The sequence below is a fragment of the Pinus tabuliformis genome, chromosome 4_1 (assembly GCF_031772625.1).
Source record: "Pinus tabuliformis cultivar Carrire ecotype Pingquan chromosome 4_1, CPIR1, whole genome shotgun sequence".
Classification (NCBI taxonomy): Eukaryota; Viridiplantae; Streptophyta; class Pinopsida; order Pinales; family Pinaceae; genus Pinus; species Pinus tabuliformis.
In genome coordinates, this window is record NC_142303.1 from 148,245,620 (window position 1) to 148,389,798 (window position 144,179).

A 144,179-nucleotide genomic window follows, 5' to 3' on the forward strand; every position below is an offset into this window, starting at 1 on the left:
TCAACATTTCTGGAAATTATAGTTTGATAGTTTTTTCTTGGTTAAGTAGGGTGTTTTATGAGCTAACATTATTTGTAATCCATTTACACAATATGTTATACTCTTATATCACTCATATATCTTATCATTTCATTTGCTGTTACAATTTTCGCAATTTATTCTTTTACTGCTTAATCAAGATTATGATTACATATGATGAATAGAGATTGCTTTCATAGTGTTGAAACTTAGAATTAGTTGTTCTATGCTTTTACGAGTTGAATGATATCATTTCCCATCATTCCTAGCCACTTTTCTAACCTTAAACTTGCATTTCAACAATTTTGTTGGCTTGCAGGTTTCTCCTGTAGCAATATAGGGAATCTTGTAGCAGTGTGCAAATAACTTGTTTTCTTCGCCCAATTCAACAATAATCTCTTTATTTAGTTTCATTAACATGATATAACATGTTTAATATTTTGAAGATGGAGTTTGGAAGAGTAGAGATCTCATCAAGTTTCCTTTAGATGTTTTCAATGTATGTTTTCTGAGTTTTGTTTTTAGCTTTTGCAACATAGATTTTAGGTTTACTTTCTAAGTATTTTATTTCCAAGAAAAGTGTGCTTTCTGGGTTTCTTGCAATCATCATATGTGTGTGCCATTTCATTTCTACAAGTTATTTCTACAATTTCACTTTCTTGTAGTATAGTTAGCATAACAAATTGACTTCATTTTTGTTCATCTAGCCTAAACTCCAAAATCTCTCACATACATAAGAATTAGAAGAGGAAAGAGATAGTTACTGTTGCACATATAGTGCCAACCCATTTTAATTTTGTATGAACCTTGGGTTGATAATTAAAATTGAGACCGTTGGAGTTGCACCATTATTGCTACGATATTGAGGGCCATCACTTTTTGGTACCATTGGAAGGGAGGTGTCAAGGTATGCATGAGATTTCTTTAACTGATTCACTCTTTTCCTCATTTTTTCATCCGCAAAAAGAAAAACAAAAAACCATTAGCATTTCTTTAGAAAATACAAAAACAATTTTTTTCTTCTTTTTAGAATTTATCTTCTTTTATGCCTCCCAAAACTAGGGATAAGACATGATTTTTTTTATATAAAAAATCCCCGCTTCTACTAACAACCAACCCTTTTGAGTTGACTATTAGCCCCTTTTCCTTTTCATAGGGACTTTTGAGTCCCTTTTGAGTAAACAAGCAAGGATCTTTGAGGAGATTTTAGGAGGAGGAAATCCTTCAATCCCCACTACTACTATGGCTGAAGATGTTGAGAAATCCAAAGTGTGGCAGTTAAACGATTTCTCTTATTATGAAATTATCTTATGATGTTTTCATTATTATTATTATTTCTTTTGAATTATATTTTCTTATCATTAATACAAATGCCAAGAAACAAATAGAAGAAGACACAAGATGTAGGCACGTAGCCAGGGAAAATTCCATTCTAGGGGAAAACCCGGTCAAAATTATTCCTTCAGTAGATTCAAAACAAGATAAGATGACCAAGACCCTCACAATTTAGACTCAAGACCACCTCCATTCATCAGGCCAACCTTGTCATGTCAAACTTTAGTTCTATGGTAGCCTATTCTTTGCTCTTGTAGCAGACAACCTTCTTCACACTTGTATCTTTGAAGAGATCATCTCTGCAACCAACCCAGTATACTTCATCCACTGTGATACCGAGACTTGTCCATTGTGATAACACCACTATAATAGCATTGGGTCTTATCTACTATGTTAGCACCACTGTAATTGCATTGAGTCACTGTGATAACATCACTGTAATAGCACTGAGATCCTTCTCACTGTGGTAGCACCGAACCCATTTTCTGTGGTAGCACCGAGTTATACCCCTTGAAATAGCACCAAACCAAACATTGTGACATATCCAAAACTCTATCTCTAATCTCCACTGTAATTCAAACTTTATCTCAGAAGGTATGCTGAGAATATCTCTGTGATTTATTCGAACTTGTGTACCGTGGTTACCCAAAATATATCTATGTAATTAACCCAAGTTTTCTATGTTACAATTGATGTGAGGACCTTACGTTTATATATATAGTTGTTGTCCTTTGAAATGAGCCAACATATGTTCACGAACAGTTGTGTCTCCTTTTAAGGATAGGCTGACACGAGTTCACTTATGGAAGACGACTTGATGGAGATTCTTTTTGAGGCTGACATCAAGGAGACTTTGATGGAGGAGGAGTTTAACATGAAAATATAGACTTTGACTCAAACAGATAATCCTAAAGCCTACAATGGAGGCTTTACCTATGAGAATCGACCCAAGCATGAAACCCGTGCTTTAATAAGTTAATTTAATAATAATAATAATAATTTGCTTTTATTTTGACAAGTACATTAAATAGTGACTCAAATATATTAATTAAGACAAAACCTAGTTACATTCTTCAACACTCCCTCTTAACTAGGGAGGTATTCATATTTACATATAATCAAAGAGGTACATGGAAGATCTCAAAACAAATCATCTACAAAGAAGTTTAGGCACCGCAATGCCATGGACTAGATTCCTGACCAGGGCAATCTATCCAAGGTCTCTCAACAATTTAGGCACTGCAATACCACCTACTAGATTCATGACTAGGGAAATCTATCTGAGTGGGAATAAGATGGAATCAAAATTTCAGCCTCTCTAGGTACCATCAAAATTACTTACTAACCATCAACCCAAGGATCCAGGTGTGTATCCGAGATCAGAGCTCTGTGACCAACACCACCTTCCTTACTTCGGGATCTAGAGATCAACACAAAGTGTTGACCAAATGTCTTCCTAGGCAATGCTTCACTCACACAACCTCAACAACAAATCTCTCCCGATCAAACTGATCAAAAACCAACATGTTATCAAAAATTCAAGAGACTTACTTGTATAAAAACAACCCCAATAAGTAGGACACTTTCAAAAGTACATAACCAAATATAAACCTTCAGGGTATTCAAGACAAGTAGATGTGGCTTCTCAACTTATCAAAGTAGGAATGAAAACCAAATATTTTGACAAAATATTCCTTATTAATATACTTTCCTACTCCTCATGTAGTAACATATCCTTCAAAGTGCATTCTCTAATCAAAACTACGTTATGCCCTCCCTCTCAACTAGGGATATTTCTTCTATCCAAGCTCCATCTTAACCTAGGGAGATCAACTTCCTCTTATTACATTGGAGAATCTTCTATGGCTTCCATCATTTTCATGAGAGTTATTCATATATTTTACTTCATCATGCTTACCATATTAACTTCTCTCTCAAACATCTTCACCATCTTGAAGATGATGTAACTGCACAACTTAGATAACAAGTAAAACCAAAACTATAAAAGCATGAAGTTAGTCCTATCAAAAATATTATAATAATGGAAGAAAACATAATCAAAAAGAGACAATAATTCAATACTTCAACTTATTTCCCAGGTTTTGTTACAAACCCTAAATCATCTCAAACAAAATATCAGACTCATTATATCTAGGGCCTTAACATTAATTTCAATGATATGACAAGTCCTTGCAAATATCAAACCCTCGAAACAAATCAGATTAATGCATCTAACAATTTTCAGAAATCATATGTTAGACTTCCCACTAGGATTTCATATAAACCCATATTTCATACATGAGTTCCAATAATCAAACCAATCACTGCTTAATCAACAACATGAATAGATTCTACTAGGGTTTGATGTAAACCCTATATTTTTCATCTACAAATTCTCAGCAATCACTATATAGATTCATAAATTCCAGATAGTTATACATACTAGAGAATTTAAATACTACTAGGGTTTAGCCGCTAAACCCTAGATTTTCCAAACAACATCATCCTAGACCATCAAAATTTGACTAGGGTTTGTTTCCAAACCCTAGGACTCATGACCATTAACACTTAGGTCAACACATATATCTAGGAATTCATTAACATATCATAAGCACATCATATGTTAGGCAATATTAATACATTAGACATATACTGACCTAGACCAGGCTAGGGTTTCAACCAAATGAACACATACATAGGGTTTCATTCCTAGGACTTTAAATACATAGCAAGGGTTTTTCTTATAGACAAAACCAAACCCTAAGGATCTAAGGTTTCAATTCATAACATAGAAAACCCTACTTTACCAAAACTTCAAAGGTTCAAGATTTCAGACAACGTCATTTCAACCCTAACAAGTTAGGGTATTCATGATCATAATAAAACCACAAACATGAAATAAATAATATATCAAACATAATTTTATTTATACTTCATCAATAAACCTATGTAGGTTAGGGTTTCATTCATTGTTGAAATACCCTTTGGTTAGATTTTCCAGAGAACTTGCCTAGGGTTCTGTTAGCTCTACTTCATGTTGAGCATTTTTGAGGGTCAGGGACAACTTGGCTATGGTGTTTTCTGAAAAGGAGGGGCTAGCAGCAGTTCATTCAATCTTTCCCCTTCCATTTGCTTTACCCTTATAACTCCCGCCACCTTCATTTCCTCCTTCCCTTCCTTTCTCTTTACCCTCCCTATCATCATTATTTTTGTTTGCTTTTATAAACCCCGCCTAAACCCTGTTTAACCAACTCCCGGGTCATATTGTGTTTTAACACTACTAAGCCTCGCTAACCCTTCATAAAAGCCCGATAACCTTAAACCCTGCATAAACCTCTAAAACCTCGTTTAAACACATTTTTATTTTTATTTAATCCTCGGCGCTAACCTTTTTAAAGACATTATAACCCCGCGCATATGATAACAAATCATAACCCTAAGCTTTAATAAAGCCCAGGCCCACCTGCACCTGTCACATCAACCCCGGAGCACATGTTTGTTACCTCAATCGTCCAATCGTGCCCGCTTGATGATCCAACGATAGTCGCAGTCCCCGCTCTTGTAACTTGCGTGTACGTTAGGCAGCGGGGAAAGCGGTTTCCCGCCGGACCTACCTGCCACGCGTCATCATATTACTTGATCGCATGCCCTTGTACGTAAATTGCCTCTCCCAAAAGAGCGGTGCAGGGAGACCACTTACCGCTCTTCCGGTATGGCTCCCCGCCCGTTATCGCGTGTTCAACTCCACCGCCCGTCAACCGTCGGATCTCCCCGAGCTTGATCCGACAACCCTCATTTTATCTTCTTTGTCATTTCTTGATAGCTCCACCTGCGCAATCTCCACTGTTGATTTTATCATCCGACGGCTGAGATCTGTTCTGCTGTTTAATCTGCCTCTGTGTCTTCCATTGCTTCCCGCTATCAGATCCAGGCCATCCATTTGAACCATCCAACGACCATCATTCATTCTCGGCTCTTTGTCCATTTTCAAGGCGTTTTTCAGTGTTTTTGGCTCGACTCATGCACACAAAGAAGGGAGTGATAATACAACAGTGGGCACATTAATTCCTCAGCTACTTGCATTCAAAGACACTACAGTCAAGGACAAGAAGGACGGCTTCGAGCAGATCCAAATATGAATCATTCATGGAGCCTTGTACACATTACATTCATTTGCTCAGAAAGGACATCAAAGTACAGAAAAAGCCATTTTGTTCATTGAAAACCATAAAACTGTTATCAGAGACCCATATCTAACTGTAAATGTGGTTGGTGGTCCATTATGACCCCTCCACGCTTAGTAGCAGAGCAATTTTTGTAAACAGATTCTATATATACCCAGAAAAACGATGTAATCAGGTTGATGAATGTAATACTGGTGTAAACTTCAACTTCTAGAGACTGTAACTATTATGAGACCTGCAGCTTTTGGTCTTCATTTCTAGCTAATACAAGCTTATTTTGCTGTTGATTGCTCACTTTCCACTTCTTCTTCTTTGTTCCAAGCTGTGCCTATTTTGAATTATTTCATGTGTTGTTAATTTTTAGCATTAGAGGGGCTGTCATCCCACCTCTGTGTTAGGATTTAGCATGCATCATTGAATTCGTTTGCAGGTTTCTGTTGTTTTAATGCCAGAGAGCTGTCATCCCGTCTGTGTATTAGAAAACAGATTTACAAACCTTTTAACTGGTTGCAGCTAGCCATCATAGGGTCATGTGCATCTGCTGGTATGATCAGTCTTCTCCATCATCACATTTTCCTTTAACTGTGAGTAATTGGTGGTTAAAATCCTTGTAGTCTGGGGATGTTCACCCATGTCTGGGGTCAATCATAGTAGAAGTGGTTATCTGGCTTGAATATACAGCATTTCTTTCATTCATCCACCATTTATCCAACATTTTTTTTGAGTTTGTAATGTTCCTGAGCATCTCTGATATACAACCTAGGAGAGTTTCTTGGGGTGCTAACATTAATTGGCGTCTTTGCCAGGGATCGAAGAATTGAAGCTCAGCTTCCCTGGGAGAATGACACACCTTCAAGCTTTGATGATAGACAAGGTTTGAACACAGTTTCTGGTTGTAATCATCTGTCTGGCGACTCCATTGGAGGAAGACCAACCTTTGGCGACTACACATCGAAGTTCTGGCTCAGTTTGTGAGACACACTCGAAGAAATCCTCAGAAATCTCCAGCTGAATCATTGCCTGACCCTGAGAGGACTATCAAAGCAAAGAAATCTTCACAAAAAGGGGCATCAGGATTAGGTAAGCCTAAAAAATCTCATTCTTCTCTGAAAGATAAAGTTGTTGCTGAAAATTTACAGATTGAAGATTTAGAAATCAGCACTGTTAATAAAGAAAAATCTTCTGAGATTAGTTCAGCCCCTTGTACAGTTAGTTCCCCTTTCAATCTCAGTCCAAAGAAAGCATCCCATTCAGTCCAAAACATCCTTTCATCTCTGCCATCCATCACATTACTCCCTACCATTCAATCTACTAGTATTCTTCCAAATATTCCAGTCATGGCAGGACAACAAGCACCTACGAGGATAGAAAGAATTGTAGCTGCCAGATATGGACCATTGGTCTTGCCTGTGCCTTTAAATCCTATGCCTGTGGGAGAATATCAAAAATATATGCCTAAATTCACTAGAACAGAGGGAGTAACAGCAGAAGAACACCTTGAAGCTTTTTACAGTTATGCTGATAATTTAGATATAAGTGAGAATGATGTGTGGATGAGAGTTTTTGTCCAGAGCCTTGATGGAGAGGCTAGGAAGTGGTTCAGAGAATTACCCCAGAGATCTATAACAGATATGGAAGCATTAAATGATGCATTTTTGAAGCAATGGGGAGATAAAAAGGACATGATGTATTACCACACAGAATTTGGTAATATGAAGAGGGAAAGTGGGGAATCAATACCTGATTTTAATAAAAGATTCAATCGAATGTATAGTAAGATACCAACTGAGGTAAAGCCTACTACTACCTCTGCCAAACTCACTTATGCCAATGATTTTGAATATGATTTCTACCTGTTATTGAGAGAAAGGAGATGTGCTACGCTGGCAGACATGCAGGATGCAACACTAGAAGTAGAATCTAATATCATGGCTGCAGAAAAGCTAGAAAATCAGGCTGACAGAAGGAGACAGAGAAATCAGGCTTCTACTTCTTCTACATCATCTTCAGAGCCTAAATTAGACAAAATGACTAAGATGATAGAGTCATTGGCTGCTGAAATTTCTAAGCTGAAAGTGGAACAGAACTCAGGGAAAACAAGGCAGCAGAACACATTTGCTCCAAGAAATCCCAATCCATTCAGAAGAGCAAATGAGCAGTTACAAATAATGCAGAGGGGTGAAGATTCAAAAGAAGATCAGAAAGTCAAAGCTCCTTTCCAAAATGTAGTTATGGAGGAAGAACAATTTGAAGAAGATGAGGATGAAATTCACTACATGGAAGATAAAGGCAGCGCTACATTTTTTACATTAGCTGAGTATGAACAATCATTGTTGCAGGAACAAAACAGTCAAGAGTGGGACAGAGGAGCTGTTCTACAAACTGGTGAAAAGCAACAGAGATATAACCTGAGGTCGAATGTAAAGAATGTCAAAGAAAATCCTGCACAAAAAGCTGTTGTCCAAACAGAACCACAGAATATCAGGCAGAGAGGACCAGCAATTGATCCAATCATCCTCAAAGCTCTAGTTCAAGAGGTAAAAAGTTCTGATAAGTCATCCTCTTCTTTCAACTTTGAGTCAGAAGTTCAGAAATTGAAAATATCTATGCCTCTGGTTGAGTTGGTTAAGAGTGAAGTATTTAGTAAGCCTATTCTTGAAGCCCTTGAGCTAGAAACCAAACAAACCTCCACTGACTATGTCAATTTGCAAGATGATAAACCTTCCATTATGCTTAGTCCTATGATTGAGCCTGCTGATAATAATTCTCCATCTTTTTATGTCTCATTGACCATTCATGACAAAATCCTCCACAATTGCCTGCTAGACACAGGGGCCAGCCACATTCTAATGCCTAAAGTTGTCATGGAAGAGTTAGGGCTTGATATCACTAGACCCTATCATGATTTATTTTCTTTTGATTCAAGGAAGGTGAAATGTCTTGGATTGATTAAAGATCTGGCCATTACCTTAACTCAGCTACCCATGAAGAGTATGATGATGGATATTGTGGTAGCAGACGTCCCTCCGAAGTTTGGCATGCTGCTATCCAAAGGGTGGATTAAGAGACTAGGTGGCACATTACAGAATGATTTATCTTATGCTATTGTCCCAGTGTTTGGAGGAGAAAGCAGGAGATTGTATAGAGAAGCACAGTTGGCATACATCATTAGTGATGAGAAGAATCCTACAAATCATCTCATATATGTAGTGGACACTAATTTTGGAGCATGTATTCTCCAAATAGAAGAATCTCAGAAGGCCAAAATGCAGCTCAGGAAACCAACAGTTCAAGCCGAGCAAGAGCAAGGAGGTTAGGTTTGGGAAATGTTCTTTGATGGGGCATGCTCTAGGGAGACTGCAGGAGCAGGGGTAGTGCTAGTTTCTCCACAACAAGAAAGCATTCAGCTGTCTTTCAAGCTGGTTTTCAAGTGACAAACAATATAGCAGAATATGAAGCATTGTTGTTGGGCCTTAACGCAGCAAAAGACAGAGGAATCAAGAATATTAAGGTGTTTGGAGATGCAGATCTGATCATTCAGCAAGTAAATAAAACATTTCAAACAAAGCACCCAAGGCTAAAAGCATACAGAGATGAGGTATGGAGAATCAGAGACTCTTTTGCTTATTTCTGTATTTCATGCATTCCTAGAGCCCAAAATCAGCTTGCTGATTCCCTTGCTGTTTCGGCTAGTCTATTTATACCCCCTATGCCTCCCAGACTAGTGTATGAAGTTCAAATGAAATATAGACCTTCCTTACCTGATAATGTCCACCATTGGAAAGTTTTTGAAGATGATGATGAGTTGAATAGGTTCCTTCAAGTCATTGATGAGTTTTCTGAAATGCAAATTGACCAAGAGAATGATGCCTTGTTAGAAAGTCACCAGTCCCAGCTTAGAAATAAGATTGGTAAAAACAGCATTGTCCAGCTTCATAATAATCATATTCCTAAGGGTCTAATTCCTCTAGAAAGACTGTTTGACCAAAATGATGTCCCTTACAAAGCTGCCCAAAAGGAATACCAATCTGTAGTATGTAAGCATGATATAGGAAGTCTAGGTCAGCCTAGGTATGTGAATTTGTCCACTCATTTGTCTGCTGATCAAAGTGTTGAGTACTGCAATTTAGTGAGGCAATTTGCTAATGTGTTTGCCTGGGAGTATAGTGACCTGAAAACATATGACAAGAACATAATTCAGCATAAAATCCCTCTGGAGAAAGACACTGTTCCTTTCAAACAGAAGCTGAGACCAATAAACCCTATGCTTCTTCCACTGACTGAAAAAGAAATTAAAAAATTGCTCACTGCCAAGATCATTGTTCCTCTTAGATATTCAAAATGGGTGGCCAATTTAGTGGTGGTGAGGAAGAAGAGTGGAGAAATCAGACTGTGTGTTGATTTCAGAAATTTGAACAAATGATCCAAGAAAGACAACTATCCTCTGCCAAAGATGGAGCACTTGTTGCAAAGGGTCTCAGGAGCTAAAGTGATGTCATTTTTGGATGGATTTTCAGGCTTTAATCAGATTGCTGTGCACCCAAATGATCAAGAAAAGACTACGTTTACCACTCCGTGGGGCACCTTTATGTATGCCAAAATGCCATTTGGATTGATGAATGCTGGAGCCACTTTCCATAGAGCTATGGATATAGCATTTGTGGGAGAGAAAGACAAATTTATGCTGATCTACCTTGATGATATAACAGTCTACTCCAGCAACCATCAAAATCATTTGCAGCATTTGAGAAAAGTGTTCTTGAAGTGCAGGAGGTTTGGAATCTCAGTCAATCCCAAAAAATCACAATTTGCTTTGGAAGAAGGCAAGATGTTAGGACATATTGTGTCTGCCGTAGGTGTTCAGATTGACCCAGAAAGAGTCAAATCAATTCAGACTTTGTCTGTCCCTAGATCAAAGAAGGATATTCAGTCTTTTTTAGGGAAAATAAATTTTGTAAGGAGGTTCATCCCAAATTTTGCTAAACTAGTTAAGCATGTAACCTCCATGTTGAGGAAAGGGTCAGAGGTAAGATGGATCGAAACGACAAGAAATTCATTTGATTTCATCAAAAAGGCTATAATGGAAGCTCCCACGCTAATAAGTCTAGACTATAGCAAGGAGTTCCACATATTTTCTTTTGCCTCTGAAGAAACCATTGCAACTGTTTTATTGTAGGCAGATGAAAAAGGTTCAGAGCATCCAATGGCATTTTTCAGCAAAAACTTGAGGGATGTTGAACTAAGGTATGATATTATTGAAAAACAGACATATTCTCTTATTAAGTCCTTGAAGGCTTTCAGAGTTTATATCTTGCATTCAAAAATAGTTGCATATGTGCCCTCTGCTGCAATAAAAGATGTCTCGACACAACCTGATGCTGATGGAAGGAGGGCAAAATGGATTGCTAAAATGATAGAATTTAATATAGAGCTGAAGCCCACCAAGCTGGTCAGAGGTCAGGGTCTTGCCAAATTGTTAGCTGAGGAAAAGTGCAGGTCTTTAGATATTGACTTCCTATGCGCTATTGCAGAAAATAGTCAGGCAAAATAAGAGGAAACAACTGAAACAGAGAGAAAACAATCAGTGGCCGAGAATCTAGCTTCATGTAACTAGTATGCTGAAGTAATTTAGTTTCTTGTTGAAGCTAGAAATCCCTTCAGAATTTACTCAAAGTCGGGCTAGAACTTTAAAACTTAGAGCAGCAAAATTTTACATTATGGAAAATCTGCTCTATTGTAGGGATCCATCTGGTGTGCTTTTAAGGTGTCTGGACAAAGAACAATCAAAAGAAGTTATGCAACAGTTTCATAACAGCATGTGTGGAGGGCACCATTATTGGAAAACTATAGCCCACAAAATTCTCAGAGCTGGGTACTATTGGCCCACTTTATTTTCTGATGTATTTGCTTTTGTTAAATCTTATGACAGGTGCCAAAGATTTGAAGGAAAACAATAGTTGAAATCCATGCCCATAAAACCAATTCAGGAAAAAGTACCTTTTCAGCAGTGGGGTTTGGATTTCATTGGAGAAATCAATCCACATTCCAGTGGGCAGCACGGATGGATATTAGTAGCCACTGACTATTTTACCAAGTGGATTGAGGCAATCCCTACCAGGAAGGTTGATCATAATGTGGTCATTAAGTTTTTGTCAGAGAATATCTTCAGCAGATTTGGTTGTCCACATAAATTAATAACAGATAATGCAGTAGCTTTCAGGGCAAAAGAATTGGTGGAAATGTGCGATTCAATGGGCATTAAACTTGTTCATTCCACCTCCTATTATCCACAAGGATATGGTCTGGCTGAATCCTCTAATAAAAGTCTGATCAGGATAATTAAAAAGCTGTTAGAGGACAATAAAAAGAATTGGAATTCAAAGCTCAAGTATGCACTGTGGGCTGACAGAGTGACCATCAAAAAATCCACAGGCAATTCTCCTTTCAAGCTGGTATATGGCACAAGGCTGTATTTCCAATTCAGCTAACTCTCCCTGTGGAAAAATTCCTTCAAGAAGACCAGGATAAGGAAGAATGCATGGAAAAGAGGATCACTGATCTAGCGGAAATACATCATATTAGAGAATAGCTGGTTGAAAAAGCTGCAACACATCAGAGAAGGATCAAGGAAGCCTTTGACAAAAAGGCAAAAACAAATAATTTTCAGATTGGTGACTTGGTTTTGAAATGGGATGCACTTAAGGAGAAGAAAGGAAATCATGGGAAATTTGATGCTTTCTGGATAGGGCCTTTCATCATTTCACAAGTTCAAGGGAATAACACCTTCATACTGAAAAGTATGGGAGGAGAAACAGTTTTTGATGGCCCAGTTAATGGGCGCTTTTTGAAAGTTTATGTTGTTTAAGGTCTTTGGCCTTAAATTTTGTAAATATTGTGTTTTTATCAGCTTTGATTCAGATACAGTAAACTCCATGCCCAATGGAACACTAGGAATTTTGGCTAGTCTATTTTCAGCTGGAAAGGCAGTGGTTTGCAGGTCCTTGAGACCTCACGGGGAGGATCTCATCCCCAGAAGGAGCCAATGTTAGCTCTACTTCATTTTGAGCATTTTTGAGGGTCAGGGACAACTTGGCTATGGTGTTTTCTGAAAAGGAGGGGGTAGCAGCAGTTCATTCAATCTTTCCCCTTCCATTTGCTTTACCCTTATAGCTCCCACCACCTTCATTTCCTCCTTCCCTTCCTTTCTCTTTACTCTCCCTATCATCATTATTTTTGTTTGCTTTTATAAACCCCGCCTAAACCCTGTTTAACCAGCTCCTAGGTCATATTGTGTTTTAACACTACCAAGCCCCACTAACCCTTCATAAAATCCCGATAACCTTAAACCCCGCATAAACCTCTAAAACCTCGTTTAAACGCATTTTTATTTTTATTTAATCCCTGGCGCTAACCCTTGTTTAAAGACATTATAACCCCACGCATATGATAACAAATCATAACCCTAAGCTTTATAAAGCCTGGGCCCACCTGCACCTGTCACGTCAACCCCGGAGCACATTTTTGTTACCTCAACCGTCCAATCGCACCCGCTTGATGATCCAATGATAGTCGCAGTCCCCATTCTCGTAACTTGTGTGTACGTTAGGCAATGGGGAAAACGGTTTCCCGCTGGACCTACCTGCCACGCGTCATCATATAACTTGATCGCATGCCCTTGTACGTAAACTGCCTCTCCCAAAAGAGCGATGCGGGGAGACTGCTTATCGCTCTTCCGGTACGGCCCCCTGCCCATTATCGCGTGTTCAACTCCACCGCCTGTCAACCGTTGGATCTCCCTGAGCTTGATCCGACGGCCCTCATTTTATCTTCTTTGTCATTTCCCGATAGCTCCGCCTACACAATCTCCGCCGTTGATTTTATCATCCGATGGCTGAGATCTGTTCCGCTGTTTAATCTGCGACTGTGTCTTCCATTGCTTCCTGCTATCAGATCCAGGCCATCCATTTGAACCATCCAACGGCCATCATTCATTCTCGGCTCTTCGTCCATTTTCAAGGCGTTTTTCAGTGTTTTTGGCTCGGCTCATGCATGCAAAGAAGGGAGTGATAATACAGCAGTGGGCACATTAATTCCTCAACTACCTACATTCAAAGACACCACGGTTAAGGACAAGAAGGACGGCTTCGAGCAGATCCAGATATGAATCAATCATGGATCCTTGTACACATTACATTCATTTGCTTAGAAAGGACATCAAAGTACAGAAAGAGCCATTTTGTTCATTGAAAACCATCAAACTGTTATCAGAAACCCATATCTAACTGTAAATGTGGTTGGTGGTCCATTATGACCACTCCACGCTTAGTAGCAGAGAAATTTTTGTAAACAGATTCTATATATACCCAGAAAAACGATGTAATCAGGTTGATGAATGTAATTTTGGTGTAAACTTCAACTTCTGGAGACTATAACTATTATGAGACCTGCAGCTTCTGGTCTTCATTTCCAGCTAATACAAGCTTCTTTTGCTGTTGATTGCTCACTTTCCACTTCTTCTTCTTTGATCCAGGTTGTGCCTGTTTTGCATTATTTCATGTGCTGTTAATTTTTAGCATTAGAGGGGCTGTCATCCCACCTCTGTGTTAGGATTTAGCATGCATCATTGAATTTGTTTGCAGGTTTCTGTTGTTTTAATGGCAAAGAGCTGTCATCCTGTTTATGTATTAGAAAACAGATTTACAGACCTTTTAATTGGTTGCAGCTGGCCATCATAGGGTCATGTGCATCTACTGGTATGATCAGTCTTCTCCATCATCACATTTTCCTTTAACTGTGAGTAATTGGTGGTTAAAAGCCATGTAATTTGGGGATGTTCACCCATGTCTGGGGTCAATCATAGTAGAAGTGGTTATCTGGCTTGAATATACAACATTTCTTTCATTCATCCACCATTTATCCAACATTTTTTTTGAGTTTGTAATGTTCCCGAGCATCTCTGATATACAACCTAGGAGAGTTTCTTGGGGTGCTAACAGGTTCTATAAGAACAATCAAGGGTGTAAGGAGGGTAGATTTATCAAAATATGAATCAACGTAAACAAGAATCTTTATGACTCAAGATAGGTAGACATAACAATGTTAGTAATGTATTTAAAAATAAGATGAACGTACTTTTTATATTAAGAGAATTTTATAAGATGTATAGTTTAAGACATACATGTAGATGTTCAAACCTTGTAAGGATTCCTTGAAGTATTCTCCTTGTATTCAACCATGATATTTTATACCTGTAATACATATTCTCAAGAAAAACATGTGATACCAAGAACATGACTTAATTTCTCAAGTTAGATCCTCTATGTAATCATGGAGGATGAAATCCTATGAACAATTATTCCTTCTTTTAATCAAGGACTTCCGCATGACATCCTAGATTACTTGTAATCCCTAGAAGATAAGGATGCATGTTACAATCTTTATCCTAGACTAGCTATAAACAAGGATTATATGAACTATTTAAGATTAGGTACTTTCAAAATTTAAAAGCTTATGAACATACATACCTTGAGTTTACATAACTTTGATTTCATTAGACTTGTCGCAAGTGCATCTTAATACTTACTTGATTTCCTTGAACTGGTACCTTGTGCTCAAACTTATCAATTCAGATCCTCAAGGCTTGAGTTTCATTTTCCATAGGAAAAAATTTGGATGTGATGACACAATTTAGTCAAATGATTCATACTTTGGTTCTATTCGATAACTTATGACAAAGTTGTATTTATATACTTGCAGTGTCATCCCTGTCTTCATCATTATAGAGATAGTAACCCAGTCCTTTAGTAATGGCATACATTATTCTGTAATATGGTGTTGTATATATATCCCAAGCAATGATTATCCATACACAAAACTTTGGTCCTGTGATGACCCATTTCATGATTCGAGTTTTTCTTCACTGTAATAAACCAAAAGTTTGTCTCTTCTTTTCACTATCAATCCCCACTTATATGCCGAGAATATTTCTGCAATTTACGTTGGCATTATGATACAAGTATGATATAGGTGTTGTCCTTGATGGCAACTCTCTCAGATGAAAGATCACAGTATAACAGGCAAACAACAAAGAATGAAGAAAAGAATGTATACGCAGGTTCACCATTGACCAAGCTGCGTATACACGCAGGTTCACTGTATATAAAGGCATGTATACGAACAAGGTATACGCAGGTTCACCATTGACCAAGTCGCATATAAACGCAAGTTCACTATATACAAAGGCGTGTATAGTGTACACACGCACTTTCACAGAAGGAAAGGTGCGTACATGTTGGAAAACTAAGTTTTGGTCCGTGGTATTTGGTCCATGGTATTTGGTCTGAGGTATTGACCCCAAGTATTGGGTCCAAGGTATCAGTCCTACGTGGTTTTGGACCATGGTATTGAGAGAGGCCTAAACCTATATAAGGAGAAGAAGATCATTAGGCCAAAGTGAAAAGTGTGCAAGTGATGAATATCTGATGAAGTGTGAGATCCAGTATGTTGGTTATGGGTTTGTGATGCTTTGCTTGATCTGAACCAAGGATGCACCTATGTGGATGATGATGAATGATGGATCAGGATCTTAAGGCTTGGAATGTATTATCGTTATGTGGTTTGATCATGGATAGACTAGATCTGAATTATTGATGCATGTTTTATTGTATAAATGTTATGATCTAGGTATGACTGATGTCTAGAATAGTTGAAAAGTTATGAGTAAATATTTGTAGATCTGTACGCGGGTTGGCTTTGGTAAAAGCGTGTATTCATGCTAGTTTGGTTCATCAGAGTAGCATATACATTATGTTGCAGTTGGATCTGGTTGTTTTTGTAGAGTACTGTGTTCTGGTGACTGTGTTTTGTTGATAGGGTTTCTGTGATTCAGAGATTGATGATGCAGGTGTAGTTGATGATTGTATTGCAGTGGTGATTGATTTTGTGCTTCAATATTGTTGATGGGTCCAATATGAAAATTGGATGAAACGTGGCCTTCAGATTTGGGTCTTGTGCTTTAGGAGTATCGAGTATGAAAATTTATGAAACATGGTCCCAAGAGGAAGAGTGAAGGTTGTAGCCTTCAGTAGGCTGGCACCTACGTACTGGTAAACATATCAGCCAGTACAAGAGCCAGGGGGTTGGAGCTCCCTTCTAGTAGCAGCTGGAAAACGAGTGAAGGTTGGAGCCTTCAGTAGGCCGGCGCCTACATACTAGTAAACATATCGGCGAGTACAAGAGCTAGGGGGTTGTATCTCCCTTCTAGTAGTAGCTGGAGAACGAGAGAAGGTTGTAGCCTTCTGCAGGTGGGTGCCTGCGTACTGGTATGAGTCTGCGCCAGTACAAGATTGTAAACAGGTTTTTCTTATATTAAAGGAAGACGGCAGCAGGTGGTTTTTGTCCCGCATTGGGTTTCCACCTTATATCATGGTGTTCATGTGTGTTTCTTATGTGTGATGATCTATTCTGTTTTTACTGCACCTGGTTACTGTTTATATGGTTAATGAAGTTCAGATGCACTGATTAAAGATCAGCATATGATGAATTAACTGAATCATAAGTTTACTGGATATACGCTAGTTGCATTAATCACAATTGTGTGTACACGCGAGTTCCCTTAACTGAAGTAGCGTATATGATTCTGATTATGGAAATGAAAAAGTTAGTGATTTGCTAATACTGATTCACCCCCCCCCCCCCCTCTCAGCATTATTTCCAACAATTGGAATCAGAGCAAATCCTTTGGTAGAAGCTTGATCGCTTGAAGGAGATCCGTAGAACAATGGGAAAGAAAGCGCGTCAGAAGAAAAAGACAGCTCAAAGGAACAACGACAACTTGCCGTTAGGTGGAAGCAAGGATTTAGATTCCAAATCACCTCAAGATGAACAAGCAAATGAAGCATGAGATAAAACCATAGATCAACAAGATCTACTTAACAAAAGGGAGTGTGCCCTCAAAGAAGAAGTCATCAGCGTAAAAGCTCAGCTGGAGTGTGCCTTCAGAGTACGTCAAATGCTGCAGGAGCAGAATGAAGAACAAGAAAATGAAATTCTCAAACTAAGGCAACAAGTGGAAGAAGGAAGAAAGTCTGAAGAAATCTTGAAGAAGCAATATCTGGAAAAGGAAGAACAACATCAGATTGAGGTAAATATCTTGAAAGGTAAATTAGAAGAAAAAGATAAACTATTACGATTTCAAGACAGTACTAAGATGTTGGATGATATTCTTAGTAGTCAAAGGTCGCCTGCTATCAAAACTGGTCTTGGTTTTTATGAATATGTTGAAGGTGAATCTAGCTCACATGGTGAGGCAAGGAACTCTAATGTGAAATCTAAAATGCTCAACAAGGAGATGAGAGGTCAACCCTATCAATAACCAAAGAAAGAAAGTCTTCAAAGAAAATCCTTTACTCCTAATTGTGGAAGTTGTAGGTTTTAACCCCGTACAGAAATTACCTGCATACGAATTCTAAAACACAAAAAAATAAACAATGCAAGAGCATAACACATAAAACTCATATACACAGAGATTTTCCCACTAGATCCCAAAACCGGGACTACCAGCTTGATTTTTCATTATGTTCCTTTCAATGTTACAATACATATTTATACATGCCGAAGCATCCAATACCATGGACCGAAAACCATCGCGTCCAATACCATGGACCAAAAACCATCGCATCCAATACCATGGACCGAAAAACCATTGCGTCTAAGAAACATGTGCGAAAATCATGCACAAAACCATAGGTGGGTCTGCCCAACCTAACATAGGGTCCAAAACCAAAAGTTTCCGGGGCGCTGCCCCGGACCCCATAAAGTGGGATTACGGGTGCCCTTCAAACCCCCTGTTAACTACGTGGAAAGAATATAACACAACCCAACATTCTCCCACTTGTTGTTTTCTTTCCACAGGGGGCCACAAGAGAGCTTAGTCATTTTCCCAGCCCTGAAATGCCCATTGTCTCTCTACACCAAGAGAACTTCTCAGAGCTCACAGATTTTGTCAATGCATCTGCAGTATTCTTCAAAGTGTCCACCATTACCAACAACACATTTTTGTCTTCTATCATATCCCTCACAAAGTGATACTGAACATCAATGTGCTTTGTCTTTGAATGATATGCAGGGTTCTTTGCCAAGAAAATTGCACTTTGGCTATCACAATCTATCCTTATAGCTTCCTGTACTAACCCCATACTTGAACACAATCTCTGCAACCAAACTGCTTCCTTGCTTGCATGAGTGGCTACCATGTATTCTGCCTCTGTAGTTGATAGTGCCACTACAGATTGTTTCTTACTCATCCAACTGACTACACCTCCAAATAGGTTAAACACATACCCACTTGTAGATCTTCTCTGATCCAGATCTCTAGCCTAGTCTGCATCAATAAAGCCACGAATATCCAACACTCTATCCAATCCTTGTCTTCCTTGGTAGCACAGACCATAATCACTAGTGCCATGCAAATACCTGAAAACCTGCTTCACTGTTGTCCAGTGCTCCTTCCCTAGTTTTGACATAAACCTGCTCAATACTCCCACTGCATGTGCAATGTCTGGTCTAGTACAGACCATTACATACATCAGGCTACCGACTGCACTTGCATATTGTTACAGGGAAAAGTGTCTATATAGAACTGCTCTATCCCACTAAGGTGTGACAGCTTCCTTAGAAACAAACAGAGAAAAACTACTTTTGTTTTTCCTTTATGAATTATAGATAGAGAGGAACAGAAAGACCAACCTCTGTCTTGCGCTAATCCTTCGATTCGATCCCTCTCTTCTTTGATAGTCCTCAGCTACCTGCTCCCTTGCACGCCCAGCTTCACAAAGTACCTGTAAGATCACAGAAGCATAGCACTATACAAAGACATGGATCTATATTCATAAACAATCTAGGATCAGATGTAAATTGACCATACAAATGTAACAAGCATCAATGATACAAAAGCATGGAGGAAAACTCAAATAGTTTTTATTGATAAACAAGAAAAGATCCAGGAGGAGTTACAACCAGTTGTTCCGACCCAGCATCAACCTCCCAGCAAAGAAGCCCCTCTTCACCTCAAACAAAGCTTAGATCACCCAACAATCTGATGTTTGTCTTTAGAAACCAACAACAATTCCTTACAATATGCAAAATTCCAGCCTCTCGATCTCTGGGATGAGGGATCCATATATAGATATCTGTAAGGGGGATGAGTCAGCTTGTGATTTGATTAGTGTCTTCTCTCTGATAGTTCTTGCTTCCACTTGGAGACTGAAGGCCTCTTACTCATCCTTGGTCGAATTCAGTGAGGCAAGTGTCACAGGAGAACATTCTGGAAGCTTCCATTGTATCTCCGCCTCACGGAATGACATTGCCATTTGTCATTTCTCGCCCATCGCACCCCACAGAAGGGACTTTTGAAATGCAACGCACCCTCACAGTGTATTTAGGTGAGATGCAACGCACTTAGCCAGTGGAGCAGCTGCAATGATCCTGTTTTGACCAATTCTGAGCAGTTTCTCATGGAGAACTTCTGGGAGAAGCTGTAATCTGTTGACCTTGTTCCTTTAGGGGTTAGAACAACACTTTTAGGGACTTAGGAGCCCTTGGTTTATGGACATTTCATGCTTGTGGTTGCAGGGCACAAAAATGTCTATAACACATATGGAACACGGGACATGTCCTCTTCCTCTTCTTGTGTCTTGGGACACTGTTCAATAGATAACCTCACACCTACAGGAATAGGAACCTTCACCGGTTTACTATCCTGCATATTAAACCTCTGCAATATTGTCTCGACATACTTCCTCTAGTTTAATGAGAGCTTCCTCTTTGCTCGATCTCTTTTAATTTCCATGCCCAAAATATAGTTTGCAGCACCAAGATCTTTCATGTCGAATTTGGAGGACAATTGGGTATTCGAATCCTGGATAACTTCTTTGTCATTTCCAACCAACAACATATCATCCACATACAAGACCAAATAAATAACATGGTCACCAATTAATTTAAAATACAAACAATGATCTGCTTTGCTTCTGGTGAAGCCAAGTCCCTGTATAAATGTATCAAATTTGTGATACCACATACTTGGTGACTGTTTTAACCCATACAGAGACTTCTTTAACTTGCATACCAGTTATTTCTTACCCTTCACCGCAAAGCCTTCAAGTTGTTTCATGTAGATCTCCTCTTCCATATCCCCATGAAGAAATGTTGTCTTCACATCCATCTTTTCTACCTCAAAATCAAAAGTAGTAGCAATAGATAAAAGTAATCTAATAGAAGTTACCTTGGCAACAGGAGAAAAAATATCACCAAAATCAATTCCCGGCACCTGGGAATAACCTTTTTCTACCAACCGAGCTTTGTGTTTCTCCACTTTTCCTTCTGCATTTGTCTTCTTTTTGAACACCCATTTGCTGCCAATGGGTTTCCTTCCAGCTGGCAACTCCACCAGATCCCAAGCCTCATTTTTGTGCAAAGATGCCATTTCATCAACCATGGCCTCTTTCCAGAGTTTTCCATCCTCTGAATCCATTGCTTCCTTCACAGTTCTGGGATCATCATCAGTAACAGCCAAAGCAAAATTTGAACCAAAAGTAGATGGACTATACCTTTATGGCTGCCTTCTTTCTCGAACTGATCTTCTCACAGCCGGAGTTTGTGGCTCTTCATCTTTTGATATCTCCTCCGCTGTAGAGTCAGATTCTTCCTCCTTTAGCTCAAACTCTATCTTCTTAGGTTCCTTTGGTTGGATGTCATGTTTAATAACATCTTTCACCTCTCTGAACACCACATCTCGGTTGTACATAACCTTCCTTGTTACTGGGTTCCAAAGCTTATAACCCTTTAAACCATCCTTATACCCAATAAAGATGCACTTTTCAGATTTACTATCCAACTTTGTTCTTTTCTCCTTTGGAACATGTACATATGCATCACATCCAAATACCCTCAGATGTGAAAAAGAGGGTTTCTTACTAGTCCATACCTCTTGTGGAGTCTTATCCTCCAACGCTGATGAAGGTGACCTGTTGACCAGGTAACATGCAGTATCCACCGCCTCTGCCTAGAATTCCTGTCCTAACCTGGCACCACTGAGCATGCTTCTTGTCCTTTCCATCAACGTCTTATTCATTCTTTCTGCAACTCCATTTTGCTGAGGTGTATATGGAGTAGTCTTCTGCCGTGCTATACCACACTTCTTATAGAGTTCTTCAAATTCCTTACTGCAAAACTCTCCACCATTATCTGTCCTCACCACTAGAGCCTTGAATTCTTTAAGCCTGTCAAAGACTTCAGATCTCTTCTTAAGGAAATATATCCATGTATTCCTTGAGAAGTCATCTATAAATGATACATAATACATAGATTTACCTAGTGATGGAACCTTCACAGGTCCAAACACATCACTGTGCACAAGCTCTAATATCTGTTTTGCCCTCTTACTTCCAGAGGGGAAACTCACCCAATTCTTCTTCCCATATACACAATTTTCACACAAATCAAAATCCAGAGAGCTATTACTCATACCTTCTACCATACCTTTACCATGAAGTATTTGAAGGCCCTTCTCTCCGATATTCTCAAGCCTTTGATGCCATAGCATGGTCCTCTCTCCAGAGACGACTAGATTTTCTGCTCCACTTTCAGGAACCACAAAACTGTTGCACCCATCAACAACGGTGCTACCTTGCAGCTTGTACAAAGTTCCAATCCGAACTCCCCGCATCAATACCAGTGCCCCCCGAACCATCTTGTAGGTATCATTTTCGAACACTGTTTTTACACCTGCATCATCCAGCTTGCTTACAGAAATCAGATTTCTCGCCAATGCAGGAATATGTAGAACACCTGAAAGTGTTCTAACCCTTCCACCTTGCAACTTCAACTTTACTTTTCCGTGACCAATGATTTTAGCCTTCCTGTCATCCCCCAAGAAGACATCACTACCATCATATTTCTCATACTCATAGAACCACTCTCTATGGGGAGTGAAGTGAAAGGATGCACCTGAGTCAATGAACCATGCCTCATGATCTACATGTCTACTTGAAGAAGCCAAGTACACATCCCCACCTTCATCTGAGGTGGTTTTCGCCTCTGTAGAAGGAGCATCATCAGATCCCTTTCCTTTATCAGGAGATTTAGATTTACAGTCCCTTTTAAAGTGGCCTTCCTTTCCACATTTCCAGCACACCACCTTTATAAGTTTTCCTGGAGATTTAGATCTCCCTCTAGATTTAGATCTCCCACTCAATGACTTATTTTTGTTTATGTTCTGGGACCATCCTTGTACAGACAAGGCATCACCATTCTGGCTCTCCATATTTTTCCATCTCATCTCCTCCGTCAGCAAAGATGATACTATTTCATCAAACTACAAGGCAGTTGCATTGCTACCTATTGTAATAACCAAACTATCCCACGAATCTGGTAGAGAACACAACAAACTGATGCACTTATCTTCATCTAAAATTTTAATATCAACAGATGCTAACTGACTTACCACAGTATTAAATGCGTTCAGATGCTCTGTCACCGAGTCTCCATCCTTCATCCTTAGGTTATATAGATTTTTCTGCAGGAATAGTTTATTCACCAGAGACTTAGATTATTACAAAGTCCCTAAGTTGTCCCACAAAGCCTTCACCGTAGCTTCCCCTGATACATTCAACAATACTGATTCTGAGACACACAATCGTATTGTGCTCTTTTCCTTTCGATCCAACTTCTTCCATTCTTCATCAGACACTCCTGTTGGTTTAGTACTCGGATCTACCGTGATCTACTGATCTTTATCCACCAATAGATCCTCCATATTGAGTTTCCACAACTCAAAACTCTAACCATTAAATTTCTCGATCTCTATCTTTCCACTGCTCGCCATCTTCTTTCACCACCAGAATCAATCTCACAGATCTCCCACTGAATAGGGTCTACCACAGGCCCGAGCGAAACCCCTCAGCAACAAAGGCGTCCCCTTGAAGCCAAAACTGCTTTGATACCAAATGTAGTTTTAACCCCGTACAGAAATTACCTGCATACGAATTCTAAAACACAAAAATATAAACAATGCGAGAGCATAATACATAAAACACATATACACAGAGATTTTCCCACTGGATCTCAAAACCGGGACTACCAGCTTGATTTTTCATTATGTTCATTTCAATGTTACAATACATATTTATACATGCCGAAGCATCCAATACCATGGACCGAAAACCATTGTGTCCAATACCATGGATCGAAAACCATCGCGTCCAATACAATGTACCGAAAAACCATCGTGTCCCAAAAACATGTGCGAAAATCATGCACAAAACCATAGGTGGGTCCGCCCAACCTAACATAGGGTCCAAAACCAAAATTTTCCGGGGCGCTGCCCTGGACCCCATAAAGTGGGGTTACGGGTGCCCTTCAAACCCCCTGTTAACTACGTGGAAAGAATATAACACAACCCAACAGAAGTGATAGCCGGTTATTTTAGTGGTGAATAATGTTGCATGTTTTATATGTCATAATTTTGGGCATGTTGCAGCCAGATGCAAAAGTAGAATGGTTGAAGACCGTCACACAGAAAGATCATCACGTTCCAGGTACTTTAAGGGATATTGTTTTTCTTGCAATATGTTTGGTCACAAAGCCATTGACTGCTATAGAAGGAATATGAAACATATGAGATTTTATGCATGTAACAGGCTTGGACATATAGCAAAGGAATGCAGGAGAAGATTTTGGGCACCATATCAAAAGGAGAAAACATCATCACAGTCGAAGATATGGAAGAAAGAGGAAGTACAGTCAAAAAGATGTGGCATAGCAGAGTATATATACATGACAGACTCAGAGGGAGCTGAAGGTGTGGAACCTCAGTATTCTAAATCTCATACACAAGTTTCATAAAGACAAGTCGCATGTCTACGCGAGTTCGAAGCTGCACAGTCACGTATATGTTGGTTTGAGGAAAAGAAGTAGGAGAGACTCAGGAAAAAGGGTCTGATATGATTCAGTGAATTATTTGCTCTGTTTGATAATGGTTACAATCTTCTGATGATGTGTGGAAATGTGTTGGTACTCATAAGATGTTATTTAGAAGTACTTAACTTGATGTATATCTGATTGATGATGATGCCTGGATACTTCTTGCTGATATATGCATAATTAGATCTGACAGTGAACAAATGAAACAAGTTCAGGGGGAGCATATGCTTTGAATAATGAATTGTTGGCATTATGATTAGAAGTCTTTGGTGATGATTCTTATGTGGCTAAATCATACATCTTGCTACTTATTGCTGGTTGGCCAAGAGAATGATATTGCAGGTTACAAGTCTCGATGCTGTTGACAGAAGCTTATGGTGCAGATCATATATGGTTTATGATAGTTGCTGATGACTATCATGGTCCTGTTTATTGCTGGTCATTGTTATAAAATTCATGTATATCATTTGATGTAAAGGTCATGAAAATACCTAATTTGTAACCCCACTTTGCATGGGAAGGATGATGTAATAGTGTCTATTTCAGTCATGTATAAACATTTGGTATATCCCCACTTGTTTGGGTGGATTAGTCAAAATGGTGTATCCCCACTTGGTTGGGAGATTGATGTATGTATGAGTCATTGGTGATAGGAATGTCATACTCACTTAGTTGAGTTGTAGACTCATGTTATTCTTTTGAAAAATACGTTTGCAGACTCGGCATGTGCTCAGGGGGAGCATGGACGGATTGATACATCTTAGCATGTACAAAGGGGGAGCTCAATCAGAGATTTCATCATGTACTCAGCAGGAGTATGGACAGTAGAATGTATATCAAGGGAGAGAATATCTTGGTTCACCCTTTTCCCTTGATGTCAAAGGGGGAGAGTGACTTTGTGTGGTTGTTTCCATCAAGTCCAAAGGGGGAGATTATTGGCATTATGATACAGATATGATACAGGTGTTGTCCTTGATGGCAACTCTCTCAGATGAAAGATCACAGTATAGCAGGTAAACAACAAAGAATGGAGAAAGAAAGGTATATGTAGGTTCACCATTGACCAAGCCGCGTATACACGCAAGTTGACTGTATACAAAGGTGCGTATACGAACAAGGTATACACAGGTTCACCATTGACCAAGTCGTGTATACACACAAGTTCACTATATACAAAGATGCGTATAGCATACACACACACTTTCGCATAAGGAAAGGCACGTATAGCGTACACACGCACTTTCGCAGAAGGAAAGGCGCGTACATGTTGGAAAACTAAGTGTTGGTCCATGGTATTTGGTCCATGGTATTTGGTCCGAGGTATTGACCCCAGGTATTGGGTCCAAGGTATCAGTCCTATGTGGTTTTGGACCATGGTATTGAGAGAGGCCTAAACCTATATGATCATTAGGCCAAAGTGAAAAGTGTGCAAGTGATGAATATCTGATGAAGTTTGAGATCCAGTATGCTGGTTATGGGTTCGTGATGCTTTGCTTGATCTAAACCAAGGATGCACCTATGTGTTTGATGATGAATGATGGATTGGGATCTTAAGGCTTGGAATATATTATCATTATGTGGTTTGATCATGGATAGACTAGATTTGAATTATTGACGCATGTTTTATTATATAAATGTTATGATCTGGGTATGACTGATGTCTGGAATAGCTGCAAAGTTATGAGTAAATTTTTGCAGATTTGTACGCGGGTTGGATTTGATAAAAGCACGTATACAAGCAGGTTTGGATCATTAGAGTAGTGTATACATTATGTTGCAGTTGGATCTGGTTGTTGTTGCAGAGTTCTGTGTTCTGCTCTATGTTTTGGTGACTGTGTTTTGTTGACAGGGTTTCTGTGATTCAATGTTGGGTGATTCAGAGATTGATGATGCAGGTGTAGTTGATGATTGTATTGCAGTGGTGATTGATTTTGTGCTTCAATGTTGTTGATGGGTCCAGTATGAAAATTGAATGAAACGTGGCCTTCAAATTTGGGTGTTGTGCTTCAGGAGTATCCAGTATGAAAATTTATGAAACGTGGTCCTTGGAGGAAGAGTCAAGGTTGTAGCCTTCAGTAAGCCAACACCTACGTACTGGCAAACATATTAGCCAGTATAAGAGCCAAGGGGTTGGAGCTCCCTTCCAGTAGCAGCTGGAAAACAAGTGAAGGTTGGAGCCTTCAGTAAGCTAGCGCCTACGTACTAGTAAACATATCGACTAGTACAAGAGCTAGGGTGTTGTAGCTCCCTTCTAGTATTAGCTGGAGAACGAGAGAAGGTTGTAGCCTTCTGCAGGTGGGTGCCTGTGTACTGGTATGAGTCTCCACTAGTACAAGATTGTAAATAGGTTTTTCTTATATTAAAGGACAACGGCAGCAGGCGGTTTTTGTCCCGCATTGGGTTTCCACCTTATATCATGGTGTTCATGTGTGTTTCTTATGTGTGATGATCTATTCTGTTTTTATTGCACCTAGTTACTGTTTATATGGTTAATGAAGTTTTGATGCACTCATTAAAGATCAACATATGATAAATTAACTGAATCATAAGTTTACTGGATCTATGCTAGTTGCATTAATCACAGTTGCGTGTACACGCGAGTTCCCTTAACTGAAGTAGCATATATGATTCTGATTATGGAAATGAAAAAGTTAGTGATTTGCTAATACTAATTCACCCCCCCTCTCAGTATTATTTCCAACAATTGGTTTCAGAGTAGGTCCTTTGGTAGAAGCTTGATCGCTTGAAGGAGATCCGTAGAACAATGGGAAAGAAAGTGCGTCAGAAGAAGAAGACAGCTCAAAGGAACAACGACAGCTTGCCGTTAGGTGGAAGCAAGGATTTAGATTCCAAATCACCTCAATATGAACAAGAAAATGAAGCATCAGATAAAATCATAGATTAACAGGAACTACTTAACAAAAGGGAGTGTGCCCTCAAAGAAGAAGTCATCAACGTAAAAGCTCAGCTGGAGTGTGCCTTCAGAGTACGTCAAATGCTGCAGGAGCAAAATGAAGAACAAGAAAATGAAATTCTCAAACTAAGGCAACAAGTGGAAGAAGGACAAAAGTTTGAAGAAATCTTGAAGAAGCAATATCTAGAAAAGGAAGAACAACATCAGATTGAGGTAAATATCTTGAAAGGTAAATTAGAAGAAAAAGATAAACTATTACGATTTCAAGACAGTACTAAGATGTTGGATGATATTCTTAGTAGTCAAAGGTCGCCTGCTATCAAACTGGTCTTGGTTTTTATGAATCTGTTGAAGGTGAATCTAGCTCACAAGGTGAGGCAAGGAACTCTAATGAAAAATCTGAAATGCTCAACAAGGAGATGAGAGGTCAACCCTATCAACAACCAAAGAAAGTCTTCAAAGAAAATCCTTTACTCCTAATTGTGGAAGTGATAGACGGTTATTTCATGCGGTGAATAATGTTGCATGTTTTATATGTCATAATTTTGGGCACGTTGTAGACAGATGTAGAAGTAGAATGGTTCAAGACCGTCACACAGAAAGATCATCACGTTCCAGGTACTTTAAGGGATATTTTTTTGCTTGCAATATGTTTGGTCACAAAGCCATTGATTGTTATAGAAGGAATATGAAACATATGAGATGTTATGCATGTAACAAGCTTGGACATATAGCAAAGGAATGCAGGAGAAGATTTTGGGCACCATACCAAAAGGAGAAAACATCATCACAGTCGAAGATATGGAAGAAAAATGAAGTACAGTCAGAAAGATGTGGCATAGCAGAGTATATAGACATGACAGACTCAGAGGGAGTTGAAGGTGTGGAACCTCAGTATTCTAAATCTCATACGCAAGTTTCATAAAGACAAGTCGCATGTATACACGAGTTCAAAGCTGCACAGTCACGTATATGTTGGTTTGAGGAAAACAAGTAGGACAAACTCAGGAAAAAGGGTCTGATATGATTCAGTCAATTATTTGCTCTGTTTGATAATGGTTACAATCTGTTGATGATTTGTGGAAATGTGTTGGTACTCATAAGATGTTATTTAGAAGTACTTAACTTGATGTATATCTGATTGATGATGATGCCTTGATACTTCTTGTTGATATATGCATAATCAGATCTGACAGTGAATAGATGAAACATGTTCAGGGGGAGCATATGCTTCGAATAATGCATTGTTGACATTATGGTTAGAAGTCTTTGGTGAGGATCCTTATGTGTCTAAATGATACTTCTTGCTACTTATTGCTGGTTGGCCAAGAGAATGGTGTATGATAGTTGTTGATGACTATCATGGTCCTGTTTATTGCTGGTCATTGTTATAAAATTCATGTATATCATTTGATGTAAAGGTCATGAAAAGACCTAATTTGTAACCCCACTTTGCATGGGAATGATGATGTAATAGTGTCTATTTCAGTCATGTATAAACATTTGGTATATCCCCACTTGGTTGGGTGGATGAGTCAAAATGGTGTATCCCCACTTGATTGGGAGATTAATGTATGTATGATTCATTGGTGATAGGAAGGTCCTACTCACTTAGTTGAGTTGTAGAGTCATGTTATTCTTTTGAAAAATACTTTTACAGACTCAGCATGTGCCCAGGGAGAGCATGGACGGATTGATACATCTTAGAATGTACAAAGGGGGAGCTCAATCAGAGATTTCAGCATGTACTCAGGGGGAGTATGGACAGCAGAATGTATATCAAGGGAGAGAATATCTTGGTCTGCCCTTTGCCCTTGATGTCAAAGGGGGAGAGTGACTTGGTGTGGTTGTTGCCATCAAGTCCAAAGGGGAAGATTGTTGGCATTACGATACAGGTGTTGTCCTTGATGGCAACTCTCTCAGATGAAAGATCACAGTATAGCAAGTAAACAACAAAGAATGAAGAAAGAAAGGTATATGCAGGTTCACCATTGACCAAGCCGCGTATACACGCTAGTTCACTGTATACAAAGGGGCGTATACGAACAAGGTATATGCAGTTTCACCATTGACCAAGTCATGTATACACTCAGGTTCACTACATACAAAGGCGCGTATAGCGTACACACGCACTTTCACAGAAGGAAAGGCGCGTACATGTTGGAAAACTATGTTTTGGTCCATGGTATTTGGTCCATGGTATTTTGGTATTGGTCCATGGTATTTGGTCCGAGGTATTGACCCCAGGTATTGGGTCCAAGGTATCGGTCCTACGTGGTTTTGGACCATGGTATTGAGAGAGGCCTAAACCTATATAAGGAGAAGAAGATCATTAGGCCAAAGTGAAAAGTGAAAAGTGATGAATATCTGATGAAGTGTGAGATCCAGTATGTTGGTTATTGGTTTGTGATGCTTTGCTTGATCTGAACCAAGGATGCACCTATGTGGATGATGATGAACGATGGATCGGGATCTTAAGGTTTAGAATGTATTATCATTATGTGGTTTGATCATGGATAGACTAGATCTGAATTATTGACGCATGTTTTATTGTATAAACGTTATGATCTGGGTATGACTAATGTCTGGAATAGCTGCAAAGTTATGAGCAAATATTTGCAGATCTGTATGCGGGTTAGCTTTGGTAAAAGCATGTATACACGGTGGTTTGGTTCATCAGAGTAGCGTATACATTATGTTGCAATTGGATCTGGTTGTTGTTGTAGAGTTCTGTGTTCTGCTCTATGTTCTGGTGACTGTGTTTTGTTGACAGGGTTTCTGTGATTCAGTGTTGGGTGATTCAGAGATTGATGATGCAGGTGTAGTTGATGATTGTATTGCAGTGGTGATTGATTTTGTGCTTCAATGTTCTTGATGGGTCCAGTATGAAAATTGGATGAAACGTGGCCTTCAGATTTGGGTGTTGTGCTTTAGGAGTATCCAATATGAAAATTTATGAAACGTGGTCCCAGGAGGAAAAGTGAAGGTTGTAGCCTTCAGTAGGCCGGCACCTATGTACTGGTAAAAATATCAGCTAGTACAAGAGCCAAGGGGTTGGAGCTTACTTCCAGCAGCAGCTGGAGAATGAGTGAAAGTTTGAGCCTTCAGTAGGCCAGCACCTACGTACTAGTAAACATATTGGCTAGTACAAGAGCTAGGGGGTTGTAGCTCCCTTCCAGTAGTAGCTGGAGAACAAGAGAAGGTTGTTGCCTTTTGCAGGTGGGTGCCTGCATACTGGTATGATTCTGCGCCAGAACAAGATTGCAAACAGGTTTTTCTTATATTAAAGGAAGACGGCAACAAGTGGTTTTTGTCCCGCATTGGGTTTCCACCTTATATCATGGTGTCCATGTGTGTTTCTTATGTGTGATGATTTGTTCTATTTTTACTGCACCTGGTTACTATTTATATGGTTAATGAAGTTCTAATGCACTGATTAAAGATCAACATATAATGAATTAACTAAATCATAAGTTTACTGGATATATGCTAGTTGCATTAATCATAGTTGCGTGTACACATGAGTTCCCTTAACTGAAGTAGCATATATGATTCTGATTATGGAAATGAAAAAGTTAGTGATTTTCTAATACTGATTCACCCCCCCCCTCTCAGTATTATTTCCAACAATTGGAATCAGAGCAGGTCCTTTGGTAGAAGTGTGATCGCTTGAAGGAGATCCGTAAAACAATGGGAAAGAAAGCACGTCAGAAGAAGAAGACAGCTCACAGGAACATTGGCAGCTTGCCGTTAGGTGGAAGCAATGATTCAGATTCCAAATCACCTCAAGATGAATAAGCAAATAAAACATCAGATAAAATCATAGCTCAACAAGATCTACTTAACAAAAGGGAGTGTGCCCTCAAAGAAGAAGACATCAGCTTAAAAGCTCAGCTGGAGTGTGCCTTCAGAGTACGTCAAATGCTGCAGGAGCAGAATGAAGAACAAGAAAATGAAATTCTCAAACTAAGGCAACAAGTGGAAGAAGGAAGAAAGTCTGAAGAAATCTTGAAGAAGCAATATCTGGAAAAGGAAGAACAACATCAAATTGAGGTAAATATCTTGAAAGGTAAATTAGAAGAAAAAGATAAACTATTACGATTTCAAGATAGTACTAAGATGTTGGATGATATTCTTAGTAGTCAAAGGTCGCCTACTATTAAAACTGGTCTTGGTTTTTATGAATCTGTTGAAGGTGAATCTAGCTCACAAGGTGAGGCAAGGAACTCTAATGCGAAGTCTAAAATGCTCAACAAGGAGATGAGAGGTCAACCCTATCAACAACCAAAGAAAGAAAGCCTTCAAGGAAAATCCTTTACTCCTAATTGTGGAAGTGATAGACAGTTATTTCCTGCGGTGAATAATATTGCATGTTTTATATGTCATAATTTTGGGCATGTTGCAGCCAGATGCAGAAGTAGAATGGTTCAAGACCGTCACACAGAAAGATCATCACGTTCCAGGTACTTTAAGGGATACTGTTTTGCCTGCAATATGTTTGGTCACAAAGCCATTGACTGCTATAGAAGGAATATGAAACATATGAGATGTTATGCATGTAACAAGCTTGGACATATAGCAAAGGAATGCAGGAGAAAATTTTGGGCACCATACCAAAAGGAGAAAACATCATCACAGTCGAAGATATCGAAGAAAGAGGAAGTACAGTCAAAAAGATGTGGCATAGCAGAGTATACAGACATGACAGACTCAAAGGGAGCTGAAGGTGTGGAACCTCAGTATTCTAAATCTCATGTACAAGTTTCATAAAGACAAGTCACATGTATATGCAAGTACGAAGCTGCACAGTTGCGTATATGTTGGTTTGAGGAAAAGCAGTAGGACAAACTCAGGAAAAAGGGTCTGATATGATTCAGTCAATTATTTGCTCTGTTTGATAATGGCTACAATCTACTGATGATGTGTGGAAATGTGTTGGTACTCATAAGATGTTATTTAGAAGTACTTAACTTGATGTATATCTGATTGATGATGATGCCTTGATACTTCTTGCTAATATATGCATAATTAGATCTGACAATGAATAGATGAAACATGTTCAGGGGGAGCATATGCTTCAAATAATGTATTTTCGACATTATGGTTAGAAGTCTTCGGTGATGATTCTTATGTGTCTAAATGATACATCTTGCTACTTATTGTTGGTTGGCCAAGAGAATGGTATTGCAGGTTACAGGTCTCGATGCTGTTGACAGAAGCTTATGGTGCAGATCATATATGGTGTATGATAGTTGTTGATGACTATCATGGTCCTGTTTAGATTGCTGGTCATTGTTATAAAAGTCATGTATATCATTTGATGTAAAGGTCATGAAAAGACCTAATTTTTAACCCCACTTTGCATGGGAAGGATGATGTAATAGTGTCTATTTCAGTCATGTATAAACATTTGGTATATCCCCACTTGGTTGGGAGATTGATGTATGTATGAGTCATTGGTGATAGAAAGGTCCTACTCACTTAGTTGAATTGTAGAGTCATGTTATTCTTTTCAAAAATACTTTTGCAGACTCGGCATGTGCTCACGGGGAGCATGGATGGATTGATACATCTTAGCATGTACAAAGGGGGAGCTAAATCAGAGATTTCAACATGTACTTAGGGGGAGTATGGATAGCAGAATGTATATCAAGGGAGAGAATATCTTGGTCCACCCTTTTCCCTTGATGTCTGTTATGCTCCTATACCAATAGGTGTCATATTTCATGATTGACTAGTTAAAATCCCTAATATGTTCATCCTTTCCCTGCAGCAAAGGTTTTCCATATTTTGAAAAAAAAAAAATTAAAAATGTAAAGAGGGTATGCCCTAAAAGAAAGATCAAAGGGAAAAAGAATGAAATGGTCAAAAAATGAAAGAAATGAACCCCAAAGAAAAGGACCATGAAAGTGTGCTAGTTTAAAATGCCACTACTATTCTATTCTTGCAAATAATCTGATTGTGTGCAGTTGGTTGACTCTTGCCACAGTTGATGAATGGCCAAACAACTTAATCTTGGCCAGTTCATGTTTGAATTTCCTGTTTTAGAGATAGAGAATAACATCTGTCCAAACTATTCAATCTTAGCAGTTAGGTAGAGAAGCAAAGGAGCTCAACAGTTAAATCTGAGCCCTTGGAAGTTACAAGTGTTGATTTAGATAGGCTTATCATACAGAGAAAAGAAGATTGTTGAGGGTTTTCTAGTTCAAATGCACCCAAAGGAAAAGGAACAAAAAATGTTAGGTACAATAGGCTGGGTAGGTGGTTCTGGTGTTGCAGAAGCATGTATGATTAATTTTGTCTCTCAAAAATGTTCATCTTATTGATTTCATAAGTACCATGGCAATTGTTTGGTTACAAATCAAGTGAGGCATGACTAACTTCCCTTCACACTTCTCCCAAAATCACTTACTAACCTCCCCCTAAGGATATTAAGATCTGCTTAATATCACTAAATCACTTCATCTCATTGCATAAAAGGCTTAAGTAAAATCACATTTTTGCTTAGGCGCAAAGCCACATTTCTGGTGTAAAACCCTTTTCATTCCCTTTTGCCTAAATTTTGCAACATTATGCTTAGCGCGCATTTACTTTCAAAAAGGCTTCATATTAACAAATTAACCGTTATTATATTAACTCCCTTGTAATTCTTCCCGATCCCCGTATTATGTATATATAGATATATATAACCCCCAAACATTAATATCTCGCCCCGATTTTATTATAAATCATAACGTTGTTCGTCGGGAATTAATGGTTTACCTGAAATACATTAAGAACCCTCCCCGCACTCATAAGGAGTTAATTAACCTCACGTTAATTAACAAACCCAATCAAGACCTCACAACCTCGCAAACCAATGGTAAGTGACCACGATGCGATATAAAACTTTAAATATATTGCATGGGCCCCGCTCCGTAACCCTGAGTCACCTCCAATGGGCGCCAACTGTCCGATCGGTGTCCGCTCATCGGACGGCTCACAATCATATCACGCCCCCCCTTCCATCCGATGTTTAAAGCGCAGGGAACTCTGGTATTGCCGCCATAGCGGGGACATGCGTCCACCTCCTGCCATGCTCGCTGCCTCTCCACCCCAAACCACTCTGGCCCATAAGTGGTGCGGGCCAAAACCGCTTACCGCCCTCCCGCTGACCCCACCCGCTGACGTCATCGCCACGTCACTGCCACATCATCCTCCCGTACCCCCGCGTCATGACAAGACGTCATATCCCGATGATGTCAACTGACCAAAATGCCCTGCGAACGCCAAATTTTGTTAAAAAGTCGAGAAAAGGTCATTTTCGCCCGTTTCCATTCGTTTTTCTCTGCGAAACTGTTTCATGCAAACTACGTCCAAGCAACTGCTCAAGCATACAGTTCACCACCCGACCAAACAAAGTCCAGCATCCTGCTCCGCAGCTCGTCGGTCAACCCGCAATTGCGCTGTTCGCCTCTAAAACAGGTATTTACCCCAATTTGCCTCCCAAACCTATAATTTCATTTTTCCTCTGTGAAATTTTACCCAACAAGGCCAAATTCAAGTGAAATTATTCCATAAATCTCAGAAAAAAGACACCCAGAACTGTTGTTTTGCCCATTTTTCCATAGAAACTAGACCTCTAGTTGAAAAACACAGCAAACAAGCATGGAAGCCCCTGTGGCCCTCAATGTCGCGCCCCTCAATGCACCTCATAAAGACCTGGATTGGTTACCTTTGGCTGATAGATATTTTCAAATAAAAGAGTTATCTGGATATGAACCATCTCCAGGCATTTTTCTGAATTAGGAATAGTCATCTAAGCAACTCTGATATCTATGGAATATGGGAATCTAATCTCCCCAAGTATTACCTTCCCTCAGTCAATGTGTTCCCAGATCTTATTCATCATTGCTGTGCAAACTATGACCCTGTCAGTAAAGCAATTATGACCCCATCACAAACTGTTCTCTTCTACATAACTGCTGAATCTATCAATGAGATGTTACACTTCCATCCAGCTCAGCCCCTTTCTCCTCTTTCCATGCGATTTTTGCTTGAGCAAGGCTCTCAATTGCCCAGTGCAGAAATAACCCGCATTGTTAAGTTATTCATGAAGCCAGATTGCCAACCCCAAGGCCCACCTCCTTATGTGCATTCCTGGTTCACTGAAATAGGCAAGCTTATTCTTGACATGATATCCTTTATATTGGGATTCAAAACCAGTGAATTTGTTGATGAGACCAACTTAGTTATGTTGTCAATGTTTACTCCAGGACAGCCCCCTGCTGTCAAATATGATTATGCCTCTTTCATTGCCAATAAAATCAATGAGCAATTCATAAATCTGGAAAGAGAAGGAGTCTTCAAGTATACTTCATTCATATATCACCTTCTGCTATATTATCAGCCAGACAATTTTTCATTTACCATCAGGAAATTGGATTCCAAATGAGAGAGGAGGTCTGTGATCTTTTGGACCTCAGTCTTCCACAATGTTTGTGAATCCCCTTATACCTACTATGAATTCATTGACTGGTTTATACATCCAGCCTCCACTTTATTGATAGGAGCTCCTCCTCCTAGGCTCTCTGGGGATATAAAGAAGATTTTACAGCTCTCCAAAAACTACAGAATAGGTGACTGGTACCTCTACCAGAATCATTCTGAAATCAGAATATATGGTTGTGAACTGTGCCCTTATAAGCTGCGCAAATATGTGCCCATGAGACTGTTTGCACTGGAGTATTTCAGGCAACTTATCAATGCACATTTAACTCACTTTTGCAATGTAAATAAAAAGGCTCAGCTGAGAATAAGAAACCAATTAGGCCGTTTTATCATTAACAAGGGGAAGACCTTAAATTGAAGAAAAGTTTCTGGTGGGTACCATATGATCCAAATAGCTTTATAAGTGACAGAAAAGTAAAAAACAGGCTATCGGCTTGTAAACATTTGAGGATCCCTGAAATAGAGCAATTTGCCAATCAGGATGAGTGGGTAGAGGGTACATTGATAGAAGAACTTACTCAGCAAGAAATTATGGAACAAGCTATGAAAGATCTTGAAAAGACCCTTGACCTGGACTCTTTTGGACAGGTATCTTTCAAGCTACCTCAACAAACTGGAGTGGGTACATCCTCTGCTGGAACTTCACAGCAGCTTGTACACGAAACCAATGCACCAGTTACAGGGTCTTCTAAGGGCAAGGAAGTAGCAGGCACGGAGCAGCAAGCAATGACTGATCAGCAGGGGAAAATTCCTCCCGTCCAAACCAAAGCAGTAGAGATTCCTGCATTACAGACTCCTATAAATGAGGAAAAAGGCAAGAGAAGAGACCACACCCATCAGTGGACCTGCAGAACAGCCGGGTGAAAAAAGGCAAATATTGGATCCTCTATCTAAAGAGGAAATCATTGAAGAAACAATAGAAAGTCTAAGAGGTGAAAGGGTAACCAACCAACAGACCTCCCCAGTGATGGATACATCAACTAGCTCACATAGGCAGGAGCTAGAAAGGCAACATAGTGTGGAAGTTTCATCCACTAGGCCACCAAGCAAGCAGACCTCTGACATCAAAAGAACATTCACAGAGATAAAGGCTAGAAATGATCCACTAAGGCTACAAATTTATAACCAGTATCTTAAGATGGCCCCCACAAAGCAGCAAAGATTAATGTCAGCATATGACATAAAGGAAGGAAAGATGATAATGAGTTATTTCAAGCCCAAGGTGCAGCAACCGCAATCAGCAGCTGACTACATCAAGACAAATCTGGAGGTCTTGGCCAAGGACATTCATCCAATAGACCAGATTGAGCTACACAAACAGACTGGAGAGATGGTATACTCCACACTAGCTGATGAGAAAGAAAGAAGAGGACATCACTGCATTGAGAAAACAGCTCAAAATGCCTCCTTCCATGCATCCACAGACTGCAGATGTTTTACAGCAGAAATCTGAAGAGGACATGATGGACCTGCTCATGACATTGAATGAGAGATTGAGTGAGACAGAGCAGGCATTGGAGAAATCTCTACAAGAAAAGCAGGGAGAGTCTACCTCCCAGCCACCTGAAGTAGCTCCAATAGTCACTACTGCCCCCTCCACACTTATAACAGTAGTGCCTCCCACTGTCCCGACATCAACAGCAGAGATCACCACAGGTACCTCAGCAACAGCACCAGGCAGCAGTACGACTATGACTACAGAGCAACTAATAAAAGCCATGGAAGAATTGAAACTCCAAGTGTCAGAGCTGAAGCAAGTCAAAGAAAAATTGGCAAAAGTTGAACAGAGTTATGAGAAATCCAAGATGAATGTGGCAGAGAAAACAAGAGAGATCAAAACATTGTAGAACAAGGTGAGAGCATTAGAAAAGGACCTCTCTCTACATAAACCAGGGGAATTTTGTGGACCAACATCACTCAATCCCTTAGTGATGTGTGGAGGTTTATCCAAACCATTTATGAGCAGATTGACTTGATAAGAGTGGCCCAAGTGGAGATTCAAAAAACAAGAGCCTTATTGGGACAGATGCCTGAGAAAGCTAACAGGCTAATACATTTTTTGACCACCAAGACCAGTGAAGAACTAGAAGCACTGGAAATTAGAGATAGAACAGGCACCATTCTAGACATCAAGAGAGTTCTAACCATGAGAACTCTAATGCAAAATTTGGACAGAAGATGCCAGGACATGTAAGTAGAGATTGATTCTTTCACAGAAAAGTTACAGTCCTGCATCAAAAAGGTTTGCCAAGTCCTTTGGGAAATAATGATCGTCTGATGAAACACAAGGACTATGTACATAAATTGAATACATATGCTGATAATCAAGTTAATACATCAAGTACTTCAGGAGAAAGATCACTTCCATCTGGCCAAGCCCTTTATGAAACCTAGAAAATTGATTCTACATAGAACACGAGGTGAAGCATCTGTTCACCATCCCACCTAATTTCTTCAGGTACACAGAGACTGACGAAACTCTGAGGAAGCTGCAGAGACATAAATTACCAGGACCGAAGTGGTGGAAAAGCATGTTAGAAACCCTATAAACTTCTCTTTGGTCAAATGAAAATTTCGGACCATCTACTATAATGCAAAAAACAAGAATGAATCACACTCATGTGGGTCAAAGCGCATCACATCATAGTTAAAGAAAGTCCAGCTAAGGCAGAATAACAAGCACAGATGATCAGTAGAAGACGGCCGTGAACCGACTTGCAGCACCTACCTCCAGTACATCTCATAAAGGCGGAACAACCAGCGCAGCATGAATTTATTGCATCTATTTATTGTCTCCCTGTTTTCGAGACTGTCTGTCTCTATCTGTGTAAAAGATGCATTAATTGTCAGCAGATATTATTTCTATCAGATATTTTCTATGATATCTTGACATTTTTGTATAAATACCCCCCTAGATGAAGTATTTGGGGTTGGTTGATTGGGAAGCATTCTCAGACTTTTCTGTAGTTCTGAAGTTTTTGGAATAAAAGGCTGTTGGAACCATTTTTGTCTGGCTGACTGAATGAGGGATTGTTGCTAAGGACCATGCTACAGGATTCTTGAATCATCTTATGGATCAATAAGTCCCTTCTAACTTTTATTTTACAATTTCTATGTTTTATCATCTATGTTTCATGATCTGAATAATAGAGAGAAAGAATAACTCAAAATTTTCTTGATTGCACTCTGTGCTCAGTCTATGTTATTATCAATGTTTTCTTCAGAATTAGAATAAACAGTGAATTCTTAATTGCTCTTGTTTCCCCTGATTCTTTCATCTTGAATATCTGCTAAGGAATTCTTAACTGCTCCTTAATAGTACTCAGCCATTTTCCCTCTGTCAACATGATGAAGGATTCTTAATTTCCCTTCACCCATTGGCCCCATTCCATCTGATCTCAGCCTACAAATTGTTCCATGTTTGAATACCTTGCTCTGTGACACCTTCTCTGTTCAGAAACCTAATCCAGGAAGCTACCCTCCTTTGACTCCATCATGCCCAATGGACTGAAACTTTTTAGTTTTACCTCACTGTTCTATTGAATTTCCATCCCTCCAACCAAAACTCAAAACAAAATCCTTACACTTCATAGCTAGCCTAATATACTTCAAAACAAAGCTAAATTATATAGAGAGAGCCCTCTCTGGATGCAGATTGGCTAGAAGCTGTATCTAAAAGATTGGTCGTGGTTACCTCAGCTGTATTCCCTTTCTTACAACTTTAGGGAACAACCTAAGTGATAACATCAATGGCGACTCCGCTGGGCATCTGAATAATTGTCTGTTACTGCCGTTTTTTCATAAATTACAGATGGAGCCTGAAGTTGGCCTGGTAGGCCTTGAAACTGCTTTTGCTATGCAATTGCAGCAGTAAATGAACGCTACTTCAGTCTATCTCCAGTCTAGTTCATATATTGAATAGTTGTCCCAAATACTTGATCAGTCCCTTGTTTCAATAGATCTTTAGGAAAATTTATAATCTCCTCATCTAAAAATTCCTAAACTATTTCAAGAAAAAACCAAAACATACTCAGAAACTGGCTCCAAAGAAGAAGATTCGTTATACCATATCAAATCTTGATCCAAATCCCCCACCTATCTTTGAAAATCCTAATCTAATTCTTAAGAACTTTAGAAGCCAGCTAAGCCAAGAACATTATGCTAGTTCACCCCTTGACACACATCAGCAGAACCCTATCTAATCTGAGCTTACTCCTGGAAAAACACCAACCCTTTCTGCCATTACTGTTGCTTCACCTAGTTCACCATCAGCACTTCAAACCATCTTTTCCACTCCCCCATCTACAGCACATATTTCAACTGGTATCCCTGCTCTTCCAGATGTCACTCTTATATCTACAAATATGGCAAACCGATATGCTCCCCTGTAATTACCTTCAAATCTAGGGGCTATGCCTCAAGATTATCAAAGCAAAATCACCTATTTTGATGGTACTGGCACTTACACAGCTCAACAACATACCAAGAAAATGATAGATTATTTTGAAAACTATGAGAGTGATGATGATGATGTCAGAATGAAAGTTTTTGTTCAAAGTTTAACCGGAGATGTTAGGACCTGGTTTAGAGCACTCCCTGCAAACACTATTGCTGACCCAGAAGCTCTTTATCAAACCTTCTTAAACATATGGGAAAAGAAAAAGGATCCTCTACACATTTTATCAGAATATGAAAACTTGAAAAGAGACCCACAAGAAACTGTTCAAGATTACTACACCAGATTTAACAATGTATACAATGCTATTCCTCAAAATCTCATACCTCCTCCAGATTTAGCCTTGATCAAATTCCCTGACGCATTTGATTCTGATATGGCATACTAGCTCAGGGAAAGAGCTCCTTGAAGACTAGAAGACATGCAAAGTATAGCTGTCAGTGTTGAGGCTAACCTAATTTCTAAACGAGCTCGAGCTAGAGCTGAAAGGAGGTTACCCATCAAAGAAGAACCTTTTGCCTTTGAACAAAAATTAGATGCTATCATCAAAGGAATGGATAGACTTGGTGATAGAGTAGAGACAATAGAGAGGAAATCCCCTTGGGAGGGTCAACCAAGCAACACTGGAAGAAATCCAAATTTCAGAAAAAACCAGAATCCTAATACTGGAAAGGCTGGCCCTGACCAAAACATTAGGCCCCCATTTCAGGAAAATTATGTTGAAGCTTCAACTTCTAGTGAGCCCACAGAAGACACTCAAATTAACTTAATGGGTCTCAATAGTGAACAGCAAATTTTCCTAACCCAAGAAGACCAAGAGGCTCACACTCTTAATCAGTTCCAAATTCAATCAAGGGAATCATTTGATTTTAGGGAGGGATATGACACAGCCATCTATGAAGTTCACAAGCAATACAATCTGAGAAGCAGGAGAATAGATGTCCCTGATGACAATAAATAGAAAGAAACCAAGCAACCTACCAAAGCTAAAATCAAGAACCCTCCTATACAAACCCCTCCTAAAACAATTCCTAACCCAGACAATCCAACAGTTGAAGATGGTTCAGATAATCAACAACCTAATAAACAACCTTCAACTTCCATTCCTCCCAAAGGAAAGGTGGAAGAACCTCCAGAAATTGACATAGAAGCAACTTCAGCCCATAACACTACTCCTAACAAAGGAAAAAGCACTAAAAAAACAGCAGAAAAAGAAAATCTCACTGCCCAAAATGAAAAAATTCAAACAGAAAAACCTTTCAGCCTTGAGACCAAAATAGGAAAATTAAAGATAGCAATTCCATTGTCAGAATTGGCTAAATGTCTATAGAGAACAAATCAGCAGATCACTTCAAATTTCAGAAAATAGAGATGCAGTAAATGTCGTTGATGATCAACCAGAATTAATTTTTGGCCCTGAGGTAAACGGAAAATCAGTAGATGGAGGGGTCCCTCCTTTCTATGTAAGTCTGAATATTCATGATAAAATACTTCATAATACAATGTTTGATTCTAGTTCTTCTCATAATTTAATGCCCAAATCTATAATGGAGAAGTTGGACCTAGATATTACTAGGCCATACAAAGACTTGTTCTCTTTTGATTCAAGCCAGGTCAGCTGTCTAGGATTGATCAAAGATTTATGTGTATCATGATTCATTAGTTCAGTACCCTGCCAAGACAATTTTAATGGATGTAGTGGTATTTGATATTCCACCAAAATATGGCATGTTGTTGTCTAGATCTGGGGGTGCAAAGCTCTAGGGATCTTTACAATTGGACATGTCCTATGCCACCATTTCAGTATTTGGTCAGCCAAAGAGATTGTACCGAGAAACCCTACTAAAATATGTGGTCAGTAGCCAGGAGAAACCCCAGAATTTTCCCATCTACTCTATGCATTATGACATGGACTCTTTCATCCTATACAATGCTGAAATTCATCCTTCAATTGATGTCAAGGCTTTAGCATTAGTACAAGAAAAAATCATAAATGAAAGACCTAGTGCTCAAACCCAAGAAATTTATGAAATAATTGATATAACAGACACACAAAGGAAACCAGATGAAACGGAAGATCCAGATTCCCCGAGTAAACAAATTTCCAAGACTCCTGATACTAACTATGAACATGAGATCCTTTGGTATTTAGAATTTGATGGTTCAGTCAATAAACTAGGAGCAGGAGCAGGAATTTGGGTACATAATATGGAAAATGACCATGCTGAAGGACATGCATACAGATTAAACTTCAAATGTACCAATAATATGGCTGAATATGAAGCCCTCTTGCTAGGACTCAAACTGATCAAAAGTTTAGGGGCAGTTAGGGTATCAGTTCTGGGAGATTCTGATCTAGTCATTCAATAGATAAAAGGAAACTTCCTCACAAATGATCCAAGATTAAGATCTTATAGAGGGGCAGCAATTGAAATACTCAATACCTTCCTAGAAACACAGCTTGCCAAAATTCCAAGGAAACACAATTTGCATGCTCACAGTTTGGCAACATTTGCCAGCACTTGTAAGCTATCGTTTGAGTCCAATCATCAGTTTACAGCTGAGATTAAACACAGGCCAACTGTACTGGACAATGTGAAAAACTGACAAGTGTTTGACAGCGACACTCAAATTAATAATTTCTTGACCTTAAAAGAAGAATTTTCCAACACTAATATGGACACGGGCACTATTGGAGAGGTTGATCAAATAGAAAAAATTGAAACACACATTTCAGTAGAAACTGCAACACAGATGCTACATCCAACAAAATTTACCAGCAAAGAGTTGTAAGAGCTTAAAGAAATAGACATTGATGAAACTATTGGAGGAGAATCTGAAGTTATTGATTTAAAAGATAATTATTTTCCCACACAATTAACTCCTCTGGAAGATATCTTTGATTCTAATGACATTCCAAGGAAGCCCAAAATGCAGCCTCTAAATGCAGAGATTGAGGACTGTAACATAGGAACTGAAGAAAATCCCAAGATGATAAAACTATCCAAAACTTTGCCTCCTAACCAAAAGCTTAAATATGTTGAACTCTTTAAGGAATTCCAGGATGTTTTCGCATGGAGCTATGAAGATCTCAAATCCTATGACACTTTTGTGATTCAACATACAATACCCCTCAAAGAAAATCAGAAACCTTTCAAGCAAAAACTAAAAAGAGTCAATCCTGTACTACTCCCTTTAATTGAAAAAGAAGTCAAAAGCATGTATGAAGCTGAGATAATTGCACCTATCAGATTTTCAGAATGGGTCTCTAATTTAGTGCCCACTAGGAAGAAAACAGGAGAAATCGGACTGTGTGTGGATTTAAGGAATGTAAATAAGGTTTCTTTGAAAGACCACTATCCCTTACCCAAGATGGACCACATTTTACAAAGGGTAGTAGGTGCCTCTAGAATTTCACTGCTGGATGGGTTCTCAGGCTTCAACCAGATTCTAGTTCACCCTGATGATCAGGAAAAAACTGCTTTTACAACTCCATGGGGAACTTTCAAATACGTCAAAATGCCATTTGGACTCAAGAATGCAAGGGCAACCTTCCAACGGGCAATGGACATAGCTTTTGCTAAAGAAATTCATGATTTTCTAGTCATATACTTAGATGATCTTACTGTGTTTTCCAAATCAAATCAACAGCACCTAGATCATCTGAGACAAGTGTTTTTAACCTACAGAAAATATGGTATATCATTGAAACCCAAAAATTCCTTGTTCGGGCTAGAGGAGGGCAAACTGTTAGGTCACATAATCTCCAAAGATGGCATTAAAATTGATCCTGACAAAATAGAAGCCATTTTACAAATTCCCCATCCTAGAAATATTAAACAACTTCAAGCCTTCCTAGGGAAAATTAACTTTTTAAGAAGATTCATACCCAACTTGGCTGAATTAATCAGATTGTTGAATAATATGCTGAAAAAAGATTCCAAGGTTAAATGGACAGTAGAAGCCAAACAAGCATTTGAAGAAATCAAGATGGCCTTGACCAAAACAGCAGTCCTCACATGCCCAAAATTTGACAGAGACTTCATAATCTTCTCATTTGCATCAGAACACACTATTGCTGCTGTTTTACTATAGAAAGATGACCAAGGATGTGAAAAACCCATAGCCTTTTTTAGTAAAGCACTGAGGGATGCACCACTAAAATACCCAATCATGGAAATACAGGCTTATGCACTTGTGAAAGCCATCAAAGATTCCAAAGTCTACATATTATACTCCCATATAATAGCCTATGTGCCAAGCACTGTTGTCAAAGATATCCTAACCCAAGAGGGGATTGAAGGCAAAAGAGGTAAATGGATTGCTACTATATTAGAGTATGATATTGAAATAAAACCTACAAAGCTTATAAAAGGACAGGGATTGTCTAAACTCATGACTGAAACTAATTGCCAAGCCCTGGATATCAATGAACTGGATAATGAACAGGAGATGGCAACTCCACAAATCAGCTAGGCCTTCCTAGAATCACCTTGATATGCTGATATATGTTATGTATTATTAAACTTGCAGGCTCCTCCAGGGTTATCCAGAACAAAGAAAAGGTTTTTGAAAATGAAAGCTTCAAAGTTTTGTATTTTAGATGGTGCTCTTTTTTGGAAAAATCATGAAGGTATCCTATTAAATTGTCTAATAAAAGATGAAGCTGATAAGGTACTCAAAGAATTTCATGCAGGGGACTGTGGTGGACATTTGTACTGGAAATCAACTGCTGACAAAATTCTAAGGGTTGGATTTTACTGGCCAACCTTGTTTGCTGATGTCAAAAAGTTTGTCACTGCTTGCCATAAATGTCAAATTTTTGAAGGCAAGAGGAAACTTTTACCTCTGCCCCTTAGACCAATTTCCACTGAAATACCGTTTCAACAATGGGGTTTAGATTTTATTGGGGAAATTCATCCTCCCTCATCTGGCCAACATAAATGGATCCAGACTGCCACAGCCTATTTCACCAAGTGGATAGAGGCCATCCATTGTAGACAAGCCAGTGATTCAATGATCATGCAATTCTTAGGAACCAACATCCTGTCCAGATTTGGCTGTCCTAAAAAGATTATAACTGACAATGCTGCTGCTTTTAAATCCAAGAGAATGATCAGTTTCTGTCACAAATACCATATCACTCTAGGTCACTCCACAGCCTATTACCCTCAAGGTAATGGTCTAGCTGAGTCATCCAATAAAAGCCTGATCAATATCATTAAGAAAGTATTGGAAGAAAACAAGAAAAACTGGCATAAGAAGCTCATCAATGCACTATGGGCAGATAGATTAACCACCAAGAGATCCATTGGAACTAGTCCCTATGAGCTTGTCTATGGTATGGAAGTTGTATTTCCCTCCTCCTTGGGAATCCCTGTAATGAAATTACTGCAAGAAGCTCAGGTGGAACCCAATGACATTCAATGAAGGATAAATCAAACTATACATTTGCAGCAAACTAGAGAAAAGTATATCAAATATCTCAAGTGCTACAAGAAAAACTCAAGAAGATATTTGATTGGAGGACTAAGGCAAAAGATTTTTACATTGGAAACAAAGTTCTGAAATGGGACACCAGAAGAGAAGATAAAGGAAAACATGGGAAGTTCGACTTCCTATGGAAGGAACCTTTTATTATTCAGGCCTCACAGGGAAATAATACCTACTTTTTGAAAAGCCTAGATGGTACAGAAGCAAAAGAAGGACCAGTCAACGTTCGGATGCTGAAACACTATGGTGATCCAATTTTTTGATATATCAGGACTCTAACTTGTACATAAGGATGTTTAGTTTCTACAGTTTATTACAGCAATAAGAATAGGAAGGAATGTGCAGAAATTTTGAGGGACAGTCAGGGAATTTTACCACTTTTGTGTTTTGCCTCATTTTTAGTTTATCAAAAATTGTAAAAGAAGACTTGGGAGTTGAACGCATAAGAACAAACATTCAGACAAACTATGCAAAACAGAGGTGCAATTATTTGAATCAGCTCATGAAAGATGTGTATATTTTACATGGCCCTTTCTACATTTTTGTTTACTTACAACAAAGGAAGATTTCAGAATGCAGCAAGAATTGTACATAAGGCCATCTGACCTGCTGTTCTTGACTTTTCACCAAGAAAAGCCATCCCCAAGTGGAGCCAGTGTTATGCTCCTATACCAATAGGTGTCATATTTCATGATTGACTGGTTAAAATCCCTAATATATTCATCCTTTCCCTGCTGCAAAGGTTATCCATATTTTGAAAAAAATAAAAAATAAAATTTAAAAATGTAAAGAGGGTATGCCCTAAAAGAAAGATCAAAGGACAAAAAGAATGAAATGGTCAAAAAATGAAAGAAATGAACCCCAAAGAAAAGGACCATGAAAGTGTGCTAGTTCAAAATGCCACTACTATTCTATTTTTGCAAATAATCTGATTGTGTGCAGTTGGTTGACTCTTGCCATAGTTGATGAATGGCCAAACAGCTTAATCTTGGCCAGTTCATGTTTGAATTTCATGTTTTAGAGATAGAGAATAACATCTATCCAAACTGTTCAATCTTGGCAGATAAATAGTTAGGTAGAGAAGCAAAGGAGCTCAACACTTAAATCTAAGCCCTTGGAAGTTACAAGTGTTGATTTAGATAGGCTTATCATACAGAGAAAAGAAGATTGTTGAGGGTTTTCCAGTTCAAATGCACCCAAAGGAAAAGGAACAAAAAATGTTAGGTACAATAGGCTGGGTAGGTAGTTTTGGTGTTGCAGAAGCATGTATGATTAATTTTGTCTCTCAAAAATGTTCATCTTATTGATATCATAAGTACCATGGCAACTGTTTGGTTACAAATCAAGTGAGGCTTGACTAACTTCCCTTCACACTTCTCCCAAAATCACTTATTAACCTCCCCCCAAGGATATTAAGATCTGCTTAATATCACTAAATCACTTCATCTCATTGCATAAAAGGCTTAAGTAAAATCACATTTTTGCTTAGGCGCAAAGCCACATTTCTGGTGTAAAACCCTTTTCATTCCATTTTGCCTAAATTTTGCAACATTATGCTTAGCGTGCATTTACTTTCAAAAAGGCTTCATATTAACAAATTAACCATTATTATATTAAATCCCTTGTAATTCTTCCCGATCCCCGTATTATGTATATATAGATATATATAACCCCCAAACATTAATATCCCGCCCTGATTTTATTATAAATCATAACGTTGTTCGTCGGGAATTAATGGTTTACCTCAAATACATTAAGAACCCTCCCCGCACTCATAAGGAGTTAATTAACCTCACATTAATTAACAAACCCAATCAAGACTCCGCAACCTCGCAAACCAATGGTAAGTGACACCGATGCGATATAAAACTTTAAATATATTGCATGGGCCCCGCTCCGTAACCCTAAGTCACCTCCAATGAGCGCCAACCATCCAATCAGTGCCCGCTCATCGGACGGCTCACAATCATATCGCGCCCCCCCTTCCATCCGATGTTTAAAGCGCAGGGAACTCTGGTATTTCCGCCGTACCAGGGACACGCGTCCACCTCCCGCCATGCTCGCTGCCTCTCCGCCCCAAACCACTCTGGCCCATAAGCAGTGCGGGCCAAAACCGCTTACTGCCCTCCTGCTGACCCCGCCCACTGACGTCATCACCACATCACCGCCACATCATCCTTTCGTACCCCCACGTCACGACAAGACGTCACATCCCGATGATGTCATCTGACCAAAAGGCCTTGCGAAAGCCAAATTTTGTTAAAAAGTCGAGAAAATGTCATTTTCGCCCATTTTCATTCTTTTTTCTCAGCGAAACTGTTTCATGCAAACTACGTCCAAGCAACTGCTTGAGCATACAGTTCGCCACCCGGCCAAACAAAGTCTAGCATCCTACTCCGCAGCTCATCGGTCAACCCGCAATTGCGATGTTCGCCTCTAAAACAGGGATTTACCCCAATTTGCCTCCCGAACCTGTAATTTCATTTTTCCTCTGTGAAATTTTACCCAACAAGGCCAAATTCAAGTGAAATCAGTCCATAACTCTCAGAAAAAAGACACCCAGAACTGCTCTTTTGCCCATTTTTCCATAGAAACTAGACCTCCAGTTGGAAAACACAGCAAACAAGCATGGAAGCCCCTGTGGCCCTCAATGTCACGCCCCTCAATGCACCTCATAAAGACTTGGATTGGTTACCTTTGGCTGACAGAGATTTTCAAATAAAAGAGTTATCTGGTGATATGAACCATCTCCAGGCATTTTTCCGAATTAGGAATAGTCATCTAAGCAACTATGATATCTATGGAATATGGGAATCCAATCTCCCCAGGTATTACCTTCCCTCAGTCAATGTGTTCCCAGATCTTATTCATCATTGCTGTGCAAACTATGACCCTGTCAGTAAAGTAGTTATGACCCCATCACAAATTGTTCTCTTCTACATAACTGCTGAATCTATCAATGAGATGTTGCACTTCCATCAGGCTCAGCCCCTTGCTCCTCTTTCCATGGGATTTTTGCTTGAGCAAGGCTCTCAATTTCCCAGTGCAGAAATAACCCGCATTGCTAAGTTATTCATGAAGCCAGATTGCCAGCCCCAAGGCCCACCTCCTTATGTGCATTCCTGGTTCACTGAAATAGGCAAGCTTATTCTTGACATGATATCCTTTATATTGGGATTCAAAACCAGTGAATTTGTTGATGAGACCAACTTAGTTATGTTGTCAATGTTTACTCTAGGACAGCCCCCTGCTATCAAATATGATTATGCCTCTTTCATTGCCAATAAAATCAATGAGAAATTCATAAATCTGGAAAGAGAAGGAGTCTTCAAGTATACTTCATTCATATATCACCTTCTGCTATATTATCAGCCAGACAATTTTTCATTTCCCATCAGGAAATTGGATTCCAAAGGAGAGAGGAGGTCTGTGATCTTTTGGACCTCAGTCTTCCACAATGTTTGTGAATCCCCTTATACCTACTATGAATTCATTGACTGGTTTATACATCCAGCCTCCACTTTATTGATAGGAGCTCCTCCTCCTAGGCTCTCTGGGGATATAAAGAAGATTTTACAGCTCTCCAAAAACTACAGAATAGGTGACTGGTACCTCTACCAGAATCATACTGAAATCAGAATATATGGTTGTGAACTGTGCCCTTATAAGCTGCCCAAATATGTGCCCATGAGACTGTTTGCACTGGAGTATTTCAGGCAACTTATCAATGCAGATTTAACTCACTTTTGCAATGTAAAGAAAAAGGCTCAGCTGAGAATAAGAAACCAATTAGGCCCTTTTATCATTAACAAGAGGGAGGCATGGGAAGATGCTGATAAGATATTAGGGGAAGACCTTAAATTGAAGAAAAGTTTCTGGTGGGTACCATATGATCCAAATAGCTTTATAAGTGACAGAAAAGTAAGAAACAGGCTATCGACCTATAAACATTTCAGGATCCCTGCAATAGAGCAATATGCCAATCAGGATGAGTGGGTAGAGGGTATATTGATAGAAGAACTTACTCAGCAAGAAATGATGGAACAAGCTATGAAAGATCTTGAAAAGGCCCTTGACTTGGACTCTTTTGGACAGGTATCTTTCAAGCTGCCTCAACAAACCGGAGTGGGTACATCCTCTGCTGGAACTTCACAGCAGCCTGTACACGAAACTAGTGCACCAGTTACAAGGTCTTCTAAGGGCAAGGAAGTAGCAAGCACGGAGCAGCAAGCAATGACTAATCAGCAGGGGCACATTCCTCCCATCCAAACCAAAGCAGCAGAGATTCCTGCATTATAGACTCCTCTAAATGAGGAAAAAGGCAAGAAAAGAGACAGAGAAGAGACCACACCCATCGGTGGACCTGCAGAAGAGCCGGGTGCAAAAAGGCAAAGATTGGATCCTCTATCTGAAGAGGAAATCATTGAAGAAACAACAGAAAGTCTAAGAGGTGAAAGGGTAACCAGCCAATAGACCTCCCCAGTGATGGAGACATCAACTAGCTCACACAAGCAGGAGCTAGAAAGGCAACATAGTGTGGAAGTTTCATCCACTAGGCCACCAAGCAAGTAGACCTCTGACATCAAAAGAACATTCGCAGAGATAAAGGCTAGAAATGATCCACTAAGGCTACAAATTTATGACCAGTATCTTAAGATGGCCCCCACAAAGCAGCAAAGATTAATGTCAGCATATGACATAAAGGAAGGAAAGATGATAATGAGTTATTTCAAGCCCAAGGTGCAGCAATCGCAATCAGCAGTTGACTACATCAGGACAAATATGGAGGTCTTGGCCAAGGACATTCATCCAATAGACCAGACTGAGCTGCACAAACAGGTTCGAGAGATGGTATACTCCACACTAGCTGCTAAAGCTATGTTAGCCCATAAATTGCAAAATTCCTTGAATAGTACCTCTGCTCAGTGAGATTTGGAGAAAGCTTTTTTCTCTAGCAAAGGACAACATGATCAAATCCTTGGAAGAAATTATCATTGAATTGGTACATGATCCCAAAGATGCCAAAGGCATAAAGGCACTGATGAGGAAGAAAGAAGAGGACATCGTTGCATTGAGAAAACAGCTCAAAATGCCTCCTTCCATGCATCTACAGACTACAGATGTTGTACAGCAGAAATCTGAAGAGGACATGATGGACCTGCTCATGACACTGAATGAGAGATTGAGTGAGACATAGCAGGCATTGGAGAAATATCTATAAGAAAAGCAGGGAGAGTCGACCTCCCAGCCACCTGAAGTAGCTCCAACAGTCACTAATGCCCCCTCCACACTTATAACAGCAGTGGCTCCCACTGTCCCGGCATCAACAGCAGAGGTCACCATAGGTACCTCAGCAACAACAATAGCAACAGCACCAGGCAGCAGTACTACTATGACTACAAAGCAACTAATAAAAGCCATGGAGGAATTGAAACTCCAAGTGTCAGAGTTGAAGCAAGTCAAAGAAAAATTGGCAAAAATTGAACAGAGTTATGAGAAATCTAAGATGAATGTGGTAGAGAAAACAAGAGAGATCAAAACATTGGTGAACAAGGTGAGAGCATTAGAAAAGGACCTCTCTCTGCATAAACCTCTAGCAGAAATTAGGGAATTTTGTGGACCAACATCACTCAATCCCTTAGTGAAGTGTGGAGGTCTATCCAAACCATTTATGAGCAGATTGGCTTGATAAGAGTGGCCCAAGTGGAGATTCAAAAAACAAGAGCCTTATTGGGACAGATGCATGAGCAAGTTAACAAGCTAATACATTTTTTCAACACCAAGACCAGTGAAGAACTAGAAGCACTGGAAATTAGCGACAAAACAGGGACCATTCTAGACATCAAGAGAGTTCTAACCATGAGAACTCTAACGCAAAATTTGGACAGAAGATGCTAGGACTGCAAGTAGAGATTGATTCTTTCACAGAAAAGTTTACAGTCCTGCATCAAAAAGGTTTGCCAAGTCCTTTGGGAAATAATGATCGTCTGATGAAACACAATGACTATGTACATAATTTGAATGCATATGCTGATAATCAAGTTAATACATCATCAAGTACTTCAGGAGAAAGAGCACTTCCATCTGGCCAAGCCCTTTATGACAGCCTGGAAAATTTATTCTACATAGAACACGAGGTGAAGCATCTGTTCACCATCCCACCTAATTTCTTCAGGTACACAGAGACTGACGAAACTCTGAGGAAGCTGCAGAGACATAAATTACTAGGACCAGAGTGGTGGTAAAGCATGTTAGAAATCCTATAAACTTCTCTTTGGTCAAATGAAAATTTCGGACCATCTACTATAATGCAGAAAACAGGAATGAATCACACTCATGCGTGTCAAAGCGCATCACATCAGAGTTAAAGAAAGTCCGGCTAAGGCAGAATAACCAGCACAGAGGATCAGAAGAAGATGGCTGTGAACCGACTTGCAGCACCTACCTCCAGTACATCTCATAAAGGCGGAACAACCATCGCAGCATGAATTTATTGCATCTATTTATTGTCTCCCTGTTTTCGAGACTCTCTGTCTCTATCTGTGTAAAAGAAGCATTAATTGTCAGCAGATATTATTTCTATCAGATATTTTGTATGATATCTTGACATTTTTGTATAAATACCCCCCAGATGAAGTATTTGGGGTTGGTTGATTGGGAAGCATTCTCAGACTTTGCTATAATTATGAAGTTTTTGGAATAAAAGGTTGTTGGAACCATTTTTGTCTGGCTTATTGAATGAGGGATTGCTGCTAAGGACCATGCTACAGAATTCTTGAATCATCTTATGGATCAATAAGTCCCTTCTAACTTGTGTTTTACAGTTTCTATGTTTTATCATCTATGTTTCATGATCTGAATAATAGAGAGAAAGAATAACTCAGAATTTGCTCGATTGCACTCTGTGTTCAGTCTTTGTTATTATCAATGTTTTCTTCAGAATTAGAATAAACAGTGAATTCTTAATTGCCCCTGTGTCCCCTGATTCTTTCATCTTGAATATCTGCTAAGGAATTCTTAACTGCTCCTTAACAGTACTCAGCCATTTTCCCTCTGTCAACATGATGAAGGATTCTTAATTGCCCTTCACCCATTGGCCCCATTCCATCTGATCTCAGCCTGCAAATTGTTCCATGTTTGAATACCTTGCTCTATGACACCTTCTCTATTCAGAAACCTAATCCAGGAAGCTACCCTCCTTTGATTCCATCATGCCCAATGGACAGAAACGTTTCTGTTTTATCTCACTGTTCTATTGAATTTCCATCCCTCCAACCAAAACTCAAAACAAAATCCTTACACTTCATAGCTAGCCTAATATACTTCAAAACAAAGCTAAATTATATAGAGAGAGCCCTCTCTGGATGCAGATTAGCTAGAATCTGTATCTAAAAGATTGGTCTATGGTTACCATGGTCGTATTCCCTTTCTTACAACTTTAGGGAACAACCTGAGTGATAACAATGTCAAAGGGGGAGAGTGACTTGGTGTGGTTGTTGCCATTAAGTCCAAAGGGGGAGATTGTTGGAATTATGATACAGGTATGATACAGGTGTTTTCCTTTATGGAAACTCTCTCAGACGAAAGATCACAGTATAGTAGGTAAACAACAAAGAATGAAGAAAGAAAGGTATACGCAAGTTCACCATTGACCAAGCCGTGTATACACACAGGTTCACTGTATACAAAGGCGTGTATATGAACAAGGTATACGCAGGTTCACCATTGACCAAGTCGTGTATACATGCAGGTTCACTATATACAAAGGCGCGTATAGCGTACACATGCACTTTCGCAGAAGGAAAGACGCGTATAGCATACACATGCACTTTCGCAGAAGGAAAGGCGCGTACATGTTGGAAAATTAAGTTTTGGTCCATGGTATTTGGTCTGAGGTATTGACCACAGGTATTGGGTCCAAGGTATTGGTCCTACGTGGTTTTGGACCATGGTATTGAGAGAGGCCTAAACCTATATAAGGAGAAGAAGATCATTAAGCCAAAGTGAAAAGTGTGCAAGTGATGAATATCTGATTAAATGTGAGATCCAGTATGTTGGTTATGGGTTTGTGATGCTTTGCTTGATCTGAACCAAGGATGCACCTATGTGGATGATGATGAAGGATGGATTAGGATCTTAAGGCTTGGACCGTATTATCATTATGTGGTTTGATCATGGATATACTAGATCTGAATTATTGACGCATGTTTTATTGTATAAATGTTATGATCTGGGTATGGCTGATGTTTGGAATAGCTGCAAATTTATGAGTAAATATTTGCAGATATGTACGTGGGTTGGCTTTCGTAAAAGCGCATATATACGGTGGTTTGGTTCATCAGAGTAGTGTATACATTATGTTGCAGTTGGATCTGGTTGTTGTTGCAAAGTTCTGTGTTCTTCTCTATGTTATGGTGACTGTGTTTTGTTGACAAGGTTTTTGTGATTCAGTGTTGGGTGATTCAGAGATTGATGATGCAGGTGTATTTGATGATTGTATTGCAGTGGTGATTGATTTTGTGCTTCAATGTTGTTGATGGGTCCAGTATGAAAATTGGATGAAACGTGGCCTTCAGATTTGGGTGTTGTGCTTCAGGAGTATCCAGTATGAAAATTTATGAAACATGGTCCTTGGAGGAAGAGTAAAGGTTGTAGCCTTCAGTAGGCCGATGCCTACGTACTAGTAAACATATCGGCCAGTACAAGAGCCAAGGGGTTGGAGCTCCCTTCTAGTAGTAGCTAGAAAACGAGTGAAGGTTAGAGCCTTCAGTAGGTCGGCACCTACATAATAGTAAACATATCAGCTAGTACAAGAGCTAGGGGGTTGTAGCTCCCTTCCAGTAGTAGCTGGAGAATGAGAGAAGGTTGTATACTTCTGTAGGTGGGTGCTTGCGTACTGGTATGAGTTCGCGCCAGTACAAAACTGTAAACAGTTTTTCTTATATTAAAGGAATATGGTAGCAAGTGGTTTTTGTCCCACATTAGCTTTCCACCTTATATCATGGTGTTCATATGTGTTTCTTATGTGTGATGATCTGTATTATTTTTACTGCACCTGGTTACTGTTTATATGGTTAATGAAGTTCTGATGCACTGATTAAAGATCAACATATGATGAATTAACTGAATATATGCTAGTTTCATTAATCACAGTTTCGTGTATACACAAGTTCCCTTAACTGAAGTAGCGTATATGATTCTGATTATGGAAATGAAAAAGTTAGTGATTTGCTAATACTGATTCACTACCCCCTCTCAATATTATTTCCAACAATTGGAATCAAAGTAGGTCATTTGGTAGAAGCTTGATCGCTTGAAGGAGATTCGTAGAAAAATGGGAAAGAAAGCGCGTCATAAGAAGAAGACAACTCAAAGGAACAATGACAACTTGCCATTAGGTGGAAGCAAGGATTTAGATTCCAAGTCACCTCAAGATGAACAAGCAAATGAAGAATTAGATAAAATCATAGATCAACAAGATATACTTAACAAGAGGGAGTGTGCCTTCAAAGAAGAAGTCATCAGCTTAAAAGCTTAGTTGGAGTGTGCCTTTAGATACGTCAAATGCTGTAGGAGCAGAATGAAGAACAAGAAAATGAAATTCTCAAACTAAGGCAACAAGTGGAAGAAGGAAGAAAGTCTGAAGAAATTTTGAAGAAGCAATATCTGGAAAAGGAAGAACAACATCAGATTGAGGTAAATATCTTGAAAGGTAAATTAGAAGAAAAAGATAAACTATTATGATTTCAAGACTAGTACTAAGATGTTGGATGATATTCTTAGTAGTAAAAGGTCGACTGCTATCAAAACTAGTCTTGGTTTTTATGAATCTGTTGAAGGTAAATCTAGCTCACAAGGTGAGGCAAGGAACTCTAATGCGAAATCTGAAATGCTCAACAAGGAGATGAGAGGTCAACCCTATCAACAACCAAAGAAAGAAAGTATTCAAAGAAAATCCTTTACTCCTAATTGTGGAAGTGATAGACGGTTATTTCCTCCAATGAATAATGTTGCATGTTTCATATGTCATAATTTTGGACATGTTGCGGCCAGATGCAGAAGTAGAATGGTTCAAGACCGTCACACATAAAGATCATCACATTCCAGGTACTTTAAGGGATATTGTTTTGCTTGCAATATGTTTGGTCACAAAGCCATTGACTTCTATAGAAGGAATATGAAACATATGAGATGTTTTGCATGTAACAAGCTTGGACATATAGCAAAGGAATGCAGGAGAAGATTTTGGGCACCATACCAAAAGGAGAAAACATCACCACAGTCGAAGATATGGAAGAAAAGGGAAGTATAGTCAGAAAGATGTGGCATAGCAGACTATAGAGACATGACAGACTTAGAGGGAGATGAAGGCATGGAACCTCAGTATTCTAAATCTCATACGCAAGTTTCATAAATACAAGTTGCGAATATACGCGAGTTCGAAGATGCACAGTCGCGTATATGTTGGTTTGAGGAAAAGCAGTAGGGCAGACTTAGGAAAAGGGTCTAATATGATTCAGTCAATTATTTGCTCTATTTGATAATGGTTACAATCCGTTAATGATGTGTGGAAATGTGTTGGTACTCATAAGATGTTATTTAGAAGTACTTAACTTGATGTATATCTGATTGATGACGATGCCTTGATACTTCTTGCTGATATATGCATAATCAGATCTGACAGTTAACAGATGAAACAGGTTCAGGGGGAGCATATGCTTTGAATAATGCATTGTTGGCATTATGATTAGAAGTATTTGGTGATGATTCTTATGTGGCTAAATGATACATCTTGCTACTTATTATTGGTTGGCCAAGAGAATGGTATTGCAGGTTACAGGTCTTGATGTTGTTGACAGAAGCTTATGGTGCAGATCATATATGGTGTATGATAGTTGCTAATGACTATCACGGTCTTGTTTAGATTGCTGGTCATTGTTATAAAAGTCATGTATATCATTTGATGTAAAGGTCATGAAAAGACCTAATTTGTAACCCCACTTTGCATGGGAAGGATGATGTAATAGTGTCTATTTCAGTCATGTATAAACATTTGGTATATCCCCACTCGATTGGGTGGATGAGTCAAAATCGTGTATCCCCACTTGGTTGGGAGATCGATGTATGTATGAGTCATTGGTGATAGGAAGGTCATACTCACTTAGTTGAGTTGTAGAGTCATGTTATTCTTTTGAAAAATACTTTTGCAGACTCAGCATGTGCTCAGGGGGAGCATGGAAGGATTGATACATCTTATCATGTGCAAAGGGGGAGCTCAATCAGAGATTTCATCATGTAATCAGGGGGAGTATGGACAACAGAATGTATCAAGGGAGAGAATATCTTGGTCCGCCCTTGATCTGAATTGGGTCCTCAAACAATTCCATGATTGTTAAGAATGAATCAAAGACTTCAAGAAATCTTATAGCTATCAGAAATAACCTCTAAATAATGGTAATTTGCAGCTAGCATGGAACAACGAGAACCTTCGGTCAAAGCGCACTGAACGTTGGCCCATGGAGACTGCGCATGGTGCAAAAATGGCAATTGGGAAGCTCAGATCCAGAAATGGAGGCTGTTTAAAACCTCTCAAAGAGGAAAAGCCCCGAGCGCTCGGTCACAAGGGAAACCGGAAAACTGGGGGAAAGCGCTATAACCAACAAGGCGGGTCCCGCGCTCAAAACCGGCAGAATATTGGAGGAATTTCGAGTGGTAGGCGGGTTTGTCCGAGGACCAAGTGATTCCATACACCGAGTGACGCATGTCCAGTGGATGAGAGAGAAAAATTGCTTACATCATAGAGTAACGGTAGAGCAACTCAACCGTGTGATATGAGCGAAGACCGTGGGATCTGGAGGCTCCAGATCAATGGCGAAGGTTCAACCCGATGGATGACTGGACTCGAGGGTGAAATACACTGCGGCGCATAATATTTGAAGTCCAATTTGATCGATGAGTCGACAGAAGGATCCGTTTCGCAGGCATCTAGGAAATAACGGAAAAAAACAACCATTCAAGAAGAACTGACACTCATTTCGCAAAGAGACAGGTGGCCACCTCTCTGTGAAGCGTTACACAGCGATGATGACACAGGGCAAATGAGTCCCAGTGGATAGAGGCAGGCAATCCAGAGAGTCGGGAAGTAGAAACGAACAGTTGCGGAACGAACTGGCTTTAAAGCCATGAGCTGACAGAGACAGTGCAGCGGTGAAGCAGTGAAGAAGCCGAAGGCCGAGAGACACAGAAAGAGAGGCAAAATTGCAGAGGATAGAGAAGCTGAGCTGACCATCAGCGTAAGGGTAGCATCGAGCAGATAGAGACCAATGGAGGTCGAAATTCGGTAAGGGGAGTCTGTGAACTCTAAGGACTTGGTGTTATAGACATTTTTGTGCCTTACAGCATGAAGCATGAAATGTCCATAATCAAAGGGATCCAAAGTCCCTAAACATGTTGTTCTTACCCCTAGAGGAACAAGGTCAGCAAACCACAGCACTTCAAATCAGTTCTCCACCTGAAAACGCTCAAAAACAAGGCAATTCTGGATCATGTCAACTGCTACACTGGCTACCTGCACTGAATGTCAACTGCTACACTGGCTACCTGCACTGAATGTCAACTGCTACACTGGCTACCTGCGCTGAATGTCAACTCCAACACTAGCTACCTGCGCTGAACGTGTTTGGACAAGTGGCAGGCTCATTTCTCAAGGTGTCAATGCCCAGGAAGCTTCCAAAATGACACTTGGATCAGGGAATTCGCCCAGTGATGAGTAAGAGGTTCTTAAACTCCAAGTGGAAGCAAGGATCTCCAAGTGGACTCAAGAACTGAAGTATAACTGAAGTGGGAGAGGACACTAGTCAACTTGAAGCCAGCCTCAAGCTGACTCATCCTTTCTCCAAATCTCCTATATATAGAGCTCTTCTATGAGGTCTAGGGAGGCTGGAATTTTGTGCAAAGCAAGGAAGTGCTGTTGGTTTACAGTTAGAGCTATTGGGTGATTGCTTTTATAGAGGTGAAGAGGAGATTTCTTGCTGCTGGGGAGGTGCTACTGGATTGGAGCCATTGATGGTTGTAACCTTCTCAGAACCCTTTTACTTCTATCAATAAAGCTTTGAATGTTCTCCTATATACTTGTATTGCATTGATGTATTGTATTTACTTGTATATCTGATTCACTCTAATCCATGCATCAGTTATGAGTACATGTTCTTTGTAGTTTCCATCTCTTGTTTGTGCAGGATCTGTGTGTAGCTGGACCGGCAAAAGGAGCAAGGAGCTGAGAACAAAAGACAAAGAGAGAGGACAGGATCGACAAAAGCGAAAGACACCGGTTGGTCAATCTTTTATTCCTTCTCTGTACTTTCATAAAGGAAAATATCAAAGCTTTACTTTCAATTGTTGCTAAGGACTGTCACCCTTAGAGTAGGGATAGGGTCATCCGAGTCGGATACTTTTCCCCACAACACTTGGGAATTCCAAGTGCCATCCTACTAATCATCCTCTGTCAAGTGAGACTCAGATTCAGCTCCTTATTGTAAGACTATGTTTTAAAGACATAATAAAAAGGCCACCATTGAAGGCTAGACCAGGAGGCGTAGCCCAGGAGGATTGGGTGAAATCTTTATTAAATTTTGTTGTGTTTGTGTTTTGCTTAATGTGATCTCTCACTGTTTCAAGTGTTTGTGTATTTTGCAATCTTATCAATCAGTTGCCTAAGATAACATAGACACACACACCAGCAGATGAGTCTGTAATACCTTCATTAATTTCCTAAGGTCATCTAGGGATGATTTCAGATCAAGTGATATCAGAGCTATAGGTTGTTAAGGTTAGACAAGCTTGTGCTGGATTTAACTATTGAATGCTAACTAGATCGAAGCTCAAATTAGGAGAAAGAGAGTTGGTCGAAATTAATCCTAAAATTGGAAGTCTATCCTCAAAAGAAAATGTCGGAGGGAGGTTCCGTGGGACCAGACCCTCAATTTATAGATAGTTTCCTGGCCATGAGATCCATGGTAGAGGAAATGTATAAGGACTTTAGAAAACATAAAGATGAAGATTCATCAGGCTCCAAACAAGATAAAGGAGAAGAAGAGTCTCTCCTCCATGACCACTCAAAAGGCAAAGGGAAAGAAGAAAACTTTCTCACACCTCCTAATAGCCCTGAACATAAAAAGAAGACATCTTTGATTAAACTAGATGTTAAATTTGATTTACCAATATATGATGGAGAGTTGAATGCAAAAAAGCTGGACAATTGGATCACACAAATTGATATTTATTGCAGAGTATCGACTCAGACAAGAGCAATATTCAGCTGGCTAGCCTACGCCTTGGGGGCACTACCTTGGTTTGGTGGGAAGACAAGACCCAAGCTGACATGAAGAGACATGGTAAGACTCTTTCTGTCTGGAGTGAATTTGTTTCTGCAATCAAAAAGCAGTTCTATCCGCTTGCCTACATGCAGCAAGCCATGATAAGCTGGCAAACTCTTCGCCAATTGAAAGGGAAAAGTGTACAAAGTTACACCCAAGAATTTAGGAAGAGAGCTTTGATTCTAGGAATCTCATTAGACTCACCTGAGACTCTGTTGAAGTACATCGGTGGTCTACACAGCTACATGGCGCACACTATCCTCATGTTTAATCCCACTAGTATAGATGAGGTATATGTTCAAGCTACGCATCTAGAAGCTAAAGGAAAGAATGGGAACCCAGAGGTTGGAGGATCATCCAAGCCCATTGCAAGCAAGAATAAGGAGAAAAGAAAAAAAAATTGGAAAGAGATGAAGGCCAACACTGCACAGAAAAGAAATTCTTCATGCACTCACTGTAAGAAGGATGGGCATGATGATGAGCACTGTTGGATTCTGCATCCAGAGCTAAGACCTAAGAAGTTCGAGGGCAAGAAGAAGAAGACTGTTGCAGCTATTCAGAAAGATTTGGGGTCAGACTCAGGAGATGAAACAACCATTGCAGCCACAGGTATAAAAGATAAGAATTTTGAAGCATCTACTAGTAATTTTTCACAATCTACTAACGATGAAGAAAATGAGAGAAAAAGACATGAGCTTTTCCATATTCGAGTTATTTCCAAGCATCAAAAGATTGATACTTTGTTTGATAGTGGCCCACAAGTAAATTTAATTTCTAAAGCAATTGTAAATAAGTTGGGATTACTAACTACACCTCAAAAAAAAACCATACCCATTAGGTTGGTTAAGTGATAAGGCACAACTACAAGTGACTAGACAATGCAAACTTAAGTTTTCTTTTGGGTCAGCATTTGTAGATGAGGTTGAGTTAGATATAGTTCCTCTGGATATATATGTAGAATTGTTTTAGGAAGTCCTTACTTGTATGATAGAAAAACTATTTTCTATAGAGCTGAGAACAAGTATCTACTCATTAAAGATGGAATCAAATACTTTGTAAGAGCTCATAAGCTCAAGAATAATTATACTCTCATAAACTCAAGGCAGATGAAACGAATTGTAAATTCACGCAAACAGTTTTTACTGATGGTGGTAAAGGAAAAGAAACCTGATAAAACCAATATATTTGAGGGCTGTGATGCTAAACAGCAAGCTGATTTAGAAAAAGTTGTTTCAGAGTATGATATCTTGTTTCAAGAACCTAAAGGTCTACCACCCAAAAAGGAAATAGTGCATGATATTAATTTGCAGCAAGATTCTCCATTGCCTAACATTGGAATGTACAGGTTGTCCGCTTTAGAGAATGTAGAAATCAAGAAGCACGTGCAGGAGTTGCTTGAGAAGGGGTTCATCAGACCTAGCACATCACCATGTGGATCTCCAATTGGTCTAGTGAGAAAGAAAGATGGCTCATGGAGAATGTGCATTGATTACCGAGCACTGGATAAGATAATGATAAAAAATCGTTATCCCCTTCCTCGCATAGATGATCTATTAGATCAGTTGAAAGAAATTTTTCCAAGTTAGACTTGCATAGTGGATATCATCAGGTCAGACTTGCAGAACAAGATGCATGGAAGATTGCTTTCAAAACAAAGCAAGGATTGTTTGAGTGGCTGGTTATGCCTTTTGGCTTAACTAATTCTCCTGCTACTTTCATGAGAATAATGAACGATGTACTAAGACATTTTCTTGATGATTTTGTTATTGTATATCTGGATGACATTCTTATATTTAGCAAAACATGGGAATAACATTTAAATCATGTTAAGCAAACACTAGATGTTTTGAAAAAAGAAAAACTTTATGTTAAACTCTCAAAATGTGAATTTGGCAAAACATCTTTGAATTATTTGGGACATATAGTAGGGGGCAGTCACTATAAACTAGCCTAAACCCAAATCTGCTACAGAAGTTAGGAGCTTCTTAGGAGCAGCACAATATTGGAGAAATTTCATTTCTAACTTTTCCTTAATTGCAGCTCCCTTACATGCTTTAACAGGATTGAACAAGGTGTTTAAGTGGGGAGGCAAACAGTAGAAAGCCTTCATCACCTTGAAAGAAAAGATTAGTACAGCACCAGTACTAGCATTCCTTGATCTTCAAAGATCATTTGAGATCCAAACGGATGCCAGTGACTATGCCATGGGAGCAGTGTTGGTACAACATGGTAAACCCATATGTTATCATTCTAAGACATTTAATTATGCAGTAGTTAACTATCCCACATATGATAAAGAATTGTATGCATTAGTACAGAGTGTGAAAAAGTGGAAACATTACTTAATGGGCAAAGAAAACATTTATACATACTGATCATCAACCACTTCAATATCTACACTCCCAAACTACGTTGCAGCAATCAAGGCACTATAGGTGGATGGGGTTCCTACAACAGTTTCATTTAGTCACTAGATATAAAAAGGGCATACATAATAAAGTTGCAGATATGCTATCTAGACCTATTATAAATGCATCTACTATACTTAAGCATAACTCAGTATTGCATGAGAGCTACATTGAACAATATGCTCAAGATATAGATTTTAAAGATGTATATGAAACTTTAAGTCAAGGCAAACGAACGGAAGAATTGGATTACCATGTTAGGGACTCCTATATCATTGTGGGAAGCTATGCATTCCACAAACTGAAAGAGTAAAGATAATATGAGAGGCACACACTTCTCTAATATCAGGTCACTTTGGGGTAAGTAAAACAGTTGCACAGCCACAAAGATTTTGTTATTGGCCAAAAATGAATGAGATAGTTTCTAGATATGTAAGAGGGTGTACTATGTGTGCTAAAAGCAAGCCCAACAATAGGAAACTAGGCTTGTACACTCCATTTCTAGTTCCTTCTCATCCTTGGGAAAGTTTTTCCATGGACTTTGTTGGAAGCATTAATTGAGGAATTCAACCTTCAGTTAAAGTGATAAGGATGAGTTGTAATATTGAGTTGTAACTATTTGACTTAGTCTAACTTAGTCAAGTCCAATTAGATTAATTTAACAGTTTGTTAAATTAATGAGAGTTCAGTTAGTTAATGCTTTCATGCATGTAACTATTGTATTTCAAATAACTGGGTATTCACTCATGGATAAATCATGCATGTCAGTTCAATCAGAGACCCAATTGAGATCAGATGGAGGGATAGTGTACTATCAGTTGCTAGGATATTCCTTGGTGAATATTCCTTGCATGCAGAAGGAATATTATTCCTTAAGGATTGTGCAGTTGGACCTGAGGTTACAGTGAGTGTGATGAGTCCAATTCACACATGTGATATCATTGGACCCCAATCAAAATTACGCACGGAAATACGAGGCTTGGAGAGCTTAAGGAAGATATATTCTATGTCTATTGATTCTGTGAGTAGTATTGTATGAGTGCGAAGAGATCAAGATAGCTTGAGAGCTAATTCTTTTTGTAACTTGAACAAGATTTCCACTTGTACGATAATACAGAGTTGGGGTTTTAGGTTGGTGTTTTCCCCAGTGATATATATTCTGTGTTATGGTTGATTACTTCTCTATCCCAATTATATTTGTTCATGCTTGATGTTGCTCATGTTCGATTAAGCTTCCGCTCAATTGTTGTAGAAGTAGATCAAGTGTTTTGCTTTAGTACATTGCATTAGGTGGGAAATTTCTACGTAGACAACCTCCACTACCAAGCACAAGTATTTTTGTTATATTTATTTATGACTATTCACAAAATTGCTAGATATTATTCATGTGGAAGAAGGATGAGACTTTCTCCAAGCTCTTAGAGTTCAAGGCACTAGTGGAGAAAAAAACAAGCGACAAGGTGAACGTTCTTAGGAGCGATAATGGGGGTGAGTACATGTCGAATGAGTTCAAAAATTTCTATGCAAAAGAAGGCATTCAACTAGAGTTGAAAGAACCCCACAACCCACAGTAGAATGGGGTAGCTGAGAGGAATATCATAAGCATTGTGGGAGAAGCACAGGTGATGTTACATGACCAAAGCCTACTCTGAACTTGTGGGATGAAGCATGAAACACAATAGTCTATTTGTGGAACAAGATTCTGCATCGAATTCTTGGCATGATTACACCAAAGGAGGATTTATTGGGGAGGAAGTCGGATGTGTCGCACTTTAGGATCTTTGGAGCCTCTATTTATTGCCATGTCTCCAAATATTCAAGGAAGAAGTTAGAGCCAAAAACAAAGTTGGAGTATTTTTGGATTACACAGAAACTCCCCAAAACTACCGTGTGTATTTTCCATCCCTCAGAATGAAGTTGTGTGATGAGATGTAAAATTTGATGAATATAATGCCATGCAGTGCTCTCTTAAGAGGGAGCTTCAGATCCCATAGGAGGAGGAGATTTTAGCTCCAAAGGAGGAACCTCAGGATGTTGTGGAACTATCATAAGTTGAGGAGCAGAGAGTGGAGATAGCCACTCAAGTAGGATCATCCAGAGAAGGTAGGAAGAGAACCAAATAAGTTGAGAGACTTGTGTAGGATGTGAAGGAGAATGTGGGTGCCCCTTCAAATCAGCACAGGCAAAGAAGGTCACCAGATCGATACATTGGCTACATGGCTCTTATGAATGAGCTAGTAGAGACCGATCCGTCCTCTTTCGAGGAAGTACTATAGAAACCAGTATGGGTTTATGCAATGGTGGAGGAGTACGAATCCATTGTGAAGAAAAATGTTTGGGAAGTGGTCCCAAGACCAATAGAAAAAATAGTTATGGGTTCGAGATGGATCTTCAAGGTGAAGCAGGCAGTAGATGGAAGCATAGAAAAGTACAAGGCTAGATTAGTGGCCAAGGGGTACTCTTAGGTGGAGGGGATTGACTATGAGGAGACCGTTTCTCATGTAGCAAGGTACTCATCCATTAGATAAATCCTTGATTTGGATGCATAGATGGGGTGGAATATCCATCAAATGGATGTGAAAACAACATTCCTCAATGGAGTTATTGAGGAGGAGGTTTATATCGAGCAACCATAAATATTTTATGTTAGAAAATTATATATTACGGAGCAATGGAACACATAAAATATTACAGAAATATAAACACAGAAAACGCACAAAACAAGAGAGACACAGATATACGTGGTTCACCCAGTTTGGGCTACGTCCACCCGAACAGCCAGTCCTTCCTTTCTATTATCCAGCAAAATGAAGAGACACAACCTACAGCAAATCCGCTGTAATATCCTCTGTTTTCTCTCACAGTCTCACCTCTCTGTTTCTCGCTCACAGAATACACATCTATCACACAACCTCAAATACAATACCCTCATACGAAGAGAGGGGTTGCCTTCTAGGGCAAAAAACCCTAAACTAAACATAAGTTCTACCATCAGATCATCCGCCTAATGAACGGCCCAGATTGACTAGAAATTACTATACTTTTACAAGGAAATTTTACAGCTGTTTTTTAGCTTCGGGGGCGCTGCCCCCGAAACCCCCCGCCAGGGGGGGGCTCCCAAAGGTCACAGCCGCCCCCCCCTGGACCCCCCCTGCAACGAATATTTTACGGGCGGCGTTTCCGCCCCCATTTCGAACTGGGGTCCTATGTGGTGATACCTTTGAATATAGAAGATAATCAGGGTCCACACCCAACATTTTATACTTTTGATCGTGAGTCTCATGTGTGCATACTCAAGCGAGCATTATATGGTCTCAAGCAAGCACCTCATGCTTATTACACCTCGATCGATAGCTATCTCATCGGTTTAGGCTTCACCAAAAGTGAAGTTGATGCAAACCTCTATCATATTTTGGTAGAAGGTAAATTGTTGATTATTTTTTTATATGTTGATGACTTGATCCTTACTGGTGATGAGCAGCTGATCAAATCTTGTAAGGAGAACCTTGCAAGAGAGTTCGAGATGAAGGACATGGGACTCATGCACTACTTCCTTGGATTGGAAGTATGGTAAGGTGATGGGGAACTCTTTGTCTCTCAGAGCAAGTATGCCAAAAAGATACTTCAGAGGTTCAACATGAACATGTGCAAACCCATGGAGACTCCTCTAGCGACCTACTGGAGTAAAGAGGATGCCACTTCAAGTGACGAAGTGGGTGAGACTGATTACCATAATTTGGTGGTTTCAGTCATGTATCTTGTGAACACACGACCATACATGTGTTACACAATCAACCAACTGAGTCAATCTATGGTTAGGCCAACCAAATTGTTTTGTATGGTAGAAAAGCATGTTCTATGGTGCCTCACAGGCACTACCCAATTTGGAATTTGGTACAGATGAACAGAGGGAGTGAAGCTATGTGGCTTCATAGATGCAGATTGGGTAGAAATTATATCAAAACGAAAGATTACATCAAGTGGAATTTTCAATGTTGGATCTGCAGTGGTTTCTTGGTATAGCGGGAAGTAGAGCTCAGTGGTACTCAACTCCGCATAAGCAAAATACATGGTTGCAAGTCAAGCAACATGTGAGGTGATCTGGATGAGAAATATATGTATTGTCTTGTTTGGTCAGAGGATGGATCCTACTGCGATTTACTGTGATAATCAGAGTTGTATCAAACTCTCTAAAACTCTTGTTTTTCATGATCGATCCAAGCATATTGATATTCAGTATCACCATCTACGAGATTGTGTGCAGAGGCGGATTATGTCATTGTAGTACATTCCAACATAGGAACAAGATGTTGATTTTTTGACAAAGGCCTTGTCAAAAGGGAAGTTTGAGTTCCACAAGTGCAGGATAGGGGTGGTTGATAATCCCTTTGTTTCTGAGAGGGAGTGTTGAAATTACAGGTAGAAAATCTGGTTTTGACTTTTCCTTGGTCAAACTAGATTAAAATTCAAATTTCCATTTTAGCAGAATACTTGGAGGTAGTTCACTGAGGTGACATGGAACTTGTCACTCAGTTAACTCAGTAAATTCAAGTTGGGGAAGCTTGAGTTCATTTCTACATCATTGATTGCTAATTTTTAGTAAGCTATTTAAGTTAATTTGAGTTATTGTCAGTTTAACTAGTTCTAACTGTCAGAAGAACTAGTGGAGGTCAAGTTGTGGAAGTGGAACTTCAACCACACTCAGTGATTATCCAGTTAACTAATCAATCAACCCAAAATAATTGTTGCATGCATAGAATCCGAGTTACCCAGTTGAGATGGAGATTGCAAGGAAATGTACTATCAGTTGTAGCATATTCCAATGTGTACAGGTGGTGCATGCAGTCATAGAATGACCTAAGGCTATTACGAAATTCCATAGTGTGAAATTCCTAAAAAAAATAGGGGCATTTTCCCAAGGGAACAACACAATGAAAAAGGATCTTGGGAAGGCTTGAAATTGGTTAAGTGTTGGCCAACTTTAGTCAGTCAGGCAAAGGGATAGACTATACACTTGCAGGGTGTGCTCAATCTTAAGTAAGCAATGAATTTCTTCTATATTCTCTAATTAATGCAATATATAAAGTAAGGGGTTTTGAGCAGTTGCTTTCCCTCAGATAAATATTTGTACATGTGTGATGTTTCCTTTTGCATGTCTATCATTCTTGTTTTATATGGTGAATTAACTTCTAGGGATTGTTGAAATTTTGATGTTCTATGTTGTAACAGTCACTTATTACAAAACTTGTTTATGGTGTAATATTAGATGAGAAATTGTAGATAAAACATAAATCAAATGCACAATATAAGACAACCAAGAATACAATGAGACACAAAGAATTTAGGTTCAATGACCAGAGAAAAACCCACAAGGGGAAAACCCAACCAGATTCTCTTATATTAGAAATCAATTGCTCAACAAAGATACAAAGTACAATGAGAGATCAAGAGAATGAGTAAGTTCACCCAAATCTAAACAAGTTGTAGCATGAAGATCACTGGTAGCAGTAGCAGATGCACACACTAAATCAACCTTCCCATCAATTGAATCAACATTGAAACGTTGAAGCACTGAATCAACCTTGGATCACTAAGTTCTTCTCTTACTCTCCAAGTCTCTCTCTCATAATATTTTGCCTCTCTCCAACACTCTCTCAAGTTCAAATTCTTATTTCACAATGTATAAGTAGTGAGGGGAGAAAGAAGGAGGCACATATATATAGGATGATCAACGAATCCATGCCATAAAGGAGGAGTAACTCGCATTCCAAGAGAGAGAGTAACTCATGCCCATTTAGGAAATGTAACTCATGCCATTAAGGAGGTATGCATGCCTTTGTAACTTATGCTTTTAAGAGAAGGTGTAACATATGAAATAAAGAGTGCGTAAGAGGAATCTTTTATGACATGCTTTTATTGAGTGTAAGAGAGTGTAAGAGAATTAGTGAGAGTGTAAGAGAACATTATTGACAGCCATGATTGAGTGATTTGAATAATAATATAATAGTATCATAAGAATAATAATAATAATTTTAATGATAAAATATTAAGTCAAGTGATTGAACTATTAGGATTGATTAATGATAAGAAGGGATTTTTCATCAATAATACTTGATTACCAATTGATGCAAGGTGATTTAATATCTTTAGACTTTCTAATTTTAGAATTTCTATTTTCTATACTTTCTATTTTTAGACTTTCTAATTTTAGAAATTCTATTTTTAGACTTTCTATTTTATTTTTTTAATAAATTCATCCTCGACTGACCAATTTTCAACATGGATTAGCAGAGTAGCTTCAAGTCTTGTGATTTAGAAAATTTCATTATCAATATTGAATCTAGACATTAATTTCTACATTTTCTTTAGGAACTTTTCATTTATTTTGAAGCTTCATTCACAAGGATGTCAGTGGGTCAATTGAGATCCTTCAATACTTGGAAAGTTTGTTAAGAAATAGAGTACAATCATAAAAATACAATGACTTGGTGCAAAAGCTCTAAGAACTTTTCAACATTTGTATTTGATCTCATGATATCAAATCTGTATTACATGGATTTTGACCACTTCTAGATATAACTCTCACCCATAACTTATCAATGGAACATGACAACATGTCATCAATAAATAAGGATTATAACTATAGAAATTAGGCTATATATTTGCAACTACTCATGAAGTTTTAATCAAAATCACAAGACACAAACCTACACTACTGCTCTGCGGACATTAATTCACAATTTAGAACAAAAATATCAGACATGCAAGAAGAAATAACACACATGAAACAAGTATTTTTAACCAAGGAAATCAATCTAACAAAAACCCCAATGCCTACTTTCATTAATCAAATGAATAGAGATGTATTACAATTTATTTTCTCAATTTAGCTCACCCTGCAAGTGCACAACCTATCTCTCTTCTCATTGAAGGCCTCTGACCCAGACTTAGTAAAAATTTGCCTTGGATTGAGCTATTATTTCCTTGCATTGTTCCTTTATGATTAGCCCTTATTATTTAGTAAACTCTAATTGAATTACGCAATTCCCTTAGGTTCATCATATGACTGCATGCAACACTTGTACACTCAAATCTACTCTAGAACTAATGTTACACTGCCTTGGAATCTCCACCTCAACTGGGTAACTCAAATTCTCTGCATACACAAGCTATTTTGGGTTGATTGATCAGTTAACTAGATGATCACTTAGTTTAACTAAAGTCCCACTGCTTAACTGACCATCCACTAGTTCCTCCAAAATTTGGAACTAGTTTAACTGAAAACAAATTGAGATGACTGACCTTGATTGCTATAAATTAGCAATCACACATGAAAAATTGAACTCTAACTCCTCCAACTCAAATTTACTAAGTAAATTGGGTGACACAAGCCATGTCACACAAGTTAACATCATCCAAGTTGTCTACTGATGTGGAAATTTGAATTTTCTCAATTTAATCAAGGAAAAATCAAATTGAAAATTTCTTGCTGCAATTTTCAACACTCTTTCTCAACGAGAAATGGATTATCAACCACCCCTATCTTGCACCTGTGGAACTCAAACTTCCCTCTTGACAAGGCCTTTGTAAAAATGTTAGCATCTTCTTCTTCTGCCAAAATTTACTGCAACAACATTATCTACCTCTGCACACAATCCCGTAAATGTTGATACCAAATATCTATATGCTTGGATAGATATTGGAAAACAAAATTTTCAGAGAGCTTGATGCAACCCTGATTATCACAGTTGGATCGATCATCTGACCAAACAATCCAACAAGTATCTTTCTCATCAAGATCGCCTCACATGTTGCTTAACTGGCAGCCATGTATTATGGCTTTGCCGAACCGAGTGCCACAGATCTTTGCTTCCTGTTGTATCAAGAAATAGATGTGATCCCAACACTGAAAATTACACCTAATGTAATATTTCGGTCTGATGGACTCCCCGCCAATCTACATCTATGAAGCCACATAGCTTCACTCCCTCTGTCCATCTGTACCATAGTCCAAACTGGGTAGTGTCTCTGAGGTATTTTAGAACATTCTTAAGTTCCCTCCAAAATAGTTTGGTTGGCCTAACCATAACTTGACTCAGTGGGTTGACTGCATAACACATATCTAGTCGTGTGTTCACAAGATACATGGGTGAACCCACCAACTACTGGTAAACAATAGCATCCACTTCCTCACCTAAAGTGGCATATGCCTTCCTCCATCTGGTCTCTAAAGGTGTCGCGATGGGTTTGCAAATTTCCATGTGGAATCTCTAAAGTATCTCATTGGCATACTTGCCCTTAGAGACAAAAAATTCCCCATTGCCTTGCCATGCTTTCAATCCAAGGAAGTAGTGCATTAGACTCGTGTCCTTCATTTCAAAATCTCTTCCAAGGTCCTCATTCCAAGATCTGATCAGCTTCTCATCACCAGTTGAAATCAGGTCATCAACATATAATACAATAATCAATAATTTACCTTCTACCAAAATATGATAGAGGTTTTCATCTACTTCACTTTTGGTGAAGCCAAAACCAGTGAGATAGCTATCGATCCTGGTGTACCAAGCACGGGGTGCTTGCTTGAGACTGTACAATTCTCGCTTGAGTCTACACACATAAGAATCTCGATCAAAAGTAGTGAAGCCTTCTGGTTGCTCGATATACACCTCCTCCTCAATAACTCCATTGAGGAATGTTGTTTTTACATCCATATGGTGGATATTCCACCCCATCTGTGTAATTAGAGTAAGAATTATCTGATGGATGAGTACCTTGCTACAAGAGAAAATGTCTCCTCATAGTCAATCCCCTCAACTTGAGAGTACCCCTTGGCCAAAAATCTTACCTTGTACTTTTCTATGCTTCTGTCTGTTGCATGCCTTATATTGAAGATCCATGTCGAACCCACAACTAATTTGTCTACTGGCCTTGGGACCACTTCCCAAACATTGTTATTTATGATGGATTTGTATTCCTCCACCATTTCATCAACCCATACATGTTTCTCTACTGCTTCGTTGAAAGAGGATGGCTAAATCTCTACAAGTTCAGTCATTAGAGCCATGTACCCAGTGTATCGATCTGGTTACCTTCTGTACTTGTGCTAATTTGAAGGAGCGCCCACATTCTCCCTCACATCCTGCACAAGTCTCTAAGCTTCCCTGGTCATTTTCCTGCCTTCTCTCGATAGTTCTGCTTGAGTGGCTATCTCCACACTCTGCTCCTCAACTTGTCGCTTCTCCACAACTTCTTGAGTTTCCTCCTTTGGAGCTAAAAGGTCCTCTTCTGGTGGGATCTGAAGCTCCCTCTCAAGAGAGCATTCCATGGCTTTATCTTCGTCAAATTTTAAATCCCTTTGCACAATTTTCATTATGAGGAATGGCAAGTACACATGGTAGTTGTGGGGAGTTTCTGTGTAACCCAAAAATACCCCCAATTCTATTGTTAGCTATAGTTTCTTCCTTGATTCTTTGGAGACATGGCAGTAAACAGAGGCTCCAAAAATCATAAATTGCAACATATCCTATTTTCTCCCTAAGAAATCCTCCCCCAGTGTAATCATGCCCAAAATCCGACGAGGAATCTGATTATGCAAATAGACGATTGTGTTGCATGCCTTGGCCTACAAATTCATAGGCAGGCCTTGATCATGCAACATTTATGTTGCTTCTCCCACAATGCCACGGTTCTTCCTCTCAGCCACCCCATTCTATTGTGGGTTGTGGGGTGCTTTCAACTCTCGTCGAATGCCTTCTTTTGCACATAAATTTTTAAATTCATTCGACATGTACTCACCTCCATTATTTCTCCTAAGAGCCTTCACCTTCTTGCCCAATTGTTTCTCAACTAGTGCCTTGAATACTACGAACTTGGAGAATGTACCAAATCTATTCCACATGAAGAAGATCCAACACTTTCATGAGAAGTCATCAATAAAAATGACAAAATATTTGTGCCTGGCAGTGGAGGCTATCAAAAAAGGTTCACAAACATCAGAGTGGATCCATTCCAAGATTGCATGTGCTCTATTGTCCCAATCATGGAATGTATATTTTGTGTACTTCCCCAAAGTATATCCTTTGCATACATCTTGCTGCTCAAGTGCTCTTTTTTGGAGGCATGTGGTTATCTCCTACATGATCTTCATAGCACCATGATGCAAATGGCCAAGTCTTCTATGCCAAATTTCATCGCCATCACAGCTCTGCACCTTCTCTGCCTTTGTGCTCCATGCGACACAATCCTCCACATCTAGTTTGTACAGGTTCTTCACATGAACCCCAATATGCTTCACATGTCCCATGGATATGTGTCTTAGTAATGTCTTTACTTTGCTGAAGATCACATCATAACCACGGTCTTCCAAAACTGAAACAGAGACGATATTTTTCTTTAGGCCCAGAACGAACATGACATCCTTGAGCCTGAGGGGGGATCCTGACTCCCTCTGAAAGGTGACTATACCAATTATGGTCACACTATACCTTCCTTTGTCCCCCAAATTGATGTGCATCTACAAATATTTTTCCTCCAGTTCACTGAAAAAGTCTTTGTTCCCTGTCATATGAAACGATGAACCTGAGTCTAGATACCACACACTCCCCATCATTGTGCTCGCCATGCATGCAATGAGATTAAATTCAAGCTCGAACTGTGAATCCAAAGATTCACCTACTTATCCTCTTGAGGTATTCTTGCATTCCTTCTTGTGTAAACACTTCGTCGAATAGTGCTTGAATTCATGACAATGGAATCATTTAATTTTTGACAGATCTCTCTTCTTGCCCCCTTGACTGGATTCTGGTTTGGATTGGGATTTCTTCCCTTTTCCCTTCTATTCCTTTCCAACCAATGCAAATTTTTCGTCATCCTAGCCCTTGGATGAAGTCACATCTCTGGTATTCTGCCTTATTTCCTCCCATATCAAATCATACCATAAGCACTCCCAACTCGGTAGTTTCTCCCTCCTATTCACCTAATATTGATAGTTATGCAAGCTCTTGGGAAGGTCCAGAATGGCTAAGGTTACCAAGTCTTCTTCATCACGACATTGTGTAAACTTGCTCAAATATTGTGGAATTGTGTAATTCTTCTGCATCTTGATGCTTCAAAGTTTATTCTTGAGTGCCATATTCCTGTGGTCACTACTATTTTCAAACGATTCTATCAGTTCTTTCCACATAGCGAACAAATTTTCTTTTCTGTGGAGATTCGAGATAATATGATCTCGTACTCCCTCCAAGATTATTCTCCTCACCTTGGCTACATATTTATTACACTTAGCAAGGTTCTAGGCATTAGATGCTTGAGGTTTTTCAATCCATTATCATCAAATTCTGCCTCCATGCAATCCTTCCATGCAACAAAATTAGAGATGCCAAACAAGGCATACGCTAGCCTCAATCCATTAAAGACCATCTTCTCAACTCTGAAGAAATCTTGTTGCACTGAAGTCCAAAATTGAACCTCCTGAGGACAACTTCGAATTCTTGCTCTAATGTGAATCTAGCTCTGATACCATGTAGAAATTAGGTTGTATATTTGCAACTTCTCATGAAGTTTTAATCAAAATCACAAGACACAAACCTACACTACTGCTCTACAGACATTAATTCACAATTTAGAACAAAAATATCAGACATGCAAGAAGAAATAACACACGTGCAACAAGTATTTTTTTTTGGGGAAAGAAATCTACTAAAAACCCTAATGCCTGCTTGCATTAATCAAATCAATAGAGATGTATTACAATTTATTTTCTCAAATAAGCTCACCCTGCAAGTTCACAACCTATCTCTCTACTCACTGAAGGCCTCTGACCCGGACTTAGTCAAAATTTTCCTCACCTTAAGCTCCTATTTCCTTGCATCGTTACTTGAGGAACTAAACCCTATTATTTAGGAAATTCCTATAATTAAGTTATGCAATTCCCTTAGGTTGATCATCTCACTGCATGCAACACCTGTACACTCAAAACTAGTCTATAATTGATGTTACAATGCCTTGGAATCTCCACCTAAATTGGGTAACTCAAATTCTCTGCATGCACTAGATATTTTGGGTTGATTGATCAGTTAACTAGATGATCACTAAGTTTGACTGAAGTCTCACTGCTTAAATGACCTTCCATTAGTTCCATTAAAAGTTGGAACTAGTTTAACTGAAAACAAACTAAGATAACTGACCTTGATTGTTACAAATTCATAATCACACATGTAGAACTGAACTCTAACTCCTCCAACTAGACTTTACTGAGTAAACTGGGTGACACAAACCATGTCACACAAGTTAACATCATCCAATTTTTTTGCTGATATGGAAATTCGATTTTTCTTAATTTAATCAAGGCAAAATCAAATTGAGAATTTCTTGCTGCAATTTTCAACAACAACTCATAGGAATGTGGTTTGAGGCATTGTAATTTTCTATGGGTTCATATTTAAACATTCTCCCCTTAAATCACAAGTTTGAATAATTATACCAGTAAGGAAACACAAATTAGTGTATAAAATGGTCACATATTCAATCTCAATATAAAACATTTGAACTAAGCTTCATTGAAGATATGCTTGAAAAAATCACCAAATATGGATGTTGAATGATCTAGTTAAAATGAATTTTGAAAGTAAATTTTTTAGAAGTGAACAAATTAAATATGGATGTTGAATGATCTAGTTAAAATGAATTTTGAAAGTAAATTTTTTAGAAGTGAACAAATTCCATTATGACATTCCCCTAGTTTTTGGTGAATCAATACGATAACCATTATGCTATCATTGAACAAAAGTGAAGGGAACTCTACTTGAATGGTTCATGAGCCACAATACTTGCTAAGGTTTTGCAAATGGGGTAGCAAGCTAACTAGGCTTGATTGTGGGGAAACTCCATAGTTAAGCGTGCTTGAGCCAAAGGTGATTTGGGATGGGTGACCTCCTGGGAAGTCCTAGTTACTTAGGTGGAAGCCCTGGAAGTGATGATTGACGCTATGTGATTCATTTCACTAGTTTCAATCCCACTTCTTCACCCCTGTGAGAACCACCTGATGTGTTGGGTTGTGTTATATTCTTTCCACGTAGTTAATAGGGGGTTTGAGGGGTACCCGTAACCCCACTTTATGGGGTCCGGGGCAGCGCCCCGGAAAATTTTGGTTTTGGACCCTATGTTAGGTTGGGCGGACCCACCTATGGTTTTGTGCATGATCTTCGCACATGTTTTTTGGACGCGATGGTTTTCGGTCCATGGTTTTGGATGTGATGGTTTTTTGGTCCATGGTATTAGATGCTTCGACATGTATAAATATGTATTGTAACATTGAAAGGAATATAATGAAAAATCAAGCTGGTAGTCTTGGTTTTTGGATCCAAGGGAAAATCTCTATGTATATGTGTTTTATGTGTTATGCTCTCGCATTGTTTATTTTCTGTGTTTTAGAATTCATATGCAGGTAATTTCTGTACGGGGTTAAAACCTACACAATGCAATGAGTGCTAAGTGGACTATTCAAAAATCATGAGAAATTAGTCAGTTACAACTACCTCTCATGAAAATGGTCATACTTAACGTAGTTGAATCCCAAAAAAATGATATCTAAAAGAAAAGTTATCAACTTGACGAGAACTCTCTAAATATCTTGTAGTTTTAGAGGTCACATTTAGTGATTATTTTTATCCCCATTTTAAAAAGTAGCGTAATCAATAGAACCCTTTTTGGGGGGTGGTTAAAATTTCAACTTACCTTGAAAACTGATATTATTGCAGAAAATTGACTCTTGAGCTAAATAGTGATCCTTCTGATAATACCGATTTTATTTTTGAAGATAAGACTTAATTGAAATTGTGGCCTTGACAACTGGTACCATCCCAAACAAAAACATTAAACTCAACTTTTAGATTAGAAACTTGATCTCTCTCTCTCTCTCTCTCAAACACACACACACACAATTTCAAAAACCCTTTGTCATTGAGTTAAATAAACTCATTTAAAAAATACATAAACACTCACAAAAAAATCTTAGTTGCATGAGAATTGTTCTTGACGTCTTGAAAACTTGCCCTACAACAAATTGTTGTTCACCAGGCTCACCACTAATCCACCAGAACTCCCATCCAACCTTGCTACCAAGCCAGTCAATACCACATCTCCATGACTTCAGTTGAACCATCTACTCCATGATCTAGACACCCCATCTCCCTCTAAGTTGCTTCGTTTTGCACACTTTGATTCACTATCCCTCAAAGTAGCTCAAACACACTTTGATACCATGTTGTTTTTCCATGATCCCGTTGTCTAGGATAGAATTTTAAATCATTGACACTACGAAACCAAGAACCACAATGAAGCTACTTTGCATAGCAGAATATAAATGGCAATAAATCTACTAGTGCACAAACTAGACACAACTTTTTACACAATTTTATACAATAACTCAACTTCGTTATATTAATCAACCTAAATAATACAACAGTCTAGGGCCCTCATAACATATATAATGGCCCTCATACATCCACTACTACAAGATACAAAAAGGGGGCTCGATGTCAGTCCATCGACAACCAATATACCCTCAACAAGATACTCTAACCGTCTAGTTGATGTATAGATCCTCACAGCTACCTTGGTTGTTTTCATGTGTCCACGAGCTTGGGAATGGGTAAGAAATGTCCCTTGTTGGTTGGGAATTACTCCATGAACTTGGGAGCTTTTTGAAGCTTTGATGTAAATAAAATATGAGCCTTAGAATAAGTATTATACATAGAGAGCTTATAGAATCTCCCATGCTTGTTGGTCCCAAATTTTTTCATCATTGGTATGTTTTCTCATTATTTTGGTTCCAATCTTAGGATGCCCCTCTCCTCCAACTGTTGATAAATCTAGGGCATTAGCATTAGGTGATTTCTCTACCATTAGTAACTTCTTGTGAATGCTTTTTACTTCTTTATATTAGAATCTTCTTATCCTTAGGTTATTAGTGTTATTTCTTCATCAAGCAATGACCAATGTGTGAACATCAATAGACAAGAGACACATAATGCAGGTTATCATCCAGGGACAAAACCTCTCTCTTTGAGAGGAAAACCCACACTTATTCTTCTTATAGAGATTCCAATTGACGAATACCAAGACCAAGGCCCTTGACCTATTAGCCACTCCAAGACCAAGACACAAGTCCTTTCTGCTCCTTTCTTCTTCTTGATTTCTCTTCCTCTTCGACTGAGATCATCTCCTCAACAAACTATAGATGCACTAGAGGTGTTATTGAAGCACGAAACCAAAATGTGACTGTTGTAGCAACACTAAAACATTGTGGTCTATCACTGAATGCTAGCTCCTTTACATAACCGAATTGTGGTCTCTTTGCAACATCGATCTATAATATATATATAATATACTCTTGACTGAATATTGTTTCTCTGCTGAAGTACCGAGACCTTCTTTGAAATTTGAACTGTCATTTATGTGATTAGCCCTAGAAAGAACTATGTTGTCCCATCATCTCTTCCTCGTTGTCACTTTCATTACTTCCTCGTTATCCCTTCCATCAGAATTGTCTCTATACTAGAGATCTGAATTCATCTCTGTTTTTACCAATCCGAAAAACTCAAAGAAAATGTGACCAAAAATCTGCTTTTGTGGAATAAGTTGAGGTTCCTATTTATAGTGGTTTGTCTGTCCTATTAAGTCGACATGAACTTATGAATAGGAGTTTCTCCATAATGAGAAGCCAACATGAGTTTGTTTCTTTGTCTTTGAAACCAACATAAAGAGAGAGTTGTGTGCCTATCATTGGAGGGCTATATAGACTCATATACATTTGATGCATGCTCAAGAAGAGCTCTTCATACATGACATTGAATCTTTGACTTTAATGACAAATCCTAAGGCTCTCAATGGGAGCCATATAAAGTAAAATCCCTTGCTTATGAAAGCCATGAAGCAAGTCTTACAATAATAATTTTATTCTCTTCTTTTCATCATTTACAAAGATCATAATTACATGTCATTATGAAGACCGAGCCTAGTTACACTTTTCAACACTCCCTCTTAACTAGGGAGGTATTCATAATGGTACTTGGTCATTCTTAATCTAAATAATTTATCATAAGAAGAATCGAATTGGTAACCCATCTATCTAGCATCATATCAACTAGCATTGTCACATAGCAAGGCCTTGAATAACAACTCTATCCACGTGATCAGAGCACAATTATGGTGAGACCAATGATTCATAGACACCATAATCATTGTCTCTCAAGGTACATACTCCACCTAGGTGTTCACATAGTATGACCTACTTTGGACTATTCTTATCTTGGATAGCCAATCCTTAAATAATATCGGTCCATGACTACTCTTATATTGGATTCCCTATCTCATCCTCAAAGCGTATCAGATGCCAGATGATTACCCAATCCTCCCTTCTGTCTTCCCAGGTGAAGACCAAAATGATGTGTCTATCTCTCCCTCTTAATTAGGGAGGACATATCAATTTCAATGACAAAATGTACTCATTCCTATGGAAGGAATGTACTTAAGCTCCCTCTTAATTAGGTACCTACAGCAACTCCTCAACTAGCTGCTTGAAGAGCTCCTTCCTTCAATGTCATGAATTTCTTTATCAAGGAGTCTTCATCTTTTGTGGCTTCTTCATAGGGCACAGACCATCCATCACTTTCATCCATGGGTCAGTCATGTCATTATTCCTTTCATCAGAAAGTGATCTATTAGTCTTCATCTGGTCTTGCTTCATGTCATGATGCCTTCTTCATGCCATATTTTCTGGAAGGATATTACATCCTTCTATTCATGCCATATTTTCCGGAAGGATCTTACATCCTTCTATATGGTCCTCTTGGAAGTCATCCATAGTTCTTCCCTTTGGAAGTTATGGATGAGAACATCCAAATATTTGTTAAAAAATAAGAAATGAACACTTAAATCAAAATTACCTTTGTAATCATATTTCATCGTGACATCTTCCAGTTTGCATCAACATCCTACATACATGTTGACATATCTCCCAAATATATCTATTGTCAAGGGTCTCCATCTTTTCCAAACTTCCATCAAAGTCGTCATATCTTTCCGGGAGATTTCCTAGTCAAATATTCTTGGTCTTCTGGATGTTCATTTCCTTTACCATGGTTTCATATCTCACGATCTCTTCCTTCCTTTCTTCACACATTTTATTCCATTCCCAAGAGCTTCCAATCAGAGTTCCTCAATTGTATTCAACCACCTCATACTTCATATGAGGACATATTATGTTAATTTCATCTAGTGTGACCCATGCCTTCCAACATATTTTTATAGGAGGAGATTCCTAACCTTTGATCATGCTTCCCAAGATAGAACCATAATCCATGTTACATGCAACCATACAACATGACTTTATAATAATTAATACAAGCATACATACCTCATTTACCCTTAGGTCATCTAGGCTTCTCTCAGTAGCTTCCTTGATTGAAATATCTTCAACCCCTTTTTCTGCTACATCTCTTATGTCATCGTACCATCATCTCATGAATTCCACAAGTTGGAGTTCCTGATAAAACACTTGCTTCCTCTCTAGATCGTTGAACCCTTCGATGAGGATTCCATCAGAGAATCTTGAGGATATTTCATATCCCTATCCAACAGATGTTTCCTTTTGACTTGATGTATGATGAGACTTGTCGTAGATGACTTCTTCCTTTTCAATGAGGTTTCCAAGAGCTATAACCTTCATAATTGTCTGCCATAGATTTTGTTCCAGTTGTCCTTCATGTTTTCCCTATGATGATATCATGAGATCTTGCTTCTAATTATTTTCCTCTTTCATCTTTCCCCACTTCTTCAATGAAGCAGATTTCTTCTCTATCTTCCTTGTTATTACCCTTCTTGTGCTTAGGACACCCTTTCCTATAATTCTTACAACATTGAATCTTAGCTATGAGGACCAAATTTACCAAACTTCCCTTTCCTTCCTACAAATGTTTTAATCCTTTCTTTTAATCTTCAACATTTTTTCCCTCAACCTGTCTTCTTCTATCTTACATAGAAACCACAAGTCCATGAATGGGATAACTTTCTTATCCTCATAGACATTGGTTACCTTGTTCTTCGGTTGGTGCATTTAGAACAACGAGGATTATCTCTCTTAGATCTTGCAATTGAGATATTATGAAGATAACCCTTTATCCTTTGATACCTTCAATTTGTGTGGATCAGTTCTAAAGATGTGACCTTCTTTATCGCATCTTCATAGAGTAGTTTTATGATCTTATCATATACTATCTCTTTGATGTCTCCAATACTACTATATGAGGGGACCTTTCATAGGAATCTATTTCCATGTATTCAAAGGATACTTTTTCATTTATATGTTCAATGACTTTACTTTCTTCGAGGATATGTCTGTCCTCCTCTTTCCATGTAAGGAATTTCGATGACCCAACCAATTTATAGATCTTGCAAAATGAAGTCATTTTACCAAATTTGATTATAGAATGAAATATAATTACTTGAAGAGTGAAGATGAAATCTTCAACTTGATCACTTTGATGGTGTTTGAAGAAGATGTATTAGTGCCCATTTTGGATGATCTTCTTCCAAATGAAAAACCCTTCTTCAATAAAGGAGATCGCTCCTTTTATGATGTAAACATCTTTAGATGGTGATTAATGAGGATTTTTTTATGCTTCCTTAGATGATCTTCTTCAAGGATAAGGAGGGGATCCTTGCTACAATTATAGGGAGATTTCCTTATAGATTTTGAAGATTATAATGCCTTCTCGCATTCAAGATGCTTCGACTACTTTGGTAGTGAATGAATACAGATCAGAAATACTTCTAGGATCTTAGTCCTAGAAATGCTTCTCCATATTTTGGGTTGCCTTGATTTGTAGATCTCTTCATCTTTATGAGGGTCTTTGTGGTATATTTCTAAATACTATAGGATCCAACACTCTTACTGATGTAGACTTCTAGTTGCCTTGAGTTGTAGATCTATTCACATTGAGTAGAAATAAGGCTTTGGCCTCGGTTATTTGATGATCCCAAGACTTCTTTTGAAGTAGACTTCTTTTGAAGTAGACTTCCTCCTTTAATATAGGGTTTGATTCTTCAATGTATATCCTTCACTTTTCTTTGATGCCTTCCTTGAAACTCGATCCTTGAGCGTCTCTTTTATTAAATGCCCTTCCTTAACTGTCATCTTAGCTTCGATACCATGTTGAGAAATCTAGGGAATTAGCAATAGGTGATTTCTCTACTATTAGTAACTGCTTGTGAATGGTTTTTACTTCTTTAGATTATAGTATTATTCTCCTTAGGTTATTAGTGTTATTTCTTCATCAAATAGTAACCCATGCATGAACATAAATAAACAAGAGACACAGAATGTAGGCTATCAGCTAAGGCCAAAAACTCTCACTCTTTGAGAGTAAAACCCGTACAAATTCTTATTATATAGATTCCAATTGACGAATACCAAGACCAAAACCCTTGACCAATTAGCCACTCCAAGACCAAGACACAAGTCATTTCTACTCCTTTCTTCTTCTTGACTTCTCTTCTCTTCGACTGAGATCAACTCCTCAACAAACTGTAGATACACTAGAGGTGTTACTGAAGCATGACACCAAATTGTGGTTGTTGTAGCAACATTGAAACATTATGGTATATAACTGAGCGATAGTTCCTTTACATAACCGAACTATGGTCTAGAGATGTAATCTTTCTTGAATCTTCGAAATCTGACATTGTTGATGAGCAGCAACTTGATTGTGTGGATAGATTCGCAAATGCAAAATCATTTCAAGAATTTGATAATCAGATTCCACATCTTGAAGGGGGATTCCTATACTGGATCAACCTGTGGAATCTTCTTCTAAAGCACTCTCTCCCCCGCATGAAACTCCAACCACTAATGATACTTTGAGTGATGTGATTAAAAGAATTGGGAGACTCAATCTTGATTCAGTCCCAACTCAATCAACTAAGCAACCTAGACCATCTCAGAAAGGTCCCCGAAAGTGGCTGACAAAGACACTTGAAAGTATTCATCCTGATGAGGTTGGAAAGACAGGAACAAGAAATTCAACCCGACAAAATGGAGGTGATGTAGATGACTTTGATTCACCTGTTGATATGGATGTTTCTTATGATTGTGAATTGAATTTGTCTACAGATTTTGAACCAAATTCCTTCAAAGAAGTTGCTTCTCATGATGAATGGAAAGAAGCAATGCAAAAGGAGTATGATGCCTTGATAAAGAATGGCACTTGGAAGCTGGTTGATCATTTGGGAACCAAACCAATTGGCTGCAAGTGGGTCTACAAGAACAAGTATAAAGATGATGGCTCACTTAACAACCACAAAGCCAGACTTGTGGCAAAAGGTTTTGCATAGAAGGAAGGGATCGATTATGAGGAGATTATTTCCCCCACAGCAAAATGGGCTACCATCCGGACACTCTTTTCCCTAGAAACTCAGAACGGTTGGAAAGTCCATCAAATGGATGTAAAAACTACTTTCTTGAATGGAGATCTAAAAGAAAATGTTTTTATGTCCCAACCTGAAAGATTTGTTGTGAAAGGACATGAACATAAAGTATGCAAACTTGTGAAATCATTGTATGGCCTCAAGCAAGCACCGCGAGTCTGGTATGGAAAATTAACTGAGCATCTTCTAAAACTCAATTTCAAACATTATGATCTTGATGATGCAAATTTGTTTGTCAAGAAAGTTGGTAAAACAGTTGTATATCTTGTGGTATATGTAGATGATCTTTCGATGACAAGGAACAATGAGAGCTACATTGCATCCATAAAGAAGGAATTGAGGAAAGGTTTTGAAATGACTGATTTGGGCTACGTTCATTATTATATTGGTATTGAAGTAACTCAACATCTGAAGTCTATATTCCTTTCTCAAAAGAAGTACATTAGAGATCTGTTGAATAGGTTTGGCATGGCTGAATGCAATCCTCTAACTACTCTAATGGAACAAAACTTAAATCTCACATCCATTGAAGGATATGTGGAAGCAGCTGAGGCAACAAAAGAAATTATGTGGCTCAAGAAAATCTTGGAAGATTTGCATGGAAAACAAGTACATTCGACTCCACTCATGATTGACAACACCTCTGCAATAAAGTTGGCGAAGAACCTAAAGTTCCATGATCAAAAGAAGCACATCAATACAAAATACAATGTGATTCGACATCATGTTGAGGCCAAGACAATCCATCTACGCCATTGTTCCACTAATGATAAAATTGTAGACATCTTCACCAAAGCACTTGGAAGAGAAAATCTTGAAAGATTCAGAATGATGCTTGGACTCACCAACATCCCTTTAGATTAAGGGGGGGAATGTTGACACCTAATCACAGGGGTTGGGTGAACAATTGTAAATAGTGTAAGTAATAAATAATGGAAAAGGAAGATTCATTGGGAGATGAAACCCAAGAGTCACTCCCTCATGTATATAACTATGAGCAATCTAAATGAATAAATAGATTTCATTTGAGGAGTTACCTCCTACCCTGACACACCATCCTTGTACCTTGAATATATAGGGTTTACCCAAGGTACCATCATAAAAACTAAAGTAGAAGGTTTTCCCTAGGCATATAACCTTGAAAAAAAAATTGTTATGATATATATATAAAACATTAGTACCTCAACCCAAATTAATCATGAATGCCAACATATCTATATCATGAAAAGGGTATGATTTTAACAAAATAAAATATAAAAAATCATCTCACTCCTTAATAAACCATCACCCTTGGGCTAATGCATATACACAAATATATATGATACTAACAAACCAATTCATCTCCCATGGTAAAACACCTTCCTTTTATAGTGAAAATTAACATACAAAAAATGGAGAATATTGAAGGTCAGAAGACATACATAATTTGAATGACTCAACCTACATGATGGAAATATTGCATCGAGGATGCAAGGTTTGCAAGAATACCTAATGAATGGTTGAGTGTGGAGATTTTTTAATGCCATAATAATTAGCAAGGCTAGGCTTAATACTATTCAGATAGTCTTGGCTGCAACTAGGTGCACATGGATGTGTTGATTAAACAATTCCACAGTAAATAAAATCACCTACCCACTAAAAAGTAAGCATACATATCATTTTTATGTTGCCATGTTTGGATTTTAGATTCAAACTTTACTAAGCAAACACAAGTTTTTACTGCTTTGAAAGCATGGGAAAGAACAAACGAGACAAAAGTATATACATAGTGTATAAATTGAAATACACTATATATCAACACACCATTCATTGTAATCGTGTAACCTATATGTATAATCATTTAGATATATTGTAATTTAAAATATAATTATATTTTTTTAATATATAAATATTTCCACTCCTAACTTACATTTATGTGAGCAAGATTCCTAGCTCTTTCGAAACACTCATATCCATCTTTCCAACATTCCCACATTATGGAAATTCATGCAACATAACATATAACTTTTAAAAAACACAAATTCAATAATAAAAGATAATAAAACTAAAAAGACATTAAAAAATCAATCAATGAATATATTATTTTTTATTAAATTAATCTAATAAAATAATTTAAATTTATTAAACTAAATTAAATTTAACATGTTATCTTATTGATTTAATGAAAATATTCGAGAACCTAGTTTTGATTATCATTTCTTTTTCAATTTGTGCTTTTTTACTTAACAAACACAAGTTAAAAAACAAAAACAACAACAACAACTTCTTTATAGATTTCATTTTTTGTTTTTTCATTTTTTATTTTATTTTTAATGTTAAAAAAAATCAAGATTATGATTTGGGAGTTTATTTTTATTTTTTTCGTTTGGGATGGCATAAGTTGTCAAGGCCACTATTTCATTTAAGTCTTAACCCCCCCTCCCCCCAAAAGGTGTTGGAGAGTTTCTTATTGTTTACCAATGTGCTTCCTCAATTCAGGTGTAGAGTTTGCTCCCCGAGTTCTGAGGTGTAGAGGCTACCATCAATGACTCATATTTCAATTTCAAAAAAATATGTAGGATTGGGCCCTAATCATCCCCGAAATAATTTGAAATAAATATTTGAAATAATTTCTATTTTTCCATTTCTGTTTGTAAATGTGTCTTCACTTGTGCTTGGACTAGACAATAAGACTTAGCTAACTTCTTGATCCTATCACCAATAACTTATGCAACCATAATTAATTGTTTTCCTTTCATCCTCCTTCTTTTAACATTTTTCTGAGATATGATTTATTTTCCTATGATGAAGGCAAGAATGAACATAAAAAATGTGCCTCCATATGACCAACTTTATGACAATATTGGAACTTATATTTGGGATATGAAAGTTGTTGCCTTTCGTCATATTCTAAGCTATGTCAATTTTTTTTTAATAACATTTTTTACCAATGTTGAACAATTATCTTGTGACGATCATCCTATAATTCTTGATGTTCTTCTTTTGCATCTTCAAATTCACATTTCCTACTACAATTGCCACTTTGTGCTTTTGCTTCAATAAGACTTTTCTTCTTCAATTCCACTTCATTACTAGAAAGGAACCATCATTTATATATTTTGTTTCTTGTGTATCAATCATCAAGTCACATGTATCACAATTAGCATTAAACTTTTGCATTAGGGCATATATATCACAAGTTGTATTAACCTTTTGTATTAGATCCTTTGTGCAACAAATTGCATCAACCTTTTGTATAAGGTGATATGATGTGCAAGTAACATCCATCACACATTAAGACATTTTGGCACATGTGGCACAACAATGCTCCCAATTTGTTGTTTCTTTTGAGTTAATTTTAGGAAGTGCTTTAATCAATTGATCATATCAATTTGATTATGAAAATTAATAACCTAGTTATCCAATTCATGTTTATAGCCTTGGAATTCCTTGATTTCTTGATTGTCATTTCGTAAACGATTCCTCCATTTCCCATTTTTTATTTTACATTTGTCACAGTCAAGTGTACTTGTTCCTTTATATCATGCTCACTTAATTATTGTCACATTTAGGGTGTCAGTTACCACTTAGAGTGCAGCCCAACTTATGATTTTTATAATGATTCAATTTTGAAGAAAATGACCTTATTTTTAAATTTTAACTAGATCTATTTTTACAACATGCCTTTTGTATTGCTTCTCTTTGAAAAATTCAATGATTTATCACTCTTCTTTGAATTTTTACAATTCAAAGATATAACAAACTATTGGTTCAAAGAGATTTGTCCTTAGTGGATTATGTTGAAGAATCTAGGGCAAAGTAGTGTAGTGTGATTCTTCGTTACTTGCTAACAACTTGTGGAGTCTTTTTACTTTTCTTGTTAACTTATGCTTTTTCTTATTAGTATTAGTGCATATGTGTGTACTTCATCAAACTACTACCAAAACAAAATAACAAGAACACAATGTTTGGCTCTCTGCCAGGGACAAAACCTCTCCACTCTTGAGAGGAAAACCCTTTGTAAGTTTTCTCTTATTTAAGCTTCTTATTTGAACAACTTCCATACCCTAGACCCTTGACTAGGATATCCTCCAAGCATAAGTCAAATCCTTCCTCTTTTTGCACTATAACTTCCATCACATGGACCTCAGCACTTCGTCCTCCTTCTTTCGATACTCCGTTCTTCTTTCAACTTGTTAGTAACCTTGTTGAACTTTCTCTAGTGAAGACATTATTGATGAGACCTTTTCCTTTATGATGGTTCCTTTATTCTTTCCACCAATAAACTAACTTGGATGTAGGGTTGTTACGACTATATAAAGAGATCCGATTCTCGCATGTGTGACTGTTTTCTATCCTAGAAAATAGTCCCTTCAACTTCGATCTTGGTCCTTCTTCCTTTGTTTATGAGGGTTTCTCCTTCGCTTGTAGAGAGAGGCCTTGTAGACCTTGTTTGCACCCAAAACAGTGAGATAGGATGACCTTTACTTTTCTGCTGCTATGCCCGCAGGTATACCTTCCTTAACCTCTCACGTGTGGTTGTAGCTACTCTAGAAACTTCCTTCTTACCCTTATTGTTTTGTCCCCTTATCACACTACCCGTGTAACCCTTTTCCTTGGATTTTATTCATCCTTCTTGTCCTATTTCTTGCTTGCGTATTTTAGAGTGAAGTGATATCAAATGAGTAGTGGACAACCTCTATAAATAGATTTTTGTCCCTCATCTTTAGGCCAACTTGATTGTCCATCAGGCCGACTTGATAATTCATTTTTTATTTGTCATTTTGCTACTTGGAGACTTCGTTGTGGCTAGGAGAGGATTTGACTATGCTTGGAGGTGTTCCCATGACCTTGTATGTTGACATATATGATGTAACATGCCCTGAAAGGGTCTCATCATAATTACATTTTGACTTTAACTTTCTAGAAGCACTTTAAAATGTGGTTGACCTATTTTCAATGAGCAAGAAACTCATTGACAAATAATATAAAACAATTTCTCTTTTCTTGAACAAATACAAATATCAAAATTACATTTATGAATACCGAACCTATTTACATTTTCTTCAACACTTCCTCTCAACTAAGGGTGTATTCATACAACATTTCAAGGTGTTTGGAAATTTTCAATCTTGAATAATTCACATAAGATAAACCGGATTTGCAATCCGTTTGTTATATCATCATATTAATCAGCATTGTCATAGTGCAAGGCCTTGACTAACAACGCCATCTCTTTACAAGACCGTGAGCTCCAATGCTGGCAATACCAATTATTTATAGACACCTTAATCATTGTCTCTCAAGGTACATACCCACCTGGTTGTTCTCTGAATATGACCTTCTAGGACTATTCTTATCTTGGTTTCCCAACCCTCAAAGAATATCGGTCCTCTTGCCTATTCTTGTCTTGGATGCCCTACACATCCTCAAAGAGTATTGGATGCAAGATGATTACCTAATCCTCCCATTCTTTCTTCCCAAGTGAAGACAAGAATGTTGTGTATATCTTGTGTCTACATTTTCATTCATGGCCTTCATCTAGACTTACAGTTGTTAGTCTTGGTCTAGTGCATGGCCCATGAAATGGAAAACACAATTTTCACTCCTTTGTAATCAGGGGTGATTCAAAACTCCCACTTGATCAGGGACCTGTCAGAGCTCCCTCTTAACTGGGGACTCTTTCCTTCATCAACAACTTATTCTTTGTGGGTCCTTCAGCTACTTGATCTCTTTCCTTGCTTGATGTCGTGAAGTCTTTGTTCGAACTTATTCCAGGTAGGGCACCATCCATCAATCACTTTCCTTCTTGGTTTGTCATGTCATTACTTCGTGGAAAGTGACTATTAGGTTTTCTGTCATCTTGGCTACTCCTTTGTCATCTTGTCCATGCTTTGAAATATTCTTCTCATGGATGCTTCGATGTACTTGTTAGGTTACATGATTTGACCTAGTAGCCCATCATGAATTTATCTTGATATTGCTTCAACATTGTTTTTTCTTTTGTTGGATGGCTTCTTCGGCACGACATATTTGTGGAGTAGAATCAGTTATCTGCACCTTTTATATCTCCAACGCCTTCATAGGTGTCAATGGTCATTTCTTCCTTTATAAGAGTTGTCCTGCCTTATTTCGGTAGATATATTTCAAGGCATTTTGTCAGATAGTGATTCTTGGTGATCATGGTGTTCTTCACATGCTTGATATCTTTCTTCATTAGCTTCTTCTTAGATAGATAGTTCAACCATCTAATGCTTCTTGTGATAGCATTCCTTCATTTCTTTCTTTTTGGACTAGTCAACATTTCTTCTTGCTTCTTAGTCAACAATCTTATGCTCCTTATGTGAGCATATTCTTTGACCTTCATTGCATTGTGGTACATGCCTTTGAGCATGTTCTTGGTGAAAGATATTCTTTCATGCTTGATCATGTTATAGAACTATACCCATGACTTAATAATATACAAATGGTAACATGACTAAATTGTAATGCATACATACCTCATCTTGATTCTCTTTTGATCATCCTTTGGTGTGGCCCTTCTTGCTTCATCTTAGCTTGCCTGCATATCATTTTTTTCTTGAATCCCATGAATGGGATTCCTAATGAGACATCTACCTTGTTTCATGAACCTTATTTTGAAGATTCCATCATAGGATCTTAAATATCCTAGCCTTGCAAATGTTTTTCTTCATTTGATGATGTAGGTCTTCTAGGATTCTCATCATGATCAATTTTTCTTTCATCATGTATGAGGTCCTATACTAGGTATGCTTTCTTATCTATGAATATCTCGAGCTATATCTGCCATGCTCCTATATTCTAGAAGGTATTTCTACTTTTGCATTTTTCTTCTTATCATAAATGCTACATCTACATGAGTATCTAGAACTCTATGTAGATCATGTTTCTAGATTCTAGAGGATGTTTCTAGCCATGCAATTTTAATTTATTCCTACATGCTCCTATTCTACTCAAAATTTTGAAAGAATTCTAGAAGTAAAGAGTTTGACCTAGTCATAGTAGAGATCTGGAGGATCTTCCTTCTTTTGCTTCTTTCCTTCTTCTTTAACCTCTTGAGTCAAATGAGCTTCTTCTCTCTTCCTTTTGATGTTGTTGTCCTTCTTAAGCTCAGGGAAATTCCTTTTTTAATGTCCATATTCCTGGCATCCAAAGCATTGGATATTGGACATGTCTTTGTTGTTTTTTCTTTGTGGACCAAAATTGCCAAATTTACCCTTTCTTTTGGCCATGGTAGCAATTGCTTTCTCCTTTGATCCCACATCTTATTTTTCCTTAAGTATGGTTTCCTTTGTTCTGCATAGAGACCACATTTCACTGAGAGTGGTTGCTTCCTTCTTGGCATATATGCTTGATGTGAAGTTTCCCCACTTCTCAGGGAGAGCATTGAATACTACAGTTGTCATCTCTCTGTCAGACATGACTTCCCCAAGATCTTGAAGTTGATCTCTCATTTCAGAGATTTTCATGAAGTAGGGAGCTATTCCTTCCTTTGTTATCTTCATCTTGTATAATTTATTCCTCGGAGATATTACTTCTCTGGTTGTGGATACCAAGAATAGCTCTACTAGATTATCATAGATTTATTTCGATGTCTCAAATTTGGAGACATAAGGAATGAGAGAGTATTTGATTGATTCTATCAGAATCCTTTGAGCTCTTGTCTCATCCTTATTGTACTTGGCTAAGGCTTGAGTTTGTTCCTTAGCAGGGATAATGATATTCCCTTTGACATGTTCTAGGATTTCATTCTCCTTGAGTAGTAGATCAGTCCTCTTCTTCCATGCAAGAAAGTTATTGGTTCCTACCAATTTATTTCTTTCCCTGCAAAAAGACATTGATATATATTTAGAAGGGTACATGTACTTACTTGATAGATTTTGAGATGTAATGGATTTGCTTCCTCCTTGAATACTTGATGGCTTGTCTTCCCGGGATCTTTATTTTCTTCAAGTTGCCTTCTCCAAGTGGACTTGCTTGGTGATGATGTTTTCTTGAAGGCTTGTAGCTTGATGTAGGCCTTGCTTCAATTTGATATTCTTTGTAGGTGACTTTATATAAGGCTCTTCTTCTAGCTTTGTGGACCTCCTTGATGAATAATGGATTGTAGACCCCTCTTTTCCTTGAAGTGATTGAGACTTCTAGGCTTGATTCTTCAACTTTGTAGATGCTTCCCCTTAATGAGTGTTCTTGAGTTTCCCTATCCTTGATGCGTCACCTTAGCTCTGATGCCATGCTGAACAATCTAGGGTAAAGTAGTGTAGTGTGATTCTTCGTTACTTGATGAAAAATTATGGAGTCTTTTTACTTTTCTTGTTAGTGTATATTTCTTCTTCTTATTATTAGTGCATATGTGTGTACTTCATCAAACTACTACCAAAACAAAATAACAAGAAAACAAAGTTTGGCTCTCTGCCAGGGACAAAGCCTTTCCACTCTTGAGAGGAAAACCCTATGTAAGTTTTTTCTTATTGAAGCTTCTTATTTGAACAATTGTCAAACCCTATACCCTTGACTAGGATATCCTCCACGCAGAAGTCAAATTCTTCCTCTTTCTACACTATAACTTTCGGCACGTGGACCTCAGCACTTCGTCCTCCTTCTTCCAGCACTTCATTCTTTTTCCAACTTGTTAGTAACCTTGTTGAACTTGCTCTAGTGAAGACACTATTGATGAGACCTTTCTCCTTTATGATGGTTCCTTTATTCTTTACACCAATCAACTAACTTGGATGTAGGGATGTTATGGATGCATAAAGAGATCTGATCCTCGCACGTGTGATTGTTTTCTATCCTAGAAAACAGTCCCTTCAACTTCGACCTTGGTCCTTCTTCCTTTGTTTATGAGGGGGCTTCTCCTTCGCTTGTAGAGAGAGGCCTTGTAGACCTTGTTTGCACCCAAAACAGTGAGATAGGATGACCTTTACTTTTCTGCAGCTATGGCCACAGGTAGTCCTTCCTTAACCTCACATGTGTGGTTGTAGATGCTCTAGAAACTGTTTTCTTACCCTCGTTGTTTTGTCTCCTTATAACACTACCCTTGTAACCCTTTTCCTTGGCTTTTCTTCATCCTTCTTAGTCCTTTTTCTTGCTTGCAGATTTCAGAGTGAAATGATATCAAATGAGAAGTGGACAACCTCTATAAATAGAGGTCAGTCCCTCCTCATTAGGCCGACTTTATTGTCCATTAGTCTAACTTGATAATTCATTTTTTATTTATCATTTTTCTTCTTGGAGACTTCGTTGTGGCTAGGGGAGGATTTTCCTATGCTTTCAGGTGTTCCCATGACCTTGTATGTTGACATATATGGTGTAACATGCCCTCAAAGGCTCTCATCATAATTACATTTTGACTTTGACTTTCTAGAAGCACTTTAAAATGTGCTTGACCTATTTTCAATGAGCAAGAAACTCATTGAAAAATAATATAAAAATAATTTCTCTTTTGTTGAATAAATACAAATATCAAAATTACATTTATGAAGACCGAACCTAGTTAAATTTCCTTCAACAGATTCATCCAATGAACTAAAATGCAATGTGAATTGCTTGTCAATTTACAAAGACTATAAGTTTGAGAGAGATTCTACATTTTTAATTGTCACGTGAAACATTGTTATGTATACATTTCAATCGAGAAAACAATAATTTTTATTTTTGTGTGTTATTTTTGTTTACCAAAATAAAGGCTAATGTGAAATACTAGAAATGATACAATCATCAAGTAAAAAAATTAATTCACCATCACAGAAGGAGAACTCTCAGTGTACCTATGATCCTCTTATTCAAATTTCAAGTGGGTCTAATACAAATTCACCATCACAAATGGATATTTCTCTTCAATGTTTTTCCTTTTGCATGATTTACAATTGACTATTTTTGTAAGGAATTAAACATTTTGAAGAACCCTATATTAAAACTTATTTTTGCAAGAGACCTTATACCTTCCTTATAAAGGAATTACATAATGACCCTTAATCTCCTTTAAGTACCACAAATTCAGCAAAATGGAGTCCATTAAAAGCTAGTAATCTCCCATTTTCTTCCATTTTCCTTCGCTTTTAAAACTTTACATCTATATCCCCCACCATGGGTGATGACTTTAGCTATATGTCACTATAATGATAGATCCATCTAGAATCATAAGCCACCTGACCTTCCATATGCCTTTACGTGATTCGAATGGAAATTGACATCCACCCATGGTATTCATAGACCCATGGTATTTTTCCACTCATGGAATATACCCATGGTATTATAAATGGCATCCACACATGGTATTCATCCACCCAAGGTATTTATCCACCCATGGTATTCATTCACCTATGGTTTAAGTGAGATCCACCCATGGTATCTACCCAACCCTGTAATTTACCTGTGGTATTATAAATAAAAATATATATATATATATAATTAACAAGTCGCATTTTGTAAAAGGACATATTGTCCACCATAATGTAGCTTTTACAATTATTCTCTATTTTAATAAAAAGTTTCTTGGTGATTTTGTTTAATGTGTGTTCTCATATTTTCTTTTGGCATTTCAATTTTTCAGATCTTGGTGGCGTCCCCCCAAGATCCATTTCATCTTTTTAGATGTTAGGGGCCTCCCCCAAAGATCTGGATCTGTGGTATCTGATTCATGTTATGGATCCATGGGAATGAGGATTTTGATGTATATTTTAGTGTCAAAGTTTTGCATCAATATTCAACAAACTTCATGCACATGCTACAATCTCCACAAAGCACTTTCTTAGGCAAAGCAAAAAGATATATATATATATATATATATAAGGAATTTTTTAGGCGTCTAGTTTGCACATTATATATGAAACTTTTGTTGAAACTTTTACACAAAAAAGTAATATATTTGGATTCCTTGCGAAAAAATAATCAAATTCAAAAAAAAATTGACCAAATCGGAGTCCGGATGAGGGAGATATCGTTGATTTAAAATCAACAAATTTTTTAGAACTTTTGTGACGACCAGACAGTTATAGCGTGAATCTGAATTTCCAGAGAGTCCAGACAAAGATTTCAATCACATGGGAATATGCAGAATGGTCATTCTATTTCCAAAAACAGGTTATAATACAGATTTAGAGTTATATTGACCAAGTTATGCCCATTTGAAATTAGTTTTTATTTCTGGAGCAGCATTCAAAGCAGATTCCCTTTGGAGGTGTGCCCTCCCACCCCACTTTAATAGGCACCTGCTTCACATTCATCAGTTTCAGCAAATAAATATCTGGCTTGGTTTCTTTAGAGACATGCCCTCCCACCCCAAGATATGTAGGCACCTGCTACTTCATCAACATTCAGCATCACGATTATGGGTCAATCACACAAAATTCTTGTCATTGAAGTCCATTTGCTAGGTCGCACATTGTTACTATCACAGTTGGTCACAAGCATTACAAAGTATCTCTATCCTCGGATCTTTGTTTTTCATTGTTATGGGTCATCCACAACCCTACACTTCATCGAATTCCATTTGCTAGGTCACACACTGCCATTATCATAGTTTGTCACAAGCATTATAGCGCATCTATATCCTCAGATCTTCGTTCAACATGATTATGGGTTAAACACACAAAACCCCTCTCTTCAGTGGCTCTTCATTTTCAAAAAATGCTTCTTAGGAGAGAACTTCACGCAATGGGAACCATTGCTTCTTAAGGAAGGAGGAATTACCTGAATGGAAATTGGCATCCACCCATGGTATTCATCGACCCATGGTAATTATCCACTCATGGAATATACCCATGGTATTGTAAGTGACACCCACACATGGTATTCATCCACCCATGGTATTGTAAGTGGCATCCACCCATGGTATTCATTGACCCATGGTATTTACCCATGGTATTGTAAGTGAAATCCTCTCATGGTATTCAATCACTGATGGTATCTATCCACCCATGGAATTTACCTATGGTATTATAACTAAAAAAATACTATAAGTAACAAGTCACATTTTGTAAAATGACATATTGTCCACCACAATGTAGCTTTTACAATCATTCTCTATTTTAAGAAAAAGTTTCTTGGTGGTTTTGTTTAATGTGTGTTCTTCTATTTTCTTCTGGCATTTCAATTTTTCAGATCTTGGGGCCTCCCCCCGAAGATCCATTTCAACTTTTTAGATCCTGGGGGCCTCCCCCAAAGATTCATATCATTACGGGACCATACGTACAAGCCATTAACTCTTCATGTGAGACGGGTATTTACAAACCCAAGGTGGTTGTACTATTCGGCTTGCAGTCTCTGTTGAACCTCAAAATTACCCTCTCCTTAACATTTTTTCTCACCTTTTTCTCTCACTTTTTCATAGGATTACAGACCCAATCAATGATACATGCTAGGTTTTGTCTTAAGGAAAGCATTAAAATGATCGTCATATTATATTTTCATATTCTTGCTATTTGAATATATTTTTGCAAATTAGCTACAGAACGCAGCCTATTCTGCAGCTAACTGTGGGTTCCGTAGCTGCTCTCATGGTTTGGCAGGTTCCAGGTGTCAAATGAAGAATTGGGCCACATGGGCATTTCTAGAATCATCTCCACATAGATTCTATCCTATTCACTCGGTCCAGATCGACGAAGCAAGCCTAAGGTCATGGTCAAAGATGGAGTCAAAATACGTTATCTGGAAGCAATAGGACTCTTGATTTTCTCTTACATAGCAAATCAAGAGTCTAACAATTTTGTTGTAAATTTAATTTGAATTAGCCACCTGTAGTTGATCAGAAGTTTAAACAGTCCTATTACAATTCGAATTAGCCACTTGTAGCAAGTTTTTCTCATAAATAGTCATGTTAGATTTAATTCGAATTAGCCACCTATAGCAAGTTTATCTCATAAACAGTTATATTATTTTCCTATAAATATCGATTGCATGGAACCGAGAGGTAGTTAGAAGTTAGAAGGAATTACGTTAAGTTCAGGCTTTTTGTTGATACTCTGTGTTCAGACTTCCTTTTGTTCATAATACAAACTTCATGTTTTCAATGATCGTTTAAAGTGCATCCTTAACTAGCTAGCATTCCAGCGACATCAGTCGTAGAGGGCCCCTACACTAAAGGAGGTTTTTCATTTGTTGTTTTCAGTTTAATTTCTATTACTCTCTTTTCAACAAATCTGTTTTCTAATTTAGAATGATATTTCATTTCAGTTTTTAACCAACAATGTAAGGATAAAATCAAAATTGTGCATTCTTGTTATTCTAAGATATTTCGTGGAGAAAAATGACTTTGTTTCCAAACTGAATTAAGATTGAAGTAATAAGAATACACAGTTCCTTAGTTTTCTCACTGTTTTGTCATTCATTCTCTTAGAACAAAATTTTCAATTAACTATGTTAATGGATGTTTTCAAAATCCATTTCAAGATTATGATGATCCTAAACTAAATGGTTAAATGTCTAATTCATGCAGTGATTGAATTTACTCAGTACATTATTAGTTTTACATGCTTTTACCTTTTTTCTTTCATATCCTTACTTAGTTGCATCACTGATATTCCAAAAAATCATTTCAAGGAGATTGATTTAATCATATTCCAAAATTGAATGGTTGAATGTTTAATGAATGCAATTATTGAGTTACCGTTTGCATCAATTTCACTCTTGGTTTTAAGAATTAGATCCATGGATTATGACCAATGATAAGATAAGATAGATGCTCTGTTTTCTTATTAGGTTCTAACTAGCCAACAGTTCTTGGTCCATTTTTAGGAAATTAGATTAACTTAGGAACATTTTCTTTCATTTAAAATTAATTAAATCCACTTAAATTTTCTCATAGTTTCAGCTTGTACATTCTTAGACATCAAAGAACAAAAACCCCCAAAAACAAACATAAAATACAAAACAACGAAGTAAGAGAAAGGCTAACTAAGCACATATAGTGCACCACACTTCATCAGTTTACAAACTTCGGTTGATAATTTATGCAAGAAATTTAGGACACTAAATTGACTAAACATTTTGGTGTCACTGCCGGGGAAGTGTAATTAGGTAACCTCATCTCTTACATCCAAAAAAAATGATATGCGTAGAGAAAGAGACTCTAGGAGTAGATTCATAGCTAGAGGCAAGAGTTTAATTCCTACAACACCGCTTACTCCGCTAAGACTAAGAAGAGATACACCTCCATCTCAAACTCATATTCTTAGCCATAGACTCCCTGAAGTTCTAAGGTCAGAAATCAATTAAGAAGATCTCCTACTTCATCTACTGAGGCAGTCCTAGAGGAAGAAAATCTTGGATCTCCAACAGAAGGAGTAGCCTTTTTCACCTCTACAGGGGAACATATTTTAGTTGAAGAATTAAGAATTCCTAGTGGAGAGGGAGAAGTAGAACCTTTCTTCCACATACCATTGATAGAGGAACCAGAGGAAGAGCAATTAACCTTGCAGGTTGAATCTTATATTAACTCTGAAGAAACTATAATGGTAGGAAGAGAAGAAGAAGGAGAGGATGGAGAATTTTCACTATTTGGAGGAGGAAGAGGTAGAGGAAATAATGGAGAAGGTAGAGGAAATAATGGAGGAGGTAGAGGAAATAGGGAAGTTGATAATTCTTTTGGATTCCCTATAGTTGATGAAGAAACAGATGCCACAATGAAAAATATCTCACCTTCTGTCCTCCCAAATTTTCATGGATTAAAAAGTGAAGATCTTGAAACCTTTTTATTTGAATTTGAAGTCTTGTGCAGAACTTATGATTATTTACAAGACTCTCAAAAACTCAAATTGTTTCCTTCAACATTGAAAGGAGTTGCTTTAAAATGGTTCATGGGATTGGTCACCCAGTCTATTAGAACATGGAATGACATGAAGAAAGTGTTTTTGGACAGGTATTTGGATTATTGCATGCTTATCAATCACAAAGATGAAGTGTTTAAAATGATGCAAAGAGAGGATGAAAATTTAGAGGATTTAATTGAAATATTCAACTATAACTTAAAAAGAGCAAAAATGGATAACTTAGATCAAGATACTTTAAAATCTTTTTTATTAAAATCCATTAGAGATGAGTGGATAGACATCCTTAACATGATGGGGAAGGGAGATATCTCTCAACTCCCATTAAGTGACATTGGAGAATTATGTGTTCATCTCTCAAGAGGAAAATACAAAACTGGGAAAGGTTCAAGAGATCCTTCTCTTGTTAAAGTGAATAAATCTGCAACTGGATCAGTGACTAAGGCAGAAATTGGAAACATGCTTGATGAATGTAAAACAGATATTCTAGGGAGCCTTAGTGAATAGATAAACACCCTTAAGTTACAAAACAAGCATAAAGTCAAGACTGATGCTTTAGCTATTTTCTGTCCCAAATGTAGAAGGAAGCATGCTTAAGAGAATTCCCTTTGGATGAAAAAATCATAGAGACTTGTGTGATTTGTTCAAAAAACCATGAGACCAAAAGTTGTCCTTCAATTCCTGGTCTTAAGGTTGTTTTTTAAGAGGAAACAATTTCAAATCCAATAGAATCTCTTTTCTTTGTCTCTAGAAGACCTTGGCAGGGGCAACAAAACTAGGGTTTTAACAACAAAATGTATATTCAACCCCCACCAAATTGGAATTCTTGGCAGCAACCTGGGCCTCAATCTCAATCTCAATCTCAACCTTGGGCTCAAGGAATGCAAAATCCCTATGGAATATTCTCTCAGTACTATCAATATCCTCCATCATATCCAAACTATCATCTCCAACAAATTCCTCAACAAAATCAACTGCCCCAACTTCAAAACCAAAACCCTCAACTTTCATTGCCATTCCCACAGAGACCAAATTAGTTACCTTCCCAACCATTACCAAACCCCAACAATAAAAATCCTCAAAATACCTATACGGTGGAAGGACAGTAATTTCCAACTTATATGATCACTCCTTTAGATCTCAATGATGTCCAACTAAGATCTGGTAAGATATTAGAAAAGAAAAAGCCTTATGTAGTTATTCAAGAACAAGATAATTCTGAGGAAGATTCTCTACTGCCAAATAAAAGTTTTAAAGGAACATCTCTTCAAAACCAGAATACTGAAAATGAAAAACAGAAAGAATCAATAAACTCAACTCCTATCATAGAGAAACCACCAGTATGCACTTCTACACCTCCTTTTCCTGAAAGATTACAAGTTGATAGAGGGGTAGAAAAGCATATTATGTTGCCTAATTATGGTTTTCTAAATGAATTGAAAAATATCTGTATCAAAATCCCTTTGTTACAAGCCATTAAGGAGATTCCAATTCTAGCTAAAACAATAAAGGAATTGAGCATGAAGAAACCAGGAAGAAAAACAAAAGAAGTAAAAAGAATTTAGCTGGCAGGAAAAATAGCAGACATAATGATGGGAAAAATTGCCATACAAAAATATGTAGATCCAGGAAGTCCAGTTGTAAAAACACATATCAATGGAGTTGAAATTCTGAATACATTGATTGATTTAGGAGCAGAAATAAACATCATGAGCAAACAAACCATGGAATAGCTCAAGCTTCCTAATCTTCTTTATACACCTACATTACTGCAATTGGCAGATAGATCTGTAATCAAACCAGATGGTGTGTTAGAAGATATTTCAGTGTCCTTAGACTCTTGGGAGTACCCTGTTGATTTTATGATCTTAACCCCAAAGAACAATCTAGGAGGACATCCACTTATATTAGGAAAACCTTGGTTGGCTATAGTTGATGCTTTCATTAGTTGTAGGTCTAGTGATATGTATATCTCTGATGGTAGTTCAACTAAGAAATTCACTCTATATCCTCCAGCAAGAACAATCACAGAGATAGATGACAAAGAATGGATTGATGATGAAAATGATATTCAGCCTCTCTTTACTATTTCAACCATTAATGAAGATAGTCAAATCTTAAATATAATGGAAAATTTTGAATCATCTTCAGAATATGAACATGATCAATTTCAAGAAAAATACAATATTGAATATTTTTCATCTAGGTAGATGTCTCTTTATTCTATGGAAGAATTTGGTAGCTCTACAGTTGAAATATTTCCAGGAAAAACATTGAACATAAACAAAAACTTGGAAAAATTACAATAGGAAAAGCTAATCAAAACATTACAACAACATTATTCTACATATGCATGGGAATACACTGACATGAAAGGAATTAGTCCTAAGACTTGTATACATGACATCTACATTGAGGAAAATTGTAAACCTATCAGACAACTTCAAAGAAGGATGAATCCAAATCTTAGGGAAATTGTGAAAGAGGAGTTCCAAAAATTGTTGAATGTAAACTTCATTTACCCAATTTCAAATAGCTAGTGGGTTTCTCCTCTAGTGATTGTGCCTAAAAGGAATGGTAAATGGGGGGTATGTATTGACTATCGAGAATTGAATAAAGCTACCCTAAAAGATCATTTTCTTTTGCCCTTTATAGATTAAGTGTTAGATACATTAGCAGGTAAGAAGTATTTCTCATTTTTGGATGGTTTTAGTGGTTACAATCAAATTCAGGTAACACCTGAAGATCAATATAAAACCACATTCACCTGTCCATGGGGAATTTATGCCTACCAAGTACTCCATTTTAGATTGTGCAATGAACTTGCAACATTCCAAAGAGCAGTACTAGGAATTTTTTCTGATCTAATACATGATTGTGTAGAGGTGTATATGGATGACTTTACAGTTTATGGGAATACATTTGAAGAAGCTTTATAAAATTTGGAAAAAGTTCTTCAAATATGTAAGAAAGCAAACCTTTCACTAAGCCATGAAAAATGTTTTATGATGTTTACAGAAGGGATTGTTTTAGGATGTCACATTTCAGGAGATGGAATTAAGGTTGATAAATCTAAAGTTGAAGTCATCTCTAAATTATCAATTCCAAATTGTCAAAATGATGTTAGAAGTTTTCTAGGATTCACAAGATGCTATAGAAGGTTTATAAAAAAATTCATTAAACTAGCATCCCCACTCTTCAAATTACTCACCAAAGATTGTGAATTTAATTGGAATCCTGATTGCCAGTTGGCATTTGAGACTTTAAAAGCAAAAATTTCTTAAGCACCCATCTTAGTAGGTCCAAATTGGAAACTACCTTTTCACATTTCAACAGATGTTTCAGATACAGCTCTAGGAGTTGTATTAGGACAAAAATATTTGATCCCCTATGTCATCTATTACACAAGCAAGAATTTGACTTCCACTAAGTTAAATTACACTGTAGCTGAAACTTTACATAATAGGCTATAAAACATTACATAACAAGCTATGAAACCTTTGTTCATACAAATCACTCTGCAATTAGGTACTTAATGAATAAACCTATTACTAATGGCAGAGTTACAAGATGGTTATTACTCCTGCAAGAATTCAACATCACTATTCTAGATAGACCTAGAAAACAAAACACAGTTGTTGATTTCTTCTCTACAATTTAAAATGTCAAAGATGACACTCCAATTGAAGATAAATTTCCTGATGAATATCTTTTTGCAGTAACTACTCAGACCCTTTAGTTTTCAAATATTGCCAATTAATTAGTCACAGGAAAATTACCTTCACATTTGTTTCCTAAGGAGAAAAGAAAAATCATTCTAACAAGTGCAAGTTACTCGTGGATTACTAATGAATTGTATAAAACAGGTCCATATCTCATGATCAGAAGATGTGTTCGATAAGATGAAATGCCTGAAATTCTTAAGGCATGTCATGATGAACCTTGTGGTGGACACTTTGCTGACAAGATGAAAGCCTATAAAATCCTTCATTTAGGATATCATTGGCCCTCCATCTTTAGAGATGCCAAAGAATATGTCAAAAGGTGTAATAGTTGCCAAAGGGTAGGAAAACCTGCTCCTTCGGATGAAATGCCACTACAAACTCAGGTACTCATTGAACCTTTTGAAAAATGGGCCTTGGATTTTGTTGAACCAATTAATCCTCCATCTAGACAAAAGAATTATATTTTGGTATGCATTGATTATGTCACCAAATGGGTAGAGGCTAAAGCATTACCTTTTTCTAATGAAAAATCTGTAGTTAATTTTCTTTTTGAGGACATCTTCACTCGTTTTGGTGTTCCAAGAGAAATTGTGATAGATCAAGGATCTCAATTTACATCTAAAATGGTGGAAAGACTTGTGAAAGAATACAAGATCAAACATAGAAATTCTACTTATCATCCGCAAGCAAATGGTCAAGTTGAATCTACCAATAAGGTGATTGAAGGAATTTTCACTAAGACTGTACATCTACACAAAAGAGATTAGGCAAAAAGGCTTCCTGAAGCCTTATGGACCTACAGAACTACATGGATGAACACAACATGACATACTCCCTATGAGCTTGTTTATGGGAAGCAAGTCCTGTTCCCTATAGAGTTTCAAATCAGAACCTTTAAGATGGCAGTCCAATTGGGACTGGATTTATCAGAAGCACAGAAACATAGATTGGAGCAATTCAATGAACTTGATGAAATTAGGCAAGACGCAGTTCAAAGAACCAATTTTGTCCAGCAACAAAGGGCTAAATGGCACGATAAGTATATCAGGGAGAAGAAGTTCCAAGCAGGAGATTGGGCACTTTTGTTCGATTCAAAACTCAAAGATTTTCAAGGAATGTTTCAGACTCATTGGCTTCGGCCATATGAGATTGAAGAATTCTTTAATAATGGAGCAGTGAGAATAAGGACAATAGATGAAACAAAGGTACCTCTTCTTGTGAATGGTCATTGGTTGAAGATATATGATAAGCCAATTTCAAAAGAGGATTTTGTCAAAATTTTCCAAGCTAACACTGAAATGAAGTTGGTGAAGAAGAATTATTCTTCTCCACTAACTTAGCTTTTATTTTTCCTGTTTATATATATATAATAACAAAAAATAATAATAATAATAATAAAATGTATAAGTATGAAAACCAATTATTAATTGGCATACTTATATAGGAAATACAGGGTGAAAATCAGAGATTTCTGACATCCTATATTTTCCATTTTCTTTCTGTAATAAGTAGTGACATAAAGCTACATTCATTTGCAATTCCTAATCTGCAAATTCATTTCATTTCATTCCATCTCACCCCATTTTCATTTTATTTTATAGTTTCATTCCATCTCACTTCACTTTCATTCCCTTTCATTGTCATATTCCATTTCCATTTCATTTCACATTCATGTTCCATAGCCATACTTCATTTTTATCATGTTCCGCAGTTGATTCCATTCTACAGCTAATTTGATTCTGCAGCCATATCTCATTCAGCAACTCTGGCATAATTATACAGCTTACAAACAAATGATGATTGCAGGAAATTGAAGAATCTTGTTTTTAAGACCAATATGCTAAAAGGGTACCTACGGATCAACACCAAAGAAAACAACAAACGAAAAGGTTAAGTTCTAAAAGGTAAAGTGCAAAAATTTATTTTAAATAGCAAGGTTAAAACATAAAGCATATATAATATGGATATTCATATGTTTCCTTGACGAATCATCATTTGATTTGATTGCAATCTCCATCATACTACATATCCACCACATCCTCCATATTTTGTCACATAACGGTCCATAATTAACTCCCTCATTGTTATTAACGGTCATGACTACGACGTGACATACTTGTCTACATTTCTCCAAAACCCCTACCATCTACTTATTTCATACAAACCCGCAGTTCCTTTCACCATATTCGCAGTCAATCCATTTCATAAAACCAGGAAGGGTAATTCTGAAGGTTGAGAACTCTGCGTAGTAGAAGGCATGGGGCTAATTGTCATATCAGAACCGATAGGATCAAAGTACATGGAAGGATACTCACAGCTCAAAGAAATGTTTCATAAAGCTGGATGGCTTAAATTCATCGAGAAATTTGATGGTTTTCATAAGGAGATTACAAAATCCTTTGCTCAATCTTTTGATGGCACAGAGGTAGAAATTGGAGATATCAAGTTTGTAGTAACTGAGTCATTCATAACCGAGGCTACAGAACTTCCAAGGCATGGTGAAAGATGGTTCAAGAACAAGGAGTTCCACAATGAATCATGGAAAGTAATACTCAAAAACCCAGGTATGGATGTCATGGAAAGTAATACTCAAAAACCCAAGTATGGATGTCATGGAAAGTAATACTCAAAAACCCAGGTATGGATGTCTCTATCTTTAGAAAAGGAATTCTCATTTCAGCTCTTAAAAGTAAGTGGAGGAATATGATCTTGATATTACAGAAATTTATCACCTGTGAGGGGAGATTTGGTTGCATGTATGTCTACCATATCCGTTTACTGATGAATTTCTTAGAAAATGGAGAAATCAATCTTCCTTTCTTCCTGCTAAATAGTTTAAGAAGGATGGCCTCAAATGTGCAAAAGAAAATAGAGTTCATAGATACAACCATGTATCATCATGGGCTGATAAAGGTATTGATTGAGTTTCATTTAAAAAGCATAGGAGATACCTGGGAGAATTTCCTTATTAGAAACCATTTCCAAGAAGCACAAGAGTCACCTAAAGAAGATAATGTCAGAAGAAGTAGAAGAAACAAGACTGGTATAACTATTGAAAACAGACCTGAGTCTTCATTATAGAAATATGATGAAAAGTTAATCTTTGAAGAGCTGACAGAAATCAGGGAGCAAATCAAGGCAAGAGGGAAGATAAGAAAGGAGAAAAATGTCACGAATAAAGAGAATGTAAGTCCTCCACAACTTAGAAGAAGCTCTAGACTCCGAGGTTTGGTAAAGAAAACATCATCAAAAGGGACAGAGTTTATAAATTTAGACGAGGAAACCCCAGAAACATCTCATGTTAACATCTCTTCTGCACAGTCCTCAAAATTCTCTTATTCATCATTTTGAAGGTATCCCAAGCAGAAGATCTCTAGGAATAGACCCAGTGCAGCAACAAATATATGATTATATAGAACCAAAGGAGAAGAGAAGTACCTCAATGAACCCAGAACCTTCTGTCAATCCACAAGAACCTCTAATTGATACTCTCAAATAGGAAATTTATGAATTAGAGATATTGAACAGACATATCAAACAAGAGAATGAAACCTTGAAGGAACAAAATAAATTGGACAAGGCAATTCACGATAATACCATTTTTCATCTAGGACCGTGGTATAAGAAAAACAGAAAATTGAAAAGAAAGAATAAGATTTTGAACAGAGCAGTCATTAACCTTAAGCACAAGCTTCTTATGAGAAAGCCCGGAATGACAGTCACTTCAAAGAAGAGCAAAAGAAGGAACTTGGATGTACTAGCAGAGGTGTCTGAGCAAATGCATTAGGGAAGAAGAACTCACATTTTTGGAAAATTGCATGAGAACATGCAATGATTTTGCAGTGGGGGTAAGTTGAACCTCAAAATTACCCTCTCCTTGACATTTTTTCTCACATTTTTCTCTCACTTTCTCATAGAATTACAGACCCAATCAATAATAAAATGCTAGGTTTTGTCTTAGGGAAAGCATTAAAATGATCGTCATATTATATTTTCATGTTCTTGCTATTTGAATATATTTTTGCAAATTAGCTACAGAAAGCAGCCTATTCTGCAGCTAACTGTGGATTCTGTAGTTACTCTCATGGTTTGGCAGGTTCCAGGTGTCAAATGAAGAATTGGCCCACATGGGAATTTCTAGAATCATCTCTGCATGGATTCTATCCTATTCACTCAGTACAGATTGACAGAAAAGAAAGTCTAAGGTCATGGTCAAAGATGGAGTCAAAATACTTTATCCAGAAGCAGTGGAACTCTTGATTTGCTCTTTCGTATCAAATCAAGAGTCTAACAGTTTTGTTGTAGATTTAATTCGAATTAGCCACCTGCAGCTAATCAGAAGTTTGAACAGTCCTATTACAATTCGAATTAGCCACATGTAGCAAGTTTTTCTCATAAAAAATCATGTTAGATTTAATTCGAATTAGCTACCTGTAGCAAGTTTTTCTCATAAACCGTCATGTTAAATTTAATTCGAATTAGCCACCTATAGCAAGTTTTTCTCATAAACAGTTATGTTATTTTCCTATAAATATCGGTTGCATGGAACCGAGAGGTAGTTAGAAGTTACAAGGAATTATGTTAAGTTCAGGCTTTTTGCTGATACTCTATATTCAGGCTTCGTTTTGTTCATAATGCAAACTTCATGTTGTCAATGATCGTTTAAAGTGCATCCTTAACTAGCGAGCATTCCAGCCACATCAGTTGTAGAGGGACCCTACACTAAAGAAGGTTTTTCATTTGTTGTTTTCAATTTAATTTCTATTACTTTCTTTTCAGCAAATCTGTTTTCTAATTTAGAACGATATTTCATTTCATTTTTTAACAAACAGTGTAAGGATAAAATCACAACTATGCAGCCTTTTTCTTCTAAGATATTTCGTGGAGAAAAATGACTTTGTTTCCAAACTGAATTAAGATTGAAGTAATAAGAATACACAGTTGCTTAGTTTTCTTACTGTTTTGTCATTCATTCTCTTAGAACAGAATTGTCAATTAACTGTGTTAATGGATGTTTTCAAAAGCCATTTCAAGATGATGATGATCCTAAACTAAATGGTTAAATGTCTAATTCATACAGTGATTGAATTTACTCAGTACATTGTTAGTTTTACGTGCTTTTACCTTTTTTTATTTCAGATCCTTACTTAGTTGCATCACTGGTATTCCAAAAAATCATTTCAAGGAGATTGATTTAATCATATTCCAAAATTGAATGGTTGAATGTTTAATGAATGCAATTACTGAGTTACCTTCTGCATCAATTTCACTCTTGGTTTTGAGAATTAGATCCATGGATTAGGACTAATGATAAGATAAGATAGATGCTATGTTTTCTTATTAGGTTCTAACTAGTCAACAGTTCTTGGTCCATTTTTAGGAAATTAGATTAACTTAGGAACATTTCATTTCTTTTAAAATTCATTAGATCCACTTAAATTTTCTCATAGTTTCAGGTTGTGCATTTTTAGGCATCAAATAACAGAAACTCCCACAAACAAACATAAACTACAAAACAACGAAGTAAGAGAAAGGTTAACTAAGCACATATAGTGCACCACACTTAATCAGTTTACAAACCTCGGTTGATCATTTATGCAAGAAATTTAGGACACTAAATTGACTAAGCAGTCTCATGATGGATGTCAATTACGATTCAGAAGGCCTCCTCATGAGAATGGTAGAGAAAATAGACACTTAACGATGGAAACTTCAACTAGATATGCCTTTATTAGCAGGTAACAATGCTGTCAATTGTGCTCCAAATCTAGATATCTTATCATCTGGTAGATATGTTGTTTGTTTTCACTTCCTTCATGCACTCCTTGGTTGGCCCTGCCATGGGTTTTTACTGGTTCACTTAATCTTGGAAAAATGGTGTAGATCTGTTGATGGGCCTCCCAAATAGGTACAATTCAAGACCCATCTAACCATCCTTCAACACACTAAATCTCTCTTTTTTCATTTGATGACATCTTTTTTAGCTATAATGTGTTCATTAGAAAGGTTTAGAGATAATTTCATATTATGTGTCTAATATTGTTTGTTTTTGTATAATATTGTGAGAATATTGGGCAAATTTTGAAGATTTTTAAGATGGGATGATTTAAGGACTTTCTCCCTGCTACAGGATGGACCAATAAATGAATAAAATATCACGAAATCATTGACAGATTTTGGAGCTCCGCTAATTGAGAAAATATAGGGATGTGTTCCCTGCTACAAGAGAAGCCAGAACTCAGTATTTAATGGAGATTCCTATCGTTGGGAACCAAATTCACTTTTTGAGGAATTTTGGAGGGGAAATCTACCTCCTTTCAAGGAGGATTATTCCCCATCAATTTGTATAAGTACCAATTTGAATAGCCTCTATGGGCATGTATTTCTTAGTCTTCTTGTGAATAAAACTTGTTATTTAGCAGCTATACTTTCATTTCTAGTAGGGATGTACTTGGATTGACTCTAATAATGAAGTTTGGTGTCATTTTTAGCTTCTAAGGCATGGTTTCCTTCATATTACTCTGAGTATCCTTTGGTTTGGTCATCCTAGGAGCCTCAAATCACTATTGTACAATTTCTTTATCTTCTTTGAATGATTTGTTCACTTTCATTTCTTATTATTGCATTTCCTCTACGCTGGCTTACCCTTCAGCTTCCCGACTTTTCGGCTTCCTCTGTCTCTTCGTGTTCACCAACAATTCAGGGACACATTGATTCAATCAGTGAGAACCAGAAATACTCAGAGAAGACTGTTTGCATTTTAAAAACTGTAAAAGAGGCCCTTTTTTAATAATAATGTGCAAATAGCAGACTTTATTCATTTTTGGCCTTCAAACCTCGCGCAATGCAATTATTTAAATACATAGGAAATATATGAAAATCCTGACCAAAACGCTTAAGGGCGGACTTCAAGGGACTCTACATCCGCATCTATAATTGCTTCGGGTCCGCCTTTGGTCGCTATCACGAGCCCACCGTCGATCTGCGGGATCCTCAATCCAGCGGTCAATATTCATTTTCAGGTGGCCCAGAAGTACGGAGGTTACCTACCCGATGAAAGTGGTTTCTCTCTTTCCTCTGCCAGCCACGCGTCACCCATTGTATGGGATCGAGCAGAGCCAGCCCAAAACCGTTTACTGCCTAAGGCCCGCCCGAAATCCCGCTTAGGGAACTCAAGTATTACAGGGTCGGTTCTAAAAACCTTTCGGGTCCAGTCTTTATCGCTTCAGGGCATTTCCTTTGGATTTCGGTTTTTACACCGAAACTCGCCAATACACTGAAAATCCCTTTATGCGCGGAACTCAAAACTTATATAGTTGGGTTTATAAAACCCATCGGGTCCGGCTGTGTAATCGCAATCGGTAGTAGCAGCTTCCAGAGGTCCTTTATACATTGAGCCCATGACATCGCCGATGGCCGATTCTCCTGTGGATGCGATATAGCATTGAGCCATGTTACAATCGGACCATCAGGTCCGCGGCATATATCGCAATCGGCGCTTTCAAGGGTGACACCCCTTTGTGTTATTGTGATGGGCAGATGTGATATAACATCAAACCATTACCTAATGTTGCAGCGGGTCCACAACCTATCGCAGTTATATGATATTCATGTAAATTCCGCCTCTGATAGTGTATATTGCATATACCTATGTTTTTGTGTTTTCGGCCTCTAATAGTGTATTTGCATACATATATGAGTTTTTTGCCTCCGATAGTGTATTTGCATACATATATGAGTTTTCTGCCTCCGATAGCTCTGTTTTCTCCTCCGATAGCTCTGTTTGTTCTTCTCTTTTGCCCCTCCGATAGCTCTGTTTGCTCCTCCGATATGCTCTGTTTTGCCTCCTCTGGCTCCTCAAATATTGCCCTATTGACATCAATGACAATCTATGTCAACAATATTTTACATTACAAAAGAACACATCGATCTCGTGTAATTCAAAATTCCCATCTATAGCAACATAGACCCATGCTTTTATGTATCTAAATATATCTATATATGTGTTTACAAATTAGGTATATCTATCACTTAGATCTACAATAGAGGAATGATAATAGATATATGATTCACATCTACAATAGATATACAATAGACTCAACTACACACTAAGACTTTGACTCTTTTGGCATTGATCTATTTGCTACAAAGAATTGATTTAGCCCATTGAATGTATTTTATGCCTACTAAAGGTGCTTCATTCATTTTGCAACGAAAGACTCCTTGGATTCATATCATATGATTGGATTCACAAATTGACTACCATGAAGGAGCTACCATACATGTATTAAATTCTTAAGCATCAAATTCAAATTGCAAATCTTCCATAGAAAACTACCATGATACTATCATGTCATTAAGATTGTAAAGGCTTTGATACCATGTTAAGAAATAGAGCACAAACATAACAATATAAGAACTTGGTGTAGAAGGATTTAAGCCATTTTCAACAATTGTATTAATCTCATGATATCAATTTATGGTACAAGCGGTTAATCACTTCTAGATCTAAATCTCATTGACAACTCATTAATGTACCATGTCAATATCTCATCTATAAATAAGGATTACAATTCATGAAAATGTGGCCTTGGAATTTCTGATTTTCTAGGGACTCATGACCTAAAACATAAGCGACCTTGATTGAAGGGGTCTATTTTCGTATTCTTGCAATGAGACATGTAAAATTGCTATCACACGGTGTTTTATTGGAGTTTATAATTATGATAAAATCCCCAGTAACAATCAAAGTCATTACTCTGGTTTGGTCCTAAGTAACTACATTGAAAAACATCTGGGCATTCTGATTGTGGGTTTACTTTAGACCATTATGAGAAAAAACTCCTGGACACAATTAAGCACTCTTGAGTGATAAGGGAAAAAATGAAGAAAGCATTTTAGTAGTTAATTTCGCATCTTACCATGCTACTTCTTCTTATTGATGCTATATTTTATTCATCTCAACAATTGGAGTAATCAACTCGTACCTTTTTGGTTAAGGTCTAACGAGTGATCAATAGGTATTTAGATTGTAAATTAATGGATGACTTTAATCTTCAAATTCCTTAGAGAGAGGAATGGAGATGGTAAATTAAGATTCTTTCACATGGCTTTATTTTTCTAGAAGATCAAAAGGATAAACTTGTTTTGACTTCAAACACAAAAAGGTTAATGCTCAAAGATAAACTAGGAAGAAGAGTGACATGGAGTGGTGGTAGGATAAAGGATCCCCTACTTTCCCTTAACTTCTTACCTTCACCTTTAATCACCCTTAATTAATGGCCATGTATTTTAGCTTGGTTTTGGGACCTGGGTCGATTATGAGGGTATTGCTTATTCCAACATTTGTGCTCATTTTGAGGACCATACTCAATTGAAGCATCACACTTAACAAGAGATCCATGGTTTGCAGAAGGGTAATGGTCAATGTGAGGATGAGAATGATAGTAAACGACACATATTTATGATTAAATTTTCATTTTTAAATTCAATCATATATATGAAATTACACGCTCTTGATTTCTAAATGATAAACATAGCATATAAGAATCATTAATGAGAGGTTATGTACCACCCCCATAATAGAAATGTATACATCTATTTGATTCAAGTTGTAATTAGTCAACAACTCTTTTCCTGTGGCTATTGATCTTATTGCACATACAAATATATGATTTCTTTCACGTCCCTCAAATATGCAACTATGTTACTTATTTGTTGTCTTGGGTTGTGTATTGTTTATAAACCCTTCAATATTCCCCGATGCTTTTGGCCTTCCATCAATATAGATAGACACTCCTTTGTTTTTATCGTTGTCTCTTAGTTGTATATAATTTGCAGCCAATCCATATCTCCTCATACCACACATATATCGAACCAAATACAACCAATATCCATAATTGTACTAGGGTCTGACATACTCCATCAATTCAATTAATCTACCATAAGGAACCTTTATGTCGTCCATGGAAAATAACCCCAAACCACGTAGAGATGATATATAAATGTGAATATCCTCTCGTTGAGACAAAAATTTATGGCTTAGGATATCCACAACTATAAATATAACCAACAAACTCGCATGGCAACTCAAAGACAAAACAAACCAACACTTAGTAGTATGTTGGCTCTAATGGCTAGGCACGTCTTAGTTAATAACAAACCCTCTAAATATATTTGTATATTTCACGGGAAAACCTTAGCCTTGTTTCCTACCAAATTTAGATTTAAACAGTTAAACTTGTGGCTAAGGAGAAAGCATACAAGTGATTTTTTTGTGTCTTGGGTGCAGGGAGTCCAGGGTGTGAAAAGAAGGGAATTAATAGATTTGAGTCTTCTGCGATCTGTATTTTGTGTGGTGATGTCTTCCGGAGTCATCGCATTCATGTTTTTTGTATCGATGTTTTGAACCAACCTCTGTGGTTCATCATCAAGATGACTTCGGAAGACATCACCACACAAGAAGGGAATTGTCGTACTAAAATAAAGGTGCTTCAGATGTAGTTGTCAAGCTAAAAACAAACTTATTTCCAAATCTCTAAAGGACATAAAAAATCTCACCAAAAATCATTAGAAAAGAGACATGAAATGCAAGACATAAAAACTAATACAAAAACTAAATAAGAACATGAATTGATTATGCAAGGAGGACTTGCACAGGAGTTTAGAACCCAACCTGAACAATTTTGAAGCATGAAGAAATGAAATTACATTTTTTTTACTTTGATGCTCATCCTTTCGTTGTGTTCCTAGAAAATCAATGTCTCCTTTGACTTGCCCATTTGAAATAAATGTCTCTTCCGATTGCGACCCTAACATATCAATGTCTCGGCACTTGAACGAGTGGGGTTTACATTGACAAAGAACTGTAGGGGAACTTTGGCCATAGATCTGTGATGGTTCAAATCACGGATCGATGGTATGGCCACAACGAAAGGGGGTGGATCGATGAGGATTCAAATCACACAATGTTGTTGCAGAGGGGAGTCTTGGCCGAGGGATGACTCGTTGCAAGTTGGTTGAAATAAACCTTAGTGGAAGATAAAAACAAGACCATATATATATATATATATATATAGCCTAGGTGAAGAGGTAGCCTAGCCAAAGGAAGCCAAATGAACTATCAATTTTGGTTCACATAGGAGTCAAAATGCTTAGATTATGAAACAAAATAGATAAAAATTGCCCCAAATCTTGGTGATCTCGTTTGATTGTCAAATTATTTTTGTGAGTCGTATTTGAGTCTCAAAACCCTCCCACACTATCAATGTATGCATTTATTATAGCCATGTAAAATTCAGTTTGTACGAGCACAAATTGAAAAAAAATTCAACGTTGACCCCATTCACAAGTCACTATGTGCAGGGTCAGTTAATTAGAGCATCATTTCAACCATTAATTATTAGTAAAATTTAAGTCGTGGATTGGTCCTTAGCTGGGGTAGGTTGGAAATTGGTGATAATAATCTTGAGATAGGTGCAAATAATTGGTTCCTAGACATCATCCTTGCATTCATGGAGACTCATACTTTGATATTGGAAGCAGGAGCATAAGAGAGATATAATAAATTATGCCATGTACTAGTCGTGACAAGCTTGATATCGACGCAAATAATGAGCTTCTCTTGGTTTCAAGAATAATATAATATTCTTTACTAAACAAGGCCAACCATGTGAAGGTGGAAGCCCATATGTACCCTGTCCCCCACCCTCACATCACTCTCAATATTCCCAACATCCAATCTACTATAACCTATTTGAAAGCAGCATAGTAAAAATCAAGCATATAAATAAATTACTAAGAAAACAAAATTTTAAGTTAAATTAAAGATAAAAAATCAACGGTAAACATATAAATGCATACCTCATACATTTCAACATTTCGATATCATTAATATTATTCTTTATCCAACTCAACATTTTTGTCATCTAGTTCAAAAATGACATTGAAACAATTAACCATTTCAACATCATCATCAATGTCATCATTTCCAATAATTATATCATCATCCATATCATCATGGCAAACATCATCTCCTACATTTGGCTCAACTTCTTCAATTTCTTCATCTGATATTACATCATTGATATCATCTTCATCGAGAACATTGTCTACTCGAACATCTCCTTGAAATTCTTCGAAATATTTGAGATCTAACACATGATCAATTAATTTCTCCTATACATCATCATCCTCTTCAACCTTATCATATTCTTCCACTACATTATACTTTATCGACCTTCCTCTTGGATCATATCTAACAACATATGAACAACCCACTCTATCTGGAGCCTCTGAGTAAAATACTTGTTCGCATTGGCTTGGAAGAACATAGCGATCCTATCTTGGCTCAAATGACCTTGTATTAACCATGGTAAATCCATTATCATGTTGAATAACAATTCTGTCAAGATCATATTCATTAATTCGTGGCATATACCATTTCATGTCAAACAAAATCAATTTGAAGGAATCAAAGTCACACTCAAGTATGTCATCCAAATACCGATAGTATCAATTTTCAAATATTTGTGGATCCGTGTCACTTTTAGAAGAAACATTAATGAACTAGAAAATTGTAGTTATCCCACAGTCAAAAGTTTTCTTTTCATCCAATTTTTTGATGTGAAATTTACGACCATTGTAACACATAGCCTTGTGTTTCAATTGCAATATGTCAAACACATCAAAAAATGCATTGTCAATTAATAAACATATTCATATAACTTGGAAAGTATATGAAAGAAACACACCTTCATTCACATTAGTAATATATTTATAAAATAATTCAATAAAATATTGCAGGGTGAAAATGCAAGCTTTCATGTTTATCTTTCAAACCATTTTCTAAATCAATTTCCATCTGCGTAATGTTGGTATCACGAGCACGATGAGCTTCTCTAACCAATGAAAACACCCCTCACCATGATAATGTACCATGACATTGTTCACATATTTCAATCCATCCTTCATCCAATCAAGATTGTTTGCAATGTATAAATGTAGTGCATCCCACTCTCAAGAAGTTGTATCAAAAAATCATAATTCATCAATATATGTGTGTGTGTGTTTGTCAAATGATCTCTCACTTTCGTCATTCTACCTTTCCCGAACAAGTTTTGTCCTTCAAATTTTTTGATGGAGTTCATATCCAAATGTGATCCATATGCATATTTTCTACTAATATAGGAAGACACTGACTAATATACACCATGGATTGATATGCCATATATCCCTCCACCATAGAACCCTCATGATGTGCTCTTTGTCTAACCAAAGCCTTCAATGATTTCAAGTGTCTCTCCACCATCCACATTGAACTTGTGTGTACAAGTCCACACAATTCAATCTCCTCAAATTGGTGTATGAGGTAGTGTTCTTGTGCATTGAAAAATGGCAGAGGTAGATACTTTTGATTTCACATATTAGCTGAATAATTTCTCTCTTCCAATGTTTTATATCCTCTTTATATATTTCCTTCAATGAAAACCATCTACAGATGATGCAAGCAAATAACATGTTTCAACAAAACATAATGTGTTACATTACAAGTAAAACACGTCATTAAGTTGAAAAACTAATGGAAAAAACACTCGGCATATAAATCACTACTTACCTCATGTATTTGCCAAAATCATATATAACTTGTTTGATGTTGTTGTCGAAGTCAACTATGAGAGATAGAGGTAGAACATATTGTAACAGTAAAAATGAATTGTCATTTGCTTGATCCAAAGTAGACAAAAAAAAACATAAAGATGTATATATACCAATATATAAATATATATACCAAAATAATTACCTTAATGAAGGTATGTCAATCATGTGTTTTTACCCCACCAAATTCACCTTTCTTTGTTAAGATAATATTTATGTTTGAAGAAAAGCCAATGGGAAATTTTATTCTTCAAATGACCTCTTTTAGATCATTGCTTCTCTTGTTTTTTAGTAAGAATGGAAGGTTGTTTCAGTTTCCATCACTATTTTATCGTATCCCACTTTTCATTATATGATTGGCTTCCATGATGTCATTACAAATTTTGAGAATTTTTCTTTATACCTCTTACCATATATGATCTGCCATAAAGTTTCTATTACATTCTTCCCAATATGCATTCTATAAAAAAAATGAGCTATACGTAGGTGCTCATAATAGGGAAACCTCATGAATTGAGCGAGATAAATTTTCATTCCTCGAGGAATCCCATCATTTCCTTCCCATTGTTTTTTGTTATATTCCAACTTTCATAAGTAAGGTGTCATTCTTCATGGTTTTAATTTAGTCTCTTCTTTCCCATTTAAAAGATGTTTTTCAGTAGCATGATACTTATGGTTCTTAGAGAGGAAGTGCCTATACACATCAAACACCTCCTTTCCTAAACTTTTTGAACGACGAGACTTCTTAGGGCCACAAAATGGACATGCAAATTTATCTTTTGTTTTAAGGCCTATAAGAGACAAATTAATGTCAATTATAAATAAAGGGATTATTTAAAAAACATGCATGATATGATCTAATTGAAATAATTATATACTTCTAAAGTGCAATGAAACGTTACATGCCCCAGAAAATGTGTTAGTCTTGGGGCATCATAAATTGTTCGTACAAGTGTTCCATGAAATTGAAATTGCCTCTAACTTATTGGTTTACAGATGTCATACATAGTGATGATCAACCTATAACTTAATTAACTCATCAATAAGAGGCTCGAGATATACATTTATATCTTTAACTAGGTATTTACCTAACTTAGAGAGTCCATACAGGCTGAGATAAATTTTGTAATAGTGTGGAATAACTTGTTGAAGAGTTTTATATAACCCAATGTTTCAGACTACTGAAAGGAGTCCATCTTCAGGGGAACGCCATCACTCTTGAAAATATTGATGTGATATAAAGAGCTAAGATCATAGTATATAAATATATGTGTGGGTGAAAGAGGATGCTTAGTAATTTGGGTCGGCTGGAACGATAATCAAAAATTTAATATTATAATATAGTTCTGCCCATATGTTATTTAAATTAAATTAAAATTTATTTTAATAAATTATTTAATTAATTATTAAATTAACCTTAAATGTATTTTAAATAATTATATAATTAGTTAATGATATTATTAGATTTAATTAATGGTTTCCAAGTGTTACTTAGTTTTAAACCACCATCACGGTTCAAGTTGTTTTTCCTTTTTTTCAATTTCAATAGTTTCTTTAATTTTTATTTTTAAATAGTGGTCTTCTCTTTTGATAAGCTTAGCCTCTTCCAAGCAAATGTAGTGTGAGGATGAGTAGGCATGTTCAGCTAAGCCAAATTTTGAGGCTCTATTTCTTGAAATATCAGCAACGTGTTCTTTTATCCTTACGCTGAGGGATCTCCCTGTCTCTCTTATGTACTATTTACCAAATGAACAAAGGAATGTGTATACTCCTTTTTGTTGATTAGGGTTTATTGGATCTTTAACAAAATAAATTATTTTTGAATGGTATTATGGGAGGTGAAAGCCACATTGATATTGTCATTATTTAAAATTTTAGTTATCTTGTCTGTGGTACCTTTTATGTAAGGAAGGGAGATTTTTGGCATGTTTATGGGCCTTTTTATGATTTTTCTATTTAAGGTTTGTTGGATAGTTATGTTAATGGTGCTTCTATGGTATCCATTTTCTTCAAATGCTTGGTGAAGATGATTTATCTCCTAATTTAGGTGATCAAAATCTGATATTCTAGAAGCTCTAGTGGTTAGGGTTTTAATGATACCAATTTTTTGTTTGGGATGGTGATGAGAGTTGGCATGCAAATATCTTTCCATGTGGGTCTTTTTTCTGAAGACTTGAAAATTTAGGCCACCCTCTTTCTTGGTTAGAAGGATATCAAGGAAAGGGAGTTGATTGTCTTTTTCAATTTCAATAGTAAATTTAATGTGATCAGACAGGCTGTCGATATGCGCTAGGAAATCCTCTAATTTGTCTTTTCCATGTCTCCATTTTGTGAAAACATCATCTACGAATCTTTTCCATTCATTTGGAGTGTAGGGAAAAGAGCTCAGGGCTTTATGTTCAAAGTGTTCCATATAGAGGTTGGCTATTATGGGTGATAAGGGAGAGCCCATAACTACTCTGTGGGTTTGTTCATAAATTTTCCCATTAAAACTAAAATATGAGGATTTCAAACAATTTTTTATAAGATCCGCAGTTTCTTCATTAGTAATTGTTTTCATGATGTCTATAGCTTCATCAATAGGTATCATAGTGTAGAGAGATACAATGTTGAAGCTAACCATCATATCTTCTTCATTCATTTTTATGTTTTTTATCCAATCTATAAAGGATGTGTAATCTTTTATGTATGAGGAGATGTTCCCTGATAAAGGTCTAAGTTTTTTTGCAAGGTATTGCGCAAGAAAGTAAGTAGGGGATCCTATAGTGTTTGCTATGGGTCCCAAAGGGATGCCAGACTTATAGATTTATATATTATGATCTTATCTCTTTATATCACAACAATCTTTTCAAGAGTGATGGTTTTCCCCTGAAGATCGACTTATTTCAGTAGTCCGAAACATTGGGTTATATAAAACTCTGCAACATGTTATTCCACACTATTACAAAAATTTACTAATTGCTTGGAATTACACATAATTACTACTATGATATGTACATATAAGTAAATAAACAAATATAACATATTATGCAATAAACAAGACAAATTAAAATGTTACAATATTCAAAAAAATAATATAAACAAATGCCTGGACCAATCATTTGTAGAAATTAATGTGTAGATTCAAAATTTCTCATGAAATTTACTAAATCACGAGACTTGAAGCTACTCTATTAATTTATGGAAGTCAATTAACCATCTAGAACACAAAGCATAGACATGCAAAAGGAAACATCACACATGCACACACATTTATCTAGGTGAAAACAACTACTAAAAACCCCTTACTGTCTATATTGCATTAATCAGAGAATAGAGCATAAATACATATGCTTTCTCAAGCCTAAGCACACCTTGCAAGTGTGTAGTCTATCCCATTACTTGACTAACTGACTCTAGTATAAACTTAGCCAATTTTTAAGCCCTCCAAGATCCTATTTCCTTGCATTATTTCTCTGGGAAATTGGCCCCTATTATTTAAGAATTTCCCACTATTGAATTGTGCAAATTCCTTTAGGTCATTGCTCTGACTTCATGCACCACCTGTACACATTGGAATATGCTAGAACTAATAGTACATTGCTTTGGAATCTCCACCTCAACTTGGTAACTCGAATTCTCTGCATGCAACAATTATTTTGGGTCGATTGATCAGTTAATTGGTTGATCACTGAGTGTGTTTGAAGTTCCACTTCCACAACTTGACCTCCACTAGTGCTTCTAACGGTTAGAACTAGTTAAACTGAAAATAACTCAAATTAACTAAAATATATTGCTACAAATTAGCGATCAATCCTACTGAAATGAACTCAAGCTTCCACAAATCGAATTCACTGAGTTAACTAAGTGACAAGTTCCATGTCACCTCAGTTAACTACCTTCAAGATTTATGTTGAAATAGAAATTCAATTTTCTCTAGTTTGACCAAGGCATAGTTAAACTGAGATTTTCTTGCTGCATTTTCAACACTCTCTCTCAGAAAGAAAGGGATTATCAACCACCCCTATCCTTCACTTGTGTAACTTGGACTTCCCTCTTGACAAGGCCTTTATCAAAATATCAACATCTTTCTCCTCTATTGGAATGTACTGCAACAACTTAATCCGCCTCTACACACAATCATGTAGATGGTGATACCAAATATCAATATGCTTGGATCGATTGTGAAAAATAAGATTTTCAGCGAGTTTGATACAAATCTGATATCACAATAAATCACATTTGGATCCATCATATGACAAAACATGCCAACAAGTATCTTTCTCATCTAGATCGCCTCACATGTTGCTTGACTTGCACCCATGTATTATGCTTATGTTGAGTTGAGTACCACATATATTTGCTTCTTGTTGTATCAAGAAACCGCTGCAGACCCAACACTGAAAATTCCACCTAATGTACTCTTTCGATTTGATGGAATCCCCGCCCAATTTTCATCTATGAAGCCACACAACTTCACTCCCTCTATCCGTTTGTACCATAGTCCAAACTACGTAGTGCCTCTAAGGTATCATAGAACATGCTTAGCTTCCCTCCAAAATAGTTTGGTTTGACTAACCATAGCTTGGCTCAACTGGTTGACTTCATAACACATATATGGTCATGTGTTCACAAGATACATGAGTGAACTCACCAGCTATCGATAAATAGTTGCATCCACTTTCGCACCTGAAGTGGTATCCTCTTTCCTCCAGTTGGTCATTAGAGGAGTCTCCATGGGTTTGCACCTATCCATGTGAGACCTCTAAAGTATCTAGTTGACATACTTGCCCTGAGAAACAAACAATTACCCATCACCTTTGCATACTTCCAATCCAAGGAAGTAGTGCATGAGACCCATGTCCTTCATCTCAAAATATCTTGCAAGGTAATCCATGGAAGATGTGATCAGTTGCTCATCACCAGTGAAAATCAAGTCATCAACATATAAAAAATAATCAACAATTTACGTTCTATCAAAATATGATAGAGGCTTGGATCCGCTTCACTTTTGGTGAATCCCAATCAGGTGAGATAGTTATCAATCCTGGTGTACCAAGCAGAGGGTGCTTGCTTGATACCATACAATGCTCGCTTGAATCTGCACACATGATACTCTCAATCAAAAGTCTCGAAGAATTTTGGTTTCTCGATATACACCTCCTCCTCAATAACTCCATTGAGAAAAGTTGTTTTCACATCCATCTGGTGGATCTTCCACCCCATATATGTAGCCAGAGAAATGATTGATTTGATGGATGAGTACCTTGCTATAGGAGAAAAGGTCTCCTCATAGTCAATCCCCTCAACTTGAGAGTACCCCTTGGCCACAAATCTAGCCTTATACTTTTCTATGCTTGGTTTGCTGCATGCTTCACCTTGAAGATCCATCTCGAACCCACAACTGATTTGTCTGTTGATCTTGAGACCACTTCCCAAACGCTGTTGTTTAGAATGAATTTGTACTCCTCTACCATTGCATCAACTCACACAGGTTTCTCTATTGCTTCCTCAAAATAGGATGGCTCAGTCTCTACTAGTTCAGTGATTAGAACCATGTAGCCAGTGTACCGATATGGTGACCTCTACCTATGTTGATATGACTTGGTGACCTTCTCTACCTACGCTGATTTGAAGGAGAGCTCACATTCTCCCTCACATCTTGCACAAGTCCCTTAGCTTCCCTGGTTCTCTTCTTTCCTTCTCTGGATGGTTCTACTTGAGTGGTTGTCTCCACTCTCTACTCCTCAACTTGTGGATGCTCCACAACATCTTGAGGTTCCTCCTTTGGAGTTAAAACCTCCTCCCATGGTGGGATCTGAAGCACCCTCTCAAGAGAGCACCACATGGCTTTGACTTCATAAAATTGTACATCCCTTCACACAACTGTAATTCTGAGGGATGGAAAATACACATCGTATTTGTGGGGAGTTTCTATGTAACCCACAAATAGCCCCAACTCTGTTGTCAGCTCTAGCTTCTTCCTCTATTATTTGGAGACATGGCAATAGATAGAGGCTCCTAAGATCCTGAAGTGTGACACATCTAGCTTCTTCCGTAAGAAGGCCTCCTCTAGTGTGATCATGCCAAGAATCCGATGAGGAATCCTGTTATGCAAATAGACTATTGTATTGCATGCTTCAACCCACAAGTGTAGAGGTTGGCTTTGGTCATGCAAAAGCATTCATGTTTCTCCCACAATGCTATGATTCTTCCTCTCGGCCACCCCATTTTGTTGTGAGTTGTGGGGTGCTGTCAACTCGCGTTGAATGCCTTCCTTTGCACAAAATTTTTAAACTCATTCAACACGTACTCACCTTCATTATCGCTCTTGAGAGCCTTCAACTTCTTGCTCGTTTCTTATTCCACCAATGCCCTGAACTCTAATAAATGTTAATTTTTCATAGGGAGACATTGTTCTTTGCTTTTATAATTGCATTTCATCATTAATAAATTAAGTTCACCCCATATCACCATTACATTATTCAGATCTACACCATTATACATCAACATATGCAATTACATAGAAAGAAAGAACATCACCATCATCAACCATGCAGCAGAACATAAAAGGAACAGTAGAAGAAAGCATGCACACATATAGAGACATCAAGATTGGTCTGAGACTAGGGTAAAATCTACTATGGGGAGAAGCCTTAGAAATCTTATTCTTCTTAAATCATCATCAAATGATGCAGCAAAAGAGACAAAAATGATCCATAACTTTATCTATGCAACAAAACAATTATGATATCTATGAAACAGATCTAATCATGCTAGGAATCAAAACCCTCATGTTGATGGCTATAATGTGTTGTCACAAACTAATGTCAACTATTGTATAATGTTATCACTATGTCGAACACTAGTGAACACTATTGTCACTGTCAATGAACCCAATACGTATGTTTGCAACGGATACTAGCATATCATATCTACATATATACATATCTCTATAACAACAAAGAGAAACCCAGATCTACAGATCATTGATGTCAACTGAAGCCAAGATGTCAAACCCTAGATTTGAAATTTGGTCCCTTTCGTCAGAACTTTGGGTGCGACCGAAACTCCCTGGTTGCTCTCTCGAGTACTGTGTGAGGGAGACTGTGACTGCTCAGTCACTCTCAAGAAGAGTTTGTGTGTGCAACCGGGGTGAAACACACCTAAAACCCTTGTTTGCTCCCTTGAAGTTACTGTGCATGCGTCTGGGACAACCTAGTCACTCTCAAGACCACTCTGTGCGAGCGACCGGGGACCGATACCTCAAGATCTGCCTCTAAAGCCATAGTCGCTCCCATAAGCCTCTATGCCAGCATCTAAGGGTCTCTCGTCACTCTCATAGGATTATGTTCTAGTGTCCAGGGACCAGAATGCCTTTTTTTGTGCCAGCATCCGAGATCCAGAAAACCATATAACCCAGAGTGAACCTTTCGCATGTGATTTCGGACCCTTGTGTGAAATCATTACGTCGAACCTGTGCGAAACAAGAAAAAGGAGGAGAATATGTGTCCAAATTATCTTGAGGTATCTTCTATTTATAGGTTTTCTTGAGGGGTCACTTTGGGTTAAGACTGACCCAAGAAGTTACTCATGTGGTTAGGGCCGACCCATTCCATAATACATATATGAATAAAATAATTCATAACTCAACTTCCACTTGACCAAATTGGGCGACATTTAGGTCGATTTTGGTCCTCTCGAAAAGATGAATATAAGGAAATCATAATATCGGTCATCTGAGTTGTTCAAGGTGGAATTTGACCGCAGTTGTAAAAAATAACACTCCCCCTCAACTAGGGAGAATTCCACTTGCCTACTTTGTGTGCCTTCTTTGTGTCATTGTGTACTCTTCCAGACATAACAATGTAAACTTTGAAACGGGAACTGATATTTTTACCCGTTTTGTAGAGATAGCAAAAAAGTGACCTGATTTTGAAAATGGGTGATGCAGAACACACATGTGTTTTTTAGAGCATAGTTTTTGGCACTTTAATTTTTTTTATGTACATTGCATTTTAGAATGGTAGTGATTTTCATGCTGATTTTAAAAAGTGGTAATTCTGCATCAAACCCTTTTTTTAAAAGACCTATTTTTTTACTTTAAATTTTCTAATGTATGAAATGTAAATAATTATTTTGTAAATTTAATAATTTTTGAGGTGGTCGTTTTCTTTATATTTTCTTGTTTTTATTTTAATTTTAATTTTTTTGTAGTGAGGTTTTTATTGTTTTGCATTTTTAAATTAGAAGGTCGATATTTTGAATTTTCGATATTCTACATATTTATACATCCTTAATTAATTTTTCAATCCACATGAAATAATTGTTTCTAAAAAACAATATTTTTTAACAATGGACATAAAAATAACCATTTTTAACATAAATATAACTAAAAAACTACACGTTTTGATAATTGTTTGCTAGAATTGACATGTCAAAATCACAATTTTTATACACAAATTTTAACTAAAAATGGTTTAATAATAGTTTTTTTTTATGAATTTCATGTCAAAAAAATAATAATAATCATTTTTTTTTTCAAAAAATAATGATTAACTTAAAAATTAATGTGAAAATCACATATTACAAATATTGAACGCATAACAATATCAGTTCCCGATATCGGAATCGAATAACCACCGCCCGATTACCCATGGGGGTGGCTATCCAATTCTCCGATTCTCGGAATCGGATAGCCACCGCCCGGCGACCCCCATGGGCAGTCGAGCAGTGGCTATCTGATTCTGAGAATCAGATAGCCACTATCCGGCCACCCCCATGGGTGGCTGGGTGGTGGCTATCCAATTCTCGGAATCGGATAGCCACCCCCATGGGTCGCTGGGCGGTGGCTATCCGATTCCGAGAATCGGATAGCCACCCCCATGGGCAACCGGGCGATGGCTATTTGATTCCAAGAATTGGATAGCCACCCCCATGGGCATCCGAGTGATGGCTATTCGATTCTAAGAATCGAATAGCCACCCCCACGGGCAATCGAGCGATGGCTATTCGATTCCGAGAATCAGATAACCACCCCCACCAGCGGTCAGGCGGTGGCTATCCGATTCTCGGAATCAGATAACCACCCCCTGACCGCCCTTGAGGTGGATATCCGATTCTCAAAATCGGATAGCCATTGCTCAGCCGCCCCCATGGGCGACCAAGCGGTGGCTATCCGATTCTGAGAATCAGATAACCACCACCCGACCACCCCCACAGGTGACTGAGTGGTGGCTATCTGATTCCGAGAATCAGATAGCCACCGCCCAACCGCCTATGGGGGTGGCCGGGAAGTGGCTATTCGATTCTCGAAATCGAATAGTCACCGCCCGGCTACTCGTGGGGGGCGGCGGCCAATAAAATTGTTTAAAAAAATAAATAAATAAATTGTTAAATATGTTTATTGTATTTAAAAAGATATATATAAATTTTAAATGTTTTTTTAAATTTTATATATATTTATAAAATATATATATTTTAAATGTTATTTTAAAAAATATCAAAAATATATTTAGCTTTTTTTAATTTTAATGTTTTTTTGAAAATGATGTTTAATTTGAAAATATATATATTTTTTATTTTTTATTTTTTATTTTATTTTTAATTTCGGGGTATTTTGTTTTTTTAGGGTTTTTTGAAACTGTTCTTAATCTTAATTTTTGTAGTTTTTTTTTTTTAAATGTTTTTTTTAAATTTCTTATTTTTACTTAATTTTATAGCTTTTTTTATTTATTTATTTTTTTCCAAATTTTTTTTATGGTTTACCACATTAAAATATATATATATATATATATATATATATTTATGTTTTTCTTATTATTTATTTCTTTAAATTTTTAATTTTTTAATTCTTATGTTTTATAGGTTAATTTTGTTTTTTTTTTACATTTTTATGATTGATTTTTTTTTTTTTATTTTATGTTTTGTTTTTAATATATATTTTTATTTACGTTTTTTGTATTTTTTTTAACTTTTTTGTGTTTTTTTTTCGTTGTTTTTATTTTTAATTTTATGTTTTCATTATTTTTTTGAAATTTTAATATTTTTTGGAGTCATAACAAAATCTTTTACACCATTATTTCAAAATGTTGAAAATTTACCCAAAAAAAAAAGTGTTATTCGAGCATTAACACTTTTCGTTTTGAAGGTGTTTTTTGCACAATTTTTGCACATAAAAATTCGGTTTTGCTGAAATTTTTTTTAAATACTGAAAATTAACCCTAAAAAAAAATCCATTGCTCCATTATTAGCACTTTTCATTTTCACGCTGGTCTTTGCACAAAAAATTCGTTCTCACTGCCATTTTTAAAACATGTTCAAAATTGACCCTAAAAAAAAACCATTGTTCTAGTATACACACTTTTCATTTTTAGTATTTTTTTTCATGTTTTTTCGGGGTTTTTTGGGCAGATTTCTCATTTTGAGTTTATAGTTCCCGTTTCAAAGTTTACATTGTTACATTTTCTCATAGCTAGGAAGGCTGCAATGTCTTCTAGGTAATCTAGTACTGCTTCAACCCTAAACAGGGAAACGTCTAGTTAATCATCTAGTGACCCTCCACTTTCTCTCGATTCTGGCCGTGAAAGGTGATCATGTCCCACATTCGGTCAGTGAGGTTTAACAATCACTTCAAAAGTAAATTCTTAAAATAACAACAACCATCTGCAAATTCTTCCCTCCAGCAAATGCTTGTTCATCAGGTACTTCAAAGTGGAATGGTCAGTGAAAAAATTAAATAGAGCCCCAAGCAAGTAGTGTCTGAATTTTTGGAGAGAATACACCATAGCTAGTGCTTCCCGCTCCGTCATGGTGTAATTCTTCTCTACGGTGGATAACTTCTTGCTGGCAAAGTAGATGGGGTGGTCAAGGCTCCCCTCCCCCAACTAAGCCAAAATAGCCCCTAGAGCAATACCAGATGCATCGATATGGACGTGGAACTGCTTATTCCAGTCAAGGTAGACCAGAATGGGTGCACTTACCAGTTTCTCTTTCAGTATGTTAAGTGCAGCTTGACATTCCTCCATCCACATGAATCGTTCAGCTTTCCTCAGCAGTTTCTCCATTGGCGCAATGATGGAGGCGTAGTTGTGAATAAATCTTTTATAGTATCCAATGTGTCCCAAAGTTGATCTGAGTTGTTTTACACTTGCGGGTGGGTCCATATTCACTATCGCCGCAACCTTGGTAGGATCTATGCATACTCCTTCTTTACACACTATGTGGCCCAAAAGTGTGCCAAACAAAACTGCAAATATACATTTTTTTAAGTTCAATGATATCTGTAATTGTCTACAACGATCAAACATTATCCGGAGCAAACTGGAATGTTTCTTCAGCAGGCTATAGACCGTCCAGTCATCCATGTAGACCTCTAAGAACCTGTGGATGTAGTCCCTGAAGGCTGCAATCACAATTCTCAAGAATATTGCAGGTGCATTCTTGAGGCCAAAAGGCATGACATGATAAGCATAGGATCCCCATTCTGTAGTGAAGGTAGTTTTTCTCTTATCCTCCTCGACGATTCAAACTTGGTGATAGCCTGAAAATCCATCTGTAAAAGAGTATGCCTCGTTCCTTGCTACATTATCGAGAACCTCATCGTTGAATGGTGTGGTAAACGGGTCATGCACACAAGCATTGTTCAAACTACAGTAGTCCACACAAACTCGTATTTCTGTAGCATATTTCTTGTTTTGTATTACAATCGGACTTACCCACTCTACCTCATCCACCGGAAAGATAAGCCCCACTTCTAGCATCTTGTCTATCTCTTTCTTCACTTTTTCTTTAACTCTTGGGTTCAGTCTGTAAGGTCGGTGCTTCACTGGCTTTGCATCGGGCTTTAATACAATTTTCATTTCCCGTAGGTCTCCCTTGATTCCTTTTAACTTCGCAACTGACGAGGGAAACAAATCCTCATACTCTCTTAGGAGGTCAAAAATATCTTTTGTAGTTTTTTCATCCCAATAATCTCCAATCGATGCCAACTTTGGTTTGTCATCCATCCCGATGTTATGCTTCCACAACTTTACTGGGAGAAGGTGTGGTGCATCGGTTATAGGTCCATCCTTAATGCCCCTTCCCCTTCAGTTTCGTGGAATGATAGATGCCTTAACTCCTCCAGATCATCTTCATTTGGCTCTTTATCCACCTTTCCGCAAGCCATTACTTCAGGATATCCTGAGTCATAGAGATTTTGTAAGGTCCTCTGGTCTATGCACCCATCCATTAGTTGACCCGATGTGAGTAGAATCCACTTGATAACCTGCAATGCCTCAGTCAACCTCATGTCATTGTCTGAGAAAGAGAAGTTGCTGACAAACTGAGCAGCCAAGCTATCCCAATCTCTCGTTTGCCTCCTTACCTCTTCCTGTACATACCAGGATTTTGGAAACGTACCCAAGGTATGTATGAACCCATGCACCCATAATTCTTTCAGAACCCCTTCTCGGTTCCATCTGTCTTTACAATTTTCCAAGTGTTTTCGAGGGTCGAAATCCCCTCTGTACTTTGCAAATTCTTGTAGGTATTCCCCCGCATATCTGAATCTCTCTTCCATTTCTCTCTTGATATTTTCCTAGTCTTGGAGGTAGTTGCAGTGGAGCCCCAACCATCATGTTGGGGTATATTTCAATGCGATGTTTAGTAATTGTATTTTATGTTCTTCAATAACATTTCCACTAATCTTGTTGAGAAATGAATTTACTAAGTCTATACCATTAAAAATGGGGAAGTATCTTACCTTCGTGCCAATCCAATTGACCCGACATATTGTAGCGCAATGTCCAGCATTGATCTCATATCCGCCCTGCTTCCAATTGTCCTAGGCGGCTTCTGAGCCAACCTCTGAAATCTAAATGCTTTTCCAGCTAACAAATCCTTCAGTGGTTTAGTTTATGTAATCCTCCCTCTTACTCGTTGTCAGTCTGTAAAGTTGATCTAACATCCCTGGCTCTTCTCTGTCATCTATTGGTTCTGTGAATCTGGGTCCCTGATATGGGTCTAGAGGTTGAATCACTCTTACTCCTTCTACCTCAAAAGTCATTAGTTCCTTCTTTAAGTCTATGATGGCATAATTTTCAAAGGCTCAATCTATCCCGAGCAGTGCTGGATAAGGATCCTTGTCTCCCATAATATTTATTACTTCGAAATTTGCACGTGTCCTTACCCCTACTACATCCACTTCTATATGCTCCAGTATCCCAATTGGAAGTATCCAATATTGATTCACCATTCGCAACTGGATTGGTGAGAATGTCAACTAAGGTTTCCCTTGTGCTTCCCACATCTTCCTCGGTAGGATGTTGACATCAGAGCCAATATCTAGCATAATGTCCTTGATCTGAAATCCTGCAATCTGAGCATCAATTCTGAAATCTCTAACTGTTATGTTCTTGTTTCTTCGTACTCTTCTAGTGTGTCTTTCAGGAAAGTTAGCATAGATTGTTCCTCCCTCAACCCCCTCCTCCGGGATGGCTACCTTCAGACTTATACGCAACTACCCCAGCATCTGGTCATCGTTCACGATCTACAAGAACGACCTAAACCATTCCTTGATAGGTTGGACAGTTACGGAGTGTGGAAGGTCCAGGATCTTATCTCTATGATACTTTGTCTGCCCCTATTGTAGTCTTGTGCCTTAAGCCAGATTGTCAAACACTTTTTGTTGCCTCCTCGTAATATTGTTTCTGTTGCTCGGGGTCATAAGGGCGCTTTGGAGAGGCTAGTTGGATGATTGTGGGTTGGTCTGAGGTTCCTCGATTAGCTCCAGCCATTTTTCCTCCGTGTGTAACTATATTAATATTGGATAGTGGGGCTATGCAGTGATGTGTGGACTGACGGTAAGTCACTTAAGTGAAGCCTGGGAGACTGCAGTTCAAATCTCGTTGAGTACACTGACCTGCTGTGGTGGAAGCTAAAGGGGCAGATTCCTCAATCCCGTCTTGGCGGCACGTGAGTCTGCTCTTGCTAAAATCATAGGATATTAGTATACCCGACTTGGAGGTGGTTGGATGTACTCCTGGTGTTATAGAGGAAGCTACGAGGACTGATTCTAGGTCTCCCATAGATTAGGACTGGCAGTTACCGATTCACCATGCGGTTAAAAAAAAATATTGGATAGTGGGGCTGCCTCTGTGACCCTTGGCTCTGCGTTGATCAAATTCGCTCCCCTCTGCCTGTACTGTTCCTCCCATCTTGTAATCATATCCAGACAATCCTTCGTCGCATGTGCATTAACCCTACACTGACAACACCAGGGCCTCCTTGGTAGAGAGGGAAATCCCGCACAACATGCCCTTCTTAGTCATAGTTGTAATAGTGAACTGGGCCCCTACCTCCTGCCCTTCCACTCCTTGTTCTTCCTCCTCACCCTCCTTGAGCAGTCTCATTGACTCGGAAGGTTGAGTAGTCTAACCTATCTGCTAGAGCGTCCAGTGCTTTACATTGATCAATGTGGTGAGTTTTGGAAGCACAAAACTCACAATAATTGTTATTTGGAACATTAGAATACTTTTGCAATATTGGGCACAGACGAGGAGGGTGTCCATACCCCCTGCATACTTCATAATACTCTGGCTGGTTGTGGCCAGGATACACCCCTTGCGATCCTACCACCGCAACTCCCATTATGGGTGTAGGCCTAGGTGGTCCCCGTGGAGCAGACGTGGCACCCATGCCCTGCAACCTCAGGCATTTTGTGGCAACATGACCTTCCACCAAGCAATTTGTGCACCACACATTTGGTCTCATCAGGCGGGCTAGTTGCAGATCCTTCAACTTCTCTATTAGACTTGCAATTTGATGTTGAAGACCCAAGATAGACGGATCATGCAATGTTTCTCCCCAACGGCCACTTCCGCCACTTGTCAGTGGCCTCTTTCTCCGCAAAATATCCCAAAAACAAAGGCCCCAACACTTTTTTCTTGATATATTTATGAGATTTAAGCCCTTATGAATCTAAAAAGTGGTCATCAATACTATGATATATCTTCTCTCCAATTCCATAAGTATGACCAAAATTAGATATACCAATTGAAAGTTATGATCTAATGGGTCCAACCCCCTCTTTACCCTTAACAAACTATATAAAATGGATGATGATTAATATAATGATTTCGATGGTGATTAATTGTGTGATTAGTTTAATCAACTGGTGATTACAATGATTCGCATAGATATTTTGGTTCTGGCCTTTATTGTTTGTACTTGCGCCGTTGGATGATGGACATGTGTCCCTGCCTCGTAAAACACCCTCGCCTTGGTTAATGCTCTCAAACCCTACTCACTTGGTCACTTGTTCGTCGTTCTGTGGTGGCTCGAGGGTTTCTACTATTTGTTCTTCGGTGCTGGTTTCTTTGTATGAATGTGCTGCCACTGATGTTATTGTTTGGCCTTGGTCTGGTTACGTCCTCTGTTCTGCCAGTTCGTAAGTATGCTCGTCGTTCTGTGCTTATTTTTTTCCTCTGTCTCCACGTTTGATGAGGTCTATCACTCTGTGGAAAGTGTGCTTGTTGTGGAGGCTTTCAGCTCCTCTGTATACATTCTCTGCAAGTCGTTTTTCCTAACTATTAATGGGTGCCTTCTTCTCGGTTTCTTCCACTCAATTACTCGAGTATGTCGGGAATTTCTGGTTATTCCAATCAAAATACAGTGGAAAAATCCTCTGTTTCCACTGTTGGGAATTTTCTGATAAATTCCAAAACAACAAAAAAATATGAACAGAGAGTAATACTCTGTTTTCGGGATTTCTGATAATTCAAAAACACAAGAACAGAGCATAAAATAATACTCTACTTTGCCTCAGGATCAAAAATTGATCAAAATAATACTCTGTTTCAATATAGAGAAAACAGAACCAAAAAAAAAAAAAAAATTGTGTTGCTGCAACTGCTCTCGAGATTTATCAGTTTATGTTGCTCGGTTTTGTTTGCAGGTTGTGGTCTCGAGGGTTCGTGGCTTCGGCTCTGTCCACCAACCACAAGGTGAGTTTTTGTTCCACGCTATCGTTAACCTTCGCTTCTTTCTCTGTTAACTGACACAACTGCTCCTCGTGAGCAGAGAACCCTCTGGTGGCTTCAACCTCGAAACTCCGTCTCCTCTCTGGTAAGTTTTGAACCCTGGGCTCTTTATCATTTTATTCCTTCCGTCTATTTTACCATAGTTCTCACACTCTGTTCTGGTGAATGCTCGCAGGCGGCATCACTCTAGAGACCCCGGTTTCCTCTATTACGCGTGTTGGCAAGACCCGATAGGGTCGCTCCTTGATAACTCTGTCTATTTAATTGATTTTGTTGTCGTTGGCTTAAGTGATGGCCCAGTTAGGTTTTAGGCGTAGAGTTCTCTACCTTTACTTCTGCATAGTCTTGCTATAGACCTTTGGTCTTACTCTGTCTTAGTTTATGTTAGCGGCTATAGGGTTTATATGTTAGGGTTTCGCAACCTGTTTTCCATTGTGAACTTTGTTGAACTTGGACAGCGTTTAAATTCTGTATGGATTGTAATTTATTTTGACATAGACTATATTGTTATTCGTTGTAAATAATAATAAAAAATTATGTTGCTCAGTAAATACCTGTGTTGTTTCGTTCTATTTTGTTGTCTGGAACCGTGTATTGTTAAGGCTTCCTTTCTCTCTATTTGCTTTGATTTATCTAGAACTCCAATGTCTATCCGGGCTTCTATAGGTTCTCCTGCTTTGACACTTGAGAAGTTTGGTTGTCTATAGGCCTGTTAAATTCATGTAGATAGAGAAATGTATATGCTCTGTAGAATAAAAAGACTTTCTTTCACTGTATTAGGTAACATAGATTAAAGGACTGTGAATGGACTGCTATGGGAATTCAAATGTAAACTTTTGTATGTTCAGAGATTTCTATTACTTTCTTCCTTTTCCAAAATCAAACTAGTTACAATACATTTTGTTTTCTTTTGAAGGATTTTGGAAAACAGTTTTCTCTTAACTGTTGTTAGCTACATTTGATGGTTTTCTCTGTTTCTAAAACTGTTTGTTTTTCCTACGCTGTAATTTGTAAAAGATAACATAATAATAAACAAAAAACAGTTAACTACAACAGTTCTTTTAACTCGACCTTTACCTTCCTAAATGCTACATCACTAGGAAATTAAAATAAAAAATGAAAACGAAAGTATTCACTTGAATTTTTTCCTCGGTCCTCACAGAGACCAAATGAACCTCTGTCATGATGATCCCCTTCAACTAGATTCTCCTGCATCAAGCTCCCGCGGTAATAAAAATTCATGGCTCCGTTCCAAGAGCTCCTCCACAAAATAACCTGCTTGTTGTATATATGCCGCGTCGAGCCACGAACTGTCCTCAATAGGACAGTTCTTCCACTTGACAAGGTACCGTAGATACTCCTTTTTGCGAGTTCGTTTGGCTACCTGTGTGTCGAGAATCTTCTCAATCTCATGGGGTTGAGCCGAAGGCATTTGCCTCATCCAAGAACCGCCTTCAACCTGGGTGAACCGTTCCGGCCATACCACACTGTCATCTTCAGGGTTGGCAATATATGGGAACAAATCTGCCACGTTGAAAATAGGCAATATGCCTACATCCGATGGTAGCTATATTTCATAAGCATTGGATAAAAATTTACGCAGAATTTTACAGGGGCCAATCTTCTTAAATTTCAGCTTATTATATGCGCCCTTAGGAAACTGTTCTTTGCATAAGTGTGCAAGGACTTCATCCCCCACATTAAACTGCACTTCCCGCTACTTCAAATCTACCTGTTGTTTATATTTCTGGTTGTTGTCCTGCAACTTTGATTTTACCTGCTTGTGTAGATCATTCATTGCTTTGGAAAAATCTTCCCCATCAACACTTCTTTTTTCCAATTTTCCCAGATCCCGCAACTCATGTACTCCGCGAGGGTGCATGCCATACAAGATCTGAAATGGACTGTGCCTTGTGCTGCGGTTTGGTGAATCGTTATAAGCGAATTCCGCCTGAGCAAGCGCACGATCCCACAACCGTGAATTTTCTCCAGTCAAGCTCCGTAGCAGGTTCCCCAAACTCCTGTTCAACACTTACGTTTGCTCGCCCGTCTGTGGGTGATATGCGGAGCTGAAATTTAACTGTGTATCCAACTTCTTCCACAGGGTGTGCCAAAAGTGTCCTGTAAATTTCACGTCCCTGTCAGAAACAATAGATCTGGGTAGGGCGTGCAATCTGACAATCTCAGTGAAAAACAAGTGAGCTACGTGAGTGGCATCACTGGTTTTCCTACAAGGGATGAAATGTGCCATTTTCGAAAACTGGTCTACCACCACCATCACCGAGTCGAAACCTCGCTGCGTTCTTGGCAGACCCAAGACAAAGTCAATGCTGACCGAGTCCCATGGTCTACTTGGAACAGGCAGTGGTGTGTAAAGTCCTGTATTTTGACTGTGTCCTTTCGCCAATTGGCAAACTTTACACCTGCTCACATATCGTTGCACATCCCTTCGCATTCTTGGCCAGTAATAAAAGTGTCTGAGCTGATCTAAAGTTTTTTCTATGCCGAAATGTCCGGCTAGACCTCCACTGTGCTTCTCCCGAATGATATTCTCTCTCATCGAACAATCGAGAATGCATAATTGTCCCCCTTTAAACAATAGCTTCTCCTGTAAATTATAGTCCAACCATGGACTATTGTTTCTCAGCAAGGGATTCTGACAGGCTTCATAAGCCTCTTTGAAATCTGCATCGGTCTGATACAAATCTTTCAAATGCTCAAAGCCCAGCACTTGTATCGTACTTTCCTGCAAGAGCAAGGCTCTTCTGCTCAACGCATCTGCCACCTTGTTGACCTGCCCGCTAATGTGTTTCAACACAAAGGTGAAACTCTGCAAATATTCTACCCACTTAGCATGCTTGTGGTTCAGCTTATGTTGTTGCATTACGTATTGCAGCGCAGAATTATCAGAAAATAAAACAAACTCACTCCCCAGCAGATAGTGTCTCCAATGCTTCAGTGCTTGGACGACAGCATAGAATTCTTTGTCATAAGATGAATACTTTTGCCTGCTCTCATTCAACTTCTCGCTGAAAAACGCAACAGGTTTGTCTTCTTGGCTAAGTACAGCTCCAATGGTTGTACCGCTTGCATCACAACAAACCTGGAAAAGCTTATTAAAATCTGGCAATCTCAGAATTGGTCTTTCTGTAATCTTCTTCTTCAGTAGCTGAAAGCTTTTCTCTGCTGCCTCAGTCCAACGAAAAGGCTGACTTGCCTTTTTTATAGTGTCCAACATAGGTGCGCAGATTTCACTGAAATTTCTTATAAATTTGTGATAAAAACTTGCCAGCCCATGAAAACTACGTACCTCAAACAGGCTTTTCGGGATGGCCAGTTAATGATCGCTGCACTCTTCTCTAGGTGCATCTTCAACTTGTTCTTTGCAATCACAAAACCTAGATAAACCAGTTCTCTTTGAAGAAAAGTACATTTTTTCAGATTTATCAACAGCTTATTCTGCTGCAATTTTTCCAGCACACTTTGAACATGTCGAAAGTGTTCCTCCTTAGTCTTGCTAAAATTAATGTCATCAAGATACACTATCACAAACTTTCCAATGAACTCTTTTAGCATTTCATTCATCAGTCACATGAAGGTACTAGGGGCGTTATTTAATCCGAATGGCATTACCAGCCACTCGTACAGCCCTTCATTGTTCTTGAAGGTTGTCTTCCACTCACCTCCTTCCTTGATTCGAATCTGATGATAGCCACTCTTTAGATCAATCTTCGAGAAGTATGCTGCCTCGCTCAGGCAATCCATCATATCGTCCATCCATGGCAGTGGAAATCTATACCTAATGGTGATCTTACTGATGGCCCTCGAATCCGTGCACATTCGCCATTCTCCTCCTTTCTTGGGAGCGAGAACTGTTGGTACTGCGCAGGGGCTCAAACTCTCCCTTATCAACACTTTATCTAGCAATTCCTGCACTTGTTTTCTAATTTCCTCGTTATCTTTGGGGCTCATCTGGTATGTTGCCTTGTTCGGTAGATTTGCTCCAAGTATAAAGTCAATATGGTACTTCTCTTAGGAGGCATCTTGTTTGGTAAATCGTCCACTACAATATCGCTGGACTCCTGCAGCGTTTTCTGAATTTCTGCAGGTAAATCAGACATTTCTGTGTGCAACAGCACGGCCTTTTCCCTCCTCACAATAGCATAGTTCACTTCTCTATCTTCAATCTGCTTCAAAAACTGTTTTCCACCCATTAGTAACACTTTCGTCCCGCTTGTTTCTGTGGTCTCCTCCTCCTTGATGGCCACAAGCGTGTGCTTGATCCCATCTTTGACAAACTTGTAACAGTTTGTCTTCCCATCATGCACTACCTTCCGGTCATACTGCCATGGCCTTCCTAACAGTATATGACATACATCCATTGGCATGATATCACAAATAACCTTATCTTTATACCTGCCAATGTGGAACTCAACTTCACACTGTTCATCAACCAATAGCTGATGGCCTTTCTGCAGCCACGACACCTTGTAAGGAGTGGGGTGCTTCATCCGCTTCAAACCCAACTTCTCTACCATCTCTGTGGCAACCAGATTATCCGTGCTCCCACTGTCGATAATCAACTTGCAACATTTTCCGTGTGACTTACAAACTATTCGGAATAATGCTTTCCTTTGAGTTTGTTCAGCTGTTTCTTTGGCTGGTTTCAACAACACTTTATTCAGAACTAAGGATTCTCCTGTTTCCAGCACATTTCTACTTCCTAGGGAGGTGTCTCTGCTTCCTCTAGCTATGCAACATACGCTCCTCTTTGACCAGCTTGTTCCGCCTCAAGACACTCAAAAGATCTGTGCCCCCACTTGTGGCACCTATAGCACTGATAGTTAGCTCCTCTGCCTCGGCCATTCCCTCTTCCTCGCTGATATGGCCTGCCACCTCTAGTGTTATCTCCTTTTTCTGTTGTTCCTGAAGTCTTGGAACTGCTACCCTCTTCACTATTACTGGCAATTCGTCCTCTGCCATAGGACTATCCTCTTCCTCTGCCGATTCCCCGTCCTCTCTTATCATTTATTTTTCTGGTGATCTTCTCCTCTGCCTTCACGGCACTCTGGTAGGCTTCCTCTATATTTTTCGAGGAAAGAATGTTGATTTCATCCAATATTTCCAATCTCAGACCATTACATACCTTGTTGTTTTTTCCTGGGGTGTCCTCTGTGTAACCAGCTCTTAAATTTACCCGGTAGAATTCTTCAATATACTCTCTCACTGTCATCCTTTTTTGCTTCAGATTTTGCACTTGCCGATGCAATGCGACCTGGTAATCTTTGGGCAAAAATCTTCCCTTCAACTTGGCCACCATTCTTGGCCATTTCTTTATTGGCAACTTGTTCATCCTTCTTCTTTCGCTTGGACATTGTCCCACCACAGAGCTGTGTGTCCTTTCAGCTTTGTTGCAGTGAACTTAACTCTCTGATCCTCACTGACCTCTTCACATTCGAAATATTTGTCCAATTCGTTGATCCAGTCAAACAGAACTTTTGTGGATAGGCTGCCATCGTAATTTGAAATCTATGGGTTAGGCTTGCTGCTAGCCAATAGGACCGACCTCAACAATCTCATCTCTGACCCTTCTTCATCTGATCCATCTGTTGTAACTATGGTTTCTTCTTCGTTTTCATCTCCTACCTCCGGATCCCTTCTCCTTCCTGCTTCAACTACCTCCAAACGGGCAATAAGGATCCTAATTTCCTCCCTCAATCCTTCATCTGCTGCTCTGCGCACACCTCTCCCACGACCTCGTCTTCCAACTTCCATGTCTATCCTAGCAATTTTAATTTCCTGCTCTGATACCACTTGATGGGTCTAGCCCCCTCTTTACCCTTAACAAACTATATAAAATGGATGATGATTAATATAATAATTTTGATGGTGATTAATTGTGTGATTAGTTTAAGCAACTGGTCATTACAATTATTCACATAGATATTTTGGTTTTGGCCTTTATTGTTTGTACTTGCGCCATTGGATGATGGACATGTGTCCCTACCTCGTAAAACACCCTCCCACCTTGGTTAATGCTCTCAAACCCTACTCACTTGGTCATTTGTTCATCGTTCTGTGGTGGCTCGAGGGTTTCTACTGTTTGTTCTCCGGTGCTGGTTTCTCTGTATGAATGTGCTGCCACTGATGTTATTGTTCGGCCTTGGTCTGGTTACGTCCTCTGCTCTGCCAGTTCGTAAGTATGCTCATCGTTCTGTGCTTATTTTTTTCCTTTATCTCCGCGTTTGATGAGGTCTGTCACTCTGTGGAAAGTGTGCTTGTCGTGGAGGCTTTCAGCTCCTCTGTATACATTCTCTGCAAGTCGTTTTTCCTAACTGTTAATGGGTGCCTTCTTCTCGGTTTCTTCCACTCAGTTACTCTCGAGATTTATCAGTTTATGTTGCTCGGTTTTGTTTGCAGGTTGTGGTCTCGAGGGTTCGTGGCTTCAGCTCTGTCCACCAACCACAAGGTGAGTTTTTGTTCCACGCTATCGTTAACCTTCGCTTCTTTCTTTGTTAACTGACACAACTGCTCCTCGTGAGCAGAGAACCCTTCGGTGGTTGCGACCTCGAAACTCCGTCTCCTCTCTAGTAAGTTTCAAACCCTGGGCTCTCTGTCATTTTATTCCTTCCGTCTATTTTACCGTAGTTCTCACACTCTGTTCTGGTGAATGCTCGCAGGTGGAATCGCTCTGGAGACCCTGGTTTCCTCTATTACGCGTGCTGGCAAGACCCGGTAGGGTCGCTCCTTGATAACTCTGTCTATTTAATTGCTTCTGTTGTCGTTGGCTTAAGTGATGGCCCGGTTAGATTTTAGGCGTAGAGTTCTCTGCCTTTACTTTTGCATAGTCTTGCTATAGACCTTTGGTCTTACTCTGTCTTAGTTTATGTTAGCGGTTGTAGGGTTTATATGTTAGGGTTTCTCAACCCGTTTTCCATTGTGAACTTTGTTGAACTTGGACAACATTTAAATTCTGTATGGATTGTAATTTATTTTGACAGAGACTATATTGTTCTTCATTGTAAACAAAAAAAAAAAAGATTTGTTGCTCAGGAAATACCTGTGTTGTTTCGTTCTATTTCGTTGTCTGGAACCGTGTATTGTTAAGGCTTCCTTTCGCTCTATTTGCTTTGATTTATCTGGAACTCCAATGTCTGCCCGGGCTTCTGTAGGTTCTCCTACTTTGACACTTGAGAAGTTTGGTTGTCTATAGCCCTGTTAAATTCATGTAGATAGAGAAATGTATATGCTCTGTAGAATAAAAAGACTTTTTTCCACTGTATTAGGTAACACAGATTAAAGGACTATGAATGGACTGCTATGGGAATTCAAATGTAAACTTCTGTATGTTCAGAGATTTCTATTAATTTCTTCTTTTTCCAAAATCGAACCCGTTACAATACATTTTATTGTCTTTTGAAGGATTTTGAAAAACAGTTTTCTCTTCACTGTTGTTAGTTACATTTGATGGTTTTCTCAGTTTCTAAAACTGTTTGTTTTTCCTACGTTGTAATTTGTAAAAGATAACATAATAACAAACAAAAAACAATTACCTACAACATTTATTTTAACTCGACCTTTACCTTCCTAAATGCTACATCACTAGGAAATTAAAATAAAAAATGAAAACTAAAGTGTTCACTTGAATTTTTTCCTCGGTCCTCACAGAGACCAAATGACCCTTTGTCATGATGATCCCCTTCAGCTAGATGCTCCTGCATCAGGATCACTTTCCAAAAATTTATTGATTTTTGGTCTCTTTCCAAGAGCAAACTTGTAGAGTGTGCCATGTGTCAAAATATGCAAATATAATTATGAAATTTTCACCTATAGTACTTATGTGTGTCTCTTAAGTTCTTATTCCACGGTTTCAAAAATCTAAAAAAAATCATACCAAAAAAATGAAGCTAACCTATTTGAAATTGATTTTAAGACCATTCAAAAACCCTCAACTCCATTGGGCATATCTCTTAATGTGTAGCGAAAGAAATTATGAAAATTGTATCATATGTACCTAAAGATATCTCGTCCATCTCCTCAAAAGTTCACAATCTGAAACATCCATGAAAATAAGTTACAATGAAAATTTCAATTGACATGTTTGAAACTAATTTCAAGGGCATTGAGTATAAGTAAGTTCCTCATAGCATATCTTTAAAGGTACAACAAACCAAAGTACGTAATTTTTATTATAAGTACCCAGTTATCTCACCTTTATCCCCTCAAAAGTTCATGTTTTGAAACATCCCTAAAAATAAATTATAGACAAAATTCTAAATTGACAATGTTTAAAATTGACTTGGGAGCATTCAAAAACCCTAACTTCCATAGAAAATATCTTTGAAAATTTAGAAAACCAATATGCTAGATGTTCCCTGAGATTTCTCTTCAATATAACCCAAAATTCACCATTTGAAACATCCCAAAAGAAATGTTATAGCAAAAATACCAAGATGACTTGTTTCAAGCTACAAAACCCTGGGATCTTAAACTCTCATACCAAATGTTATGACCCTCTGTGTTTCAAAAGGATTAAAAACCAATAATTGTTCCAAGAGGCGCTCTCCAGGCTAGTATGGTAGAGATGTTGTAATGTCCTATTTAACATTTTGACTTGATCAAATTACATAAAATTAAAATTAATTAAAAAAAAAAAAAACATAAAATTAATAATTATATTTATAATTTAATTATAATTAGTAATTAAACCAGCGTAGATCCAACTCCAAGGGTTAGCTCAATTGGTCAAGTTCCCATCATTAAAGAACCTTGCCAATGGGAGGTCATGGGGTCAATTTTCCTCAAGACTCTTGGGGCTAGCTAATGAGCGCTCTCCATTCTAGTATGGTAGAGATATTGTAATGTCATATTTAACATTTTGACTCGATCAAATTACACAAAAATAAAATTAAAATTAATTAAAAAACATAACATTAATAATTATATTTATAATTTAATTATAATCAGTAATTAAACCAACTTAGATCCAACTCCAAGGGTTAGCTCAATTGGTCGAGTTCTCATCATTAAAGCACCTTGTCAATGGGAGGTCATGGGGTCAATTTTCCTCAAAACTCTTGGGGTTAGCTAATGAGCCGATATGAAGTGATACCTTCGAGTGGATCTGCCCAGATAGTTTATGTGGACGTAGTGGCCATTGATCTTCGGTGTTTGTGACTCACATTGGGAAAAAAAAAAAAAACAACCCAAATCTATCTTAGCTCTAGATCTACCAAAAGCCAAAAGGGATCAAATCTCTTGAGATGCAAACCTCTTTTAGAGTGAAAAGAGATTTGATGATGCAAGAGTATTCTAAATGAAAAAAGACCTAGGAGGTCTTTTCATTTCTCTTAATTAAATTTAAGCTAAATTTTTTGTAAATAAAATATAGGTGAGAGTTTAGTTATAAAATAGAGATTTGATTCTAGAAATTATTTGAGAGACGAGGAGAGAATTCCTTCATCGACATATGAGGGAAATTTGTTAAGGAATTGGAGAAAATAATGTGCATATCATCCACATAGTTGGGTCATAGCAAGAATCAAGGATTGTTAAGAGATCTTAGGAGGATTTTTGGATCTAGTAAGATTATAGGAGTTAGTTTAAGATATGAAACTAATTTTGGTTCAGATCTACTTGCATAAATGTATGTAATCCTATGAGGCATGTTAGAGTAGGAGGGAAGAGAGTGAGAGTTGTGGAGAAGAGTGAAGTAGAGTGTGTGGAAGAAGGCTAGCGCAATGAATGTCCATATTGTAAATCTGGCCAATTGTACTTAAATTTCATGTTAATGAAGATTGCTTCAATTATGGTTGCAATTGTCATGTGTGTGTGTGAATTAAGTTTGGTATGTGTAAGATGATTGTTGCATCAAATTTTGGTATCATAGCCTTGATCTTTCTATTTTAGTCTTCCATGTGAAGGCAACGAATAGTGTATGAAGCATTGCAATCATCTATGTGTTGATTCTATGGTTCAAGGCTTACATCCAGTCGTGAGAGATATGAGAAAATTTGTGGAACGAGATCTTACTACATTGCATAAGTTTGATATATTGATTAAACATGATTGATACATTGCAAATTTCATTGTTATAGAAACAACAGATTCAGATAAGATTGTTGCGCCTGAGAAGATTGGATCTTGGGTGATAGAGGTTGTGTGTAAGACTACGTTGCAAACTTGAAGAGGAGAGACTGCATTTCAAAACCAAAGAGGAGCCAACACTTGCGCAAAGAGTTGTGAATCTTAGAGGTTTGTGCAGTATTGCATACAGCGTGCTTGAAACCAAGTGTAAGGAGTCAAATGTGTAAAAGCTAAGCTGAGAGGAGCCAACGTACAGAACTAGCCAAGGAGGATGGATCAATGCTAGAGGGTGTAGTCATAGTGGACTGTGGATCTTGAGATCAGTTTTTTAGGACAAGATTCAGTTTTTTGTGTGAAAGAAAGTGTCTAGGCCAAGGGCATCTATTGGAATGAGATCTGGTGGCAAAATGTGTGAAAATATATGACCAAGCATGAATCTGGCGTAGCATATAAATTGAACAATGTGACTAGGCGTTGTTATCGAGGATGAGTAGGAGGTAAGTTATTGTGCATTCCATCTATTTCATGCAAAATCAACTTAAATGGTGAACCAAAAAAAAATCTGAAGTGGAGAATATTGATCTGAAGGGAATATCGTGCTCAAAAGTTATCTTGTGTTAGCTTGAGGGCCAAGTTATATTCTGTTTTGTAAATTGTGAGTTAAATTTGTTGCAAGGAAAATACATTTGTGGTCTTGATCTAGGAATGAAAACGATACTGAAAAGAAAATCGTGCAGAGGAGAAGGAGGGTCTCAAGTGAAATTGTGATAAGGGACGCATTATTATAGCCATGAAACAATTTGAATTGTTACATAGTCTGCGTGGATGAATTCTGACACAGAAGTTGCGTGGAAGAAGCATTGACCAGAGGCAGAGCTCTGGTTTCCGGCGTTGAAGTGACCAAGAATTCTTCTCGATGGCTTTGTGTTTCTTCACACTGTCAATGGAGTGCTACAAAGAATTCAAGTGCTTGTGCATAGAAGTGATATGAAAACTGCCAAAGGCCACCACCACTGAGTTCTCTTACAAGATGTTGAGAGCAGTGTTGAATTCTCTGAATGGGGCATGCAAGGCATTAAACTTGTAGTGCGAAGGTCGTGGCATGAAGCTTAAGGAAGAGGTTGTCAATGCGGAACGGTTATTTTGGTGGAGCCATGTGATAACAAGTGTATCTGAGAAAGAAGAGAAATCAATTAAAATATTTATTTGTGATAGAAGAGAGAATGCAGAGATGTCGCAATAACATGAATACCACGTGAGTCGATGTTGAGCTACTTAGAAGGATGACATTTCGATGTGATTCATCAAAAATATATTATTATGTCTTCTCTATGATCCATGTGTAATTTTGTGATTTGTTTCACATAAAAAAAGACATTGTCCCAATACTATTGGATTTTCCCTTCCTATGGATTGGTCCTAGAAAACTGTGTTTCACACTTAGTGCTAAATAAAGCTTATGTAGGGGATTGTTCCTAACGTTCATTTACCATTTTGAGATAGGTGTTCTCAATTGGCACTGTGACTTGCAATCCCAATAGGGATGCAATATTGTGGTAGAAATATTACAATGTCCTCTTCAGCAATAAGGAGTTGAGTAGGCATAGCACACACCATTCACGTGCTAAAGGTTTCCCATTTAAAATTTGGCATCATTGCAAAGGGACAAGTAGAAGAATTTTTTTGGAGGCAGTCTTTGCTAGCACGGGGAGCTTCAAGTACACTCTTCCTCGTGAATGAATGCAGCTTATTAGAATGGTTTGATTTTGAACATGGATCATGGCATTTGGAATCCCAAGGAGGATCGCTTGAGTCATATAATAGCAAGCAAAGAAGCCAAACATGAGTATTTATTCATCATTTGGGCATTTAACATTTATTTATTTAGCAAAGGAGTCGAACATGAGTATTTATTTATTTGTTATTTTCAAAGTCCAAAGTTTGAGGATAGTAATGTGGAAGCCAAGTTGAAGTCAATGTGGACTTGAAATTAAATTTGAGATTATGTTTTGGGCGTAGAATATTGTTTCAAGAATGGCATTAAGAGGCATGGAATAATAGGCTAGAGTTTAATTTCATTTCATTAATCTCAAGAATCAAAATGAGTCAAATCTTGATTGGAAGACAAGTTGCTTCACAGAGTTCGAGAAGTTTTGCATTATCATTACTTCAAAAGTAACAACAAAAATCATGTGAAGATGAAGCTTGATATCTTATGTACTCCAATATTTAATTAAAAAATACATTTTTTGGTGTTATTGTGTCCTAGATCTGCCCGAAATTGGAATAAGGGAATCTTAGGTACACTTGAGTACATATGTCATGATGTGTGGATTTCTAATAAGTTTTAGACTAAACAAAACAATCAAATCTCATAGTTGATATGTTTCATCATTGCAATGAAGTAACTACTCAAGCATTTAAGACATCAAAAGAATTCAAGCGTGTGAAGTGAAAAGTACAAGCAAGCAAACAAAGCATTGATGATATGTTGTGAAGCAAATGTGTAAAAATCATTAGAAGGTTAAGCCAAAGGTCAAATTTGAAGTTAAAAGTTTGAATTGAAATAAAGTCAAATTCAAACCACAGTCATATCAAGCCTATGCAAGATTTATGTAAGGATGCCTTTGTAGAGAGTCGAAGACAAATTGTTGATGTCAAAATGAATTCAATACAATCTTCATAGGAGTCTTAGTAGAAGTGAAGTCGAAAGTGCATTGAAATTTGAGTCATTAGTTGTATTGGATGCATGATCAGTGGGTACTCAACACCCAAAAGTCTAGTTATTGTATAAGAATTGTACTT